Consider the following 120,536-nt stretch of genomic DNA (forward strand, 5'->3'; position numbering starts at 1 on the left):
CGCAAAAGACCCTCCCTGCTTAATATCAACTAAACTTGGTTCTGCAGGAACCCAACAACATAGGCTCAGTCCAGAACATGCAGGTGTACACAGATGTATATGTCTGTGTCCAAACCCCTGTGAAGAAGTTCAAAGCTTCTTTTATCTGGTGGGTCTGGTGGGTTTCAATGCCATACTCCCCCTCCCCCTCCCCCAATTTTATTCCTACTTGCATCCTGCGTTATTCCTGTCCCTGTCGCCAGCTCATCCTCTCCCCATTCTCAATACCATCTTTCCCAACTCACTTCTCTATTTCAGCCCAAAGCATCGTCCTAACAACAACAGCAATAAGAGAAAGAAGAAGGAGGAGGAGGAGAAGGCAGAGGGGAGTAGGAGAGGAGTATTTTCTTAGAGTGCTAACTCTGTGTCAGGACAGGCACTGTTCTTGGTGCTTTACCTGTGCTAACTCATCTAATCCCTAGGAGAAAGGTACTATTATCCTCTGCATTTTGCGGATGAAGAAATTGAGGGCCGGGGTGTTGAGCAACTTGCTTAAATTCACATAGCTGGTAGGAGGCAGAGCCAGGATTCAAACCCAGGCAATCTGGCTGCAGAATCAGTGCTCTCACCACCTCAACTCCACGTTGCCCCACAACCGCTCCCTACTTGCCTTTATAACCATCTTCATATTCTCCTACCCTATCGCCATCCCAATCTCATTCCCTTCAGCATCCTGTCCTACACATATTATCCCATCCCACTTACTCCATGCCCAGTTTCATACCCATTCCTCACCCCCCCACCCAACCTTTGACTCTTCCCCATTCCTATTCCCTTCCTCTTCCTTGTACCCCTTAGAAAACTGGCTTTGGAGTCTGTTTTCAAGTTCACTAGGCTTTGAACCAGAGATACATTCACTTAAATTTTTGGAGCCTCAGTTTTTTCATCGGTTTGAAAGGGGTAAGAAAGCAAGTGCCATCTACTACACAGGATTGCTGTGCATATTAAATAATGCTCTTGAAATTGCTTTGTAAATTGCAAAATATTTTACAGCCCAATGTGTTGTTGTTGTTTTGTTAATTTGCCTTGATATTATTTTTTACCCTGTCTAGAAGCAAATGTTTTAATTTCAGTAATTGACCATTTGTTTTCTAAACAGTGAAATCGTTATGCTGTTTTGAAACTAATTTTAATGGAGGCTACTGAAATGGTAATCTTTATTGTTTGTGATTATTAATAATTTAAGAAAAAGAAAAGTAAATGTTGCTTGTATTAACAAGGTTGGGATTACTTTCCACGGGAGGTCCTAAAAATGGAATGGTTGTGAATGAGGGTGCTCTAGGACAGGATGGGAAAGAGCTGAGATGGGAATGGGGAATGGGAAAGAGGATGGAGAATTGGAAAAGAACAAGGTAGAGATAAAGAGCAGGGAAGGGATACAGGTGAGAAAAGAATGACCAAGCTGTATCAAGCCTTCCTATGTGCCATTTCACCCTATTTTATTATCCTATTTTATAGGTGAATAAACCAAAGTTTCTTTAGGTAGGTTCCATTTCTGGCAGGACAGACACAGTACTCTCTATTCTCACATTTCCCCTCAAATGCCTACTAGAAAGAAACAAGGTTTCAGACTCCTTGCCTGAGAAACAGGCTCATCTGTACCCAGAAAGGATTCTCTAAGATAGGGAGTATCCCCATGACCCACCTGGGACTAAGTTCAATGGAACTGAGCAAGAGATGGGAAGTTGCCATTGGGATGGAAAGGGGAGGGAGACATGGTAGCAGGCGTCTGCTTGATGCTACAGCTTTACAGTTAATGCTCCAGATGCCTGTTTCCTCCTTCTTTGGGAAAATGGAGGGAAGGGAAGGTGCTATCTCTTCCACTTCCTGTGCCTAGAGTACCTGAAATCCTCATACGCCTTCCCAGGACTCACAAAACCCCTCACCCCTGAATTCCTTCCTACCCCCAAAACTCACCCAGATAGGAGCAGAATCTTCTAGGTTGATTTCCTGACCTCTCCTCCCCTAACTTATCTCAGGTACAATCACCACCTTGATCTCCATAATGAAACTCCTTTTATATGAGACACTCAGATACTCCCCTAATTATTACTGAGATCTTTTAGTTTGTGTGTGTGCATTTGTGCATGCACATGTGCATTTTGGGAATGGGGAGTCTGAATGGCTATATCACGCCTAATGAACTTCACCCGGAGAAGGTTAATTACCCTCAGGAGTCCGTTACTAAATTAGCAGCCTATGGCTCTGCTCCCCATTGTGATAATATCCCATTATATGTGATCAGAGTTTTATAGTTGATAGAACCTTTCCCTCTATTTCCCCATTGCTTTCTCATGACTACACTGGGAGGTAAGCAATGGTGTGCCTTTTTATAGAAGAGGAAACAGGCAGTCACAGATGCTAAGTGTCTTGCACAAAGTTGAACAGCTTGCAATGGAGCAAGGACCCTACTCCTTCAACTAAACACTCAACTGCCCAGGTCTCACCCAGGTCTGCCTTGAATCCCACGGCAACAATGTGGCAGGACTTAAAGGAAAGTGTTGCTCAGGTGTGCAGGGAGAGTTACTGGCTCAGTGGGAGTGCCTTGGCATTTGGATAATTCTTTGAGTGGGACTGTCCTAGGCAGGGTCCCAGTTTAGCACCCCTGTCCCCTAGACATGAGAGATACCAATAGGACTGCCTACACACTTGAGACGAACAAAACATCTCCCTCATATTTTTAAAGCCCCCTATAGGGGTGGTATCCCTCCCACTTCTCTCTCCTCACCACTTAGAACCACAGGGCTACGGTCTCATCTTTGGACACTGGACCCCTTTCTATTGTCCACCCCCACCACCCTTCTTTTCTCCCAGGGCAGTTCACCTCCCTCTTGAACTCTATCAGCTAGAAAACGTCAAGAGTTACTGAGGCTTGAGCCCCATGGCTCTGAGGCTTAAGGTGGCTGTTCCTTTAAGGAGGCTGGTCCCCAGGACTAACGGGGGTAAGGGGGTGGGGGTGGGGGTGGGAGGGACAGTGACGGGCGGGGCGGGGCGGTTGATAGAGAGAGAAGGGAAAGGACCCCACCCCCGCCCCCTGCAGGCCTCACCTAATCGCCACGCTCTGCTTTATTGCCCGCCTATCGCTGCGTGCTTTTAAATAAAATATGCAAAGATTTCCCTCTCAAATTATCTCCCCAGGCAAACTAGCTCAACTCCAGCTTGTTAATGGAAAAAATGCAAATAAGGCTTCCCACCTCTCTCCCTCAGCCCCAAGGCCCTGGAGAGCTAATGCGATTCCTTCTTTTTGGGAATTTCTGTTTCCATTGAAACCAATTTTTAGGGGGATGGGGGACTTTTCCCAGGTGCCATCCAAAGGGAGAGCCTTAAAAGGGAGGGAACAGGGGCTTCCCTGGCGGCGCAGTGGTTGAGAGTCCGCCTGCCGATGCAGGGGACACGGGTTCGTGCCCCGGTCCGGGAAGATCCCGTATGCCGCGAAGCGGCTGGGCCCCTGAGGCATGGCCGCTGAGCCTGTGCGTCCGGAGCCTGTGCTCCGCAACGGGAGAGGCCACAACAGTGAGAGGCCCGCGTACCGCAAAAAAAAAAAAAAAAAAAGGGAGGGAACAGCTCAGGTAGAAGTTTGAGGGAATCACTGTGTTAGGGGTTTGCGTCTTTCTGAGCCTCATTTTCCTCATCTGAGATCTCAATTAGTCCTTCCCTGGGCGGCAGTGAGGCTGAACCGAGGGAAAGGCACGGGGCTGGCGCAGAGCAGGTGCACCTTTCCAGTTTAAACCTGCTGTGGTAGGAGGATACAGAGATGGAGAAAACAGACATGGCTTCTGCCCTCATGAAGCTCACAGCCTAGCAGGAAAAAGCCCCCAGACCATTTAAAAGTTGAAAAGCAATTAGAAGACACCTAAATCAAGCAATCAAAATCAATGTCATCATAGTGAAATAAAATGGATATCCACCCCCTAACATGGACACAATCTCCTAGGCAGCACAACTGCCAAAGATGCAGAATCTGAGGAATGAAGAACCAGAAGGGAAACCACAGGACAGACCTAAATTCAAGGTCGGGCTCAGCTGGCAGGGGCTCTTTAGAATATCAATGTCATGAAAGAAGAATGATCTGTTGCAGATTAAATGGGCTAAAGAGACAAGACAACTAAACCTGCAATGCATGATTCTGGATCAGATTGAAAAAAGGACAATGTCTGTGAAGCACAGCATTGGGACGTTTGGCAAAATGTGAATATGGATTGCATTATACATATTTTTTTAACACGAATTAACCATTTATTTATTTATTTATTTAAAATTTTGGCAACGCGTGAGGCATGCAAGATCCCAATTCCCCATCAGGGATCAAACCCATGCCTCCTGCAGTGGAAGAGCAGAGTCTTAACCACTGGACCACCAGGGAAGTCCCTGTATTATACATATTTTATTGTATCTACTTAAATTTCCTGAATATGGTCATCATATTATGGTTACATAGAAGAGTCTCCTTGTTTGGGGGAAATCTATATGGAAATGTATAGGGGTAAAATCTCATATTTGCAACTTAATCTCAGATGGTTCAGCGAACAAATGTAGCAAAATATTAACAATGGGTGAATTAGGTGAGAAATTTAGGTTTGTTCATTGAATTATTCTTGCAACTTTTCTGTAGGTTTGAAATTTTTCAAAATAAAACGTTGAAAAAAGAAAAAAATATAATTGGCTTTTTAAAAGCATGATAATGATATTGTAACTATGATTTTTTTAAAGTCCTTATCTTTTCGAGACACTGGCTAAATAAAACATTTTCAGATGAAATTAAATGATCTGTATTATTTGCTTAACAATAATATAGGAGGAGGGAGGTTGTTGGGAGTTCAGGTGAAACCTGATTGGTGTGAGCTAATAATTGAAGTTGTGTGGTGAAAACGTTCTCTTTGTTTTCTTATATTTGAATTTTCTATAATTAAAAGTATTGTTGTTTTTAAGAAAAGCAATTACAAGAAATGTGGTGAGTGTTAGAAGGGAAGTATGGGTCTAGCAGGGGAACACAGTCCAGTCTGAGGGGTTTGGAGCAGGCTTTCTAGAAGAGAGGGGCGTTTAAGCAGAGACTCAGAGTGAGCAGGGCCAAAGCGGGGTTGAGTAGGGGTGAGGTAAGGAAGAGCTCTCTAGGCCAATGTTCCAAAAGGTGCAAGAGTGAGATGCAGTGTGGTGGAGTGTGCAGGACCCCAAGTGAGGCAGAAAGGAGAAGCCATGTGGAGAGGAGAGGCCCGGTGGGGAGCTGAGATGGAGCTAATGAGGACCTTGCAGTCCATCTAAGGGCTTGGGTGTTTTATCCCAAGGGCAATAGAGAGCTTTAAGCAGGGAAGTGACAGGATCAGATTTGCATTTGAGAAAGACCACCCCGGTGCTTTGTGGGCTAATAGGAAGGTGCCAGGCTGGGGACTGTTGGAAACTCCTGTCCTGAGAGTTGCACCTGAATCGCTTCCCTCTCCCGAGTCTTCCTGACCTTCCCTTCCCAACTAAGGGACAGAGCTTGGGTGCCAAATTTCAAACCTGGGACCAACCCATCCTTAAAGCCCTGTTGGCTGTCATCCTATCTCCAATTCCCGTTACCGTCACCATCATAGGGAAGCTGTATGGCTGACGGTTAAGAGTTCAGACTCTGGGGCCAGGCTGCCTGGATTCAAATTCTACTTCGGTCCTTTTCTAGCTGATGACCTTGGACAAATTTCTTCACCTCAACTTCCTCATGTATAAAGTGGGGATGATAATAATACTACTTACGTCACAGGGAAGTTGTGAGGATTAAATGCATTGATATATACCCAGTGCTTAGAACAGTGCCTGACCTGTAATAAGGTCTCAATAAATCTACTCCGAAATAGGTGAGGGAGATGAAGGGGCACAAACTTCCAGTCACAAAATAAATGACTCATGAGTGTGAACTGTACAGTGTAGGGAATGTAGTCAATAATTATGTGATATCTTCATATGGTTACAGATGGTAACTAGACTTATCATGGTGATCATTTTGAAATGTACAGAAATACTGAATCACTATATCGCACACCAGGAACCAACATAGTGTTGCAGGTCAATTATACTTTAAAAACAAGCTAACTAACTAATAGAAAGAGATCAGATTTGTGGATACCAGAGGTGGGGGGGGTGGGAATTGGAAGAAGGTAGTCTGTAGGTACAAACTTCCAGTTATTGAATAAATAAGTACTAGGGATGTAATGTATAACATGATAAATATAATTAACGCTGCTGTATGTTATATACAAATGTTATTAAGAGAGTAGTCCTAAGAGTTCTCATCACAAGGAAAAATTTGTTTGTATTTCTTTTATTTTGTATCCATATGAGATGATGAATGTTCACTAAACTTATTGTGAACTTAATGTTCACTAAACTTATTTCGTGATGTCTATAAGCCAAATCATTATGTTGTACACCTTAAACGTATACAGTGTTGTACGTCAATTATGTCTCAATAACAAGAAAAAAAAGAAGTCTTACTCTGTACCAAGTACTGTTCTGGAAGGATGTGGATGGATTGAAAGGGAAGAGAAAGATCTCAGCTTTACTGAACAGATGGAACACAGATCAAAAACAATATCAAAACACTGTATTTTTGCATCATTTGCAGTATTAAATGCAGCTGGAAATAACCAAGGTCCATCAATGGGGGAATGGCTAAGGAAGTTGTAATATCTAGTAATGTTCAGGAAGAGGTTGGGAAAATCCCCATTTTATCATATTAGGTGAAAAAGCCAGAAGCAAAATTGCCAATGTTATATGACTTCAACCATATTCTAGAAAGAATAGAGAGGAAAAAATATTCAAAGGAAATACACTGAAATATTTACAGTGGTTTTACCTCTAGATGGTGCTATTTGGGTGTAGTTTAATTTTTTAAAAAATCTGTTTCCAAAATATCTAATAATGTGCATGAATTACTTTTATAATGGTAGGGGTTCAAGCTTCTTTTGTTAAAAAAAAAACAGTGCTTTTGGTTACAAATGAATAATGGTGAACGTCATCAGCCATCAGAAAAATGCAAATCGAACGCCAGTGATATAATCACTTCACACCCACAAGGATGGCTATAACCAAAACAACGGATAATAACAAATGTTGGTGAAGATGTGGAGAAATTGGAACCCTCATGACCCGCTGGTGGGAATGTAAAATGATGCAGCTGCTTGGAAAACAATCTGGTAGTTCCTCAAAAGGTTAAACATAGAGTTACCATGATTCCACAACCCAGCAATTTCACTCCTAGAACATATACACCCAAGAGAATTGAAAACCTATATTCACACAAAAACACGTATACGAATGTTCATAGCAGCATTATTTATAATAGCCAAAAGTGGAAACAACCCAAATGTCAATTAACTGATAAGTGGATAAACAAATATGGCATACCCATACAATGGACTGCTACCCAGCAATAAAAAATACTGATGCATTTTAATTTATTATATTATAATTATATTACATTATACATCGTCTCATCTCATATTATAAAAGTAATAAGGCCACCAACTACAAGTTTGAAAAATAAGGTTGTAGGATTATGGATGGCTCCATATAGATGGCTTGAAGTTGCATTTCTGTAGTACTTTACATACTAAGAAAACAATGTTGTCAACATCTAAGAATGAGGGGGAGATTATGGTGAGGGGAGAGGAGCTAAAGATACCAGGCATGACTTTTCTGTAATACAAGGACTCTTATCATGCTGGTGTATTTTCTTTCAGATTGTTTTCCCTGATCGTATTTTTTTACATGCAATCGTAATGTATAAGCCTGATGAATCCTAATTTTTTGACTTAACCTTGCAGTAATCACTTTCCATGCTGTTGCACAGACTTTTTGACCATTATTTTTAATGATTTTATAACGTTACATAGAACAAACCACAACTTACTTAACTCATCCTCTATTAGACATTTAAGTTGCCACCAACATTTTTTTTCACTCTAATGAATAATGCTTATAATTAACATCTTTGTTCCTATTTTCCCTCATGTTGCCCCTCATATTTCAAACTACAATTGACCCTTGAACAAAATAGGTCTGAACTGCGCAGGTGCACTTAAATGCAGATTTTTTTCAATAGTAAATACTACAGGACCATGTGATTGACTGAATCCCTTCATGAAGAACTGCAGATACAGAGGAACCATGAACAGGAAGGGATGACTGTAAGTTACATGCAGATTTTCTACTGCTCAGAGGGTCAGCGCCACAAAACACCCCCACATTGCTCAAGGGTCAACTGTGTTTGGGGTAGATTCTCAGGGTTAGAATTCCTGGATCAAAGTGTCTTTTTTTGCTCTTGAGAGATATCATGAAGTCATTTTCAAAGACATCTTTGCAGGGACTTCCCTGGTGGTCCAGTGGTTAAGACCCTGCGCTTCAATTGCAGGGGGCACGGGTTGCATCCCTCGTTGGGGAACTAAGATCCCGCGTGCCCTGTGGCACAGCTAAAAAAAAAAAAAAAGACATCTTTGCAAATTTAATGAATACAAAATTAATAATATTAGATATGATTGTATACATGACAATTAATAAACTATGTTATATATTGTTATATATAATACTACAATTAACTATATATTATTAAACTGTTATTTTAATTTCCTCCTTCCTTTTTCCCTTCCTTTCTTCCTGATTTCTAGTGAGGCTGAGTATCTCTCTTTTTTTAAACAGTATCCCAATAAACTTTTCATGTAGCACCTATTCTGTGCTAACTGGCTCTTTCCACTGAACCTTTTGGAAGGCAATTGAAGCCGTAAGGTTGTGAGGGCCTGAGCCAGGCCAGTGATAGTGGGAAAGGAGGAGATGGGGATGAATTCAAGAGACTTTAGGCAAAGTCTAATACACTCTCTGAGATGAAGTACCAGTTGATTACAGGGTAACAGCGAGGGAGGCTAACTGACTCAGACCTGACAAGCCTAGGAGTTTGGTCATAACATGAGAGAAACCCAGCAAAGAAGCAGGTTCAGTTCAATCTGGGGCATATTGATTTTGAGGTACCCAAGGATGTCCAAGTGGTGACTGTTGCGGTACATCCCCCGATCCCTCTTTCAGGGCCAAAACAGTCATTCCCCCATTTCTGGAAGTGTGGGTGGCTGAGAGCTCTCAGCTGAGTCCCTCTCTGTATTTGTCCTCCGCTAAGAGAGTCACCTGGCCCAAGGTCACACTGCCTTCTCAGGCAGCCAACATCAACGATTGACCAACGTGGGGATACAAAGGCTAGGCACCCTTGCTCAAGGCAGGACCACATTCCAGAACTCATGTTAGGATTGATTGTGGCTTTTGTTTTGACCATTAGGTTCTTTCAACTGCCCAATTCTACTTCCTCCCCTTCCCCACTGATGTTGACCCCAAGAGCCCTCCCCAGTAAACTTCCTGCTTGCAGAGCTCCACCTCAGATTCTATTTTCTGGGAACCAACTTTAGACAGTTGGAAGCACATATCTGGGCTTGGGAGAAAAGTTTGTTTGAGAGATGAAGATTTGGAGACAGTTTGTTGTATCAAGGTGGACGTGGGGCAGTAGGCAAGATGATGGGAGATGAGGGGCCAGAGAGCAGAGACTGCATCTGAGGGAATAAAGGCCTACATGGAGGGAGTGGAAAAGGAAGAATATACAGAAAAGGGAACAGAGGCATGACAACATAAGTTGAGACTAGTGTTTTCTTTTTTTCTTTTTAATTAATTTATTTTTGGCTGTGTTGGGTCTTCGTTGCTGCAAGCGGGTTTTCTCTAGTTGAAGAGAGCAGGGGCTACTTCATTGCCATGCACGGGCTTCTCATTGCGGTGGCTTCTCTTGTTGCGGAGCACAGGCTCCATGAGCGGGGGCTTCAGTAGCTGTGGTGCACGGGCGGCATGTGGGATCTTCCCGGACCAGGGCTCGAACCCGTGTCCCCTGCATTGGCAGGTGGATTCTTAACCACTGCACCACCAGAGAAGCTCGAGACTAGTGTTTTCTAAAGGGCCACCAATCAGGGCCTCTCCAAGGCTGACTGAGCCCAGGCCACTTTTGTTTATATGAGGGTCCAGGGTATATTAAAAAATGTCTAATACCAAAGCAGTGTGCTTGAAATGTGATATAATTTATTGTTTTTTTCCAAAGGTTTGTTTTATTTATTTATTTTGGCCGCGCAATGAGGCTTGCGGGATCTCATTTCCCCGACCAGGGATTGAACCTGGGCCACGGCAGTGAAAGCCCAGAATCCTAACCAGTAGGCCACCAGGGAACTCCCAAAATGTGATATAATTTAAATGCTTCCATTAATAAATTATTTTAATAGTGATACCAAAAAAACCCCAAACCTATATATAATCTCATTAGAACTAGAAGTACAAAATTTAGGCTCTTCATAAGTATGAAACCTGTTCCAAAAGTCTCTCCAGGCTACTGATTGTCCTACCTTTCCCTGCACTAGGCCCTACAGTCAGCAGAGGCTGACCTCATCAGAATTTGGAAAACAAAACCAGGAAAGAACAAATGTTGGTGAAGATGTGTAGAAATTGGAGTCTCTGTGTATTGCTAATGGGAATATAAAATGGTGCAGCTGCTGTGGAAAACGGTACGGCAGTTCCTCAAAAAGATATGCATAGAATTAGCATACTAGCCAGAAAATGTTGCCTCTGGGTAAGTGCCCAAAAGAACTGAAAGCAAGAACTCAAAGATGTTCATAGCAGCATTACTCACAGTAGCCAAAAGGCGGAAGCAACACAAGTGTCCATCAGTGCCCAAAAGAACTGAAAGCAAGAACTCAAAGATGTTCATAGCAGCATTACTCACAGTAGCCAAAAGGCGGAAGCAACACAAGTGTCCATCCGTGGGTGAATGGATAAACAAAATGTGGTCTATACGTACAATGGAATATAATTCAGCATTAAAGAAGAAGGAAATTTTGATGCATGCAAAAACACGGAGGAAACTAGAGGACATTACGCTAAGTGAAATAAACCAGTCACTAAACGGCAAATATGATTCCATTTAGATAATGTAGGATAGTCAAATTCAGAAAGACAGAAAGTAGAACGGTGGTTGGCAGGGGCCAAGGAGCAGGAGGAATGGGGTGTTACTGTGTAGTGGGTTAGGGGTTTCAGTTTCACAAGATGAGAAGAGAGTTCTAGAGATGAATGGTGGTTTTAGTTACACAACAATGTGAATGTACCTAATGCCACAGGACTGTACACTTAAAAATGATTAAGATAAAAAAAAATGATGAAGAGGGGCTTCCCTGGTGGCGCAGTGGTTGAGAGTCCGCCTGCCGATGCAGGGAACATGGGTTCGTGCCCCAGTCTGGGAGGATCCCACATGTCGCGGAGCGACTGGGCCCATGAGCCATGGCCGCTGAGCCTGTGCGTCCGGAGCCTGTGTATCCGGAGCCTGTGCTCCGCAACAGGAGAGGCCACAACAGTGGGAGGCCCGCATACCGAAAAAAAAATTATGAGGAAGGTAAATTTTATGTTATGTGTATTTTACCACATACATAAAAACAAGCCAAAAAAGTGATTGTCACAAGCTCCGCTCTTGTGAGAGTGCATCCATCCCTGACTTGCCTGGACGAATCAGACCTAAGTGACTTCACACAATCCACATTCAGCATCATCACAATTTGCAAGCAAGCGGCGCACAGGTTACACCAGCCACCTGAGCCTAGGGACCAAAAAACTCTATAGGTGATGTGGCGCTTTATAAGTCATGATTGAAAAATGAATTACTTGTGCTTGGTGACTAACAAAATAATTAGCTTATACCCACTACCAAAAAACAAGTCTACAAGTAATGAGCATGGACAGCTCGAATCAGGTGTTACAAAAACTCAAATTCTGATTTTGGAAGGATTCACCTCTTTGACTTGGGTAATCAGTGCCTTTTGGGAAAAAAAAAAGAGAGAGAGAGAAGAACCTGAACTGGTGTCAGTGGACTTGACAGTCAGTGGTGACTGGAAGAAGTACAAAGATGGTTATATGATCATCATAGTCTATGTGAATGGTACACTAGAGTTGTACAGTCCACAATCTCACAACCATACTTAGCTCCCTGAGTGGCCAGCAATGAGTTAGAGGAACATGTAAACACTTCCCAGAAAGCTCAGAAATACAAGAGCGAGGGGATGGACTTCTGTGGTCACCCAGGATAGGGGCTGGGATTATTGTTATTTGAATATAGCCTCGAAGGAACAGGTAGTTACATAAGGGAGTCTCCAGCTTATGGGTGGGCAGATGTGTATTTGCTGGACCCCTCCTCAAGCAGGTGAGAGCAGAGGGAAGGTCTTTATCCCTAGGGCCAGGAACTGGGAGTGACATCCTTGGTTGTTAGGATGGTGTTTGTACAACTCCCATAGATTAGTCACTCTTCCAGAACAGATGTGAATGACTGTGGGCTGTGAGGGTTGGAATTGGGGTCCTGAGAACCTGACCTTACAGGCAGCTGAGCCCCTCGCTTGTGCAGTGGTTTAGCTCAGCCCTACCCCCACTGTCCCAATTCCAGGGTCAGAGAAGGAGGACCCAGAAGAGAAGCTAATGGCCCTGGGTTCAGTGGGTGTCCTGGGTTCCCATGACGCTAATGTGTTAGGGTTGGGGAGGGGGCACTGAGGAGCTTCCCAGGCTGCGGTTAGGCCTCTTCGGAGGGGCTGAGCTGGGGCTCCAGAGGCTTAGGGTTCTGGCCAAGTGCCTGCTCCTGAGCTGAGCACCCAGTCAGCCTCCTGGCCTTGCTCTGGGTGCTCTAACCCTCCCCCGCTGCAATCCCAGCTCACCAGAGACCTGACTAGCTGGGTCTGTCCCAGGCAGGTGCATAGACAGGTAAAGCCCAGGGGACAAAGCAGCTCCATTCCTTCCCCAAGATCCTCTTGGCCCCTTTTTACAACCTCTTTCCCAGAGGGTCCTTTGCGGAAATGGAGTGAGAGCCAGAACAGAGTAAGCCTCTGGCTCTTTATTAAAGGTGTGTGTGTGTGTGTGTGTGTGTGTGTGTGTGTGTGTGTGGTGTGTAAGGAGAGAGAAGTGCACTGAAAAATGAATGTGTCCCTTTTCCAGTTTCCCCACAGCTTCTACCTCCCAGCCCTGCTCGTCTGTGCAGGTGGACCTCGGGCTCATCATTAAGTCTCTGTCTCTGACACCTGTGCAGCTTCCATGCCTAGGGCACCTCTGCCTCCCCTCCCCCTCTCCCTCTCTGTCTCAGCTGCCTACCGCACTCCAGCATCCCTGAAGCTGCTCCCTTCCACCCCAGTGCCAGCCCTCAGAACCAGCCCTCCACAAAATAACTTCCCAGCCCCACTCCAGCCTTGGCGCTGAGCTCCTAGAGAACAGGAGGAGGCAGAGGAAGGAAACAGAAGAGAAATGCAGAGAATATAACTGGGTCTAGAAAGATCAAGTTTAGGGAGAAGAGAGTCGGTCTGTCTGTCCAGCTATTTTTTTTTTTTTTTTGTGGTATGTGGGCCTCTCACTGTGTGGCCTCTCCCGTTGCGGAGCACAGGCTCCGGACGCGCAGGCTCAGCGGCCATGGCTCACGGGCCCAGCCGCTCTGTAGCACGTGGGATCTTCCCGGACCGGGGCACGAACCCGTGTCCCCTCCATCGGCAGGCGGACCCTCAACCACTGCGCCACCAGGGAAGCCCTGTCCAGCTATTTTATACTCACATACTCCCCCAGCCACCTGCCCACATGCCTGTCTCTCTTCCCCACTTCTCTCTCTCCGAGTTCTCCTTTGATCTATATTTTTCATTCATTCATTCATTCTTCATTTACTGATCAAACCCCAGTCAAGTAGACTTGCAAAACAATTTACATACAAGAAAAAATTTCCAATCTCTACTTTTGGGAACTTTAACTTTCATCCAATACTCCCTCTCTTGCTTCCATTCTCTGCCCAGGGATGGTTTGTACCATCCCCCCGTCCCTCTCTCTCTCTTTCCGAACCCTTATGCCACCCAGCCCCACCTGTACCAGTTCTACATTCTCACTAGCACCCAAATCCCTCACCCTTGGCTTCCTGCAACACCTGCTTGACTAATATCCACACTAGGCTGCCCGCTGAGGATTGTGGGAGGGTGCTCTTGAGGGGTACTCAGTGATGCTCCCTGGCCTATTCCCACACCATTCCACATGTTCAGACCCTCTCCACTCTCCTTCCGTAAGCCCCTACCCATTCTGCTCCTCCTTATTCCATCAACCAGGGCCAAGCTCCCACTTTGCCTAACCCCTCAACCCCCCCGCCCATCAGGTGATCTTTGAGCTCTCCCCTTCCTTCTTTCCCTCTGAATTCTGATTTCTCCTTCTGCGAAAGGCCACCAACAGCTTTGGATTTGACCCCTGCCTTCTCTAGCCTTTGTGGGCTTCTTTTCTTTCCTGTATCTTCTGCCTCCACTGTTTCCTTCCCTCAGCCCAAAAACACCCTCCTGCTCCCCCTCTCCCACTGCCACCAGCCCAGTCTTCTCTCTGCAAAGTCCCACTTCAGAAGAACCTCTTATCTCCCTCTCTCTATTGCTTCCCTCTCACTTTTTAGATCACTACAATTAATTAGGCTTTTGTCTCCCACTACTCCATGAAATGGTTCTCACCAAGGTAATCAATGAGCTTCATGTCTTCAAATTTAATGGTTTTCATTCAGTCCTTATTTCACTTGTACACAGTGCAATATTCAATATGATACTTTTTTTTTTTTTTTTCTTTTTGCGGTACACGGGCCTCTCACTGTTGTGGCCTCTTCCGTTGCGGAGCACAGGCTCTGGACGTGCAGGCTCAGCGGCCATGGCTCACGGGCCCAGCCGCTCCGCGGCATGTGGGATCTTCCCGGACCGGGACACGAACCCGTGTCCCCTGCATCGGCAGGCGGACCCTCAACCACTGCGCCACCAGGGAAGCCCATCAATATGATACATTTGATTCCCTTTCTTGAAACCTTTTTATCTGTTGTCTTCTGGGACATCATTGTCTACATGTTCTCACCATACCTTTGTAATAGTTTCTTCCCAGCATTTCTGCTTAAGATGTCAGACTGAGCTGTCATTTTGCTCCAAAAACATAGAAATGTGAGACAGAAGCTTTTAGTTTTTTTTTTTTTTTTCTTCCAATTATAAAGAGTGTATAGCTGAGCTTGAAAGCAACAAAGGTAAAATTTCAAATACCAGAACAACACTACAGTTCCTTCAGGGGTGAGTTTGAGCCAAAGCTCTGTTGCCCATGAAGAAGTTGAGATCTAAGCTTTGGGGCTGGGCTTACAACACTACATGCTGGGGCAGGAGGCAAGACCATAGGCGAGAATTGGGCTCTCTGCATAAAACTGGAAGCAGGAAAGGACTGTGCGGTCTGTTAATTTGGACTTACAAACTCTCTACCTGCCCATTGCCTGGGGGATATGGACAGAAGTGGAAATGGGCCACTTAGTCCAGCTTAGGGGAGGTGTTCATGTCAACCCTGAGAACTCTGAACCTCTGGCCCGAGCAATATGTGAGTAGAGGGCTACAATTCTTCATTACCTTCCTGATACAGAAAGCCTAACCTCAAAATAGCCCCAACCCAAGAAAAAAATTGATCCAGATCCAATGAACCACCTTGGTCATAGGTAATCCACAACCTAGTGCACAACCCAGGGTGTTTATAGACTCCCATGGGAGAAAATTTCCCAGAAGATGTCATAAATAAAAATGACAAATCAAGTAAAGAAATCAAATATCATAAGAGATAGTCTGCGAAGCAGAGGTAATAGAATAATCTAATAGGATTTTTAAGTGTTCAAAGAGAGAAAGAAAACATTTGAGGCATATATATAACATTATAAAATAATAACAGTGGGGGCTTCCCTGGTGGCACAGTGGTTAAGAATCTGCCTGCCAATGCAGGGGTCATGGGTTCGAACCCTGGTCCAGGAAGATTCCGCATGCCGCGGAGCAACTAAGCCCGTGTCACAACTACTGAGCCTGTGCTCTAGAGCCCGCGAGCCACAACTACTGAGCCTGCATGCTACAACTGCTGAGGCTCGCACTCCTAGAGCCCATGCTCCGCAACAAGACAAGCCAACGCAATGAGAAGCCCACGCACCACAACGAAGAGTGGCCCCTGCTCGCTGCAACTAGAAAAAGCCCGTGTGCAGCAACGAAGACCCAATGCAGCCAAATTCCCAACAGCAACAATAGATGCTGGAAGGTAATGGAATAATGTCAAAGTGCTGAAAGAAAACAACTGTCTACTTAGAGTTCTATACCTCACTGACCTGTCACAGCAAGGTGAGAGCAAAATAAAGTTATTTCAGTCACATGAAGACAAAGACAATCTTTCTAAAATAATTTTTAAAGGATATATGTCAGCAAGAAAGACATTAAATCCAGAAAGAAGGTGTAGGATGCAAGAAGGGATAATGTTAAAAATGTTTCCAAATATCAAAAAAAACTTTTCACCTCTTGACAGACTGCTCTTCTATTTACTTCTTAAATATTTTTGCTCCTTCGAATTCTGTCTTTTTTTTTTCTGATTCTACTTGAGCAGTCATATCCACACAAATGCTTTCAACTATCATCTATAAACTGATGTGTCAAAAGACCTTTTTGTTTTTATAAATTTATTTATTTATTTATTTTTGGCTGTGTTGGGTCTTCATTTCTGTGTGAGGGCTTTCTCTAGTTGTGGCAAGCGGGGGCCCCTCTTCATCGCGGTGCGCGGGCCTCTCACTGTCGCGGCCTCTCGCTGCGGAGCACAGGCTCCAGGCGCGCAGGCTCAGCGGCCATGGCTCACGGGCCCAGTTGCTCCGCGGCATGTGGGATCTTCCCGGACCAGGGCTCGAACCCGTGTCTGCTGCATTGGCAGGCAGACTCTCAACCACTACGCCACCAGGGAAGCCCTCAAAAGACTTTTTAAAAAAATTTGGCCATGTCAGGTCTTAGCTGTGGCACGTGGGCTTCTCTAGTTGCAGCATGAGAGCTTCTCTCTGTTTGCAGCATGTGGGCTCCAGAGTGCAGGAACTCAGTAGTTGCGGTGAGCGGGCTTAGTTGCCCCATGGCATGTGGGATCTTAGTTCTACCACCAGGGATTGAACCTGTGCCCCCCTGCATTGGAAGGTGGATTCTTTTTTTAAAAAATTAATTTATTTATTTAGTTATTTGGCTGCGTTGGGTCTTCATTGCTGTGCGTGGGCTTTCTCTAGTTGCGGCGAGCGGGGGCTACTCTTTGTCGTGGTGCGTGGGCTTCTCATTGTGGCAGCTTCTCTTGCTGTGGAGCACGGGCTCTTGGCACGTGGGCTCAGTAGTTGTGGCACACGGGCTCTAGAGTGCAGGCTCAGTAGTTGTGATGCACGGGCTTAGTTGCTCTACGGCATGTGGGATCTTTCTGGACCAGGGCTCAAACCCATGTCCCCTGCATTGGCAGGCGGATTCTTAACCACTGGACCACCAGAGAAGTCCCTCAAAGACTTTATTTCTATTCTTGACTTTGGGCACATATATGCAACTGTCTGAAGGAATCTCTATTTGAATGTCCCAAGGACTCCTTCACTGCATCATGCTCAAGCAGAATTCACCACCATCTCCAAACCTACTCCTCCTCCAGTTTCCTTCTCACAGTATATGGCACCAGCATCTGCTCAGGGGCCTAAGCTACATAACTGGACATCATGCTCGACTCACTCTCCCTAAATACTATAGGTTACTTACTTGTAAAATGTTTATTAAATCCATCTTCCCTTCCCCAAGTCATTGCCTTCATTCAGGCCACCATCATCTCTAGCTTTGACTGTAAAGGCAAGTAAGATTTTATTAGTAAGCCTTGACTTTAAAAAGGCAAAACAGGGCTTCCCTGGTGGTGCAGTGGTTGAGAGTCCGCCTGCCGATGCAGGGGACACGGGTTCGTGCCCCGGTCTGGGAAGATTCCACATGCCGCGGAGCAGCTGGGCCCGTGAGCCATGGCCGCTGAGCCTGCGCGTCCGGAGCCTGTGCTCTGCAACGGGAGAGGCCACAACAGTGAGAGGCCTGCGTACCACAAAAATAAATAAATAAATAAAAAGGCAAAACAATTGGCACAGTGCCTGGCAGATAGTAACTACTCAATAAATGATAGGTAACTTTTTGCAATTAAATGGTTATAAACACTTTACGAAGTAGGTTCTACTATTTTTCATATTTTAGAGTTAAGAAAACTGATGCTCATGGAAACTAACATCACTAACCCGAAGTCGCACAGCTTTCTGACTGAAGACTTCAAGCACTTAACCACAGTGCTCCACTGCTTCACCTACTAACTGCTTTTTTAATCATAGGCAGAGCTGTCTAATTCTCCCAGGAGAGCAAGAGCTGCTCAAGGTCAGGGGCTGGATCGGAACTGTTTCTGTGCTTCGGTAAATATTTGCTGCATTGAATCTGATTGAGAGCTTTGAAGATAGAGTTGGTATTGGGTGGATGCTCACGAGGATCCACGGTAGAGTTAGTGAAGAAATTAGCAGAAAAGGGAGTGTTTATGGGCAAGAGGTAGCTTTGGGGACTTACGGAAAGAGGAACTTGATGAGTAGGGCACCTGGAGGACACTGCCTGGGAGTTTGAGCCTCTGGTCCTGGTAGGTGTTTCTCCTTGGACGGTCTTTCTGGCTTTATTTGTGGGGAGGTGGTTTGGGCAGTGTAGGGATGCAGGGGGGCTGTGCTGGCACGGAAGGGGTCACATTGCAAGCGTCCACACTCTTCATTGGATCTCTGGATGGAGAAGAGAGAAATTTGGAGCTCATCTCCTAGGGAGAAAAAAAATGCCTGATTCAAAACTAGGTACACACCATCAATTTCTTAGTTTTGACAGATACAACATGGCAATATAAAATGTTATAATGGGGAAATTGAGTGAGGGGTATACAGGAACTCTCTGTACTATCTTTTGTAACTGTTCTGTAAATCTAAAGTTATTCCAAAATAAAAAGTTTGTTAAAAACAGATAAGCAAGAATGCTTATCTGTTGGATAAGCTGGAAACCCAGAAGAGTGCAGCATCTGAACAAAGAAAGGAAAACTTCTGTTACCTTTGAACAAGCTACCTTGCTGCCCTGAACTTCATCTGTGTAATGGAGAAACATCCTTTTGAAGTGTACTTGCTGGGGATATGGTGATAATGAAATGAGAGAAGGGACAGGAAGGAGGTCAGGACCCCAGCAGAGCAGTGAGATTCAGGACCAGGCTGTAGGTCCCGTAGGGAAGCAAGCACAAACCCTGGGAGAGGCAGTGGAGAAGATGGGTTCAGTTCATCCCAATACACTGTATACAGAAGCAGGCTGACTCAGGACCCCTGCCGTGGGAGATAAGGCAGTGATCTTCTTGTTGGGGCAGGGGCAGGTAGAGACTAACATTTCCTCAGAAATGATGCCCCAAAGCCCTGGGCCGTGGATGGCTTATCTCTGGCTCATCCTGTCCTTCTGGATCTCCTGGGAGACATGGATAGTTAAGAGGAGGTTGAGGGATCAGAGTCCAGTAAGAGTAGAAGCCCAGGTTCTGTCCCCAGAGGACAGGTCCTCCCTTCCCCATCCATGGAGGTAGGCAAGCAGGCAGCAGCTCATGGCCAGAGGGACAAAGTGGCAACTTTAGGCTGGGAGATGCGAGTGAAGATGGGTTCTGGCAGGTAAAGGCTGAGCATTCCTGTGTGCCTGGGCCCTCCTTTGCATTAATTACCCACTGACATGGTTTGTGTGCTGCTCTCCCTTTGTGCTATTTTAATTAACAGAGATCTCCTCCAAGCAAACCAGCAGCTGTGTAAGTTGTCAAACTGTCAGCACACACAGGATGGGTGCCATGGGGACATTAAGTGTGGGAATTACCAATGGGCTCCCCATCTCCTTGGCATATTTGAACCTCCCTCCAAACCCACCCTGGGTAAGTAATCACAGGCAGAAGAATGTCAAGGTCAGGAACTTGGCTTTGGGTTCAGAGAGACTTTGCATTTGAACTTTGACTCTGCCACTAATTCGCTGTGAGAATTTGTGCAAACCACTTAACCTTCTGAATCTTACTTTCCTCCTCTGCAAAATGAGAATAGTAATACTTATCTTGTCCCAAGGATTGTCAGGTAATGTACATTACACGCTTCGTCTAGTACCTGTAGTGCCCAATAACTATGACTTGTTATTAAATCTGCTTTCCTGGTCAGTGTAGGATTCTCTACGCCCTTTGTAAGTTCATTACGGCCAGAGGAGAACCTTTAACTAAAACATACACAGGAGGGATCCCATAGCTCTCCTTATTGGCTTTCTATTTTTCTATGTAGTACTATCATTCTATGTTCAGTGAACCCTTGTTTTCTCAGTAGCTTTGACTCCCGTCAAATTATTAGGACTCTACAGTCCTCTTCCTCCACTTTCCTCACTTCGCTAGAGGGTCCATGGGTGGACTGAGCATTCTTCTTGAGGCTCTTAAAGTTTACAAGTGGCTACCCTTACTGAATAAATGGACAAGTGAATAAATGGATGGATGGGAGGCGTGGTTTTAAGGAGGAATTGATGGCTGAATTGAGTCCAGAAGGACAATGCTTAGGTACAGAGGGGAAGCAAGGGTAGGGGAGGGTGTTCTAGGCAGAGATAATACCATGTTTAAATGCCCAGAAGTGTTTAAAAGCCCAAATCCTGCTGTATTTGAAGAGCTGAAAATGGTTCAGCTGAACAGAGAAGGCATGTAGAAGGCAAAGGGGTAGGTGTGAGAGGTGAGGTACAGAGGAAGGTGGGGTCTGAGAATAGAGGGTCTCCTTAAGCACTCTCTCAGAGTTTGGGTTTTATCCTATGGGCAAACGAAAGATTTTATGCAACAAAAGATACAGTCAGATTTTCACTTTATTTATTTATTTATTTAAAAAATAAGTTTATTTATTTATTAATTTATTGGCTGTGTTGGGTCTTCGTTGCTGTGCGCAGGCTTCCTCTAGTTACGGCAAGCGGGGGCTTGCAGAGCACGGGCTCTAGGTGCACGGGCTTCAGTAGTTGCAGCACGCGGGCTCAGTAGTCGTGGCTCACGGGCTCTAGAGCACAGGCTCAGTAGTTGTGGCACATGGGCTTAGTTGCTCTGCGGCACGTAGGATCTTCCCAGGCCAGGGCTCAAACCCGTGTCTCCTGCGTTGGCAGGCAGATTCTTAACCATTGCGCCACCAGGGAAGTCCCAGATTTATACTTTAAAAGGATCACTTAGGATGTTCCCTGGTGGCTTAGTGGTTAGGATTTCGGGCTTTCACTGCCATGGCCCAGGTTCAATCTTTGGTCAGGGAACTGAGATCCCGCAAGCGTAAGTTAGAAAAGGCAAGAGTGGGTCCAGGGAACCCAGTTAGGGAGGTGTTGCTTGAATTCAGGTTAAAGCTGAGAGTCTCAGTTGTGAAGAAGAGAAGTGGATTTCTTTTAGAAATCTTTAGAAGGTAGAAGCTACAGAATTAATATTGATTGGACATGGGAAGTTTAAGAATAAGGTAGAGGAAGAAGAGGCCAATAATGGGTGTTCAGAGAGGTAAGAAGAAGACGAGAAAGAGTCAATACTTGCCAAGAGAGAAGACAGCCAGTGGGGAGAGAGTCTCAAGAATTGGGGAATGGTCAACAACATCCCATGTCGCCAAGAGGTCCCAACTATAGGGACTGTGAAGTGGACACTGGGTCTAACTCAAACGAGATGGCTGGTGCTCTTGGAGGGACAGTTGTATGTGGGTGGAAAGGGGATAGGATCTTGTGCAGAAGACAGCAGTGAGCTGGGAAAAGAAAGAGTGTAGTAAGAAGAGGAGAAGTGAGTGGAGACAACTCAAGAATATTGTCAATGAACAGAAGGAGAGAGACAGAGTGACAGATAGTGAAATGCTGTATAGAAGAACAACATATTTCTTAAGATGGAAGAGAGGGTGAGCATATTTATATGTGAAGGGAAAGATCTAATAAAGAGCGAGAGACTGAAGATACAGGAGACGGGGGGATAGTTGATGGAGAAGGTTTCTAGAAGAGGTGGGAGTGGGATACAGAGCAACAGTAAGCAATTAGCTGTGGACATTGCTGAGATGGGAGGCGATAAGGATGAGAACAAATGTGACTGGGTTTCTACTGGAAGGGGTTCATGAAGTTAAAAATTTTGCTTCTGATGGTCCCTAATCTATTTATGTTCTCTGTAAAGAAAGAGGTGATGTTCTCTCTCAACATTCAAGAGAATGATGTCCTGAGAGTGAAGCCAGGGGGTGGTGAGATGTGGGCTTGACGAGAAGGTTTGAAGCAGCTGTTATGGAGAATGGCTGGTAACTGACTGGGGCTTGTGAAAGGCCACGTGCAAGGCTGAGGCCCTGATGACAGCACAACAAACACGTGCTCCCTGGATAAAGCTCTTCCTCTTCCCGAACTCAGTGTTTGCATCACCCAAGTGGGGATCCATCTGTGCACTGCCCACCTGTGGGGCATGCAGCAGTGAAACCAGGAAAGGAGAAAGGGGCTTGGGGCGGCTGAGTTTGTGCAGATGTTCTATGAGATATTTTTGATGAGTGTGGCATTGGCCTGAGGGCTGAGGGCTCTCCAAAGACAGGAACTGTGGCTCAGAGCATCCCCAGCTTCTGCTCAGGGACATGGGGGGAGGTGCCGTGGGCATCTGGAGAGAGACAGACAAGGAGGGAGAGGGGAGAGTTCTGTTCTTACAAACCCCTTCCTCTCTTTCTGCCTCCCTGCCTGCCTTGGCCCCAGACAGATTGATTCTCTGCTGATACTGATGTCTTGGAGCAAAGCAGCAGGTTGGTGAAATCACTTACTAACTGAGAAGTCCTCCTCTGGCTCATGGATGTCAAGTTAACTCAGCTCTCTTCGGGCTGGAAGATTCTCATTCTTCCAGTGTGTGTGTGTGTGTGTGTGTGTGTGTGTGTGTGTGTGTACGTACTTGCACATATGTGAACCTAAGCGGGCATATATGAGTGTGTTGTCTGTGAGAGTGTGCTTATGAACTTGGGTGTGTGTGAGTCTGTAGGGCAATTTGGTGGACTGTGTGTATGAGCCCAAGCATATTTGTGTAGGCCTACAGGGGAGTGTGTGAGTGTGTCTTAGCGGATTCATGGATCCATGTGAGCATACATGCCCTAGCCAAACAGTATGAGCTTGTGAGTCTGTGTGTGCAAGGCTGATATATGAGAACCTCAGTGTGTGTTCATGGGCTTACGTGTGTGAAGCTTGTTTCTCAATAATAATAATTCCTAATATTTGTATTATTCATAGTTTTACAGAGCATTTAGATATGCTTTTCACTTGATCCTCACAACCTCGTGAAGACCATAAGATAGAATATTCAACAAAAATCCCATGTAAATTAGTTATGTCTACTATGTACCAGTAGTGTGTTGGAAAGGGTGTATGTGAGGCCGGGTGTGGGAGGGAGGGTGTATGTGGTCAATCTCAGTGTGGACAGTGTAGCCACTGACACAAGCACACCCCATTCATAGTCTCGACACACCCACATCTGTCCTTGTCAAAGAGCAAAGGGGGGGCTTCCCTGGTGGCGCAGTGGTTGAGAGTCCGCCTGCTGATGCAGGTTCGTGTGGGAACACGGGTTCGTGCCCCGGTCCGGGAAGATCCCACATGCCACGGAGCAGCTAGGCCCGTGAGCCATGGCCGCTAAGCCTGTGCGTCCAGAGCCTGTGCTCTGCAACGGGAGAGGCCACAACAGTGAGAGGCCCGCGTACCGCAAAAAAAAAAAAAAAAAAAGAGCAAAGGGGTGCCCTCTTGTCAGCACAGGTGGAGCCTGGGTTGGTCTGGATTCTCTCACTGCACACACAGGGTGGGCAGGGGATGCTTGTAGGAAGCCTGGACATATCTGGCCTTCAGTCAACCCTTTACTCTTCTGTGCCTTCAATCTGTATCTTCACCTTCTCCTGATCTACTGCCTCTTCTTTAGCCTATAAACTTGCCTAGGTTTTCTCCATTACAAACAGGCTTATCTCTCCTCAAGCCATCATTTCAAATCCCCCCCTTCCCTTTGTTACCAAAATTCTTGCAAGAATAGTTGCGGTCAATGGATACACTTCCTCCCCTTCCATTCTCTCTTCCACACCTGGCTACCTGACTTCTGCCCCACCACTCTTGATAGAGTTGTCAGTAAGTACAAATATCCATCCTGATGGCCTTTCTCACCACCTGTCCGAAACATCTGACACTGCAGTTGCCTGTGTTTCTCCTGAGACCCTCTCCTCCCTTACCTTCTATGACAATGCTCTATGCTCATCCTCTTCCTCCTCTGTGAGACCTCATTCTTGGTCCTGTGCTCCATTTCCTCCACCCACCCTTCAAATATTGGGGTGGGCTCCAATTTGCTTCTCCTTTTATCTATAAATCTCACCTATGTCCAAGTCATGTTCTTCCAACTCACTAGTCTGTCTGCTGCCCAGATGTCTCACTTGCAATCTGGACACTTTTGTCCTGTTCCTATTGGACTCCACTCCCCCTTCTCATATTCACATTGTCATGTTACCATCACCACCATCCAGCTCCAGGACTCTTTTTTTATTTTTATAAATTTATTTATTTTATTTATTTTTATTTTTGGTTGTGTTGGGTCTTTGTTGCTGTGCATGCACTTTCTCTAGTTGCAGCGAGCGGGAGCTACTCTTCATTGCGGTACGTGGGCTTCTTGTGGTGGCTTCTCTTGTTGCGGAGCACGAGCTCTAGGTGGGCAGGCTTCAGTAGCTGTGGCACGTGGGCTCAGTAGTTGTGGTTCGTTGGTCCTAGAGCCCAGGTTCAGTAGTTGAGGTGCATGGGCTTAGTTGCTCTGCCGCATGTGGGATCTTCCTGGACAAGGGCTCGAACCCGTGTCCCCTGCATTGGCAGGCAGATTCTTAACCACTGCACCACCAGGGAAGCCCCAGAACTCTTTTCATCTTGCATAAAAACCTCTGTACCTATTAAACAATAACTCCCCATTCCTCTCTCCTCTCGGCCCCTGACAACCACCATCCTACATCCTGTCTCCATGGATTTGACTACTCTAGGTACCTCATATAACTGACTTATTTCACTTAGCATAATATCCTTAAGGGTCATTCATGTTGTAACATGTCTCAAAATCTCCTTCCTTCTTAAGGCTGAATAATATTCTATTGTATGTGTACACCACATGCAACTAATATTTTATATACTTAATCTGCATAATTCTATATAGTAGAGATTATTGTCCTAATTTTTCAGGTGAGACTTAGAAATCATCTGAGACTTTGAAGGGAAGTGGCTTTCCCTAAAGGCAGAACCAGGGCTACAACTCAGGTCCCATCCTGCTTCTCTCCTCACTGCTTACTTCATTATAAGGACCCCAGGCACAGGCCTCAGGCTCACCTGTGATTGAGATTCTAAGATAGCTTATGGTGGGGGTCTGCCCCACGCCCCCTCATCATGCAAATCATCATAGGCTAGATTCAGTTATAGGAGACACAGCCTGAGTCAGGGACTCAGACCCCACCCAGATCTCCAGGGACAGAATAGGGGGAGCCCTTAGCTGTAGGTGAGGAGGGAGGTTGTTGGTCAGAGTCTTTGGCTCTGGTAGAAAGCAGTGAGACCTGGCTCTGACCTTAGGGATAGAACATGGGGGTGGGATTTCTAGCATGAAATAGCAGGGAAAGAAGGTGTAGGGCTTCCCTGGTGGCACAGTGGTTGAGAATCCGCCTGCTAATGCAGGGGACACGGGTTCGAGCCCTGGTCCGGAAAGATCCCACCTGCGCGGAGCAACTAAGCCCATGCGCCACAACTACTGAGCCTGTGCCCTAGAGCCCGTGAGCCACAACTACTGAGCCTGCGTGCTGCAACTACTGAGGCCTGTGTGCCTAGAGCCCGTGCTCCACAACAAAAGAAGCCGCTGCAGTGAGAAGCCGGCGCACCACAACGAAGAGAGCCCCCACCCACTGCAACTAGAGAAAGCCCGTGCGCAGCAACGAAGACCCAACACAGCCAAAATAAATAAATAAAATAAATAAATTAAAAAAAAAAAAGAACGTGTAGGATTTGGACAGGAAGCTCCCTATGCATTTGCCAGACAGGCTAGCAAGATACTCAGTCATACTCCTATGAAGCAAACTGTTCCAGATGGAACTTCAAAGGTGGGTGGGAATAGGAGGAGGGAAACACATACAGAGCAGAGTTGCCTTTGCCAAGCCTGGCACGGTCGCGTGCAGGTGTGTATAAGGGTGGACTCAGGTATGAGATGTATTAGAGAGTGTGATGCCATGCACAGGACCAGGCCCCAAATCCAGAGAATGGGACGGGAGTCCCAATGCATCTGGACTTTCTGTGTCCACTCCCATCTCCATCCCGGGCCCTGTGGAAGGAAGGCATCAAGAGGACAGATCACATCACATCAGAACCCGGCGTGGCCTGGCTCATGGCATGCTTCAGCTTGTCCTGCCCTGGTGTAAGCCTTCATGGAAGCCCCCTGGATGTTGCCTGGTGCCTCATTAATGGCATTGCTGAGCTCATTAAATTGATCTTTCTCCTCTCCTCAGTCTCCCAGCTCTGAGCTGTCGCCTCAGTCACTCCCATCCTGGGGCTGAGTTAACGTCTGGTGGCTCCAGCACAGAGGATTCTGCAGAGATTGCTGCTGGTCCCATGACACAAATTTAGAAAAAAAAAATGATCAGAGCTCCCTTTGGGGGTATATTAGTTTGCTAGGTCTACCTTAACAAAGTACCACAGACTGACTGGCTTCTACAACTGAAATTTGTGGTCTCAGAGTCCTGGAGGCTAGAAGTCTGTGATCAAGGTATAGGCAGGATTACTCCTTCTGAGCACTGTGAGGGAGAATCTGTTCCATGCCTCTTTCCCAGCTTCTGATGCTTTGCTGGCAATCTTTGATATTCCTTGGCTTGAGATATCACCCCATCTCTGCTTTCATCTTCACATGGCATTCTCCCTGAGTGTGTCTGTGTCCAAATTTCCCCCTTTTATAAGGACACCTGTCTTACCGAATTAGGACCCACCCTAATGATCTCCTTCTAACTTGGTTACCTCTGTGAAGACCCTATTTCCAGACAAGGTCACATTCTGACATACTGGGGCTAGCACTTCAACATCCTTCTTTTGGAGGACAGAATCCAACCTATAACAGGGGACAATCTTTTGCCCTTCTCAATCCCGCTCTGAGCACCGTGTCTTTAGGAAACACCTTTGCATCCTTTGCATCCAGAATGGCAAGAACTAAAGCTCAGAAATTACTTCCTAGTACAACATGGTGATAGACATGTCTATTGCCAGTGGGGAGAGAAAGGAGAGGAGGAGGAAGAGAGGAAAGAAGAAGTAGAGGAGGAGAGGGAATGTGGGAGAAAAGTCACATCCAAACTGATTTCAGGACCATGCTAGTAAGCAAGGAGTCAGAGGCAACGTCTCTAAGGACTTGGGTTGAATCTCTTAGTTGGACCCAAACCAAAATCTTGGTCAGGTAAGATGATTTATATTAAAGAACCTTTCCTTTCACAGTCAAAACGTTGAGTGAAAGGAGTCACACATAAAAGAGGATATACCATATAATTCCATTTATATGAAAGTGAAAGACTAGAAAAAACAAATCTATGGTGAAAGGAGTCAGAAGTGCTTACCTTTGGGAGATATTGATTTTGGGGGGAGCAAGAGGGAGTCTCTAGGCTACCTTGATATGGTGGGGGGTGTACACATATGTATACCCAAGTTTTACATTTAAGATAATCTCACTTTACTATAATTAAATTAGGCCATAGGCAAACAAGTAAATAAACCCATTCCTTACTTTTCTTCTCACCACTGATCACTCCAGGCCACTCTGTCCAGCTCTCAGGCCGTTTCCATACTCTCTGTGCTCACAAATGCTCACAAATGTGAAATAATAGAAATGACTAGGGACTTCCCTGGTGGTGCAGTGGTTAAGAATCTGCCTGCCAATGTAGGGGACATGGGTTCGAGCCCTGGTCTGGGGAGATCCCACATGCCGTGGAGTAACTAAGCCCGTGCACCACAACTACTGAGCCTGCACTCTACAGCCCACGAGCCACAACAACTGAGCCCGCGTGCTGCAACTACTGAAGCCCTTGCGCCTAGAGCTCGTCCTCCGCAACAAGATAAGCCACCGCAATGAGAAGCCCGCGCACCGCAATGAAGGGCAGGCCCCGCTGGCCGCAACTAGAGAAAGCCGGCGCACAGCAACGAAGACCCAATGCAGCCAAAAATATACAAATTGAAAAAAAAAAGAAGAAATGACTAGCATGGTGTCCAACACACAATAGCAACTTACAAAATGCAAATTTACACTATGCTCCCATGCATGTGTTCTGGGGATACAGAAGGGGCGGTGTCCAGAGATGATCTGGGTTCCCTCCTCACCTCCCATCCATGGAGCATGACTCCAGGCTCTGGGGTAGAAGGTGTTCAGGCCTTGGTGGAAGACTAGTAAAAAAAAAACAAACTATCCCCTATCCCCAGGAACAGAACATAGCCCAGCAGAAACTGCAAATCATAATTAAAAGATGCCCTACAAGTCTCTAGGCAGCATCAATTTTGAAGATGAAAGTCAATGATTAAAATAATTCAACACTTCAAGCTGACAAGCTGCAGCAGGATCTTGCCAGCGGATGTTTGTCAGTAATTAGCTAATTAATCCTGGCGCAGATTAGAAGCCATAACAAACCAGTCAGGCTGAACAGAGCCGGCTGCTCAGAATTAGACTTTTGAAAAAGAGAAGGTTGGGAAGAGGAGAGGGCAAATAAGAGGGAAGGAGGAAAAATAAGAAAAAGACGTGACTTTTCTGGCCACCTGCCCTTACCCTGGCAGATAGGTGGGTCCAGCCTATACAGGGCTTCGTGGAGAGTTCTGGACCTGTGTCTAGTCCAGCAACCCTGCATCTGCTGGGACTTCAAACAGAATAGATGCTGGGGAGGAGGGGAGGGAGTGCTCTGGCCTTCAGACCAGAAGGAACAGTGGGAAGGAGTCCAGGTAGGAGGTGATGTCACATCAGGTGGGTACATTATTCCATTTATTATTCCATTCAACAAGGGACCCCAACGGTGACAAGAGTCCCAATTTGTGTGGAAAGGAATAAGATTCAAGTGGGGGATCAGGGCCCAGACAAGCAGTCTGGGATCAGGACAGGCTGCAGACTAGTGCTTCCAACAGCAATATAATGCAAACCACAAATGTAATTAAATAAAGTAAAAATAAACAGATGGAATTAATTTTAGTAATATATTTTATTTGACCCAAAAGGCTATCATTCAGCATATAATTAGTATAAAATTTTTTTCATGAGCTATTTTACGTTTTTTTTTTTGTTTGTTTGTTTGTTTTGTGGTACACGGGCCATGGGATCTTCCCGGACCGGGGCATGAACCCGTGTCCCCTGCATTGGCAGGCGGACTCTCAACCACTGCGCCATCAGGGAAGCCCTATTTTACCTTTTTTTGCATTAAGTCTTTAAATTCTGGTATGTATTTTACACTTACAGCCCCTTTCAATTCGGAATAATTGTATTTCAAGCGCTCAATAGCCACACAGGCTTAGTTGCTCCCATATTGGACGATACAGCTCTAGACAGAAAAAAAAGTGGGGGACTGAGATCCTAAGCCCTAGAGCAATCTGCAGCAGGGTGGAGACAGACCCAAGTGACATGACCTCCTCATTGCTTTTCTCTCCTTGGCCATTCTCCCACCTAAGCCGTGCCTCCTGGAAATTTCCAGCCCAATCAGCCTTAGCTTCACCGGTCTCCAAGATGAAGGGTCTGGGAAGGACAGAGGAGAATCCAGAGGGACTGGATTTCTGCCCTGGTGCATACAACCTGGGGCAGGGCAGTGCCACTGCTATACACAGAGCTGTGCCCTGCTGTCTGCGTGTGGGAGTGCATCTATGCACCTGTGTGTTTCAGAGGTGCTCCAGGACATGAGCACTGACCCTCAGAGAGCTCCCTGCAGCTGCAGTCCTTGTGAAAAGCTGTTTCCTTCATAAGAATCATATCAGGCAATGTACAAGAGATGGCACATTTCACTCCAGTGGAATGTTCTGTAAGGACTGTCAGATGGAATCTGTCTCAGAAAATAATCAGGATCTTTTCTCTTTCCAATTACTTTATTGTGGTAAAAAATATATAACATAAAACTTACCATCTTAACCACTTTTAAGTGTACAGTTAAGTGGTATTAAGTACATTTATATTGTTGTGCAACCATCACTATTATCCACCTCCAGAACTTTTTCATCTTGTAAACTGTTCAATTACTCATTAAGCAATAACTCCCCATTCCTCCAGCCCCTGGCAACCACCATTGTACTTTCTGTCTTTATGAATTTGACTAGTCTAGGTACTTCATATACATGGAATCATACAGTTTTTGTCTTTTTGTGACCAGCTTATTCCACTTAGCATAATGTCCTCAAGGTTCCCTGTTGTAGCATTCCTTTTTAAGGCTGAATAATATTCCAATATGTATATACACATATTGTTTATTCATTCATCCATCAGTGGACACTTGGCTTGCTTTCACATTTTAGTTATTGTCAATAATAGCTAATCGGGGGCTTCCCTGGTGGCGCAGTGGTTAAGAATCTGCCTGCCAATGCAGGGGACATGCGTTCGAGCCCTGGTCGGGGAAGATCCCACATGCCACGGAGCAACTAAGCCGGAGCGCCACAACTACTGAGCCTGTGCTCTGGAGCCTGTGAGTCACAACTAGTGAGCCTGCAAGCCGCAACTACTGAAGCCCGTGCGCCTAGAGCCTGTGCTCTGCAACAAGAGAAGCCACCTCAATGAGAAGCCCACGCACCACAATGAAGAGTAGCCCCTGCTCGCTGCAACTAGAGAAAACCCGTGCAGCAAGGAAGACCCAACACAGCCATAAATAAAAAAAATAAATAAATAAGAAAAAAAGAAAAAACTAATCAGGAATTTTTTTTGAGGCAAAGATCAACTGCTTCTAGCCAGAGACCCATCTGTTTCCACCGCCATTCTGGCTTAAGTTCTCTGTGAATATGAATTGAATCTCTCAGAATGCACATGGAAGCTCTGGTAAAAGGGAGGGAGTGAAAGGACACAGCCTCTGGACCAGTGGCACAGACTTGGTACAGTCGCTGACACTGCCCCCACTGCTTGGAGGAGAGGTCTGGAGAGGGAAGAGGAGGTGAGAGGAAGAAGGTGAGCTTTGAGGGCCATGGCCACAGCTCAGACTGCAGGACAACAGAAGCCACTTTAACCCTTAAACTCACTACCAAAGATACAAAACACTTCTTTCTCTACCCCCAAAGCTCATCATTGTTTAGCAAAGCTCCTACCCATAGGAAGAAGAAGGAAAGCTTTTATTTTTTTAATTTAATTTAATTTAATTTTTTATACAGCAGCTTCTTATTAGTCATCAATTTTATACACATCAGTGAATACATGTCAATCCCAATCGCTCAATTCAGCACACCACCATCCCCAACCCCCACGGCTTTCCCCCCTTGGTGTCCGTACGTTTGTTCTCTACATCTGTGTCTCAACTTCTGTCCTGCAAACTGGTTCATCTGTACCATTTTTCTAGGTTCCACATACATGTGTTAATATACGATATTTGTTTTTCTCTTTCTTACTTACTTTACTCTGTATGACAGTCTCTAGATTCATCCACGTCTCAACAAATGACTCAATTTCGTTCCTTTTTATGGCTGAGTAATATTCCATTGTATATATGTACCACATCTTCTTTATCCATTCGTCTGTTGACAGGCATTTAGGTTGCTTCCATGACCTGGCTATTGTAAATACTGCTGCAATGAACATTGGGGTGCATGTGCCTTTTTGAATTATGGTTTTCTCAGGGTATATGCCCAGTAGTGAGATTGCTGGATCATATGGTAATTCTATTTTTAGTTTTTTAAGGAACCTCAATACTGTTCTACATAGTGGCTGTATCAATTTACATTCCCACCAACAGTGCAAGAGGGTTCTCTTTTCTCCACACCCTCTCCAGCATTTGTTGTTTGTAGATTTTCTAATGATGCCCATTCTAACAGGTGTGAGGTGATACCTCATTGTAGTTTTGTTTTGCATTTCTCTAATGATTAGTGATGTTGAGCAGCTTTTCATGTGCTTCTTGGCCATCTGTATGTCTTCTTTGGAGGAATGTCTATTTAGGTCTTCTGTCCATTTTTGGATTGGGTTGTTTGTTTCTTTAACATTGAGCTGCATGAGCTGTTTATATATTTTGGAGATTAATCCTTTGTCCATTGATTCATTTGCAAATATTTTCTCCCATCCTTAGAGCTGTCTTTTCGTCTTCTTTATGGTTTCCTTTGCTGTGCAAATCTTTTTTTTTTTTTTTTTTGTAGGTTCCCTCTATGCCCACTTTCTGGAGACGTTTTATCATAATTGAGTGTTGAATTTTGTTAAAAGCTTTTTCTGCATCTATTGAGATGATCACATGGTTTTTATTCTTCACTTTGTTAATATGGTGTATCACATTGATTGATTTGCGTATATTGAAGAATCCTTGCATCCTTGGGATAAATCCCACTTGATCATGGTGTATGATCCTTTTAATATGTTGTTGGATTCTGTTTGCTAGTATTTTGTTGAGGATTTTTGAATCTATATTCATCAGTGTTATTGGTCTGTAATTTTCTTTTTTTGTAGTATCTTTGTCTGGTTTTGGTATCAGGGTGATGGTGGCCTCATAGAATGAGTTTGGGAGTGTTCCTTCCTCTGAAATTTTTTGGAAGAGTTTGAGAAGGATAGGTATTAGCTCTTCTCTAAATGTTTGATAGAATTCACCTGTGAAGCCATATGGTCCTGGACTTCTGTTTGTTGGAAGATTTTTAATCACAGTTTCAATTTCATTACTTGTGATTGGTCTGTTTATATTTTCTGATTCTTCCTGGTTCAGTCTTGGAAAATTGTACCTTTCCAAGAATTTGTCCATTTCTTCCAGGTTGTCCATTTTATTGGCATAGAGTTGCTTGTAGTAGTCTCATATAATCCTTTGTATTTCTGTGGTGTCCATTGTAACTTCTCCTTTTTCATTTCTAATCTTATTGATTTGCATCCTCTCACTTCTTTTCTTGATGAGTCTGGCTAAGGGTTTATCAATTTTGTTTATCTTCTCAGAGAACCAGCTTTTAGTTTTATTGATCTTTGCTATTGTTTTCTTTGTTTCTATTTCATTTATTTCTGCTCTGATCTTTATGATTTCTTTCCTTCTGCTAACTTTGTGTTTTGTTTGTTCTTCTTTCTCTAGTTCTTTTAGGTGTAAGGTTAGATTGTTTATTTGAGATTTTTCTTGTTTCTTGAGGTAGGCTTGTATAGCTATAAACTTCCCTCTTAGAACTGCTTTTGCTGCAACCCATAGGTTTTGGATTGTCGTGTTTTCATTGTCATTTGTCTCTAGGTTTTTTTTTTTTTTTTTTTTTTTTTTGCCGTACATGGGCCTCTCACTGTTATTGCCTCTCCTGTTGCGGAGCACAGGCTCCGGACACACAGGCTCAGCGGCCATGGCTCACTGGCCTAGCCGCTCTGTGGCATGTGGGATCTTCCTGGACCGGGGCACGAACCCGTGTCCCCTGCATCAGCAGGTGGGCTCTTAACCACTGAGCCAGGGAAAGCTCTAGGTATTTTTTGATTTCCTCTTTGATTTCTTCAGTGATCTCTTGGTTATTTAGTAACCAATTGTTTAGCCTCCATGAGTTTGTGTTTTTTGTGTTTTTTTTTTCCCCTGTAATTCATTTCTAATCTCACAGCGCTGTGGTCAGAAAAGATGCTTGATATGATTTCAATTTTCTTAAATTCACTGAGGCTTGATTTGTGACCCAAGATGTGATCTATCCTGGAGAATGTTCCATGCACACTTGAGAAGGAAGTGTAATCTGCTGTTTTTGGATGGAATGTCCTATAAATATCAATTAAATCTATCTGGTCTATTGTGTCATTTAAAGCTTCTGTTTCCTTATTTATTTTCATTTTGGATGATCTGTCCATTGGTGTAAGTGAGGTGTTAAAGTCCCCACTATTATTGTGTTACTGTCGATTTCCTCTTTTATAGCTGTTAATAGTTGCCTTATGTATTGAGTTGCTCCTATGTTGGGTGCATATATAATTGTTATATCTTCTTCTTGGATTGATCCCTTGATCATTATGTAGTGTCCTTCCTTGTCTCTTGTAACATTCTTTATTTTAAAGTCTATTTTATCTGATATGGGTATTCTTACTCCAGGTTTCTTTTGATTTCCATTTGTATGGAATATCTTTTTCCACCCCCTCACTTTTAGTCTGTATGTCTCCCTAGGTCTGGAGTGGGTCTCTTGTAGACAGCATATATATGGGTCTTGTTTTTGTATCCATTCAGCAAGCCTGTGTCTTTCGGTTGGAGCATTATTCCATTCACGTCTAAGGTAATTATCAATATGTATGTTCCTATGACCATTTTCTTAATTGTTTTGGGTTTGTTTTTGTAGGTTCTTTTCTTCTCTTGTGTTTCCCACTTAGAGAAGTTCCTTTAGCATTTGTTGTAGAGCTGGTTTGGTGGTGCTGAATTCTCTTAGCTTTTGCTTGTCTGTAAAGCTTTTGATTTCTCCATGGAATCTGAATGAGATCCTTGCCTGGTAGAGTAATCTTGGTTGTAGGTTCTTTCCTTTCATCACTTTAAGTATATCATGCCACTCCCTTCTGGCTTGTAGAGTTTCTGCTGAGAAATCAGCTGTTAACCTTATGGGAATTCCCTTGTATGTTATTTGTCGTTTTTCCCTTGCTGCTTTCAATAATTTTTGTTTGTCTTTAATTTTTGCCACTTTCATTACTGTGTGTCTCGGCGTGTTTCTCCTTGGGTTTATCCTGTATGGGACTCGCTGTGCTTCCTGGACTTGGGTGGCTATTTCCTTTCCCATGTTAGGGAAGTTTTCGACTATAATCTCTTCAAATATTTTCTCTGGTCCTTTCTTTCTCTCTTCTCCTTCTGGGACCCTTATAATGTGAATGTTGTTGGATTTAATGTTGTCCCAGAGGTCTCTTAGGCTGTCTTCATTTCTTTTCATTCTTTTTTCTTTATCCTGTTCCGCAGCAGTGAATTCCCCCATTCTGTCTTCCAGGTCACTTATCCATTCTTCTGCCTCAGTTATTCTGCTATTGATTCCTTCTAATGTAGTTTTCATTTCAGTTATTGTATTGTTCATCTCTGTTTGTTTTTTCTTTAATTCTTCTAGGTCTTTGTTAAAACTTTCTTGCATCTTCTTGATCTTTGCCTCCATTCTTTTTCCGAGGTCCTGGATCATCTTCACTATCATTATTCTGAATTCTTTTTCTGGAAGGTTGCCTATCTCCACTTCATTTAGTTGTTTTTTTCTGGGGTTTTATCCTGTTCCTTCATCTGGTACATAGCCCTCTGCCTTTTCATCTTGTCTATCTTTTGGTGAATGTGGTTTTCCTTCCACAGGCTGCAGGATTTTAGTTCTTCTTGCTTCTGCTGTCTGCCCTCTGGTGGATGAGGCTATCTAAGAGGCTTGTGTAACTTTCCTGTTGGGAGGGACTGGTGGTGGGTAGAGCTGACTGTTGCTCTGGTGGGCAGAGCTCAGGAAAACTTTAATCTGCTTGTCTGCTGATGGGTGGGGCTGGGTTCCCTCCCTGTTGGTTTTTTGGCCTGAGGCAACCCTGGAGCCTACCTGGGCTCTTTGGTGTGGCTGATGACAGACTCTGGGAGGGCTCACGCCAAGGAGTACTTCCCAGAACTTCTGCTGTCAGTGTCCTTGTCCCTACGGTGAGCCACAGACTTCCCCCGCCTCTGCAGGAGACCCTCCAACACTAGCAGGTAGGTCTGGTTCAGTCTCCCCTGGGGTCACTGCTCCTTTCCCTGGGTCCCGATGAGCACACTCCTTTGTGTGTGCCCTCTAAGAGTGGAGTCTCTGTTTCCCCCAGTCCTGTTGAAGTCCTGCAATCAAATCCCACTAGGCTTCAAAGTCTGATTCTCTAGCAATTCCTCCTCCCGTTGCCGGACCCGCAGGTTGGGAAGCCTGACGCGGGGCTCAGAACCTTCACTCCAGTGGGTGGACTTCTGTGGTATAAGGGTTCTCCAGTCTGTGAGTCACCCACCCAGTGGTTATGGGATTTGATTTTACTGTGATTGCGCCCCTCCTACCGTCTCACTGTGGCTTCTCCTTTGTCTTTGGATGTGGGATATCTTTTCTGGTGAGTTCCAGTGTCTTCCTGTCGATGATTGTCCAGCAGCTAGTTGTGATTCTGGTGTTCTCACAAGAGGGAGTGAGAGCACGTCCTTCTACTCCTCCATCTTGGTTCCTCTCTCTCAATCCTGTCCAAGATCAAGATCCAAAATCAAGTCCAAGATCAAGGTGTTGGAAGGTTTTCTCCTGAGGCCTCTCTCCTTGGCTTGCAGATGGCTGCCTTTTCGCTGTGTCCTCATATGGCATTTTTCCTCTGTGTGCACACACACCTGGTGTCCAAGGAAAGCTTTTTTCTTGCACACTGAAAGGTCCAAATTTGACTATGTATCTTGGCCAGGAACTCTGTGCCCATAGTCAAATAAAGCAACTTTGCTTAGGGCCAAGAGAGGTGCACAGAGACTCCTGTGGTGGCTCAGGGCTCAGGGACATCCTTGTTAGCTGGGTTGATCAGAGAAGGCCCCAAGGAGAAGAAAAGCTTGAGTTGTACCTTGGAGAAGGGGAAGAATCAGAGAGCAGAGAAAAGGAAGGAGGGCACTTTGTAGAGGAATTTAATATAGACCCTCTCGTTCACATAGCTCTTCAGAGCTTACAAAGTATGTTCACATGTGTAGTCTCATTTCATCCTCATTGGGATGTAGGTTCCCAGAGGTACTGTCTCATTTGAGAGACAATATAGCGTAGTAATTAAGAGTGCCGTCCTTGGATTTCTGGTTAAATGTGGCAGATGGAATACATGCATTTATATCTGCTCCTTTTTAAAATCCTCGCTAAAATAAAAGTAAAGGAATATAAAAGAGGCCGTGGTGGACCACAGATGTCAACACATTTTTGGAAGATGGCAAGTGGATGGAAGAGTTGGCAGAGCTGAGATAGCTACATACTAAGTGCTACAGCAAAGGATGCCAAAGAGGAGTCAGCCAATTAGAGACCCAGAACCAGTGGAACAACAAAGGAATTGGAGGCAACACTTATCACAGAAGGTGGGAATGAGGCATGGGGCTAAGAACATGGGAACGGGTTGAAAGTCTGCATAAGAAGCAAGTCCCTTCCCTATCACACACAGACAGCTGACTATATCTTCCACACCCTGGCAGGGACTGGAGGTTTTATTCTGCTTAAAAAGTGAACTAGAAATACAAACTATTATGTATAAAATAAGCTACAAGTATATATTGTACAACACGGGGAATATAGCCAATATTTTATAACTATAGATGGAGTGTAACCTTTAAAAACTGTGAATCGGGCTTCCCTGGTGGCGCAGTGGTTGAGAGTCCGCCTGCTGATGCAGGGGACACAGGTTCGTGTCCCGGTCCGGGAAGATCCCACATGCCATGGAGCGGCTGGGCCCGTGAACCATGGCCTCGGAGCCTGCACGTCCGGAGCCTGTGCTCCACAACGGGAGAGGCCACAACAGTGAGAGGCCCGCGTACCGCAAAAACAAAAAAAACACACAAAAAACTGTGAATTACTATATTATAAACCTGTAACATATAATATTGTACATCAACTATACTTCAATTTAAGAAAAGTGAACCACAAAAACTCTAGCCAGGAACACTGGGCACAGTGGAAATCAGGGGAGAATGTCATAATAAAAAGAGAGACATTGTGGGGGAACGTGAACAGTGAGCCTCTAGGGCCCATGAGACACGGTTTCTAGAATGCTCATGCTCAGGTGCATAACCTCTCAGGTGGGGAATGGTGGATTCTTCACTGGAGAAACTGAGCATAGAAAATATCTTTAGATATTAAAAGAGAGATCAGATAAAATGGAGAGAAGAGATTCACAGAAATAATAGAAGAAAATTTCTCAGAGCTCAAAGACATGAGCTTCCTGAATGAAAAGGCCTACAAAAGGTGTGACAAATAAATTAAATGAAAATAGGCACATACCAAGTCTCATTAGCATGAACTTTTAGATGGGCAAGGATACAGATAAAATCTTAAAAGTTTCCATACGGAAAGGACAGGTACACACAAAGTATAACGTAAAGCCAGTAATGGCAATGGACTTCTCAATAGCCATACTGGACCAATGCCTTCCAAATTCTAAAGAATTCTTATACCAGCCTAGCTATGAATCAACTGTGTGGTAGAATAAAGAATTTTCTGAAATTCAAGATTTCAAATGTTTTACTTTTCATCTATTCTTCCTCAGGAAGTTGCTGAAGGTTGTGCTCCATCAAAATGAAGGACTAAGCCAAGAAAAAAAAAAAGTTGTGGGTCCTGGAAAAGGGGATACAGCCCAGAAAAATTACAAAGGCAAGCCCCTGAATGATGGCTGTGAAGAAGGACCAGAGAGTAACTACAGTCAGCCCTCCATATCCGTGGGTTCCACATCTGTGGATTCAACCAACTGCAGATAAAAAATATTTGAAAAAAATAAGTTCCAAAAAGCAAAACCTGAATAGCATGTACACTGTATTTACAACTGTTTATATATCATTTACATTGTATTAAGGTAATAATCTAGAGATGATTTAAAGTATGTGGGAAACATGCATGGGTTAAATACAAATACTGTGCCATTTTATACACTGCCATTTATTAAGCATTGGTGGATTTTGGTATCTGTGGGGGTTGTTGAACCAATCCTTCAAGGATACCAAGGGATAGCTGTACATATTGAGCAGGGAGATGGAAGACTCCAGGAACGATGCCTTTAGGAAAAACAAAACGGTGGAATTAATAGATTACTTGATGTGTTTCACCATGTGGAAATTAGCATTTAGAAGGTTTTGCATTCTGTTAAGGAGTTTGGGAAGAATTCATGATAAGGATATAGAAAACTAAGAAAATGGGAGAAAGAGGGACTTCCCTGGTGACGGTGCAGGGAACTCGGAATCGAGCCCTGGTCCGGGAAGATCCCACACGTTGTGGAGCAACTAAGCCCGTGCGCCACAACTACTGAAGCCTGCATGCCTAGAGCCTGAACACCACAATGAAGAGTAGCCCCTGCTTGCCGCAACTAGAGATAGCCCACACGCGGCAACGAAGAACCAGTACAGGCAAAAATAAATAAATTAATTAATTAAATTAAATAAAAAGAGAATCTTTAAAAAAAAGAAAATGGGAGAAAGAAAAAAAAAGCCATTAACATAAGGAAAGACAGAAAAATCTGTACAAGAAATGTTACACAACATTAGTTTTGGCAGTGAACCATGTGTGCAAAATCAATAAGGCAAATCCTGAATGTTGATTTGATGAAAATTGTTATATAATTATACTAGAAGGATGCAAGAGGGAGAGGTGTGGGTGTGCTACAAGAATATTAAGTTATTATCTTTTATAGTAGATTAAGAACTAACATAAAAAGCATATTATTTAGATGCTCAGAGGTAAATACCAGTAGGCACAGCTAAAGTGATTTTAAATGGTTGCCTTGAGGAGTAAGACTTGTGTGGGGGGTATGGACTACTGTCTTTTGTGATAAGACTTGTAGTACTGGTTGACTTTTTAAAACTATGTACATGTATTGATTTGCTTTAAAAATAAAAAAAGAAACATGCAATGGAATATTATTCAGCCTTAAAAAAGAAGAAAATCCTGACAATGCTACAATATTGATGAACCTTGAGGACATTATGCTATGTGAAATAAGTCAGTTACAAAAAAGACAAATACTGTGTAATGCCACTTGTATGAGGTAGAGTAGTCAAATTCACAGAGACAGAAAGTAGAATGGTGGCTTCCAGGGGCTAGGGGGCAGGGGGAATGGGGTTATTGTTTAATGAGTATGGAGTTTCAGTTTTGCAATATGAAAAGAGTTCTAGAGATGGATGGTGGTAATGGCCACACAACAATGTGAATATACTTAATACTGCTGAATTGCACACTTAAAAATGATTATGATAGTAAATTTTATGTTTATTTTGCCACAATGTAAAATATATAAGTAATTTTTAAATTGGTTAATATGGTAAATTTTGTTATATATATTTTACTACAAATAAATTTTTAATTAAAATAAAGAATGCAGCCTTTGACTTAGATTTCCAAAAGGTTAAGTGTAGGATTAGAATGTAGGGATTAAATGTAAACTCCAAGAGAACAGGGAGTTTTGTCTGTTGCTCACTGCTATGTCCCTGGAGCCTAGAATAGTAGTGACTCAATAAACAAGTACAGTAAGGAGTCAATAAATGCTATCTATTTTATTCTCTGTATTTGTCTTCAGGGCACATCCCTTCATGCTGGAGCAATAGCATTACTTCTCATCATGCATGTGCACATGTGCACACACATGCACACAAGTACGCAGTAAGTCTCAGGGCATATTCCTTCAAGTACTTGCTGAACGAATTAGGAATGACTCTGTAAGACAAGCATTATCCCATTTTTCAGATGAAAAAATTGAGGCCATATAGCCCGTAAATGGGATTCCAATTTTGGTCTTCAGACTCCAAGTCTGGTGTTCTTCCTTCAGCAGCTGACATTTGAAGAATTGTAGAAGCACAGAGCTAAGAAATCACCTAGATTTAATGGGAATGACAAATGGATCTGTTTGGCTGGAAAAGAGGAGGACTCATGCAGGGGAGGAGTGGACAACAACTCTGGAGATGTGAATGCTTGTCAGATGGCGGGGGAGGGACTTGAATGTCAAGTGAAGGGGCCTGGAAATTATTCAAAAGCAATGTAGAGTCATTGAAAATCTTCCTATGAAAGGCCTTTTAGGATGCTTCATTTGGCAGCAGTATGCAGAGTGTACTGGAGTGGGAGGCTGGGGCATAAACACTTCTTAGGAGGTTGCCACAATGAAATGATAATGTTCTAAACTGGCATGATGGAGGCAGTGGCAGGAATAATGAAAAAATAAATGAAATTTATAAACCTCTAGTCAGACTAATCAGAAAAAATGGAGAGAGTATACAAATTACCAACAGCAATATCAGGAAACAGAGAAAGGTTAATCACTATAAATCCTAGAAAAATTAAAAGGATAATAAGGGGGTACCATGAACAACCTTACACCAATAAATTTGACAACTTGGATAAAAATACGATTTCCTTGAATTACTCAAGAAGAAATAGATAGCTTGAATAGCCCCATGTCTGTTAAAGAAACCACATCTTGGGCTTCCCTGGTGGCACAGTGGTTGAGAATCTACCTGCTAATGCAGGGGACACGGGTTCGAGCCCTGGTCTGGGACGATCCCACATGCCGCGGAGCAACTAGGCCCGTGAGCCACAACTACTGAGCCTGCGCATCTGGAGCCTGTGCTCCGCAACAAGAGAGGCCGCGATAGTGAGAGGCCCGTGCACCGCAATGAAGAGTGGCCCCCGCTTGCCACAACTAGAGAAAGCCCTCGCACAGAAACGAAGACCCAACACAGCCAAAAATAAATAAATAAATAAATAAATTAAAAAAAAAAAAAAAAGAAACCACATCTTGTTTTAAGGTAAAGGGGGATGTGCCTATTACTTCCCACTGTTTGTTGCATCAAGTCTCAGCACTCAGTTCCACCATCTCTCTCATCTGGCTCATTCAAAGACTAGCTTAAGCTAGTTTGAAATAGGTCTCCATTTCTTGTAGTCAGAAGAATCTTGACTAATCCACCGTCTTAAAGACTACTTCCAGGACAACAGAGCCTCTGTTTGTGGTGCTGACTGTGTGCCCCTATTCACTTCTTCAGCATGGAGTCAGGGACATGAAATCCATCCTCAACCACAGGCACTCTGGACACTGTGGGCTCTGTCCATGGTCCTGACCACAATCTTCATTTGCCACTACAGCCCTAGGAGTCAGTAACAGAGCTTAGCCACACTTTCCAAATTTGGGAACTCAAGAACCCCCTACTCTCTGGCTGTAGCCACCTTTGATGGTCATGAAGTGCCCAATTCAGGCAAGGCTGAGGCCAAGCTCTGGTAACAGAAGGCATAAACAACTTGGGGCAGAAGGCCAGCCATCAGTAGGCAAGTCCAGGCCCCTAAGGAGAAGTCTGGCAAGATCAAGGCAGAAAATCAAGGTCACTACCAACTGGGCAGAGCTCCAGCCTTGGAGGAACAGGAGAGAAAACTAATGAAGGAAGTCTGCCATGTGGACCAAGTACACCTGGAGGCAGTGAAAGAGGTCACAGCCTGACAGGTACAAGAACGCCCAGGGCATCCCTAGATACCATGTGACAAGCTTAGGATAGAACCTCTAAGTCCAGATAGACTGGTGGTGGTGGGGGTGTGTGTGATGAATCTGAGCCTGTTTGGTTCCCTTGTTGGAACTTGACTGTTCACTCACCCAAAGGCAGCTCAATACTATGGGCTGAGCTGCCTTGGAGGCAGAACTTCTCCAGGTCAGGGAAAACACTGAGGCTTTTGTTGTCACTTGCGCATGACACTCAAATGATGAAAAGAGAGATAGAAGTTGGATCAACCAGAGAAGGCTTCCCAGAGTGGGTGCCTCTTGAGGAGAGTGGAGAGTCAATTTCCAAATAACATTCCTACTATGTGTCAGGGACTGCAAAATACTTTTTCACATACTTCCTTTTTTTTTTTTTAATAAATTTATTTTGTTATTTATTTTTGGCTGCGTTGGGTCTTTGTTGCTGTGCGCGGGCTTTCTCTAGTTGCAGCGAGCGAGGGCTGCTCTCCGTTGTGGTGCGTGGGATTCTTGTTGCAGTGGTTTCACTTGTTGCAGAGCACGGGCTCTAGGCGCACGGGCTTCAGTAGTTGTGGCATGTGGGCTCATTAGTTGTGGCTCGCAGGCTCTAGAGCGCAGGCTCAGTAGTTGTGGTGCAAGGGCTTAGTTGCTCAGCTGCATGTGGGATCTTCCTGGACCAGGGCTCGTACCCGTGTCCCCTGCATTGGCAGGCAGATTTTTAACCACTGTGTCACCAGGGAAGTCCCCACACACTTCCTTTTTTAATCCAAACAATCCAGTGAGAAAGCTATTTTTATCCCGTACTGTATTAGTCAGGGCTCTCCAAGAACAGAAACAATAAGATATACATATTCACATATATGAGGATATTTATTATAGTAATTGGCTCACATGGTGGCCGAGAAGTCCCACAATATGTTGTTTGCAAGCTGAAGCACCAGGAATGTTGGTGGTATAATTCAGCCTGAGTCCGAAGGCCTGAGAACCAAGAGCTCTGATGTCTAAGGGCAGGAGAAAATGGATGTCTCAACTTAAGAAGAGAGAGAGAGAGAGAGAGAGAGAATTTACCCTTCCTCCATCTTTCTGTTCTATTTGCGCCCATCAACAGATTGGATGATGTCCACCCACACTGGTGAAGGTAGACCCTGTTTACTCAGTCTACTGATTCAAATACTAATCTCTTCTGTAAACACCCTCACAGGCTTACTCAGAAATGTTTTACCAGCTATCTGGGCATCTCTTAGCCCAGTCAAGTTGACACACAAAATTAACCTTCACACATATACATAGGGAAACCAGAGCCCAGAGGGGTAAATGATTTGCCTAAGGTCACACGGTCAATATGTGTCAGAGCCCTTGCTTTTTCCATTGCATGGTGTAAGCTCCAACTTGAACCCTGCGCCCACTCACACACACTTTATCCTCCAAGCAGGCAGTACATTTTGGAAAGGCCAGCTGCCTTTCTACCAGCTGCACCTAGCATAGCTGAATGAGGTAAGTACCAGCCATGCCTCCTCTTTTGGTCAAAAGCAGGTAGAGGAGCTCTGAGCACACATTAGGCCTGGCAGCTGGAGGAGGTTTGGAGACTTCAGGTAGCAGGGAGGGGGAAGAAACCTCTGTGGAGGGAGGAAGCTGGTGCGGATGGAGGTGGGAGAGGACTGGTTCCCTGCTGCTCCCAGAATGATTCTCACCTGCCAATCGACGGCTGGAGACTCACACAAGTGCTAATCAGCTCCATTGACACACACAGGTTGGGGCTACAATCCATTTTCACATGAAATGGCAGATCAATTCCTCATTCTCTGTAGTCCCTGACCAGCTTCATCAGGCCATCCATCCCTGAGGGGCTGAGATGCTGAATTAACTCTCTGCATCTCCAGCCACCTGCAAGCTTTGGCCTTCTCTATATTTTCCCCAGATAATCTCACTCCCCAAACCATTGCCAGGTAGCAGTACAGTGGAACTCTGGGCTGGGCATCCAACAGACCTGGGTTCCAGTTTCAGATCAGCACCTAACTGTGTGACTTTGGACAAGTCACCTCATCTCTTCCAACTTCAATATTTCTCAGCTGTGTAATGAGGATAAAAATTTCATATCTGCAGGATCATCGTGAGGACCCCAGCTATATCTACTGAATGTAAAGTTGGGAAACACTGCAAAATGTAGCTAATATAAAGCACAGGCTAGAAGAATAGGTTATTTCCCCAAACCTGGTCTTCCCCCTTCACCCCAAGCCCTAACCTTGAGATCTGACAATTCTGGGAGGCAAGTTCTGTTGACACAGCTCTATGAGAGGTTTATCTCCTCTCTTGGGTTATGTTAAGTAGTCAAAAACAGCTCTTGGGTCCTTGTTTTCCTGGCATGATCAGATCTTCTGGTGAAGGCCACTGGGTTCTGGAAACTGAGCTTGGAAGTAGCAGAAACCAGGCAAGCAGGAGCTGAACTCAACTAAGCCTGGTGGAGTGCCTGCGGAAAGGTTGTGTCTAAGACTCTGGGTAAATTTCTGGGCTTACATCCTACTCACAAAAAAGAAAGCTCACCCATAAGGACAGATACTTTGTCAGTGCTCATCAGTCTTATTTAATTTCCGGGGAAAGGACCATGTTCTAGACGTGCCCTTCATATTCTTCTCGTGGATATCCTCTTCCAAAAGCAGGAGTCCTCTGAATCCCTCAATCCTACCTCCTAGTCATAGATGATTAGATGGGAGTAGGGAACAGTTGCTTAAAGCTGGGCCAGTCAGATTCTTTCTCACTTCCTGTGTATTGGGGCAGCCATAATAGTGTATGTGGAAACAGAGGAAACCAGTCTCTGGGAGAAGAATGGAGCAGACATGCAGAAAAACATAGAGGCAGAAAATTAGGAGGCTCTAAGAGACAGAAATGGGGGGGTTACTGCTGATTTCTTAGTTACCAAGCATATTGACTGGACTTGTTGGAGGTGGGTTCAATGAGTTTCTCCTGTGTTCTTCCAATGTAAAAAAACACTTTATTAAGCTGGATTGGGCAGATTTCTCTTCCTTGCTGCCAAATAGCCCTCTAGAGCAGACCTCAAGTGTGCAACCAGTGCTTTAACTTTTTCTTTTTTAGACACCTACTGCTAATATTGACACGTTAAGTGGGACAATTACTAAAAACCGAAATGGAAGTTGTTTGGCCGTGGAACAATTCTACCAAAGTGCTTCTCAACTAGCATCTGTACACCCCATGTATCCTGGAGGTGGAGTACCAATCATTCACTCATTCAATAAGTATTCAGTAATACCAAGTAATACGGTTCCAGGTACCCTACTACGGACTGGGGATACAATGGGAGCGATACAAACTCTGTTCATATGAAGCTTGCATTCTGTTGGGCTCACTTTTTCTCATATAGAAAATGGAAATAGTAGCAGTATTAAATAACCAAAACACATTTAATTTAAACACGATAATCAAACAATTTAAATACATACATAGGACTTGATATATCTTAAAAGCTGTAATAGGTTCTCTTCATAAACAAATTACCTCATTTAATTCTTACATCATCCTTATAGGTAGATACTATTATCATCTCTGTTTTACAGATTAGAAAATGGAGGCACAGAGAACTTAAGTAACCTACCCAAGGTCACACAGTTAAGTGTTGAATCTGGGATTTGAACCCAGTCTGCTTGGTGCTAATCACCCATGCACTTAACCATTACATCATACTATCAGTACAAATGAATAACATCCTAAGTCAGAGATGAATCTGCATCAGTTCCCCTGGTCTCACCTGGGCCCATTTCCCCAGATGAGAGCCAGGAAGCTGAGCAGATTTAACAGGTCATGAAGAGCGGAGCACTTCATCAGCTACCTCTGGAGCCAAAGCAGTGCACAAAACTTGGGTCCAGGGTACTGGAAAGGAGCCCTGGCCACTGCTCATCCTACCCTGGGCTCTGCACAGCCATCTGAACTCCCCAGACCTGCCTGCATGCTGAGCTCTCCAGAGAGCTTCCTGGTGAGAGATGCTAAGTCACTCACATGGATAGCTGCTTGGCAAATGCCTCAAAGAGCGGGCTGCCCAGCCCAGGGCCTGCATCTTCTGACTGTGCTCTTGCTTCTTTTTCTTCCAGAGCATTTATCGCCAGCTGCTCTGATTCAGAAGTTTTCTCACATCCATGCCTTCCTTATCAGCCTCTGTCCTGACTGCATTGTTTCCCACCGGGTGATGCTAACAGCCCCCTCATTGGTCTTCTGGGGTCAAGTCTCTTTCCCTCCAATTCTTCCTCTTCACAACAGCCACAACAACCTTTCTCAAATGCATCCTTGACTGAGTCATGCTCTTGCTTTAAAAGCAGTGCCTCCCTTTAGGACGTTCCCTTTAGTGGAAACATTTCTTGAAGATGCCATCTGTTGGAAACCTCAATACCATTACATTGTTTGGAATGTTTTTCTTTACACCCTTGACTTTCTACCCTGTCAACTTGATGAGATCTTAGCCAGTTGTTTTTACTTACCAAACACTTAGGTAGTATTGTGTGTTACTACTTATGCAGTAATAGTGCTATGTTCTAAACACCTTACAATAATCTTTACAACACCCCCATAAGGAAGGTACTGTTATTAACCCATTTTACAGATAAGGGAACTAAGGCATAGAGAAGTCAAGTAACCTGTCCCAAACCACACAGAGTTGGTATTCAGACCCAGGCACTCTGAATCTAGACTCCATGTTCTTAACCAGTTAATTAATTAATCAATCAATCCATTCACTCATTTATTTATTCTTCATTGAAACATATTTATTGAGCACTCACTATGGCCAATCATTTTTCTAGGCACTGAGAATCCATCCACCTACAACAGCAATCTGTACAACCCTATATTGGAATTATTTGTTGATCTCTCTCTTCTCTGGTGCCTCCTCCTTGAAACTGTTCGTCTTTGTAACTCCTTTAGAATCTTGCACAGTACCTGGCAGGCAGTTTGTCCTCAGCAAATGTGTTTCGCAGGAATAAATGAATAGTTATCAAGAATGATGCTGACAGTAATGATAATGTCAACCATTCAGTGTGTGAATCTGGTGTGTGACTATGACAGTGTGGGCCAGGGGCCAGGTACATCATCACAGTTGAGCCCTAGGCCAAGAGGCTCCTGGGGAGATGGCAAGTACCTTCTGCGTGTAGACCAAGCCGTTGTCACTGTGATTATTTCTGCCATTGGTGTTTGTGTTATGCTACAGTGTGGCAGGTGCCAGCAGCAAGTTGGCCTGCCATACTTCCTCATGGCAGGAGAAGCATCAGGGAAGCAAATGCTTTCAGAAGATGAGCAGCAAGGAGGACCAGGCTCAGGAAGGGCTTTTAGCCCAGAGTCTCAACAATCCAAACATCAGTTCTGGGTAGCTGGAGTCAGGGCACATTGGTATCTTACTCTTGTCTCCACAGTCCAAAGCCCTAGATATATCAGAGAGCAGGAATATAGAAGAGGGTGCTTTGGAGCAGGAACCATTAGATTAAAGGGCCCTAATCAAGAGAGCTCATCAACTTTCATTGACTCAGAGCCTGAGTGGGTGATGGGATAGTTAGGGGTGGGCTCCAGGTGGAAGGTGGATTTGGGATGAGAATGGGAGGGGGACAGGTAAGGCAGAGCTTAACATGGTCCTGAATTCCTTTATTTTTCCAAGCCCTGGGAGGAGATACACCAGGCGTCCTGATTCTGTTTAATCTCCTTGGGGACGAAAAATCAGATGGCACAAATGATACTTCTGATGTTTATGCAGAATTCTCATAAGTCCTCTATGATTTTTCCTAAAGGATCCCAGAATCACTGTATTTAATGATTACAGGCTTCTTGGGTCACTGGAATTCTCTAAAAGTCATCAGGTCCTTTCCCCGTCCTCTGGGCAAGAGGTTAAAACAGTTATAGGTGGTAAATAGAAATTATGTGCCAGTGACATGCTTGGTGCTGTCAGTTTCAGACAGTACAAGACAGCAACAGGTCTCTGATCATGGACCACTTCAATTCTACTGGGGCTGCGTCAGCTCCTGTGGGACCTGAAAGAAGAGTTGTGTTTTTGGCCATCAGCAGATGTGACCACTTTGGTCCCTGGGGGTAATGCAAGGAGGAGAAAGGTGTCATTTGTCTGACAGCTTCCAGGAAGCTGGAGCCTGCTGCTGAAAGCACCAGCCAGCCCTGGTGTTTGTGTTTTAGGCCAATCACACAACCCAGGGACGGGGAGGTATGGGAGATTTTCCAGGAAAAATTCTTTCTTTCCAGACGGAGAAGCTAAGGCCTGGAGCACAAGATGTATTCATAGAGTTTGTCCAATCCCTAGGTTCCTTATTTTTAATTTAACCTCTTCCCTAGGACTGGCTCCATCCCAAAGCCTTCTAACTGAAAGCGAAACTTCTTTTTCCCAGGTCAGTAGTGGGGAAGCAGGAAAGAGAATTTGAAATTTGAGAAGGTTCTTATCTGTCCTGCATCTTTTTCTCTAAGATTGCTTCTATCACCTCAGGGTATCTTGCCCAGGAAGGACATTGCTTTTTGGGGTTTTCATTCCAAATCCGTGCAGTTCACCCATTTGTACTTTAATTTTTCTCTGTTTACCCCAAACATACCCTCATTCATCCCTGGCCTTCTCCCCTGCCCTTCCTCTCCAGTTGAGGCTTGGGTGGGCTGCCTTCTGCCTTCTATGCTTTGGTTTGGTACCCTGCATTCCGTCTGGACTGACTCCCCTCTGGCCTAACCTCTCCTGTAATGAACTTCCTTCTGGTACATCCTTGGTACATCCACCTCCCACAGTGGTGAATGGCTCTGATGGATAGTTCTTTTTTTTTTTTTTTTTACGGTACGCGGCCCTCTCACTGTTGCGGCCTCTCCCGTTGCGGAGCACAGGCTCCGGACGCGCAGGCTCAGCGGCCATGGCTCACGGGCCCAGCCGCTCCACGGCATGTGGGATCTTCCCAGACCGGGGCACAAACCCGCGTCCCCTGCATCGGCAGGCGGACTCTCAACCTCTGCGCCACCAGGGAAGCCCTGATGGATAGTTCTTACTATGCATTGATTGGTCATTTGCATAACTACCAGACAGCTCTGGGACTTGAACAGCTAACTCTGAAGATGGTGAATACGTAATAATGATATCATTTATTAAATGCATACTGTATGCCAGACACTAGGCTAAACACTTTGTTTTATCTCATTTCATCCTCACAACAACTCTCTAAGTACTATCACGTTCATTCCCCATTTTATAGGTAATGAAATTAAGACTCAAAAAAGTTGAACATCTTGGTCAAGATGATCCAGCTAGTAAGTGGTAGAGCCAGGATTGAAACTTGGGTTTGTTTTATTTCTAAATATAAGCTTTTAACCACCATTTGCACTGTCTATCCAAGTTGGAGGAATTGAGTTTTCTGGAACGTGACAAACATCAGTGGTAAAAGCATAGAGACCATTTTATGGAAACATGTGTTTGGAAGAAATCTTCCTGACCTGTTGCAGAAGGTGCTAAACAGAAATGTGATGAGGAGAGATGAACATCCAGGCTGAAGTAAAAGTAGATACCATGAAGGCCAAAGATGTGATATAGAAAGGTGCCTTGTAGAAAAGGACGAGGATTTAGAAATGCTGCTTATGATTTCAAGTGTCTAATCATCAATAAAATATGGATGACAAAAAATGAACTATTTAAATGACATATTTATCCATCTGGGGTGGACAACCTCAGAGGTACCACCAAGGCTGAGAAGAATGGGACTTGAATGTGTAAGAGAGTGGTTTATACAGAGTGGGCCTGATAAGCCCAGAACCTTGGGAGTATCAGGGCCCATTCCAGAGGGGCAGGGAGCATATGTCAGATGTAATCAAGGAGGCAAGGTCATCATTGAGAGGTGAAGCCAAAGATAACTAATGAATATCAGTGGCTGAATATCGCGACCAACCTATGAGGCAAAGGTAGGGCCAAAGGGGAAGCTACAGTCACTGAAGGTCAGTCAGAATGTACCAAGGGAATGGGCTCTGACTGGCAGAAGCAAATGAAACAGGAAACATGGAAGACTGAAGAGGGGGACAGTCATTTAGTTAAGCATGGTTCTGGTAGATGGTGCCTTGCTATTAAGAGACAGTTTCCTATCACATTGTGGATTGTTTTAAAAGTACTGACTTGCATCTGGCAATGGAAGGATGTACCTTGTTCAAAATAAATTCATCTGCTGGAAGGGGTGTGGTGCAAACCACAGGACAAGAGATATACACCTGTAATGGGTGTGAATTTTACCCTACAACTGTCACACGTAAGAAGTGGTGCATTTTTCTACATTAGATAAATATCACGTGAGCCCTCACTCACCCTGGTTAATAAGAAATTCAATTTCAGAAATGTTTTTGGGGACTCTCCCTCTCCCTAAGACCACACAAAAATTCTGAGCAATGTACAGCGGCTTGGATTAGGTTTCCTAGAAGCAGAGTCTGAGACAGGGATTCTTGTTCAAGTGACTTATTTGGGGAGTGATTTCTGGAGAGAGGGTGTGAGAGAAGCAGGATGGGACAGAGAGTAAAGAGCTGGAAAGAATGTGGTCTCAGCTGATTCTACAAGAAAGCTCTGGAGCACAAAATAGAACTCAGAATTAGTTACCCATTGAGGCAAAAGAGCCAGTCTTTTTTATCCCTGTGTCAATGAGTTATTGCTCAAGGTGGGATGCAGCCTCCCGAGTGAGGGGAAGACAGTTCTCTAGAAGAGAGGGCAGCTGTTCTGGGCTGAATGTTTGTGTCCCCCACAAAATTCATATGTTAAAGCCCTAACCCCCAATGTGATTATACTTGGAGACAGAACCTTTGCACGGAGGTAATTAGGGTTAGATTAGGTCATGAGTGTTTGCCTTCATGATGGGCTGAGAGGTCTTATAAGAAGAGAAGAGGAAGATTCTCTCTCCACACAGAGGAAAGGCCATGTAAGGAGACAGTGAGAAGTCAGCCATCTGTAACCCTGAAAAAGAGCTCTCACCGGGAACTGAACCATGTTGGCACCTTGATCTTGGACTTATTAGCTTCCAGAAGTGAGAAAATAAATTTCTGTTGTTTAAGCCACCCGGGCCGTAATATTTTGTACGGTAGCGCAAGCAAATTAATACAGCAGCTGTGAGTTGTTATTAACCAACATAGCTGGGGGATGTTTACCCTAATAAAGCCTCTATAGTCCACCCCTTGCCCCAGTCAGCTCCACTTTCTTCTCATATTAATTTCACTCTGTCCAGGCATAGCTTCTCCAGGACCCTGGTTGGTCACAAATCTGAGGAAACTTACAAGAGGAGGGTTAGTGGAATGAACGACAGCCCCTGTTGCTGCATTTGGTCCATGAGCTGTAACTGACAGTCATCATCTCCCTCTACCACCACTCATTTTATTTTTTATTATTATTAAAAATTAAAAAAAATTATTATTATTATTATTTTCGCTGTGTTGGGTCTTCATTGCTGTGTGCCGGCTTTCTCTAGTTGCGGCGAGCGGGGGCTACTCTTCGTTGCTGTGCACAGGCTTCTCATTGCGGTAGCTTCTCTTGTTGCGGAGCATGGCTCCAGGCACGCTGGCTTCAGTAGTTGTGGCTCATGGGCTCTAGAGTGCAGGCTCAGTAGTTGTGGCGCACAGGCTTAGTTGCTAGGCAGCATGTGGGATCTTCCCGGACCAGGGCGTGAGCCCATGACCCCTGCATTGGCAGGCAGGTTCTTAACCACTTGTGCTACCAGGGAAGTCCCACCACCACTCATTTTAGATCTCCCTCCCCTTTGGCTTACCTGGTAAGTTGACCCACATCCTAATTTCTTTTTACCTCCAGCTTCATTGAGATATAATTGACATATAATATTGTTTAAGTCTAAGGTGTATAATGTGATAATTTGATACACGTCCACACTCTCATTTCTAAGGTGTCTGGTCTCCTGGTCACCAGACCCTTACCAGGCCATGGTTGCTATAATTGCCCACTTATAGTTCAACTGGGCATAGGAGTACCAAGAGATGCCCCAGTAGATCACCTGAGTGCTAAACGTATTCCTCTGTGCCCTCATTATGTAGCAGCAGCCCTATCTCCTCATGATGATTAGGATCAATTATCCCTGCCAACTATTTGTGCAGTTTACTTGTGATCTCTGGACCTGCTCAGACGTGATCCTAGATGTATCACTTTCATTTTATGATGTGTTACTGCTGGGCCCACTTCACCTTATAATCTGGGGGGTTAGATAGAACTCAGGTCATAATGAGAAGTTCTAACTATATGGTCATTTGATGTCCTATGATCAGACACTTCTACCAAGATGGGCCCTTGCTCTAGAATCATAGAGGTCTGAGCTACAACTCTCCCACTGTGGATTAACAGAAGTTCCAGATGGCATATTTCTTTACCAAAGACAACTCTAGTAACATGCAGTCAACTGAGAGCAAATGGCCCAAGTAGCCAGGCTGCTTATATTGTAGCTTGACACTGCTGAAGAGCACTTTCTTGTTCTGGACCCACTCAGAGCTAGAGACCCTCCACATGTCGATAGATGAGACCACCAATCAACATCTAAAACAAAAAATACAAAGCTTAATGTATTGCTTACTTAAGTACATGCTTATCAGGCTTAGTTTCTTCAAGAAGAGCAGACTGCTGATCTTAGAGTTTTGGGAAAGCATGGAATTCAGAGATGGGTGGATTTTCAGAGGCATGAGGGGGTTGACATAATCCTAATAAGTGTGGTTACTTGGGTGAGTCTGTTCATTAGTTGGCATTCAGAAGTATGTTCATTGGAATCAGTCAGATCTTGATTGGCTGACTTTTAGAGATAAGGAGCTGTCACTGAGTGGTTGGCTTGCAAAAACATGTGCATTAGGTAATTGATATATCAATATTGATTGATTAAAAAAACCATTCTGGTGATTTGTTACCAAGGGTATAGAACTCTCATTTATTGATTAGACAGGTTTGAAACAGATTCTTGCTTGATACCATCACCTCAGAAAACAATCAGTCTTTTCATAATAATGTGGGAACTTTTAAATTCTGTTTTCCCTTTTGATTTTCCCTCAGCCAAAACTCATAAAAGGAATTTTGAAGTCACTGGAGAAATGTGATCCAAGATTTCTCAGGCCTTACCAAGAAAACATGTTCAAACAACTCCTTGAGTCTACCTTAGATAGCCAGGCTGTGTTTTCTTTTAGCTTAGATGTAAATTGTTCCATTTCCCTGTGATGTTAATTGATGTAAAATATGAAGTTGGGGGCCAGATTTTGTGTACCTATGATGTAATATGTGAACCTCTCCATAATTTTGTTTTTCTGTTCTATAAGAGATTCTTGCCTAAGGACTTTAGACACAGCAGCTTGTTAACATTAATATCTGCTAAAGAATTCCTTTTAGCTTCTGTAGTAGGAGAAGGGGAGTAACAGAAGCAAGATAGGGCAGGGAATAAAGCTAAGCAAGAATGTGGTCTTGGCTGGAGCTTAGCTTTAGACTGATCCACAGGGAAACTCTGGAGGACAAATTATATCCCACTTTAAGTTAAGGGAATTGACCTTTTATCCCTGTGTCAGTCAGTCAATGGCTGGGGAGTGGGAATAGGTGCATAGCCTCGCAGGCGAAGATGCTTCTCATGTGGTTAAGGGAAATTCTCTGAAGAAAGGCAAAGCTGTGAGTTTTTATTAATCAAGATTTACAGCAGCTAGGGGATGGCAGCTACCATAAGTAGGTAAAAAGGTTATGGGCAGGGCATCAACAGTATCTGATACATTAACATCTCTGAATATTTAGGGGTGGGCCACTGATCTCCAGTCTATCTTTGTCCCAACCTTACTATCTAAGCTCACAGAGTCTTTTGAGTATGGGGTGTGCTGATGCTTCCATGTCAAGCTTGGGAGCCTTGGCAAGGCTGGTAGCCTCCTGTAGTATGGCCACATTCCCTAGGTACAATGTGGTCATTCTTCTTTATGGTCCTGCTAAACTTCCCAGGGTTCATGAAGGAGCAGGATATGATTTCTTATACTCATGGAGCCAACCAAACCTGCAACTCCTTCCCATCTCAAGAGAAATACAAAGCAAATCTCTCTCCTAAATGTTCCTTTTATAAATAAGGAAACTGAGGCTCAATGAATTTTGCACCAAGGCTGGAAGAGGTGGAGCTGGGACCAGAGTTATTTGTTGATTTACAGGTCTCCCACTACTTCAGGGGTCTGAAAACTATGTTGCATGAGCCAAATCCACCTCTCCCCCTCACCTGTTTTTGTAAATAAAGTTTTATTGGAACATTGCATGTTCACTGATTTATATATTGGCTATGGCTGCTTTTGCACTACAATGGCATCATTGAGTAGTTGTGGCAGATACCTTATGGCCTACAAAGCCCAAAATATTTACTATCTGGCCCTTTACAGAAAAACTGACTACATCATGCTGTTTCTGGAACCTCCACAGACACTTTTTCTAATCTAAGATTTGGTTATTCTAAGACTTTAATTGAAGGAGGGATTCTCCCTAATTCTTAGTAAAATAGAACAAGTTATGTCTTGAAAATCTACTTTCTTTTATATTAATGAGAAGTTAGAGAATCTTTAGTTTGACTTAGCTAGAGGGGATTTCAAGAATCCTGGGGAGGAGGAGGAAAGAGCCGGTTTAAAAGATACTTGGGTCCTTTTTTTTTTTTTTTTGCGGTATGTGGGCTTCTCACTGTTGTGGCCTCTCCCATTGCGGAGCACAGGCTCCGGACACGCAGGCTCAGCGGCCATGGCTCACAGGCCTAGGCACTCCACCGCATGTGGGATCTTCGCGGACCGGGGCACGAACCCGTGTCCCCTGCATCGGCAGGCGGACTCCCAACCACTGCGCCACCAGGGAAGCCCAACTTGGGTCCTTTTTAAAAATTAGATTTTCCAATTCAGAATTCTGCAGCCTTTATGAATGAATGAATGAATATCGGTATATACAAAGGAAAAAAGGTCTGGAAGGATACAGACATTTGGTGAGTAGTTACCTCGAGTGGGAGGAGAAATATTTCACTCTTCGCTTTTGTATTATTTTTGTGTGTGTGTGTGTATAGTATAACTATGTAATTTTTGCAATTGTAAAACGCAAGCAAAATGACAGAGAAAGAGAAAGAGAAAGGGAGAGAGGCTTGAGAGTCTTCTTTCCCAGTGGTGTTTAAAAAAGGATCTTTCTAGGATGATGGATGCATCTGTGTTCATAGTGGAATGCTTGACTTAATGACCTCACTTGCCTCTGGCATCATCCCGTGATAGATGGGCTGCCCCAAACTCCTCAGGCTCTGTGTTCCTTCATGGGCAGAGAGCTGGAAGAAACATTCAGAAGGGAGTAAGGACTACACATTTCTGCAGAAGCAAGTGAATTGCACGGTTGTGTCTGGACATACAATTGCAACCGGTTTTCCATTTCTGAGGCAGCTAGTATGGCTAGTATGAAGACTCAATTGTGAAACCATTCAAATGTCAGAAACTAATCATGGAATATATCAGCTTTCCCCGGAATGTCTGCAACATATAAAGGGATGGCTGTGCTTTTCCCTATTAAAATATGAGTAATACGTGAGCATTGTGAAACATTCAAATAATACAGATGTGTACAAAATAAAAAGTGAAAGTGCTCCCTTCAAATCACCGTTACCAGAGGTAGCAACTACATACAATTTGAGGTTGGAACATCATAAAAAGATCTTTTACGATTTTAGTCTTCATGCTTAGATCTTTAACGCATTCATATTTTACTTTTATGAAACATGTAAAAAGGGGTCCTTTCACGTTTTTATTTTTCCTACTAGCTTGCAGGGAAGGGGTTTCTGGCGATATTTTACCGAGCATCGAAGGGAAACGGCCATCCAGAGACGCATGCCTTTTGGCACACACGTGTGCTCGGCACTTTACATATAGTGCATGATTCCCTCCTCAAGCGAGTTTTAAACTCTCAGTTATAAATAAAGAAACTAGGCATTACGTAAGTGAAGTGATCTGTACTGCCGGGATTGCAAGAGACCTGGACAGGGCCAAGAGGCAAGGAAAGATTTTTCACACACGCCCACTTTCCAAACTCTCGCGACAGTCGTACGTCATCCAAGAGCGCCGTTGGCCGGGACGCTAGCGAGGTCTGCGTCGCGCGGATCTTCGCTCGGTTGTGCTGTCTCACCGGTGAGGCCGAGAAGCCCGCCAGTCCCGGGCTCCATTGAACCTGCAGTCCCCGGCCTCCTGCCACCATGGAGTACCTCATCGGCATCCAGGGCCCTGACTATGTCCTTGTCGCCTCCGACCGGGTGGCCGCTAGCAATATTGTCCAGATGAAGGACGGTGAGAGGAAACAGGGGAGGCCCGGGCCTGGGTATAGGGGCAGCCGGGAGGAGTTCGTGGGGGGGGGCGGTTGGGTGAGTACCAGGGAGGTCTGGGAGGTGGAACCCCGACTGCCCTGGTCTGCACTTGCTTAGTTTTAGAATTAGGAAACAGGAAGACAAGTTTAGGGCCTTGACTTTCGCTCCTCCCAGGGCTCCTGGGTCAGTACTCTTCTCTGGCTTTTGCTGAATGCTTGCTGGGCGAGAGTTGCTTAAGGGAATTAAGTTTTGAAGTGTCTAAGCGCCAGCCTGGCTCCAGGATTCCTAGATCCCCTAATCTCTGATAAATTTCCTGTTGTCGGGCTGATGACGTTAGTTTGCTGGCAGCATAAGGTGGGATCTTGGGGAGAGTGAGAGACTGTGGGGCTAGAAACCTGGCATTTGCCTTCTGCGGCCTGTATCTTCCCGAGTCTTAGCTCTGATCCTTCTTTTCCAGGGCACTGGCTGCCTAGTTTTCCTTACATTTATGTAGCTAGGGGAGTTAGGAAACAGGAGCCCTGTCACTTACTTGCTTTATGACTTTGTACAAGTTTTTTCTCAGTGCCCAGATTTCCTCATCTGCTAAATCGGGTTAGTAATACCAACCTCAAAAGCTTGTTGGGAGGATTGAGTGAAAAAGTTTTGTGCAAATGTTTAACACCATGACAAATACTTAGTAGTAAACATACTAAGCACTTATGTATGTATTATTTTAAGCAGTTTACATTAATTCATTTACCCTTTTGAAATGGGTGCTATTACATTGCCACTTTACAGATGACAGTTCTGAGGCATAGAGGTTAAGAAACTTGCCTAAGGCCACAAGTGGCAGAACCCAGGTTCAAACCTATGCAGTTTGACTCCATATCTTTTGCCATAACTGCTATACTATACTGTCTCCCTACAGTCAGTACTCAATAAATAATTTAAAAAAGATTTTGGTTGCTGATCTGTGGAATTGAAGAGTGAGTTTTCGTGATTGATCATAGGCATACTGCTGTTAAAAGAGTATTATACTTTGGCTCAGATGATTTAATGTTCATTTGATAAATAGGTTTTGGGCACCTATGTGTCCATTACAGTGCTAGGTGCTAAAGGGATGCAAAGAAGAATAAGATGTGGTCCTTATCTTAGAAGTTACAGTTTAATAAGGGATTCAGATATTAGTACAGATAATTATGACACAAGCTAGAAAATGATGCTGCATATGAAAAGTACAATCAAGCTTCTCAGGTAGTGCAGAGGAAGCAGAGTTGTTTTTAGGTACTCCAGAGGAAGAAGAGATTCTAGTTGTAGAGACTAGGGGAAGCTTTGAGAGCAGATAACAGTTCATTTTGGGCTTAAAGAAAGAAAAATTATTAAATTTTAAAACATTTATGGTATGGATTGTTCCTCAAGTCAGATTATGAAATTCCATGATTAGTTTGTAGAAGTTTTATTTGTAAACCATGTTTTCCAAAAGAGTCAATTTGTTTTTTTGAGGGTAAATCTGTCCATTATTTTGAATATTAAGACCTTTGACATGCAAGTGAGTTTAGCATGCAGTAGTGTCTAGATAGAGCTATAACAAAGTCAGTACGTTTATAGGTGTTCTGTTTCATCACATTAATGAATATGAACTCATTTTGAAAAATAAAATGTGTTTTAAGCCTACCTACATACACAGTACTTCTAGGTGTTATAGGGTATGCAGTGTATTGGGTATAATCCATAAAGGTATCTAAGACATTAAAAAAACAGGAAATAAATACTACAAGATGATTTTATATGATGAAAGAAGTATCACTAGTAAGTATTAGGTTAATTTTTAAATCAGTGGTTTCAAAAGTAAATCCTTATGGTATTCAGAGAAAAGAAATCACTGTGGTCTATAGAAGAAAGATGAATTTGAGCTAGTTCTTGAAAATGGTTGGAAATAACTGTACTCAGCTCTGATTTTCCCTATAGTGTTTTACGATATAAAAATGTTTATGGGGCTTCCCTGATGGCGCAGTGGTAGAGAGTCCGCCTGCCGATGCAGGGGACATGGGTTCGTGCCCCGGTCCGGGAAGATCCCACATGCCGCTGAGTGGCTAGGCCCGTGAGCCATGGCCGCTGAGCCTGCGCGTCCGGAGCCTGTGCTCCGCAACGGGAGAGGCCACAACAGTGAGAGGCCTGGATACTGGGGGGGGGGAGAAAATATTTATGGTAGAAGCTTTGGAGTAGCATGAGGACTTTTTCCTACCTTTCTTTTCATGAAGGAACTGTGTAGAGTAGGCAAGAATGCTGAAAATGAATAACCTTTTGAGATTCATTTTTCTCCAGGTATAAAATGAGAGTGATACTTCCAATCAGTTTTTTGGTTTGTCACTTTGTAAGATATTTTGATACTATAGAGGAGATATTTCCCAGAGATTGCTTGCTTATTAAAATGGCACAATTCTTCAGTTTGGTTATATGCCACATTTCATTTCTCTTCTGGCCTGTATAGAATTGCTTTTAAATTACAGTACCTCAGCCCACACAGATTGCTCTTTTTTCTGAATTCCTGTAACATGTATAATCTGAACTACATTGTCTCACACTGAGTATGATAATATTGTACATGTACAGTTTTCCCCACCTATGAGTTAGGCAGGTGTAAGTGATAGTATTACCATGTTACACGCTTGGAAACTGGCTTAGAAAGGGCAAATAATTTGCCCGAGTTCAGAGTGCTGAACCCAGGTTATAACCAAGGTCTATTGGGTTCCAGTCTCGAGTATTGTACACTCATGTTGCTTATTTTGTTGTCCGTTTGTATCATGTATGTGGATCTTTTAAGTTCTTTGTCAAGGATCAGAAATTTCCTAGAGCTACATAGGCTATTTCCTGCATAACTCAAGGAGTAATTAGCATCTATCACTTTTTTTTTTTTTATATCCCCCTTCACCAGTCACTGGCCACACAATAGATGTTTAAAAAACACTTTTGGCCTTGAATTAAGTTCATTTTAAAATTGAACAGTTTACTGTCTCAAAATTTAGCATTTCTTCTAATTGTAACATAAATTCTTTGTAAACAAGCTCCCCCCGCCCCCCTGAAATAAGAACAGCTTTTTTTCTCATTATGGTAATAAACTTATTAAGTAATATTTTCTTACAAAGATGATGCATATTAAGTATAGACATTTTAGGAAATACTCATAAGCATAATGAAGGAAATAAAAATTGCCTGTACTTTTGCCACTGGCAAGAACTCAGATGCCAGTGGCATCTAATTCTCTTTTGGTTCTTTTTCTTTGCATAGATAATATATTTATAAGTGAATTTTTTTCTGTCATAAACAGTTTTGCAAATTAATAGTCTCTAAGTCTCCTGTAGCCTATAACAAATAAAAGTGTGTTTATTTAGGAGTTTCAAGGCAATTTGATACTATCTACAGGCACATTGTATGTGGTCCCCCCCCCCCCCCTCAAAGTCTAGGAAACCAAATTACTGGTATCTACAACTCTCAAACACTTGTAAAGTACTTAACTGTAGCATTCTGTTTTTAAAATCCTATTAAGAGATTTTGACATTTCAGAAGCTTTCAAACAGGAAGCATGTCTCCCAGGGAAGATTATTCAGCACTATTTGAAAAATGAAAAGTGAAAGTGAGAGTAAGATAGGGAGATTTAGCCTTTTTCTGAAGCTACAGACTGAATATGGAGTTTTCTTCCTTGGGCATTAATTGCTATCTGAATATTTATTTATCTGTTTAATCTGAATGAGTCTGGTTCAGTTAGATAAGATTAGAGCATTGGGTTTTTTGAGGTGTTTTTAAATAGCTTAGTATTACAATATTTGTTAGAATTTTTGCTTTGGCATTCATTTTAACTTTCTCTTTGCTTTGGAAATGGAGTTGGTTTACTTTCTATGGTGATTTATATTCTCAGTTGATTTTTTGTTCTTTCTTGACATGGTTCCTTAATTGTAGCACCGGTAGTTTTCATATATGTTTTTGTATGTGTATATGTAATAATTAACATTTGTATTTGTAGAGACATTTCAGGGCTTTGTAATCATGAGCCTAAAGATAATGGCCATTGGCTTGATTCCTTCAGTTTCTTTAATTGTTGTTCATTGTATTTCAAGTGCCTTGATGTTTTTATGTATATTTTCAGTTATCAGCTTTTACATATATTCTCCAGCTGAAATTGATAGTAATAAAATATGCAGATGAATTTAACATGCAGAGTAAGAGTAATTGATACAGTTGCCCATTAAAGTCTTCTAAAAACAGTGATTCATAAAATTATTCAGTATAGTAATTGTTAAAAACCTGTTTATGGTTGCCTGTGTAATAAGAATAAATTTCTGATAAGGCAGTTTCTAACAGTGTGTGTTTTTTATTTTGAGCAGATCATGACAAGATGTTTAAGATGAGTGAAAAAATCTTACTCCTATGTGTTGGAGAGGCTGGAGACACTGTACAGTTTGCAGAATATATTCAGAAAAACGTGCAGCTCTATAAGATGCGAAATGGTGGGTAATACTTAGAAAATGGCTTTGTCTTTAAATTTGTATTGAAAGAGAATATTCTCTACAGTTCTATACATGAGCAAACCAATGTGGTCTTATTTTTATTTGAGTCTTCTTATTTTTGAAGCCTTAGCTAGATCCTCCTTCTGATCCTAAAGATTTTCTACAAAAATCCCAGAGCAGAAAAGAGAACCATTACAACACTAATACTTGGGGGATAAAGCTAATACCATCTTGAAAAATGAGCATGTTAATATCAGACTTTTTAAGTTTTAGAGAATGTGATTTGAGCTAAAGTATATCTGAAATCTCAGAGCTAAAAGACCTAAGTTAAACTTAATGTGACAAATCACTTATCCTCTCTGAACCTTTATTTTCCTTATCTCTAAAATGGCATTATTGGGAATTCCCTGGCAGTCCAGTGGTTAGGGCTCCATGCTTCCATTGCAGGGGGCACGGGTTCAATCCCTGGTTGAGGAACTAAGATCCTGCAAGCCGTGTGGCATGGCCAAAAAACAAACAAACAAATAAATAAAATGGTATTATAATAATATTAATGAATAATATGTATGAAAATGCATATTTGTTTTTAAACAAAATTTAAACTCTGTGTAATTGTAGGAGATTTACTGTGTCATAAAAGGGTTCTGCCTTGCCTCTCTGGTAGGTTCTTGTCTAGGGAGATAATTAGGATTTTTGTGAGATATTTTGTGAGCTCTCTCTGCGGCTAATGAACTCTTATCCACTGGGAAAGCCTCCCTGTGAAATAATACTAGCCACTAGCCCTCTGATCCAGGGAAGTGTATAGTGATGCTCCAGCAGAAAGAACCTTCCTTCCAGTTACTTACTTCACAGTGCAATAATACTGTTATACACAGCACTGCTATAATGTGGCACTGTGAAGGAGCTTAATTTGAATATAATTGTATGTGTAAAATGACTAGATATGATCTATTTGTATAGTTTTTTAGGCAGCAGACTTAGCATCATGCATTAAATTCTGTAAATATTTTTGAGGGCCTCATCTATGTTAAGCACTCTGCCTAGTACCACAGAGAATTCAAAGATGAATATGGTTCAGTTCCTGCCATTCAGGAACCTAAAGTACATGGTGTTTAGGTTTAAGCAAGTTTAGAATAGTTTAATAATTATTTTTTAATGACTCTACTTATTGCCTGCATGGCCTGCGAAGGATGCCCGTGTTTCTGAAGTACAGTCAGTAGAGCAATACTTCACTGTCCTGTCCCAGGAGAGGGAGAAGGAATAAACAAGAGAGGTTCTGTTACGTAGCTGTCAGGGTCTAAAGTCAGTGCATAAAACAAAAATTGTATGTGACTAAAATTAAGGTAAGTCATATACTAAAAATTGTATATGACTAAACCCCTTAAGCGGGGGACTTCCCTGGTGGTCCAGTGGTTAAGACTCCACGCTTCCAATGCAGGGAGCATGGGTTCGATCCCTGGTCGGGTAACTAAGATCCCATATGCTGTGTGGTGCAGCCAAAAAAAAAAAAACCCTTAAGTTACCTGTCAAGTATAGTTTTGTGCACGTATCCTTACACAGTAACTCTTATGCGTATTAAAATTTAAGAACTGAGCCAAAATAAGGGAAAGAAAGAAAAATCTGTATGCAGATGATCAGGCATCAGACGTTCTGCCTTTAAGATAATTGTCAAATCCTTAGTTTATAGAGGGTTAGGTAGAGAATTGAAAAGCATTCCTGCTTATTCAGAATTGCTTCCATCATAGTTTAACATGTACTAGTAGACTTTTTATAAGGATGAAATTCAGTAATGTATGTGAAAGCACCTAGCATAGACCCTGAAACATAGTAGCTGTTGTATAAATATTTGTTAGAATTTTAATCTACATCTTACCTGCTGTGACACTGGTGTTTGGAATGTTGTAGGAAATAACCACATGCTCTCTTTCCAAACTGGCATATTCTGTGTGGGTCTACTGAGTTGTGGGTCATTCTTGTGTCTTTTGGCACTAGCCCCATTTTACTGGGGAATTAATTCCCAAAGTGAGTGCATTGTTAATGCACACCTGACGCCATTCCTCTGGGCTGTACTTTTGCTGGCATTACAACTTTATTTAGAGGTTTTATGCTGGAGATCCTCTCTTTTTTTTTTTTTTTTTTGCGGTACGCAGGCCTCTCACTGTTGTGGCCTCTCCCGTGGCAGAGCACAGGCTCTGGACGGGCAGGCTCACCGGCCATGGCTCACGGGCCTAGCCGCTCTGCGGCATGTGGGATCTTCCCGGACCGGGGCATGAACCCATGTCCCCTGCATTGGCAGGCGGACCCTCAACCACTGCGCCACCAGGGAAGCCCGAGATCCTCTATTTTTAAAATATTGTAGATAGTGATAGAAACATTTTTTCCCTGTGGCTTGTACTTTTGAAAATATTACACTTCTTAATAAAATGTCTTTTTTTTTAAAGAAAAGAAAACCTTATAAAGTTATGTCTCTGAGGCTATCCTAATTTCCAGCCTCTCTTTTCCCAATATTCCTTTTTATATAAATTTTAAAAGTTGTCATCTCAAGACCTCTTTCTTTTTTTCCAACACCTGTGTATTTGTACCTCTTTCCTTCTACAGAGGAAACCACAGTCTGTTGATGAAGGAATAGCTTGAGCAAGGCTATGAATTTGATCTCACTGTAGAATAATTACCGTGGTTCTGTTTTATGAACAGTAATTACTGCCAGTACTAACTAGCTATTTCACAGCCGTTGACAAGAAGTATGATTGTACTCTTTATTCGGTGTATACTCTGAATGTCCAGAGGGTGGTAGGCTGTAAGAACAGGAGTAGTGGAAGGATTTGTACTGATATTCCTTCTGCTTCACTTTAAATATGATTATTTATCTTTCATACCAGGTTATGAATTGTCTCCCACAGCAGCAGCTAATTTCACTCGCCGAAACCTGGCTGACTATCTTCGGAGTCGGGTAAGCAATATAGCAAGCAGCCTTAGGAGCAGAGAAATCTGTGCTTCTTTTCTGTTCCTGTTACACACGAGTAGTATTTTTGCCCTATTTGGCCTTCCTGAGCCCTTACCATTGCTACTTGTTATTTTTCAGTCTTGTTGGATTTGTTTTTTCTTTCTGCATAGTTGCTAATTAAAGCCCAGAGGGTGAATATACATTGCAGAGAATTTGGATGGGGTACACCAACAGGAAGGCCCTGTGATGGCCTTTTAATTTGTTTTCAGTGTTTTCATAGCAAACCATGTTTCTTATTTCCATGGTTGAATTACTCGGTAGTAGAGATAAAACCTTAAAAATAATAATGCAAATTTCATTTTGAGATTAACTGTGTCTTTCAATGGCTCTTCTTGCCTATGCACACAGAATTATTCTTTCTCACTTATTCTGGCCTTGTTGTTACCTTAGAGCTGTCACTGTTCCATTGACAGCATGTTAAAAGATGCAACATTAAGTTAAGGATTGAATGAAAAAAGAAAGAAAGAAAGGGGAAAAAAAGGCTTGACTGTATTAAAGATTGTATAGGATGTGCTAAGAATGTTCGTATGATTGCTAAAGGTGTGTATTCCCTTCCCACAGGGAGTTTGTAAACGGAGCTTTACCATGTGGCCTTACCCCCTGTGCCTGTTTACTCATCTATGAAATCGAGATAACTTCCTAACCCCGCAGGAGTGCTAGGAAAATGAATGCTTGTAAATCATAATATTTAACATTCATATGACTTTTGCCCAAAGCATTTTGCTTAATAATTTAATCTACTCACTAGTCCGCTGAGATGTATAGCAGTTAATTCTCTATCAATGATACGGAATGAAAAGCATAAAGTGGCAAAGGGATTAGCTCCAGGTCACACAGCAGGTCAGGCAAAAGCTACACTAATGGTGCCATAATTACTTGCCTGCTCTGCCTTGACAGCTCCTTGGTTTTTCAGTAATATTTCTAGAACATAGGTTTTTTTTTTTTCTTTTCCATTTGGACTTGATTAAGCTGAGTTATGACAGAAATCAAAACAAGTACAGGCTTTTGGTTTATTTTAGTTATTTTTTACAGATCTTTAAAGCAGTTTATTTTCTAGTGCCTAATAATGCTGAATTGAGAACTCAATAAATAGAATCTCTTTTTTAAAATTAATTAATTTTTATTGGAGTATAGTTGCTTTACAATGTTGTTGTAGTTTCTACTGTACAGCAAAGTGAATCAGCTATACATATACATATATCCTCTCTTTTTTGGATTTCCTTCCCATTTAGGTCACCACAGAGCATTGAGTCAAGTTCCCTGAACTATACAGTAGGTTCTCATTAGTTATCTTCAATAAATAGGATCTCTTTTTCTGTCTTTGACCAAGGGGTTTGTGCAATATGAAGGATTATGAAGTTTGAAGAGAAGCTAGAAACATGATGCGTAGGGGAGAGGAGACAAATTTACATGCATTGTTTTGATCTGGGTGAAAAGTCAGTGGCCTTTTTTGTTCATTTCTCCACCAGAGAGGAAAATGAATCACATATGACCTTTCCTGCCACTTAGAATTTCCTGTGGTATTCAGTAAAGAGTGTGCTGTGGCTTGTTGTGTAAAATATTCCCCTGACTTGTCAAGCAGAATTGGAATAAGAATTCCAGCTTTGGGCACAATAAACACTTGTCTTAAATGCTACAGACATAAGTGAGTTAAGCTTCTTTTAGAATTGAGATAAGAGTGGCAATGTGCTTCATGCAAATGTAGTGAATCCGGTTAATCTCCTAGCAGAAATGTTTGATGTCTTAACAAATAAATATCCCTTGTAGACAGTGACATGGGGCTCTTGTAAATATTGATTACCTCTGCCTTGTGCTTCTAGGTCCAATCCCTGCTCCCCCACCCTCCAGTCAAAATAGATTGTTAGTTCTAAAATACTGTTTCATATTTCAGTCATTTTATTATGGGGAGAGAGGTGATGGTAGTTTTTCAGTCTTTCTAATAACTAAAAAGTCACTAGATTTGGTACGTTTGTATAGTCACACCAGTTGGCACATGAGACTTACTTTAAGTCAGCCAGTTAGCATGTGTAACTTTGTGTCTGTAGCTCAAATTGTTTGATTTCCGGTTTGCTGTGTACTGTGCTGTTTGCCAATTTTTTGTAAATTGGTTCTTTAAGATGTAGGTGGTTTAGCTTGTTGGTTAAACACAGTGTCTGGAATTACACTGCCTGGGTTTAAATCTTTGCCCACTGACTTGCTAGCTATGTGTCTTTGGACAAATTCTAAGCTTAATTTCCCTACTTATAAAATAATGGCACCTACTTCATAGAGTTATTATAAAGATTAAATGAGGTAATCATGCAAAGTTGTTAGCACAGTGTATGGCACATAGACCTAATTAATAAATTCACTTTTGTTTTTATGCTGCTCTTACTGTTTGGTCAAAGAAACAATTTAATAGCTATAAGTTATTTTCCTATTGGAGATTGTTGTGCTATTTTAGTTGAACTGATTTGCTGGTAAAGAGTGGGATACTGGTATTGATAAGGAAAATAGAAATAAACCAACATTGACCATCTATTATGTGCTAGGCTTTTTTCTAGATTGACGCAGTCCAGTACGGTAGCCACTAGTCATATGTGGCTAATTAAATTTAAAATAATTAAAATTATCAATAGATGAATGGATAAAAAAGATATGGTACACACACACACACACACACACACACACACACACACAATGGAATATTACTCAGCCATAAAAAAGAATGAAATTCTGCCATTTGCAACAATGTGGACGGACCTAGAGGGTACTAAGCTTAGTGAAATAAGTCAGAGAAAGACAAGTACTCTTATCATTTATATGTGGAATCTAAAAAATAAAACAAATGTATATAACAAAACAGAAACAGATTCACAGATACAGAGAACAAACTAGTGCTTACCAGTGGGGAGAGGGAAGAGAGGAGAGGCAAGATAGAAGTATGGGATTAAGAGATACAGACTACAATGTATAAAATAAATGAGCGACAAGGATATATTGTACAGCACAGGGAAGTATAGCCATTATTTTGTAATAACTTTAGATGGAGTATAATGTATAAAAATATTGAATCCCTGTGTTAGATACCTGAAACTAATATAATATTGTAAATCAACTATGTTTCAATAAAAAATTTTATTTCAATTTAATTTAAAATTCAGTTCCTAGGTGAGAGTCTCCTGGACTTTGAAAGAGAAATAAATTTTTGTTTCTTTAAAAAACTTTGGTTCCTCAGTCACATTAGCCACATTTCAACTGCTCAATAGCCACATGTGGCTAATGGCTACCATATTGGACATTACAGATATAGAGCATTTTCATCATCATAGAAAGTTTTCTTGGACAGTGCTATCCTAGATAACCATATATGGGACCTTATTTAATGCTTCTTATGATACCATAAGATGAGTTTGTCCCATTTTGCTTACAGAGGTGCTAAGACTGGTTAATAGAAGGGTTAAATATTTCTCTTATGTGTCCAAGTATACGAGAGGAATATTTCTCTTATGCGTCCAAGTATACCAGAGGCACATATATCATCTATAAAAGGCTGAAGTAAGACTCTTAACTTCAAATACCATACTGTTTCATACTATCTCCTTTATTAGTTACTGGACTAATGTACAAGTGTGCTTGTTCATTTGGGGAGGCATGAAATGTTCAGTTCTACTAAAAAGTCAAGATTTCCACATAGGATTATATAGTTAAGGTATAAATATGTGCCCATGGTAGGTGTTCAATAAATGTTTGCTGAATAAATGTCATCCAGTTAGGTCCACATATACCATTGAAAATGTTATTGTGCATTTATACACTGGAAGGGAATTTTATTAAAGTATTCTTAATGAATAGGTGTTACTTCTTCATGTAAGAATTAAAGATATGAAATCAGGAGAAGATGAAAAAGACACACAGATTGGAGGAAAAAATCAAGAGCCTTCGTTTTAGTTTTTATTTAGACGCATGTGTACAATTAAGTTGGTCTGCTCCTGGTTAGACCCCAACGAACGAGAAAGGGCTTATTAGGATTTTGCTATAGGTTTGACTCCCCAGTTTCAAATATTTTTTTACCCCCAATCTTTTTTTTTTTTTTTTTTTTTTTTTGCGGTATGTGGGCCTCTCACTGTTGTGGCCTCTCCCGTCGCGGAGCACAGGCTCCAGACGCGCAGGCTCAGCGGCCATGGCTCACGGGCCTAGCCGCTCCACGGCATGTGGGATCTTCCCGGACCAGGGCACGAACCCGTGTCCCCTGCATCGGCAGGTGGACTCTCAACCACTGCACCACCAGGGAAGCCCTTTCCCCCAATCTTAAATGCTTATGAGGCTTCTTTGAGCATGGATTTTGGAGTCAGATATACCAAAGTTCTGGTCTCTTCTCTGGTATGTACTAGCTTGTGTAATCTTGAATAAGTTACTTATGTTTCCTGAGCCTCACTTTCTTCATCTGTTAAGAAGGAAGGAGTGATCAGTTGTGGCAAATTATATATGCCATTGGTTTAATAAATTTAATAAAATATATTTTGAATGAGTGAATGGTAACTCCCTGAAAAATAATAAGTATTTAATAAATGACTCCATCATTAAGGAACTGCTAGATTTTTAACAGGATTATTTTGAAAAATTTGTAATGACTTACAGGCATAGTTTGCATGATGCTTGTTTAACTTCTTATGATTTGATTAATGGACTACAGAAGGGAGAGTGATGAATTATGGAGCTATTTCTTGCTTGAAATGAATTATGTGGCACATTTGGTGTAGTCCATATGAATGCCCTAAAATTATCTGTTATTATCCATGGAGATATCCATTTTACATATGTGGGAACTGAGAGATGAACCAGCCGGATTTGATATACTTGGGGAACGCAGAGTTTGTGACAAGACTTAGAGTAGAATGCTGGCCTCCATGGTGTGTAATCTTCAGGGCTTTACTATACTGCTATTCACTGGCCAAAGTGTTTTCAGAGAACCTTTTCTGAAGTGCTTGATGAGCCTTTGGTAATTTATCTTCTTATGGGGCTATACCTGTAAATGTTTAGCAAGCAAACAATAGAAATAATGTTGGAAAAATATCATCCAGCCTGGTATGGTGGTTTTCAAACTTTATTACATGAAGCTGCCTCAGGAAACTCACCAAGGAAGACCAGTGTAATGAAACTTTAGCTCTGTTTCATATAGATCAGCTCAACTTTTATCTATTTTAATTTTTTTGCTTTGTTCTTTTCTTGTTTGGCCATGCCGCATGACTTGTGGGATCTTAGTTCCCTGGCCATGTATTGAACCCGGGCTCTGGCAGTGAAAACAACGAGTCCTAACCACTGGACCACCAGAGCATTCCCAACTTTTATCTATTTTATATATAGGAATTCCATGTAAGATTTTATTTGAAAAAGTGACTTCTCTGTCCCTTTCCTACTGAAGTTTGAAAACTAGTATAATTGCTGCAGGAGGTATAGCACTAGCTCTCCCATGAGCTAGATGAAAAACCTTGGGAGAAAAAGCATATGGGTAATTTTTATGGTTTCTTCCAGCTCCCAAATAGCATGATTTAAAGATCTGATGTCAAATACTACAAAGCTACAGTAATCAAAACAACGTGGTATTGGCACAAAAACAGACATATAGATCAATGGAACAGAATAGAGAGCCAGAAATAAACCCACATACCTATGGTCAATTAATCAATGACAAAGGAGGCAAGAATATACAATGGAGAAAAGACAATCTTTAGCAAGTGGTATTGGGAAAGCTGGACAGTTACATGTACGTCAGTGAAATTAGAACACTCCCTCTCACCACGTACAAAAATAAACTCAAAGTGGTTTAAAGACCTAAATACAGGACATGCCACCATAAAACTCCTATAAGAGAACATAAGCAAAACATTCTTGGACATAAATTGTGGCAATATTTTCTTAGGTCAGTCTCCCAAGGCAAAAGAAATAAAAGCAAAAATAAAGAAATGGGACCTAATCAAACTTAAAAGCTTTTGCACAGTGAAGGAAGCCGTCAACAAAACAAAAAGACAAAGTACGGAATGGGAGAAAATATTTACAAATGATGCTACTGACAAGGGGTTAATAGCCAAAATATACTAACAGCTCATAAAACTCAATATCACAAAAACAAACAACCCAATTAAAAAGTGGGCAGAAGACTTAAATAGACATTTCTCCAGAGAAGACATACAGATGACCAACAGGCACATGAAAAGATGCTCAACATTGTTTTTTCGTTTGTTTGTGTGTTATAAATTTATTTATTGTATTTATTTAATTTTGGCTGTGTTGGGTCTTTGTTGCTGCGGACGGGCTTCTCTAATTGAGGCGAGCGGGGGCTACTCTTGGTTGTGGTGCATGGGCTTCTCATTGTGGTGGCTTCTCTTGTTGTGGAGCACAGGCTCTGGGCACACGTGCTTCAGTAGTTGCAGCACACGGGCTCAGTAGTTGTGGCTCGCGGGCTCTAGAGCACAGGCTCAGTAGTTGTGGTGCACGGGCTTACTTGTTCCTCGGCATGTGGGATCTTCCCAGACCAGGGCTTGAACCTGTGTCCCCTGCATTGGCAGGCAGATTCTTAACTACTGTGCCACCAGGGAAGCCCTCAACATTGTTAATTATTAGAGAAATGCAAATCAAAACTATAATGAGGTATCACCTCACACCAGTCAGAATGGCTATCATCAAAAAGTCTACAAATAATAAATGCTGGAGAGCGTGTGGAGAAAAGGGAACCCTTGTACACTGTTGGTGGGAATGTAAATTGGTGCAGACACTATGGAAAACACTATGGAGGTTCCTTAAAAAATTAAAAATAGAGTTGCCATATGATCCAGCAATCCCACTCCTGGGCATATTTCCAGAAAAGACAAAAGCTCTAATTCGAAAAGATACATGTACCCCGATGTTCATAGCAGCACTATTTACAACAGCCAAAACATGGAAACAGCCCAAGTGCCCATCAACAGACAACTGGTTTAAGAAGATGTGGTATATATACACAGTGGAATATTACTCAACCGTAAAAAAACAATGAAATAATGCCATTCACAGCAACAATGATGGACCTAGAGAATATCATATTAAGTGAAGTAAGTCAGGTGGAGAAAGACAAATATTTTATGATATCATTTATATGTGGAATCTAAAAAAATAATACAAATGAACCTATATACAAAATAGAAACAGACTCACAGACTTAGAAAACAAACTATGGTTACCAAAGGAGAAGGGGACGAGTGGGGGTTAAATTAGAAGTATGGGATTAACAGACATAAACTACTCTACATAGAACAGATAAGGAACAAGGATTTACTATATAACACAGGGAACTATATTCAAGATCTTGTAATAACCTATGATGAAAAACAATCTGAAAAAAATATATATAGCTGAATCACTTTGCTGTATACCTGAAATGAATACAATCTTGTAAATCAAAACTATACTTCAATTTAAAAAAAAAAAAAAAGATCTGATGTCAGGACCATAACCTGACTTGAATTTATGTTTTTCAGTGAAAAGGAAAGAATATAAAGGAGAGAATTTCAGGTATCAGTCATTTCCAGACGTGACTCGTCTCAGCACTCTGGCCTGAATTTGAGTGTGTTTGGTCTGGTTAATATTAGGCAGGTATTGTGTGGTCCTGTCCTAGAAGAACCCTGTTGCTTTGAGCCTTCTATTCAAAGGACAATATTGTCCTCGTGCCTTAGGTGGCTGGCCCAAAGATATCTGTTTATTGGTATCAGTGAGGTCATGTGACCTTGTGAACGGATGGCCCAGGTGGAACCTTGACTTTGCAGGTCTTGTCCCCTAAAAACAACCAACCATTTGTTACATGTGATTAAAATATCACTAACAAGGGTAATTTCACAAGCTTTGGCAAACGTGGTTAGCAGGATGTGACATAACACAGCACTGCCTTCTTCCTCCATGTGCCATCTCTCTTGAGGCCTCATCTCCCCTGCTCACCCCCGTCTCACCCATGCCCAGGCTTGTCTTCCAGCTCACCTGCTCCAGATGGGTGGCACAGTGGGAGGACACTGGCAAAGGCAGATGTGTTTATTTTCCAGAGACAAAATGTTGTGCTCCTGCATATGGCAGTGCCTTGAAGCAAATGGCAGCCTTTGACACTGCTGCCATGCAGCCTGGGCATCTTGACAGACAGAGCTGGCTTACTTTTGGTGATGAGGAAATTGAAAAAAAATACCAAGATGTTCATCATGAAACTCAGGGAGTTTCAATGCAAGCAGTGTTGTTTTTAGACCTGGAGACCAGTTTTCTTCCCTGCCAGACCTCAGTTAGCTAGTCAGCTAGCTGGATTTTCACTATGGGCCAAGAGTTAAATGTCTGTTAATTACTTTTGTCTACTAACCTTAATAGAACATAAAGTAAAAACTTAAAACATATGGCTACATATAGATGGACATTCAATGGTATTGTAAGACGTGCATCCCAGGTCACATCTCACTGGAGTCTCTTAGGATTGGGAGTGGCTCATATCTGCCCCATTGGAGATACCACTGTTCTATTTTTAGTGGTCATTTTGATTATCCAAAGGCCCAGGGACAGATGTGCCTTGAAGTTGAGATGCCTTAATTAGTATGACAACACTTTGTGCTTATAGTGTTTTTCTGCCAAGAAGAATAAGAATTCTGACACCTGCCCTTTTAAGCAGTTTGCTTATACAGTCATTAGGGCTTGACTCATTCCATTAAGGAGACAAAGACTTGGATGTTGAGTCATTACACTTACTAGTCTCCTAGAAAAAAATGGCTTAAGAACATCCTTCTTTAAAAGTTACTGGCTTTGGGGCTTCCCTGGTGGCGCAATGGTTGGGAGTCCGCCTGCTGATGCAGGGGACGCCGGTTCGTGCCCCGGTCCAGGAGGATCCCGCATGCCGCGGAGCAGCTGGGCCCGTGAGCCAAAAAAAAAAAAAAAAAAAGTTACTGGCTTTATCAGGAAACCTTTTTTCTTTTTTTAAAATATGTGCTGTTTTTCCCAGTCCTAGCGCTGACAGAGTTAGGAGTTTGTAAGTGTAAAGCCCTCCCCCCTCCCCTTCCCCATCTCTCTCCAGGGGGTTGTATGTGAGAAGGTGTTGCTTTCTCACTCAGAGAGCATATATGTGCTACCCTGTTGTATGCCTGCTGTGAGCATAGAGAACCCCTCTTCTGGTTGAATGGAATGAGCCTATTGGGTGGCTGGGATTGTGTGACCCCATAATGCCAACTTTTCACTTAAAGCATCTTTCCTATCCACAATGGGGATGAAGCAAACATAGGTAATTGGTCTTAAATTTGTGTTGTTTTGAAACTTGTGTCTTGAAAATTATGTGGTTTCCCGTTAAGGTTTGGTTTAAGCTGTAAGCAGCAGAGTACAGCTTTACCAAGCCGCAGAGTGTTTACCATTAGAAGTACAGATTTACCCTACCTTTTAAGATTGCTTTAAACCAGTGCCTTGGCCTGCGGGGGCACGCCCTCACACATACTCACAGATAGAAATACACATGTACCCTGGCATCTTAGTGCTTCTCTTTACCTGCCGTAGCCCAGGATCACGCAGAGATATGAATTCAGGGGCTGATCCAAAAAACTGTGAGGTTTGCTTTATTCTCTCCCACAGTTATCTAAAATGAAGGGGAATGGAAAGCCTTTGGAGGGAGAAATAGTTGACTGTTCTGTTTCTTGACCTTGGTTGTAGTTAAATGTATGTTCAGTTTATTCATTAAGCTGTACATGTATATTTTACATACTTTTATGTGAGTGTGTTGTTCCACCAAAAAAGTTTAAGAGAATAAAACGGAAGAGTAAAGGGGTAGGAAAGCGTAACACATTTTTTAAGAGCTAAAAATGAAAAAAAGTTCAGATTTACCATTACTTTTGAGTGTAGACAATAGAGCAGATAGCATGAACTAGATTGGAAAGAAAAAGGGAAGGGAGAGGAAATAATCTCTGAATCCTTATAAACTGAAATGCCCTGCCAGAATTCCACATTTCCCTTTCTGATGCCTCCTAATTTGTACAGTTTTGTACAGCTGAGAAGTTCCATAGGTGCTGATAGCCATCCATTCCACAAATCTACAGCCTGCATTGTCCTTGGGGCTGAGGAAACAGAGGTGCAAAGCTCAGTGTGTGCCTTCAGATGGGGCAATAGAGAAGTAAATAGTCAACTGTACTGCAGAGTGACAAGTACTGCAGTAGCCTTACAGGTAGTTGCTCTGCGAATAGAGCCTAACTTGAGCTTTGAAGGACCAGCTGTCATTAAAGCAAAGATGAAACAGAAAGGAGAACTGGAGGCGCAGACCTGAAGGAGTGTGAGAGAGCAGGTTAGGTTAGGCACAGTGATTTTCTAATGATGTTTGGGGCAGGCACAAATAGTCCTCTGAACCTCCTATTCCTAATTTTTTATCTGTTTTAACTAGTGGAGTACAGAATACAAAGTAGGGCTCTATTGATGGGAAAACAAATAGAAATAAATAGCCTTATATAGTTTTTACTATAAACACATATACAAAATCCATAATCTAAAGTAGTTTGTTAAATATGGCTCAGGGTTTTAGGGGAATGGTAAGAGATTGAAACTAGAGAGGTAGTCCGTGTTACGAGGACTTTGATGAAAAAGCATTGTGCTAAAAGCAATGGGCCTCTCTGGAAGCTTGTTGGCTAAGAGGGGGTTAACATGATCAGATGAGATTTGGTTAGATCATTGGCTACTCTTTGGTAGAGCATTTAGGGAAAGTAGAAGAAAGCAGGGAGACCAATGTGGAGCTTTCATGTCCATTGAAGAGGTAGGAGTAACTTGTGTTGGACCTAGGCTGCTAATGGGGAGCACTGTGTTCTAATAGAAGGGCTTTTTTTTTTTAGGCTGCACTGTGCGGCATGCGGGATCTTAGTTCCCCGACCAGGGATTGAACCTGTGCCCCCTGCATTGGGAGCACAGAGTCCTAACCACTGGACCGCCAGGGAAGTCCCTAGAAGGGCTTCTAAATAGTCTTTTCCCCAGGATTTCCTAGTTGCTGTGGACATCTGAAAACATACACAATTATATATAGTCCTAAATAGTCTTTAGCAGCAGACTTACTTCTTAACTCAGGGAGATGAATCAGCTCAGATGTTCAACATGCAAAGATATTCATGGGTGTGAGTTCCCTGGTGGCCTAGTGGTTAGGATTCCGGGCTTTCACTGTGGTGGCCCAGGTTCAGTCCCTGGTTGGGGAACTGAGATGCCGTAAGCCGAGTGGCATAGCCAAACTCCCCCCCACAAAAAAAAACAAAAAAAAACCCCCAAAACAAAGATATTCATGGGCATGCTTAGCATGTACAACTTAATATACATATGCCTTGGGGTGTACAGAGCGTGGCTTCTGCACTTGAATTTTTTGAGAACTGACTTAAAGGTATATGGAGTCTTATATTTTCCCTGGACACTGCCAGCTCATGAAAAAAAATTCAGGTGGCCTTGTTGCGGACATGGTATTGTTGGTTTTACCATTGCACTATCAGCGATTTTATTTTGATGTTTGGGAGAAAGCAGTATTTTTGATTAGCAAGTAAAGTTAATGTAGAAAACAAATACTGTGTTAACTAGTTGGTATAATAAGGCATCTGTGCCTTGTTGCATTTCAACTCATTAAATTTCTAAACTTCTAATTACGAGAAGATTACAACTTTCATAGAAGAACCATTCAAACTTCGGGTTAGTGATGGTTTTAGAAAGTAAAATTTACAGAAATTTCATAATTATTGTGGGGTAACTTTAAAATATAATTTTGCTAAAAATTGAGATATACACAATGTTTAATTTTTTGCTTCTAAAATTCAGATTCATTTGACATTTATTGGGCACCTACTACTTCCTAGGCCTTCTTCTAGGAACTTTAACACAGATGAGTACTTTTCATTCCTCACAGCTATCAGGCAAGCAATACTGTCCTCCACGTTCAGATGGGGCACTTGAGACTTCAAGACCAAGTGGACTGTCTTTTGTAGCACAACCGTAAAGCGATAAAGCCACTTTTGACCTTGAGCCTTTATTATTTTTTTTCACAAAAACACATGCCTAACTTTTGACTTAACGGCATTTTAAAAACATAGGTTTTTCAAATAATAATTTAAAAGGTGTTTTGCTTTTAAAGTTTGAAATGTTGGTTGTGGGAATTCCCTGGTGGTCCAGTGGTTAGGACTCTGCACTTTCACTGCCAGGGACACAGGTTCAGTCCCTGGTCAGGGAATTGTGCGGGGTGGCCAAAAATTAAAATAAAATAAAATGTTGGTTGTAAATGCAGTGACGTTCCTGAGCTTAAGTTCAAGAAATCATCCATTATAAGAATTTTTGCCAGTGTATTAAGCAAAAATATTTGAACATGAGCTAATCATTGTTAAAGGAGAATGAACACAATTTTTATATTATGCTTTTGCATCTGCCAGCATCAAACGAGTATGCCAAATACACTTTCAGAGAATTAACTAAGGCAGACAAAAGAAATGGGAAACCTTGGTTAGACAGTCTCATTTTCAGAGTAAGTTTCTTTTATTTTGTCTTGGGCTTCTGGAAATAAAAGGTTTGCTTCATTTGAGGCACACTTGCTTCCTTATTTTTTAATTTAGTGTGAGAATTTATAAACATGGGCTGGTTTGTGTTTTAGTGCAACAGAAGATGAGTATATCTGAAGCAGGAAAGAATGAGGAAAGTCAGTTTAATTTAACTTCTCTGTGGTGAAGCTCAGTCTAGTATTCTGATTCTGATCAGTTTAAACTCATACTATTTTTTCCATCACAAGATTAAGAGGAAACTATTTTCAACTTCCAACATTGTACCTCCTTTTTTTCCTCTGAGTGGTAACAGTAGGTAACAGGACTGGTCCCAGCTTGTGATCATGAAGGAGCAATAGGCCAGTTTTTTCTCAGCTCCCAGAACTGCTCTCTTCAACTTAGGTGTACACAGTCTTCGAAATTAGCCTCTCTGCTTCATCTCTCTTCTTTCACTTATTCCTCTGCTTTGTCTCCAGACCTACCTGTCACCCCTTTCTCACTGGCATTCTCTGTTTCATACTGAATTACTTGTACTTCCCCTAACCTGCTGTGTGTTCTCTCTTGTATCTCTGCCTTTGCCTACTCCAGCACTTTGCTGGTCATTCTCCCCTGAATGTACTTCCACATCTCCAAAGGCTGTTTTTTTTTTTGTTTTTTTTTTTGCGGTACGCGGGCCTCTCACTGTTGTGGCCTCTCCTGTTGCGGAGCACAGGCTCCGGACGCACAGGCTCAGTGGCCATGGCTCACGGGCCCAGCCGCTCAGCGGCATGTGGGATCTTCCCGGACCGGGGCACGAACCCGTGTCCCCTGCATCGGCAGGCGGACTCTCAACCACTGCGCCACCAGGGAAGCCCAAAAGGCTAACTCTTAATTGCTGGTTAAAACTCAGTTTATCATTTTCCAGGGAAACTGTATTTCTCCACATATGTTCGTCACTCATGAGGGCTTCTTTGTGCTCTCATGGCAACCTACGAATACCTCTGCCATAGTGTCCTGTTGTAATTGTTTCCTTTATTGTCTTCCACATGTGAACTTAGGAATGTGTGTTTGTATAAATAAAACCTACCAACTGGCTGACTTCATTCAGTCTCATGATTTCAGCTATACATTATTTTTTCTTTCCAGCTACTTCTGAACAGCTCAACTTAAGCCTCTTTAGGTCTCAGTTGAGTTTTTTACATTGCTCCTCCACCTTTCCGTTTATTGAACATTCTCTTAACTCCTCTTTTTCCCTCATCTTCTGTTCTACTATTCATTAACTCCTATCTATTCTACTTTCTAAATATTGATATATCTTATATTCCATATCTCCCCCTCCATCCCTACTGTTTCTGCAATTTTCTAACACATGAAAAAGGCTTGTATTGTCATGGGAATGGGAGCAGTTTTCACTGGTTTCTCCATGGTTTACATACTGATGTTCATATTCTTTTTTTTTTTTTTTTTTTTTTTGGCTGAGCCGCATGGCTTGCAGGATCTCAGTTCCCCAACCAGGGATTGGACCTGGGCCACAGTAGTGAAAGCCCAGAATCCTAATCACTAGGCCAGCAGGGAACTCCCCTGAAGTTCATGTTCTTTAGTCTAGGAAGCCAGTGACAGTATCGTTTCAATTCCTGTTATCCCACTTCCTCTCTGCTTCTTACTGAAATCATCTAATTCACTAAGTATAAATGTCCCATATTCACCAATACCCAAATATTCCATGTTCCTCCATGTTTCTTTACCTTCACATATGCTGTTTCCTCCATCTGAAATCTTTCCTACTCCAGTCTACCTTCTCAGCTCCTTCCAGATCCAGGTTTCCATCTTTGTCACCTGGCACAATGCTTCTCACATAGTAAATGCTCAATAACATTTATTGAATTTATAATGTATTCACATTCCACATGCAAGAGTGAAGTTGGTTGGGGCATTTACTCATTTCATAATTATCCTGTGCAGTCTCGGAGAACTCTTGCAGGATTTGGTTGAGGCCTTTTGTAAACTCTATGTTTTTGCTTAAGGCATAGTCACCACTGTTATTAGAAAAAGAGATTGATGGGTTTCCTTAAAAAGGACTCTGTCAGAGAGGATTAAAATCAAGGTGCAAATGATTCTGTATTGCTTAGGCATTAGGGATAAGTAGTTCTTCCCCTGCCCAGCCCTATCCCCATCCATAGAACCATCATCTCTTAGAGCTGGGAAAAGTACTTGGTCACAAGGACAGTTGGAAGCTGCCGAAATCTTTTAGATTTTTTAAAAGTGTTAAATAGTGAACATTGAAATTCCAGTATAGGTACAAAGTCTTTCTTTAATTAAAATGGCAAAATTGACATTGAAATTTTAAAGTTATACCACCAAACCCAGCCAAAGGAGATAGCTAATAAATTCTATTGGTTATTGGAAACAAGCTCCTGATTCAGAGTTCAGAGCACCAGTGTAAGAAAATAGCAGTGGATCCATTTTATTTATTAACAAAGTTGAAAAACTGGGCATTGGCAAAGCAGTTAAGGTGTTGGCATCTATTTATTTAGTACCTACTACATATCTTGCATAGTTGTAGACCCTTTAGAGGAGTCATAATGGTCTGACGTTAAACCTGCCCTTTTAAAACTTAAAATATTATTGGTCATATAAGATGTAATACATGAAATAGAGGACAATAGATGCTGGTATGCAAAATAGTACATTCTGAACTATTTGAGTGTGAAACTGACATTTACATATTGAATCATATTTTCACACTAATTTCCATTTTGTGGAGGCAGCATCGTTTCCTAGAAAAGCACACAAGTCTTGGGATCAGAAAGCCTGAATTCTGGTCCTGACTCTAATTAGCCCTGTGGTTTAGGGTAAGTCACTGTCCCCTCTTTGAACCCGAGTCCCCACATTTGTGAGAGGGACATTGGATAAACTAGATGAGCCCTTAGATCCCTTCTAACTCTGTAAACTGCATTTTTGTGAAATATTCTCGGTGCCAAAGATGGAATTTTAGGCAGCTTTGGCAATCGGCTGGACTAAATGAAAGAGCAGGCACTGTTTCCTTCAAAGCCCAGACTCTGTTTAGAAGTCTGTTTATTGAAACACTGTCATCATTAGCTAAATCCTTTGTCCCGTTGGTGGTTCTGCCTCTCCTACCAAATTCCCGACCCACAAGGAATGGGATTATGCTTCACACGCTTAATGTTCCAAGGTGTGCAGCACATTGCAAAAGAAACCGCATCGTTCTCTGAGGCACCTGACTCATAGCGACGTCGTCCTGTTCATTTAGAGGTGGCAAAGGCTGGCCTGGCTCCAAAGGAAGACTGTCAATTCCTCTCCTTTTCTGTGTCCATGCTCGGCAGGATGCTTCCTCACGCCCACCTCTCTCCCCCTTGCTGTGACTTTGGCTTCCGCCAGATGTCACACCGCTGCTTGTCACCGCCCAGACTCTCTTCACTGATTTTGTTGTTTCAGTGTATTTATCACAACTGTTCTCTTGAGCTGTAAAATTTATGGAATTTCACACTCTTCTTAATCACTACAGTGTTTCTTTTTCATGAGAGAGAGAATATACAAGGAGTTGTATGCACAAGAGTTAGAGGGAAGGAAATGCTCCATCAAACTGAAGGAAAGTTTGCATGTGTGTGCCATGTACACCCCCCACTCCCAAATGTACAAGGAAACTGAGCTCAGATGTACAAAGTGAAACTGAACTCAGTTCTGCAGGGCTCAGGGGTACTTAGTAAGTCCATTTCAATCCCAGGGAGAGGGACATAAGAGATATGCTTATTGGCTAATTCCCCTGGCTTAAATTGTATTCCTTTTAGCAACCAAAAAAAGGTGGATAATTTATTGGCACTCTGTGGTAGTTAGTACATCTCCTTCTTCTTCGTTTTTTTTGAGCCTCGCCTTGCGGCTTGTGGGATCTTAGTTCCCCGACCAGGGATTGAACCCGAACCCAGTGCCTTGACAGTGAAAGCTTGGAGTCCTAACCACTGGACCGCCAGGGAATTCCCTGGTGCATCTTCTTGATCTTATTATTATCTAATCAGATCTGTTAATAATGCTGTCAGATCCTAAAAATGATGGTGGTGGTGGTGGTGATGATGGTGTTATTACTATGGAACAGGCATTTCATTGAGCAGTTTACATTTATTTATTTAAACCTTGCCATAACCCCGTAATGATGGATACTCTTATTATCCCTGCTGTATAGATGAGGAAATCTCAAAATGACTTAAAGCTCTTCATTTTAAAGATAAGCTTACCTCATGTATTTTTTTAAGGGAGGAAGAGATACCAATTTAGGTTTTTTTCTTTTCTTCTTTCTCTACTTGTAAAAAGAGGCAAAATTTTGGTGGTATTTTATTTTAGAAACTAAAGTTCATTTTGAGTTCCCAGGATGGATCATTTAAATTTTTTTCTTTGTATGTCAGTTAGATACAACTTTAAAACTAAGAACGTTGGCATTTGTACTGCAAACCATTGATGGTGATCCTCATGGCCATTGGACAGAGAGTGTCTAAGCTAAATGTTTAAATTCATTTATTGGTCACTCGGATGTTTAGGTTAGTTCAGAGTTATGTATAGATACTGTTCCTCCCCTTGGGGACCTCATAACTTTGCTTTATTACTTAGACTTACTATCTAAATAATTAGAATAGTGGAGACAACCAAAGACAGATTGTATCACGCACAGGATAAGGATTACTTCGTAAAAGATACAGGATTCCTGGCAATGTTATCATGATTGATTAGTGTTCGCATTCCTTCAGGTTAATCGGCAAATTCTCATGTTGTACTGATCATGGGAAAGAAGGGAACTGATGAAAAAGGAGCTAGAAAGTGAGGCTTAGCACTCAGGATGGACATATCTGTAAGGGTGGAAATAGTATGAAGGTACTTAATAAGTGGTAATTTGCTCTCCAAATCTGGATGTAGGATTTGTTGTTTTTGTTTTTTCAGGCTTCCAGGAAAATGTCTCTGTGCCTGTGTCAATTTCAAGATAGGTTAGGGTGGGTGTACTGTGAAGTAGGTATGCTCGAAGTGTCAGTGCTTATGAATGTTTGTGACAATGAATACCTTCACCTTAGGGCTCCTTCCAAGAGTCCAGGAAGGAGAGAGAAGGAAACTGTCATATATTTCTACCATGTGTCAGGCAGTGTGCTGGGCACTTTTTATAAAATTCCCACCATATCCCTTTAGGAAGATGTATATGAGGTGTTTGTTTATTTTCCTTTAAAATTTTATTTATTTTCCTTTAAAAATTAAAAAAAATATTATTGACGTATAGTTGATTTATAATGTTTCAGGTGTACAGCAAAGTGATTCAGATATATATATGTATATATATATATTCTTTTTCAGATTCTTTTCCATTATAGGTTATTAAAAGATACTGAATGTAGTTTCCTGTGCTATACAGTAGATCCTTATATATCTGTATCTATTAATCCCAAATTCCAAATATATGCCCCCCTTCCCTTGTGGTAACCGTAAGCTTGTTTTCTATGTCTGAGTCTGTTTCTGTTTTGTAAATAAGTTCATTTGTATCATTTTTTTAGATTCCACATATATGTGATAGCATATGATACTTGTCTTTTTCTGTCTGACTGACTTCACTTAGTGTGATAATCTCTGGGTCCATCCATGTTGCTGCAGATGGTATTATTTCATTCTTTTTTATGACTGATTAATAATTGTGTGTGTGTATGTATATGTGTGTGTGTGTGTGTATACACACACACACACAGCCCACATCTTCTTTATCCATTCATCTGTTGATAGACATTTAGGTTGCTTCCATATCTTGGCTATTGTAAATAGTCCTGCTGTGAACATTGGGGTCATGTATCTTTTCAAGTTAGAGTTTTCTTTGAATATATGCCCAAGAGTGGGATTGCCGGATCATATGGCAACTCTATTTTTAGTTTTTTAAGGAACCCCCATACTGTTCTCCGTAACTGCACCAATTTACGTTCCCACCAACAGTGTAGGAGGGTTCCCTTTTCTTCACACCCTCTCCAGCATTTATTATTTGTAGATTTTAAAATAATGGCCATTCTGATGGGTGTGAGGTGGTACCTCATTGTAGTTTTGATTTGCATTTCTCTAATAATTAGCAGTGTTGAGCATCTTTTCATGTGCTTTTTGGCCATCAGTATGTCTTTTTTTTTTAATATATATAATAATAATAATGGCCAATTTTGGGGCTTCCCTGGTGGCACAGTGGTTGAAAGTCCGCCTGCCGATGCAGGGGACACGGGTTCGTGCCCCGGTCTGGGAAGATACCACATGCCGTGGAGTGGCTGGGCCCGTGAGCCATGGAAGCTGAGCCTGTGCGTCCGGAGCCTGTGCTCCGCAACGGGAGAGGCCACAACAGTGAGAGGCCCGCATACCGCAAAAAAAAATAAAAAATAAATAATGGCCAATTTTTAAAATTTTTATTTATTTATTTATTTTTGGCTGCGTTGGGTCTTTGTTACTGCATGCCGGCTTTCTTTAGTTGCAGTGAGTGGGGGCTACTTTTCATTGTGGTGCGCGGGCTTCTCATTGCGGTGGCTTCCCTTGTTGCGGAACACGGGCTCTAGGCACACAGGCTTCAGTAGTTGTGGCACGCGGGCTCAATAGTTGTGGCACACAGGCTTAGTTGCTACGTGGCATGTGGGATCTTCCCGGACCAGGGCTCGAACTCATGTCCCTTGCGTTGGCTGGTGGATTCTTAACCACCGTGCCACCAGGGAAGTCCCCATCAGTATATCTTTGAAGAAATGTCTCTTTAGGTCTTCTGCCCATTTTTTGTTGAGTTGTATGAGCTGTTTGTATATTTTGGAAATTAATCCCTTATTGGTAGCATCTTCTGCAAATATTTTCTCCCATTCCATAGGCTATCTTTTCATTTTGTATATGTTTTCCTTTGCTGTGCAAAAGCTTTTAAGTTTAGGTCCCATTTGTTTATTTTAATTTTTGTTTCCATTATTCTACGAGACGGATCCAAAAAGATATTGCTGCAATTTATGTCAGAGTGTCCTGCCTGTATTTTCTTCTAGGAGTTTTGTAGTATCCAGTCTTACGTTTAGGTCTGTAATCCATTTTGAGTTTATTTTTGTATATGGTGTTAGAGAATATTCTAATTTCATTCTTTTACATGTAGCTGTCCAGTTTCCCCAGCACCACTTTTTGAAGAGGCTGTCTTTTCTCCATTGTGCCTCCTTTGTCATAGATTAATTGACTTTTAGTGCATGGGTTTATTTCTGGGCTTTCTATTCTGTTAATCTGTGTGTCTGTTCTTGTGCCAGTACCATACTGTTTTGATTACTGTAGCTTTGTAGTATAGTCTGAAGTCAGGGCGCATGATTCCTCCAGCTCTGTTCTCCTTTTTCAAGATTGTTTTGGCTCTTTGGGGTATATTTGACTATATGAGGAATTTATCTTATATCTCAGTGCTAGGAGTGTATGGGCTTCTCTTGAGTGCTTACCCTGTTTATTTCATGGACACTGTGAACTTCATAGGTGATTGTGTTTCCTAGTAATTACTTTAGCATTTACTGAGGCTTTATTATGTTTTGGGTACTATGCTTGTTTATATGCATTATCTCTTTGAGTCTTCAGTGCAGCCTTTTTGTAGTAGGTATTATCCCATGTTTTCAATGAAAACATTTTCAGAGAGGTTAGGTTACTAACTTTTCTAAAGCTACACGTCTGGTAATAGAGCTGGATTTCAAACTCGGGTCTAACTGTAATGTAGTCCAGCTGTTTCTTCCTGAGATATATAAGCTACCGTTCTCTTCATTTAATTCTAAATGCCTGTAGCATAATTTTTTTACTTACTTAGCAACCTATGTCTAAAGAAAAGTAGGAAGAGAAGGACCTAGGAGCCTAGAAAAAAGCAGCAATATTATGTGCAATCATAGGATACTGGCAGTCAACTTAAACTTCAACCAGTTCTCGGAAGTAGGACCTATCACTTTCTGACATTTGTTTAGTGATTTTCTTAATCTTTCTTCTTGTGATACTAGGCATTAGCCATATATGTATTAAAACATATATAGGGCTTCCCTGGTGGCGCAGTGGTTGAGAGTTTGCCTGCCGATGCAGGGGACGCGGGTTCGTGCCCCAGTCCGGGAAGATCCCACATGCCACGGAGCGGCTGGGCCTGTGAGCCATGGCTGCTGAGCCTGCGCGTCCGGAGCCTGTGCTCCGCAACAGGAGAGGCCACAACAGTGAGAGGCCTGTGTACCGCAAAAAAAAACAAAACAAAAACATATATAATGCCTTCTGGTATGATTATTATTCACTCAGCAAATATTTACTGAACATATACTGTATGCTTATACATCATTGAACAAGCCAGACACAATCCTGCCTTCATGGAGTTTATAATTGGTATAAATATTTGAATAGGTGGATTGTGTCTTACACATACTATATGTTTTCCTAAACACACCACAGTCACACATGTATATGCTGTAAGAGTTTCACAAAATCGAATGGCTTGGAATTTGTCTTATTCCAGGAAAACACTGTTGCATCAAGAATATGAGGAAATGTAACAGTCAAGAGACCCATCACTATGGCTTTGTCACTTTGAATGTCATGATTCTTAGAGGAGTAAGAGAGTGGCAGTATACAAGACTTTATTTGAAATTAAAAGAAAAAAAATAGTGTGAGCCAGAGATCTTTGATGGAGCATTGTCAAAAGAATTTCAGAAACTGCAAGTTGTTGCACAGATGTATTGATTTAATTAGTCTAAATAACACCATTTATCTATGCTTAAGCATCTCACACATGCAAAAGTTGATGATTCGAAGTCACAGAATAATTTATGAGTTATCTTCTATACCACGTGTTATAGCTTCTGAATACCGGCTTTGATGTGTGTGTGTGTCAGATGCTTAAGCATAAATAAATGATATTATATAGACCAGTTAAGCAATACAGTTTGCTTCTGAAATTCCGTTGACATCTTCATGTAAAAATTTTTTGGTGGTGGCTTTTAAAGATCACATTAATTGTGTTAAATACAGTTTAAGTGTGGGCAAGAGCCTCACTGGAGACAGCATATGAGGGTTCTGCTGGTTAGGTCTCTAGTTATCTGGGTGGATCCTTAATATACCATTGCAACTTGATAAAATTGTTTTGGTTAGCCGTAAAAGGAGTATTCTCCAGTGAATGGAGAAGAGTAGAGTTATCCTCATAGCAAAAAGATGAACTTACTTTGTGATAGGTAAGAAACTATATTATTAAACCTCTTGGGGAAGGAAACCAGTTAGAATCTCCTTGCTGTATATTTCTCTCTCTATTTTGCTATTCGAATTTTAACTATAAGAACACTACAGTATTCTTTATCTGCCTGACTTTGCATTACTATTCTCACAGTTTAAAAATATATATATTATATATTTTTTATTTTTAGGTAATTTAGACTTTTTTGTTGTTGTTGTTTAAAGTGGTAAGCTGTCAAAAGGAGACTGGGGTATAGCTAATATACTAAGAATTCAGGTAGCATTTTTTTCTTCCGGAGTTTGGGATGCCTCACCTCTATTATTTTTTTCTCACCATATTTCATAGAAGACAGAAAGGGGAAGGATTAATTAACTCAGTTTTACACATAAGGAAACATATGCTCATAGGGGTTAAGTGTCTTGCCTAAGGTCAGACTTACTAAGAATGTAGTCACAGAATGTGGCAGAGAATTCCAGAGCCTGGCAAAGTGTAGCACGCTACTTACTGGGAAATGTGATAGGCAGATTATTTTCTCTAAAGACTTGACTATTGCTGGTCAATTCTTAAGCCCTGAGACTATTCACCATCTTATCCCCAAGGCAGAAACTTGTTTGCAGGTTAGGGCTACTTTGTAGTCTAAGGGAAATATTACTTAGCACAGCTGGCTTGGAATTCCAAGTAAGTACATGATATTTTCATGTGTCCTTCTAACATGAGTTAGAATGTTTCTTCAGGCTGCCAAGTGCCCATGTTAATCAGTGTTCAAAGAATACAAAGCATCACTTTTAAGACCATTAGCTGTTATTACTTTATGCCCCATAATAGGATGCATAAATGTATTTGATTTCATTTAATGTGCATTTAATCGAATGTATAAGTTTAGGGAGGGACATATAACCATGGGCAAGGCCTGCTCACTAGCCACTGTGCCAAATGCAAGAGGGAAAACACACTTTGCACAGAAAAAGGAAGACATTTTACATGGAAGTCTCACCGCTGATGCCTGGCAGCATAGACAGGCCATGGTAAATGGCCCACCTGGTGTAGAAAAAGAATCATCCATTTGGAGATGAAGAGCAAGGCAGACATAGTTAAGGTTCTCTGTAGAAACTTGCATTTTTAGACTTGCAGGTAATACAAAGAAAGGATACCTATAAATAGGTTATTATAAGTACTGTTTATTTATCTCACTGATAAAAATTACTTCTTAGTTACCTTAGCAGAGCCTTATTATATTAGGAAAATATTAGCATTTCACCTAAATCTACAGTTCTTCTAGAGTTACCACATTTCTTTGTATTTATGAACTTCCATTATTACTGTCTGCATTAAAAGTTTAATGATTTGGAAATTCCCTGGCGGTCCAGTGGTTAGGACTTTGAGCTTTCACCACCTGGGGCGTGGGTTCAATCCCTGGTCAGGGAACTAAGATCCTGCAAGATGTGTGACACAGCCAAAAAAAAAGTTTAGTGATTTGACTTAAATATTTGCGACTTTCTACCCTTCCCTACTGCAAGACTTGTTTCTTTTTTTCTTTTTTTTAAAAATCTTTTCTTTTTTTATAGTTGATACACAATATTATGTTAGTTCCAGGTATACAGCAGAATGATTCAGTTTTGGGCTTCCCTGGTGGCGCAGTGGTTGAGAGTCCGCCTGCCGAGGCAGGGGACACAGGTTTGTGCCCTGGTCTGGGAAGATCCCACATGCCACGGAGCGGCTGGGCCCTTGAGCCATGGCCGCTGAGCCTGCGCGTCCGGAGCCTGTGCTCCGCAACTGGAGAGGCCACAACAGTGAGAGGCCCGCGTACCGCAAAAAAAAAAAAAAAAGATTCAGTTTTATATATACTATTTTTTTCAGATTATTTTCCAATATAGGTTATTACAAGATTTTGAATATAGTTCCCTATGCTATACAGTAAATCCTTGTTGCTTATCTATTTTATGTGTAGTAGTTTGTTCATTCCATACTCCTAATGTATACCCCCGCTTCCTTTCCCCTTTGGTAACCGTAAGTTTATTTTCTATGTCTGTGAGTTAGTTTCTGTTTTGTATATAGATTCACTTGTATTATTTTCTAAATTCAACATATAAGTGATATCATATAATATTTATCTTTCTCTGACTTACTTCACTAAGTATTATCTAGGTCCATCCATGTTGCTGCAAATGGCAATAATTCAGTCTTTTTTATGGCTGAGTAATGGTCCATTGTATATATGTACCACATCTTCTTAAGCCAGTCATCTCTTGATGGGTACTTGGGTTGTTTCCATGACTTGGCTATTGTAAATAGTGCTGCTATGAACATTGGGGTGCGTGTATTGAATTAGAGTTTTGTCTTTTCTGGACATATACCCGGGTGTGGAATAGCTGGATCGTATGGTAGCTCTGTTTTTAGCTTTTAAAGGAACTTCCATATTGTTTTCCATAGTGGCTGCACCAGTTTACGTTCCCACCAACAGTGTTGGAGGGTTCCCTTTCCTTCCAGTTTACCATTTGAGATTTTGGTCCAGTTGTCCAGACCGAGCCTTCTTCTTTTGGATGATGTGGTTGGAGCTGCAGCTTTCTTTAGCCTGTGGCCTGACACTCTCAGAGTTGTGTGTGTTGGTTTCAGCTATTAGGAACAATACAAGAACACCCGTGCTTTGCCTTTGAAATGCTTTTGTAACAGGTTTTGGTCCATGGGCTTTAAGCAGCAGCTTTTTCACATACCTTAAAGTGCTCCAAATACTCTTCTGTTCAGAGAAAACAAGCTGACCTCCCTTTACCTCTGACCACACTCTGGGTCCTTTAGATTTGTCTAAATCTTTACTTTCATCATGATTTACTCAGCTGCTGCTATTTTCTTATTTATCAAGAGTTGGAACGTTCCTATTTCCATGAGGAGAGGTGTTGGTGTTATCGCTTTGACCATCACTTTGCAGTGTCTTTCCTTTGCAGACCCCATATCATGTCAACCTCCTCCTGGCTGGCTATGATGAGCATGAGGGTCCAGCGCTCTACTACATGGACTACCTGGCAGCCTTGGCAAAAGCCCCTTTTGCAGCCCACGGCTATGGTGCCTTCCTGACTCTCAGTATCCTGGACCGGTATTACACACCAAGTAAGTTTCAGCTCTCTAAGTGTAGGGAGCAGTAGCAGAGCCCTGTCCTCAGCTGTTTCCTGGTTTTGTGCACAACCCCCTGGAGTTGGGTGGCCAGGGCTTGAAAGGAGGATGGATCCTAAGAAGTACATGCAGGTGCCCTCTGGAAGCTTTCTCCTGTAGGTCATTAGGGTTATGGAAAAGCTGATCGAACTCCCTCTTCTGCCAGATAAAACGAGGTATTGCATATGCCCAGAGCTGGGTTTTGTTTTGTTTTAAAGGGGAGTTGGAGTAAAACTATAATTCTTCAGTTACATAAGTTCAGTTTTTTCACTCATTTTGCCCTAGTTAGGTGCTCATTAGCTTCTCAGGTGTAAAGAATGAGCAAGTAAACCAAGTGGTTTGAATGTTTGTTTTGAGCTTGTGGTGATGAACAGGTCTCCAGCTTGACAACTGAGGGTTTCTTTTCCTAAATATCAAAGCTTTCTAGGGCCATAGCCTGAGCTGTTCCCTTGGTTCTTATCACCTAATGGCTACCCTCTCCTACAAGAAAAAGCTGGCTCTCTACTTGTCCATGAACCATCAGCTTGGCAAACCTCCAGACACTGGGATGCTTTTGTGTTAAGCTCTATTTTCTGACCCCAATCCTAACCTCAGCTTCAGCCACTGTGAGCAGTAGGCAGTCGGGATTCTCAGCTTTTACAAGCTATAGATGTAGCACGGATAACCAGTTTTCTCCTTACATTCCATTCATCCCTGTCAGTATAGTAAGAATCTGGCTTGTTCATTCCTTTTTTGGTGCTGCCCTCTCACTCAACCTCAGCCATGCCAGAGCTCCAGGCCACATCCTAAAAAGAATTAGCCTGGCCTCCTAGTGACTGCTTCTTGATTTGGCGTCTGTCAGTAATACAGCTGATTTGCCCACCAAAATAACCACCAACCACCCCTGAAGCCTAACTGAGTAATATGTCATCCCAGTTTGCCATGCCTGTGGACAGTTCCTTTGGCTCCTATTTTATGAGAGACTCAGCCCCATCCTATGAATTCTCATTCCATTGTTAAACTGAGGCCCAGCTGGCAAAGTGAGGCTAAAACACTGGCCCTGGCCTCCCTTTCCCTGATTTGCAGCTGGCTAGGGCAGATGGAGCTGATTTAAGCCCTGGTCTAAAGGGAGGCTGGGGGCGTTGGGAGTTGGGGGATGGGCTATAACGAAGAGGCAGGCCGCTGGACTTCTCTAGAGGCAAGCCCTGGCCATGGGAGGCAGAATTCCGTCATGCTCTCCCTTCTCTGTAGCAAATCAATTTGCAATGGCTTGTGGCTGCCTGAGCATTGGGTGTGGGGCACCCTCAACTGCATATGGAATAAGTTTGTTGAAAGCCAGAAGGCTAGGCTTTTTTTGTTGTTTTTTTGCCTTTTCTGTTGTGTGGCATTTGTGTGGCATATGCTGACCTGGAAACATGTGAAACTTAGTCAAAAGTTGCAGCAGAGCGTTGGACTTAATGTCAGCACCTTGAGTGCCTGGCCTCTGTGTTCTCTTTCAGCTATCTCACGTGAGAAGGCAGTGGAGCTTCTTAGGAAATGTCTGGAGGAGGTGAGTAGCTCCCATGGGATCCTGAAAGGAATGTTTTGTCTCTCTGTTTGCCAATATTGTTCCCATTCCTCAGTTGCATTTTTTCTGATCCTTGCCAGAAGGTATAATAAATATCCACTAACCAGATGTGAAGTTGCTACCAGGGGTAGAGTTTGGTACATAACAAGCTTATTTTTTTCACTCATGGGTCACCTTCTCATCAATGTCAATTTTATAATTTAATTAATTTTCTTTTTGGTTCATCCAGACTAGTGGTTCTCAAAATTTAGCATGTATAAGAATCATCTGGGGAGCTTGTTTCTTAAAAAAGGCAGATTCACACTCTCCACCCAATTCTGATTCAGTGGTCCTGGTGTAGATCTTGAGAATATTTTAACCAGCAGTCCCAAATGATTTTGCTGCAGGTGGTAACTGGAGCCATACTTTAAGAACTATTGTGCTAGATTTTATACCTGCTCTATTTTTGTGCTACCTGGAGTTGTCATAAAGTCTGCTCCCTTGGGGACTTCCCTGGTGGTGCAGTGGTTAAGAATCCGCCTGCCAACTCAGGGGACACGGGTTTGATCCCTGGTCTGGGAAGATCCCACATGCTGTGGAGCAACTAAGTCCGTGTGCCACAACTACTGAGCCTGCACTGTAGAGCCCGTGAGCCACAACTGCTGAGCCCGCGAGCCACAACTACTGAATTCCTTGTGCCTAGAGCCCCTGCTCTTCAACGAAGAGTAGCCCCCACTCGCTGCAACTAGAGAGAGCCTGCATACAGCAACGAAGACCAAATGCAGCCCCCTCCCCACAAAAAAAAGTCTGTTCCCTTAATAGTACGTAAGTTTGGGAGGGAAAGCCTCTGCTGGGAATTCAGGAGGCCATAGAAGGTAACTAAGAGGCTTTGGGCAGTAGGGGAGAGCAGCCCTTAGTTTATGAGGCCAGGAACACAGGCCCTGCCCATTCCAATACTACTCCTAGGAGTCTAAGGCTCTGGGGTATGAATGGAAGATGAGGAGGAAAAGAAAGCAGCTCCTGTAGGCTTTTTAATTCTTCTACTGTTCTTGTAGCCTAAGGATGAACTTGAATTCGTGGTCTAGTGAGAAGAGAGTAGGAGGTTGAGAGCAGGTGGTAGCATTGGACAGTAATGTCAGTTTGCCTCTTACACAAGCCTGTCATTTTCAGTCCATAGTGCCCCTTTTTCCTCTTGTTTGTAAATCCCCTTTCCAAAGCAGAAGCTGAGAATAAACTCATGTGCTTTTCTTATTAACCATTCAGCCACGAGGCCGTATTAGTCCAGCAGCCCCAAGTGTTGCAAGGGGCTGCCAGGAAGAAGCCACTGGAATATCGAATGCTTTGAGACTTTATTCCTCAAGGATCCTAAATATGATTATTTTATAAACCCACATTTCCTTATTGTCACCTTTTCTTGATCTTGGAGCTGGTGTCTGGACACAGGAGTCATCAGCCAGAGAGGACGGTAGAAATGGAAATGGTTCTTGCTGTCCAGTCCTCATCTGTAAAGGAGATGGGAAACATCAAGAGAGAGAGGGCTTAGGCCTGGAGAGGTGTACATGTCCAGGATATGCCCCTAAGGGAGCACATGGAGCTTTGTGCCTTCTATCTAGAGATTAAGTGAGGTGTCCAGGAAGAGTCTCCCACAGAAGCAAAGATTTCCTCCAGCTGTGTTTCTCAATAATCTCCAGCCAGGTTAATGGGGGCCGTCTGGTTTTATGCACATAGACCACAGCTCCTTTGGAATAGCCTCTCAAGCAAAGAGTCTCATGAAAGCCCAGAGGTGTTTCTTTAATGACAGGTTAGCTTGTATTGGAGGAGACAGAAGCAGGAGTTGTTCCAAGAGTAGTTTTGAGGCCATCCTTCCCACCACCCCCCAGCTATACACACAAACACATACACATCTGGTCCTTATAATGTGGGCGGGTGACTGGAGCAAACTGTTGGGACCTAGGAGTACATGGCTTTGGTCCAAAGCTTATTCCTAGCGCAGTCGCTCCTTGGTTGGCTTGTTACCTTGAGACACTTTAAAAGAGAAGTCTGTTTACCAGGCTAATTAGTGGCAAATTGTGAGGAATAGAGCATTAGATTGTCTCATTCTTCATCAGCTGACTGACCAGAGTCAAGCCCTCAGCTCTTGCTCACTACCTTCCAGTCAGCCTCCACCTGCAGTTTGGGCTTTCCTCAGTGTCCTAGTACCAACTGCCTCCAATAGGATACCAGCGGCACAAAAGCAGAGATTATTATCTGCTTATATGCCCAGTGCCTAGAACAGAGCCTGGACCACAGTTAGTTCTCAATAAAAACTTGTTGACTGATTTCCTTCATGTTTCTCTGCAGCTCCAGAAACGCTTCATTCTGAATCTGCCAGCCTTCAGTGTTCGAATCATTGACAAGAATGGCATCCACGACCTGGACAACATTTCCTTCCCTAAACAGGGCTCCTAACGTCATGCCCTCCCTCCCACTTGCCAGGGAACTTTTTTTGATGGGCTCCTTTATTTTTTTCTACTCTTTTGATGTGTGCTCTCCATAGATGGTTATTTCAGAATAAAGCTGACTATGGATAAATTGAGTGCTCTGGGTTGAGTCTCAGTTTACCTAACATCACGTCAGGAAGGAAGTGGAGGGAGGATTACCTGCATTGGACTTTTTGCCGGGACTGTCTTTCCTCCTGCCCCTTTCCCTTCATTAATGCTCTGATTGCCCTTTAGCAGCTGACAGCTTGCTTGCTAATGTTTCATTCCCTCTAAAGCAGTGGTTCTTTATTGCCCCTAAGCTTAAACATTTTTAACTTAATTAATTTGAATAAGTAATATATGTACCTATAGATTGACATACATACACTAATATGTATAAAATAAGTAACTAATAAAAACCAAGTGGACAGCACAGAGAACTCTACTTCACTTTGCTGTACAGTAGAAACTAACACAACATTGTAAAACAACTATACCCCAATTAAAAAAAAAAAAGAAACATAAATAAAAAATAAAACTGTAAAACGTCTAGAAGAACCCTCCCCCCCCAAAAAAAATTGTTATTGGGCCATTAAAAAAAAAATGTAAACAGTACGAAAACACACAGTAAAAATGTTTCTCCCATCCCTATAATTTAATCACCTTCTTCCCTTCCCAGGGGAAACTTCAGCTACTAATTTCTTATCTAACCTTTAAGAGATATGCTGTTCTTGTATAAAATACGTGCATGCCCACGTCCCTTTTAAAAAATATTTTTAAATGTTCTGCATATTGCTTTTTTTCATTTAACACTGTGTTGGAGATTGTTTTTATATCAGTACCTAAATAACTACCTTATTGTTGTTGACAGTTGGATAATATTCCATGAAATTGGTGTACCGTAGGTGGTTAACCAGGTATCTGTTTTACTTCCTAACCTAGCTTTTTGGAAATGAGTAATGTAGATATTTTTTGATTGGTGCCACTAAAACAGTGGTTCTTAACCAGATGTATGTATGAGTCACCTGGGGAGTTTTCTTTTTTAGTCTACATGATTAGGCTGCATTCACTCCCGGATTCTAACAAACAGGTTTGGGGCCTAAACTAGGAATATTTTTTTAAAGCTTCTAATCTTAGGTGATGATAGAGAACCACCAGATTGAAGCTTTTTTGGAGCAGTGGTCCTCAAACTTTAGCATGCATCCCAGCTTCCTTACAAACACAGCTTGCTGGGTCCTACTCCTGTAGTTTAGGGTGTGGCCTGAGATTTTACATTTCTAATATTTCCAATTGATGCTGATGCTGCTGGTCTGGGAACCATACTGTGAGCACCATTTGGTCTTAAACTAAGGTAAGCCCTACTTTATTCCATTCTGTGCTACTCGTAATACCACATACAATAGGTTTTGGGTTTATCTGAGGCGAAATATACCATCTCTCTAAGATACTCCGTATAGATCAGCACATTTGTATTAACAGTATTGGATTAATATCAAATTGAATGTCGTACACTTTTTAATACACCAATGGTAAATGCTAATCATTTACCAATGACAAGCTAATCATTGACTAAATGGGCAAAAGAGATGATTCACATGACCACAGCTGGTTTATCATCAAACACCACCATCGGTATGCATAGGTGTGGGCTTTGGGCTAGATTCCTGAATCTCTTTCCAAGGCATCTATTTTAAAACTCCACAGGTGATTCTTAGGCTTGCCCCAGTTGAGTGCCACTACTAAGGCATGAGCAGTCCTGCTTCATGGTTTTCCCATCTGTAGAATGGTTAAAATTGTATGAGGATTCCATGTGCAAATATAAAGCATTTGGAACAGGGCCTGGTATGTGGTAAGTGCTCAATAAGTACATAATTATTGATAAACTTGTTATTCTGCATCCAAGCCTCACGAGGAATGAAATTGTTCTCTGCCTTTGAATATAAGTGTCCCCAGGGCACTCTCATAGGCAAGCCCACCAGCCCACCCTGACTTCCAGTCTGTTTTCTCCAATCCAGATCTCTTTTCTGAGCTCAAGATACACTTAATTCTAGGTATCTCACCCTCTAGTCATAGGGACATCAAACTCAGCATGTCTAAATCTAAGCCTTACCATCAGCCCCCAGCTCCCAAGTGCCCAAGGCAGAAACCTAGGCATCATTTATCTTTGATAAGCTTATTTTGGAATAAATTTGGTTTTGCAGAAAAGTTGCAAAGATAACACAGAGTTTCCTTATACCCCTCACCTAGTTTCCCCTGATGTTAACATGTTAACATTTGTAAAAACTAAGAAGCCAACATTGGTTGGCACATTAGTATTGATATTAACTAAACTCCAGCCTTCATTCAGATTTCACTGATTTTTCCACTAACGTCCTTTTTCTGTTCTAGGATATGATCCAGGATACCATATTGCATTTAGCTGGGCATCATTTTTGATGCCTTCTTTATCTCCAACCTTCACATAGTCACCAAGTTCTGGCAGTTTTACTTCCTAAATCTTTTTTTATTATTATTAATTTTTGTTGGAGTATGCTTGCTTTACCTTCCTAAATCTTTTAATGAAAATCTCCATCTCAATTCCCCGACCAGGGATTGAACCCAGGCCATGGCAGTGAAAGCCTGGAATCCTAACCACTAAGCCACCAGGGAACTCCCTTGGATTTTTTTTTTTCCCCATTTATTTATTTATTTATGGCTGCATTGGGTCTTTGTTGCTGCGCGCAGGCTTTATCTAGTTGTGTCAAGCAGGGGCTACTCTTTATTGCGGTGTGCAGGCCTGTCATTGTGGTGGCTTCTCTTGTTGTGGAGCACGGGCTCTAGGCACACAGGCTCAGTAGTTGTGGCTTGCCGGCTCTAGAGTGCAGGCTCAGTAGTTGTGGCGCACGGGCTTAGTTGCTCCGTGGCATGTGGGATCTTCCCAGATAAGGGCTCGAACCTGTGTCCCCTGCATTGGCAGGCGGGTTCTTAACCACTGCACCACAAGGGAAGTCCCTCTTGGGCTATTTTAACAGCTTCCTAACTTCTCTCTACTTTTTTTTTTTTTTGCGGTACGCGGGCCTCTCACTGTTGTGGCCTCTCCCGCTGCAGAGCACAGGCTCCGGATGCACAGTCTCAGCGGCCATGGCTCGTGGGCCTAGCCGCTCCGCAGCATGTGGGATCTTCCTGGACTGGGGCACGAACCCGTGTCCCCTGCATCGGCAGGCGGACTCTCAACCACTGCGCCACCAGGGAAGCTCTCTCTACTTTTAATCTCCTCCCTCTCCAGTTTTTTCTCTGTACTCGAAAAATTGGATTGTCCATTCCTCTCCTCACTTAAAACTTTTCTGATGGTTTTCCATTGCTTATAGAATAAAGCCTACCTTTTTGGTTTGACATGCTAAACATTTCATAATCCTTTACCAACCCAGGTCCCCAATTTCCTTTCCCTGTTCTGTACCTCATAAAGCCATGACCCAACTGAATTGATATGGCCTCAGCATACATTTTTTACTTCACGCCTGTATATATATATACCTACTGTAAGAAGGGTAAGCATTGCTTCCTGGAACTTTTCTTACAGGTGCGTATATATGTATGATTGAGTCGTGATGTAGTGCACTCTGATATTTTCTAATCTGTTTTCTTCTACCAGATTTTGTTTTTTTTAATGCCAGCTATGTCCTAAATCAATTTCAAGTTTGAAAAACACTGGGAATGCACTGATGCTTTAACACTCCTGGCCAAACACTGCTCAGAATGGTCTCCCGATTGGTTCCCATCTGCTTTCAGGTGATTAATACACTGAAAACAATTTATTCCTTCCCAGGCTTGAGGTGAGAGGGGATAGGTTGGAGAAGAGAGCACCTGTTTTGCCTCAGGGTAGGGAAGCTTAGCTCTGACTAGTGAAGAGGTTAGGGAGGCTGACAAGGAACCCTTAAGAGATGGAAGAGGGTGCTGAAATAGTTTAAGTGCCATATGTCTTACCTCATTTAATCCCTTCAACTTCCCATAGTGTAAAATAATTTTAGTAGTAGAATGTCTCTTGCAGGCCCAGGGCTTTCGTTAAAGCAGAACATACTTTCAGCCTTTACTCCAGTCCTCCTTTCGTATGTGTGGGCTGAGGCAGGGAAACTTCTTGGGAGAAGAAATCACATCTTTGGACCTTTCCCTTGGGAGATGACGCCCAGACCTTTCATTTCTCCAAAACACCTGACCATCTGTCTCTGGCAGCACACCTACAAAGAATTGAGGGAAGAGAATTCCAGGCAAAGAGAACGGTAAGTGCAGTGGCCCTGAGGCATAAAAGTGGTAATTTGAGGAACAGGAAGGAAACCAGTGTGGCTAGAGCAAAGTGAGTGATGAAGAGAATAGTTTAAGATATGGTTGAGGAAGTAGGCAAAGTTTTGATTGTTGCAGGGCTTTAGTATGAAGGTGTACCAGTGAAAACAGAGGGACCAGTCGGAAGACTATTGTAATAGTCTCGAGGACTAGGGTGGTAGCACAGGAGATAGAAAGAAAAGGATGTGGACTTTCTAATGGATTGGGTGTAGGGAAAGAATCAAATATGACTCCCTAATTTCTGGCTTGAGCAACTGGGTCAGGAAGGTGGTGAGGTCAAGATTTGAGTACTTGAGTCAAGTACTCCTTTTTTTTTTTTTGCTGTACGCGGGCCTCTCACTGTTGTGGCCTCTCCTGTTGCAGAACGCAGGCTCAGTGGCCATGGCTCACGGGCCCAGCCACTCCACGGCATGTGGGATCTTCCCGGACCGGGGCACGAACCCATGTCCCCTGCATCGGCAGGCGAACTCTCAACCACTGCGCCACCAGGGACGCCCAAGTACTCCATTTTGGACATAAATAGAAGAGAGAATTTCAGAGAAGAGCAAGTGGTCAGCCATGTCAAATGCTGCAAGTCCAGAAAAAGGGCCTTTGGGTTTGACATGTGGCCATTGAGGACCTTGCTGAGTGGATTTCCATAGGCTGGTAGGGATAGAAGACAGATTAAAGTGGTTGAGGAGTGAATTGGGGGTGGGTGAGGAAATGGAGGTAGGGGTGTAGCAATCTTTTAAAACTCTCCAACTGCAAAAGAAGTAAATGGAGAAAGGATTTATGTTTTGTAAGGTAAGAGATCATAGAATATGTGTCCTTTGGGGAACGATTTAGTATAGATGATTCAGTAGAGAGGGAGAGAATAAAGGTGCAGGAAAGAAGAGTGGCCTCAAGAATGAAATCCTCAAGGAGACAGAAGAGCTGGATTTGAATGAGCCAGATAGACACACGTAACCAACGGTCATGTTAACACATCACATAGACCTAATAGCTGGACTGACACATTCACACACACGGCCCAGTAAGTCACAATAATACACATACGGCCCCCCCAGGATTCACTACACACACACACACACACACACACACACACACACACACACACGCAAATAGCAGCCACACTGACAAGCCAGATAGACCCACCTTCTGTACCCCCTCACCCAGAGGTGCCCACAGCCCATTCCGAGGTTTCCCCCTTATAGTCGCCCTCCCACTCCACCCCCCCACCCCCAATTCCCAGGCTCTGCCTCTCCCCCGTGACCTTGGGCTGAAGAAGGACAGGGAGAGCTTCATATCCAATGAAAAGGTTTTATTAAGAGAATGAGAAAGCAATCTGAGAGTTGGGGAGGTACATTGACTGCAGGGTCAAGAGAAACAACAGCAAATACAAAATCCCACCAACAACCTTGGGGTCCCTGACATCTTTGTTCCCTCCCGGCCCACCAACAGCCCTTTGCGAGCAAAAACACCCTCTCCATCCTGGTCCAGCTGGACATCTTGGTGCATAAGCAGAAGACATTGAAACAAGAGTCCTCAACTCATTGGGATAAATAAGTTGCACTGAACATTTTAAAACTTTAAATTACAACATAAATAAATAGGACACAGCAACAGGACTGAAGTGCAGCCTGGATTCAAGTTATCCAATTTGTGTTTATCTTCTCTGTTCCTTGAGGGCCCCTCCTGCCCACTTCTTTCCAAGAGTGGCAGGGGTCCAAAGAGCCCACTGGGGCCTCCTGCCAGCACCCCTTTTCTGGGGGTAGGAGATTCTGGGATGAAGGGCACCAACTCCTCAGTAGCACCTGGTTTGTTAATTCCTCTCCTGCTGTTAGTAAAAACAGCAAGGCCTTGGCCTCTAGGAGCACCCATCACCCTAATGGGCAGCGCTGGCCCCAAGAACCAGGCTTTTCCATGCAATTTCCTGTCCAAGCCTTTCTCAGCAGTCAAGGGTCAGAAAATTGCACACGCGAGGCAGACGCCTGGGCCCTTATCTACAAACCACCACAGAGGCCACCTCCCCTTACTCCAGCCCAGACGCCTAACTCATGGGTTTCTGGAGGAATATTCTCTTTCTGGCCTGACTCCAACCCCACCTTTTAATCCTGTCAGGCCCACCCCCAGGAGCAAAGACCTCATTTCAGACCTTGGGAGCCCCTTAGGGATGGGGTGGGGGAAGCAGTTACTTCCGAAGTTTGGCATCCTTCTCCGAAGCCTTGGTGTCACCACGCCCACTGCCTGCACTGCTTAGAAACATCTTGTCCAGCCCCTTGAGTGACTCCAGCAAGTAGTTCTGGAAGGCAGTGAGGGCAGCACAGATGGCAGGCCCGCCGAAGCCGTGGGTGATGAGGCTAAAGTGTGTCAGGCAGCTCTGCACTCCGGGCTCCAGGATGAGTGCTGGGCGGGTGTTCCCCAGCGGTGAACGGTCCTGCGCCATCAAGTCTGCAAACTCCTTGCAGATCTGCCTGGTGGGGGAAGGAGGGTCAGAGGTTAGAGGACAAAGGTCTGAGTCCAGGGAAGGACCCACCACATACTGGGTACTTTATATACATTATATATATGATTGCTGACCCAACAGTCTACAAATGATGATCATACCCGTGTTAGAGAAAAGTAAACTAAGGTTTAGAGAAGTTAACTGATTTGCCCAATGTCACACACCTAATAAATAGCACATGCCAATACCCTACGATTTCTTTTTCTGTGGATGTCCTGCCCACGTTCCAAGTCCAGCTCAACTCCTACCTTATCCAGGAAACTTTCCTTGATTCCCTCTCTTACTGCCACCTCCACCCAAAACAGCCAATGCTTCAAGAGGTTTGTCTACGAAATTATTGGGGAACAATCCAGAATCTGCCTTAAATAACTGAAATAATAGCTAGCAGTGAACATGAATTGAGGCCTGGATGCTGTGCCAAGCACACTGTATGTATCATCTCACTTAATCCTCACAACAAATCTATAATGTTATTATCATTCCCATCACATGGAAGAGGAAACTGGGTGGTTTCAGACAGGTTAGATGACCTGCCCAAGTGACTAGGCTGGGATTTGAATCCGTCTCCAGTATGTGGCTGGATATATGGCTCAGGCAGGAGAATCACTTGTGTCTCACCTTTGCATCACCAAGGAACCGGGTCAGCATCTTAGACATGACTGGGACCCAGAAAGTGCTTGATGAGTTAGCTGGTTAATGAGTGAGGTGATCCCTGCCCTAGATATGTTTCTCCAGCTCCAACATGAGCAGCCTCAAAGGCCCCATGAGTCATGGCAGTCCCGTGAGTCTGTGATTCCAATTCTGCCTAGGGGACTTGAGGAAGCCTTGAAGGCGGGAGCATGGAGCTGTGATTTGAAGGACTGTTAGGTGGGGGGACTGGATGGTGTTCTAAGCGGAAGAACAAGCCCCAGGACAGGAGGGCAGGAGAGAGCAAGTGGGTCAGTTGGAGCGGGTGGAGTTTGTGCAGACCAGATTATGGGGGCCCTCAAAGGAGTCTGGACTTGACAGAATGGTGGTTCTCAAACCCGCCCCCATGTCTGTCTCTTCTTGCAATGGGACCCTTTCTAAAAACTAAATCTTAATGGAACGCCAGTTCATTAAACAGGCCCTGCGGCATCCCTACAGAACCTAGTTTGAAAATCAATTGCAGTAGCAGTGGGAGCCATTGAAGGCTCTTGGGTAGGGATCAGTGCATGTGCAGGGAGGCTGGGGGAACAGAGGGGCGCTGGGGTGAACGTCCAGGAGTGAGACTGGGAGACCAGAGTTGAGGTGGCATGCGAGTGGTGGCGAGGGAGGCATCAGTGAGACTTGCAGAGGGGTCAGATGTGAAGTAAGAACAAAGGGGGGTCAACCCAGGGGTCTGGGTGGGTGTTGGTGCCCTGATGGAGGTCACTGGAGCAGAGGGGCTGATTGGCAAGGCTCAGGCAGGGGGAGCAAGGCCAGAGAACCTCAGACCCATGACGGGACTGGGGCTGGTGGTGCCCACACGTGGACTTACGTAAGCCTGTCTGTGACACTGTTTGCTGATGTGTAGAACCCAGCTATGTTCACATGTATCCATGTGTGCCCTGTCACGTGCACAGCATGGAACCTAGGTGTGCCTGTGTGCAGTGCTGCATGTACCATGTGTACATCACATGTACACGAGTGGTATCCATTGTGCCCATGCTTGGTGTCTGTGTCTGTGCATTGCACCAACATGTGCCTGTACACGGCACCCATGACAGCCAGTGCGTGGCGCCCTCACTCACTTGGCGGCCAGCAGCATGCTCTTGCGGCTGTGCAGTTCCCCCGGGTCAGCATGCTGGCGGCACAGGTACTCGGCAGCTGCCTTGGCTGGGAACTCGGTCTCACAGACGTAGCCAAAGTCTCGGGCCAGGTGTACAGCCTCTCCTAGGACGGAGGGGAGGCAGAGAGATGAGCCGTCACTACAGCCAGGTGTACCTTTGAGCCTGGAGCATGGCCTTGACACTCCAACCCCTGACCGGGGCCATCCTGCTTCTATATGTATCTTTTCTTGATTTCCCTCTCAGCTCTAGACACAACCCCGCTGCCCTCCCCTGGGGCTACCTCAGATGGGCTCTGAGCTGAGGGGTGGGAGCTGAGCTCACCAGCTGTCCCAGAGCCTGAACTCAACATAATCGAGCTGAGAGTCCCCAGCCTCCAAGGAAGGGACTCTGACCCCTCATCTCTTTACCACATCCAAACACTGGCCACTCTTCCCCCCATGCACACACACACACACACACACACACACACACACACGCACACATGCTCTCTACTGCACCGGCACATGCACATGTGTGCTTGCATATACACTTAAAGACTGTACACATATATCACACACACCCCTTACTTATACATGGTGCACAGAGAACACACACATGACTAACACACCCTCCTGCATTAGAGACAGCCACACACAGTCACACTGGATGACACAGGTCCCCTCAGGCCTCACCCTCTACTAGTGAAGTCAGCAGCGTCACATTGGCGGCCTTGCGACGACCAGCTGGCAAATTGAGCCCAATCTTCTCCAGCCGTTCCCGCAGGCACCGGCCCCCATTCTTGGACTTGGCCCTTGCCATGCACACAGAAAGACAGACACACACTATGAAGACAAGATGAAGCATGTATGCTAAGTGACCCAACAGGGCCTTCCTGCCTCCACCAGCCCTGCTGAGGCTTGGGTCTGGTCCTGGGGACACTCTGGGGTCTCTATTTACCTGATCCCAATCTCCTAATCTCACTGGTTTTGCAGCCAAGATGGGAATGGGGGGCCTAGCACGCAGCTCCAGGAACCCCTCACTTCTCCCTAATCCTCTCAATAACAGGGACAGCCCAAGGTGGGGCAGGATGAACCAGCATCTTAGGGTCCTTTTTCCCACGTGAGCACACCAACACAGCTACCCAGGGACACCCAGACCCTGAAACACACAGGGAAACACAGACACATGGGGAGACACTGTTACACACACAGCTGCCCAGGAGCACATAGACACATACACAGATGAACGCACACTGAGGGCCAAGAATAGAGACACACACACCAATAGAGACAGACACACAGACTCAAACACCCAGGGACACAGTCAGAGACACATGTTCACACCAAGTCAGGATCCCAGGGTCATTTGTACAGACATTCACAGACTCATACAAGTCGCTCTGGGATGCTCAAAGAGACCAGGAATAAGGAGATACTCCCACACCTGCACAGATGCAGCCCCACACAAAGGTACAGACAGGTAAACACACATAAGTCTAGCTCCACGTGCGCATGCAGTCACACACACACACAACATACACACTCACACAGAGTAGCACACTGTAACCAACACATCTCACTAAAGGTAACACAGGAAACTCACACTCACGGAAACATATACTCCTGGCCACCCCTACACCACATATACACACACATGCACACACACAAACACTGTCCTCAAACATATCAAAGCTCATAGCCCTGAAGCAGAAATACCCAGGCACAAGGACACGCACACAGAGAGACAGACACAACTATGAAGACAAACCATGCACCCCATGCCCCCACCCCAAAACACACGCACCAGAGAGGCCTATACTGACACAGGGAATGGGCCTTAGGTCCCGGGGATCCTTTTCCTGAGGGATGGGGTGAAGATGGCACTCTCCCTTCCCCAGACCCAGCCTTGTCCATCATACCCAATGTGGGTGAGTCCTCCATCCCTTCTCTGTACCCAGGCTCCTCTCTACCCGTGACCCCCAAGCCCACAGACCCATGGGAGCTGCTGAGGACCTAGGCCTGCCCAGAGAGCATGCACAATCCCCCAGGGAGACTGAGGTGGAGATGACTCTGTGGCCTGGGGTGGGGCCGGCCCCTCTCCGATGCCCTGAGAAAGTCTGAAACGACCACACATTTTAGCTTTGATACTGTGCAGGAAGCTGTGGGCTGACCTTCCTACCTGCGAAGGATACCACCCAGGAGAGAGGCATTGAGGCACTCAGGAGGTGAGAGTCGCCGCTGGACCTCCCCCACTGTCACCTTGTACTTGGATGTCGAGCTGAGCAGAGACAGCCGGCCTGGCACGGAGCAGAAGACCTCACTGGGGTTCGTGATGCCGCCAACCAAGCTGTCTTTGGCCAATAAGAGGGCCGAAAGGCTGCTGGCTTTGGAGGGGATGGGGACTGTGAAGCAGAAGCAAGAGCAAGGGAGAGAGAGACAACACTGAGCCAGGGACCACCGGACACGGGCGCTAGCCAGCTGTGGCATGAGCGCATTGCTGAAGCACCAGCTGTGTGCTGGGCCCCGTTCTAGCATGCTGTGTACACACAGCTGCATCTGTATGTCCCAGCACCTTTTGGAAGGAGGTTCTACTATGTCTGCTCTACAAGGGAAGAGACTGAAGCACAATGAGGTTAACGTGACTCACTCTAGCTCACTCAGCTAATGGGTGGTAGACATTAAACCCTAAGTTCTCTGGCTCTTGAACCCCTGTTCTTTCACTGAGTCAGGCTGGTTCCCTGTTAAAACTCAAACAGCTTCAGCAGTCTTGGAGTTTTGCCATGTGTAATCAGAGAGGGAGTTGGAACTAAGGAAATGGAATACGAGCTGGAGGCAGGATTCCTGGGTCACTGCAGCAGAGCTCAGCCAGATCTGCACAATCACAGGCGATCCCTGATTACCCCCGCTCATTTGTGATCCCCACGTCTCACCCACAGCCCCAGATCAGTGAAAGGCCTGGGGCCCTTGGGCTCCCACATCCCAGGGACAGGGAGGTTATGGCCCCATTAGGCCTCCAGCCCTGGCCCCTTTCCTGCCAAGTCTCTCTGGGATGCTCAAGGAGACCAAGAATGAAGAGACACACTCTATCACCCCCTCCCCCAAATGCTTTCTAATTATCTACTAATATCTATGAAGGACAGGGAGGGAAATCTGAGAAGTTTATTTTTTAACACCCATTTGGACACTCTTGGCTCTAAAAGAAAGTTCTTCCTGCAGTCTAACCTCCATTCTCTGCTAAGCCTCAGGGGGAAGGGAGACTGACTGAGGCACTTGCTTCCCCTTGGGCTTCTCTTCTTTCAAGGAAGTGAGAGCCTTGGTAGAAAAGGCGGGCCTTGTGTGTTTGGGGAGGGGGATCAAGTGGGGAGCCTGAGGCCAACAGTCACTGAGCATTCACCATACAGATAACCTCACTGAATCCTCAGAACAACCCACCAGGGGGCTATGTTATTATTCCCCTTTTACAGATGAGGAGACTGAAGCCCAGAGGGGTGAAGTAATGTGGCTGAGATCACACAGCTGGTAGACTTAGTACCAGTAGCAAGCCCTGGACTATGGCATCAAAGGCAGCACTTGGCCCTCCAGCCATTTGGCAAATATTTGCTGAGCACCTGTGTGCCAGGAACTGTGCTAAGCCTTGGGAAGGCAGAGGTAAGCAAGGCTGGCCCAGTCCCTGGCCTGGCAGAGCCCCTCCAGCTTTTTCCTCTCTGGATGCACATTCAAACCCTCCATCCCATCGCCCAGCTAGAAACCTCAGTGAGGCCCTCCACGCTGCCCTCTCCCACCACATCCCATCCATCACCACGTACTAGGGCTTTCTTTTCTCCACGTGCCCTGGATGCAGCCACTTCTCCAGGTGTACAGGGACGCTCACTCATTTCCCACCTGAATTTCTGCCCAGCCCCTGCTCCAGAGGGATCTTTCTGAAACACCCATCACTCCCCAGCTAGAACCCGTCAGTGCCCAAGAATTAAATTCCAGCTCCATAGCTGAGCAGAATGCTGCTGCCTATCCTTCAGTGAGTGCCAACTATATACCAAGTGCTTCACACTAACAGCTCTGTGGAGATGCTATTTTCTGTGCCCATTTCAAGATGAAGAAACTAAAAGTTCAAACAAGTTAAGATAGTACAGCAATAAGGAGCAGACATGGGTCTTGACCTCTGACAATGGACTTTAAAGTTCACATTCTTAACTGTCATAATGTCCTCCTTCACCCTCTTTTGTGGTCCGGCCCTGCCTACCCCTTTTGCCTGGTCCTCCATCTGCCCTTTAGGCTCTCGACCCACACTGACCAATACAAATATACTGTAAGCCACATATATAAATTTATATTTTCTGGTAGCTCTATTTTTAAAAAGTAAGAAACATGTTAATACCAATTTTAATATATTTTACTTACCCCATATATAAAAATATTATCGGGACTTCCCTGGTGGCACAGTGGTTAAGAATACACCTGCCCATGCAGGGGACACGGGTTCGAGCCCTGGTCCAGGAAGATCCCACATGCCGCGGAGCAACTAAGCCATAACTACTAAGCCTGTGCTCTAGAGCCTGCGAGCCACAACTACTGAAGCCTGTGCGCCTAGAGCCCATGCTCCACAACAAGAGAAGCCACCGCAGTGAGAAGCCCGCGCACTGCAACGAAGAGTAGCCCCCGCTCACTGCAACTAGGGAAAGCCCGCATGCAGCAACAAAGACCTAACACAGCCAAAAAAAATAATAATAAAAATTAAAAAATTTTTAAATAAATAAAAAATAAAAATATTATCACTGAAACATACAATCGATATTTTAAAAATTATTAATGAGCTTTTTTTTGTAATTTATTTTATTTTTGGCTGCGTTGGGTCTTCATTGCTGCTCGTGGGCTTTTCTCTGGTTGTGGCGAGCGGGGGCTACTCTTCGTTGCTGTGTGCGAGCTTCTCATTGCGGTGGCTTCTCTTGTGGAGCACGGGCTCTAGGTGCGCGGGCTTCAGAAGTTGTGGCTCGTGGGCTCTAGAGCGCAGGCTCAGTAGTTGTGGTGCACGGGCTTAGTTTCTCCGCAGCATGTGGGATCTTCCCGGACCAGGGCTTGAACCCATGCCCCATGCATTGGCAGGTGGATTCTCAACCACTGCGCCACCAGGGAATCCCTTAATGAGCTATTTTACATTCTTTTCTTGTCCTTGGTCTTCAAAATTCAACACGTATTTTACAGTTATAGCCCATCCTAATTCCGACTAGCCACATTTCAAGTGCTCAATAGCCACACGTGGCCCGTGGCTCCCACAGTGGACAGCACAGTTCTAGACTTCAAAGGTGGGGAGCACAGGAGTTAACATATAAGTAAGTGAGATGTGGGAGACCTGCTACTTGGCCGAGTGTTACCATGCAGGATACACCAACATTGCCGGAACTCTTGGTTTGTTTTTTTGTTTTTGTTTTTGCTGGTGAGACAAGGATTTGAGATTTCTAGGTGAAATCTCTGGATTTTTACTTTATTATTATTTTATTATTATTATTTTTTGGCCACACTGTGCAGCTTGTGGGATCTTAGTTCCCCGACCAGGGATTGAATCCATGCGCCCTGCAATGGAAGCATCCTAACCACTGGACCGCCAGGGAAGTCCCTGGATTTTTAAACATTGGCAACTGATTCAAAAATTTAAAAACCCAGGACAGGTCACATGGAACGTGTGAAGCACCACCTGGGATGCGGGACGACTAGCTCACCAGCGTGTGGGCTCTTTAAGCCCCGCAGAACTGCTTGCTGTCTGTCTCAGGAGCCCTTCTCCATTTTACTAAGCGGGGCCTCCTTCTTCTCAAGCCTCAGTCCGGGCACCACCCCCAATGCAAAGCTTCCTAAGCCCTCACCCCCTGCTCCTTTTCACCCTCTGTCGCTGTCCTTACCACACTGAACCTCATGTCTGCTTCCTCCTCTGTCTTCCCCACCAACTGGGAGTGCCTGAGAGCAGAGTCTTGGCACAAGGGGGTGTCAATGAATGTAGAATAAATGAGGGAAGCAAGGGCCCTTGAAACGTGGAATGGGAGAAAGTGTGAAGACTCACAGCCAATATATGCATGGGGTGGGGGTGGGGGTGGGGGAGGGTCGGAAAGGGAACCTCATTCCTTTTTTAGCAATTGATGGTAAAACTGCCCTTCCTCCCTGGGTCGTCCCTATTCAGGCACCAGGGAAGGGCCAACAGGTCATGGATGGGGCTGAGTGGGAGAAGTGAAGAGGTGGGGGGAGGTGGAGAGAGTAGCAGCACACACCCTACCCCAGGCAAGTTCCCTGTCCCCAGAGCCGGGCCAAAACTAGGGTGAGGCAGGGGAGGCGCTTGTCGTGGGTGCAAAGTTTAAGGAGGCAGCAAAAAACTCAGCAATCAAGGCAAACAGTATTTTAATGCAATATTTTTAAAAGTAAAAATTAATGTAAAAATCCACAGTGACAAAATATCAAAAATTTAAATAGAAGCAGGCTCTGATCCTGCTCTTCCACGACCCTGCCTCACTCCTCTTATCCTAATCCCAGCCTCCGCCCCAGAGTGAGGAGCAAGAATGTCCTGACCCAACAGACACACTGACACTGGACATGCAATAGCAGCCATGCCACCCCCCACCCCAGTGTCTCCCAGGCCTCCGCACGGGCTCCCTCATCACCTGTGTCCCTCTGCCTTGAGGGGACTTTCTGGGGTGATGGAACCATTCTCTAACATATTTCATATCTTGACTATATGTTTACATTTGTCAAAATTCATAGAAATGCACATCTAAAAAGGGTGAACTGTACTATACATAAATTATACCTCATGCTCGACTTAAAAAACTAAAACTATGAATTAGCAAATTAACAAGAAGGGCAAAGTGACTGTCCTCTCTCCCATGACTCCTAGCCAGAGGGAATGGTCAGAGGAACAGAAAATTCCTCTCTCCCCCAGCAGCCTCCTCTTTCCAGCTTTTATTAAAATCTGGGGACCCCTGAGGCCAGGCACTGTGAGAGAGGAGAGAGACCAAAGCTGGGTGAAGCTGTTTGCGCATGTACAAACAGGGACATATGTGAGCACACGTGTCACACAAACATCTGTACATAAAAACTACATGCCCTGCCATAGAGCACTGAGGATGAGACTGTGCATATGCACACTTACTCAACAACAAATACCGAGCCCCAGCTATATACACATAGGCTCTGCCCAACTGTTGCAAGTATGTGGCAACATGCATAAGGTTATCTGCAAGTGCTTTTGCTCCTGCTGATATATTTAAACATAGAGTATACGCCAGATTTATGCAAACATAGGTGCGGCTAATGTAGCGCATGACAGGTGGACATGTGTTTGTGTATATGAATTACAGACTTTGTTGCTTTCCCCACTTGTCTGTACCCTTTTCCTCAGCTTCTTCCTTCAAAAATGACAGAGGTTTGGAGGCCAGGGTTAGGGAAGCAGGTAGCCTGGGACAGGAGCAGTCACGAAGGTGGGAATTAACTAGCACGGATTGCAAAGGAGGGACCAGTGTTTGTCTCCCACACCACAGTGTCCTAAAGCTGAAGTGGTCTACCCATGGTGTCCCCCTGGTCATGAACGCAGAAGCCATTCACATGTACACACTCCTACAGACATAGGAATGTCCTACAGACAGAGCTCCTAGTTAGCCAATCTATCAGACAAGACTCACACACACACACAAGTCTACACACTCTGTCCACAGGTGGTAGATATGGTCTGACCACTGATTCTGGGGAGTGTGCAATAGGCGCTGTTGGAAAGTTGGTTAAAATTGCAAGTCTTTCTAGAAGAAAATACAGGAGAAAAATCTTCATGACCTTGGGTTAGGCAAAGAGTTCCTAATATAACACCAAAAGCATGATCCATAAAAGAAAATAATGATAAACTGGATTTCATCAAAGTCGAAAACTTTTGCACCTGAAAAGACACTATTAAGAAAATGAAAAGACAAACCATAGACTTGAAGAAAATATTTACAAATCCTGTATCTTATCAGGGATGTGTATCCAGAATACATAAAGAGTTCTTATAATCCAATAGTAAGATATACAACCCAATTAGAAAATGTTCAAAATATGTGAGTAGACATTTCACTTAAAATGATATATGAATGGCTAATAAGCACATGGAAAAGTGCTCAGCATCATTAGTCATTAGGGAAATGCAAATTAAAAGGATACTGAGGTACCATCAAGAAGGCTATAATCAAAAAGAGACATATCAAGTGCAGATGACGATGTGGAGAAACTGGAACTCTCACACTTTCTTAGTGGGAATGTAAAACAGTACAGCCACTTTAGAAAACAGCTTGGGAGTTTCTTTAAAAAAATTAAAGACAAACTTACCATAAAATCCAGACATTCCCCTCCTAGGAGTTCAAGAGCGGTGAAAACGTGTGTTCACACAAAGACATGCGTGTAAATGATCATAGCAGCATTATGTATCCTAGCCAAAAAGTGGAAACAACCCCAGTGTCCATCAACTGCTGAATGAATAAACAAAATGTGTTACATCCACACGATGGAGTACTACTAACCAATAAAAAAAGGAATGACCTACTGATACAGCCTACAACACAGATGAACCTCAAAAACATTATAAGTACAAGAAGCTAGATGCAAAAGTCAGCATACTTATATGTTCCATTTATATAACGTGTCCAGTATGTGCAAACATATAGACAGAAAGCAGACCAGTGGTTGCCTAAGGCCTGGAGTGGGAATTAATTACAACTGGGAATGGAGGAACTTTGGGGGGTGTTGGAAATGTCTTAAAACAGACTGTGGTAATGGTTACACAACTCCATACATTTACTAAAAATCATTGAACTGCACTTTTCCAATGGGTGAATTTCAGGTATGTACATTTTACTTCAATCAATCAGTTAAAGAAATGAAGTTCCAGGGCCATAATTCCAGGGATTCTCATTCAGTAGATGTGAAATGGTGCCCAGGAAATCTGCATTTTTTAACAAGCACCCCTGGGGATTTGATGCATGTGGTTCCTTAGACCACACTTAAGGTACCACTTAAGGTCCAAAGCCTGGGGGGAAGGGGCAGCAGGAGGAAGGCAGACAGGAGGGGTCGTGACCCTCCTCCCAGCCCACTTGAGTCCCCTCATCTCCCCAAGTGGGACCTGCTGGTTAAGTTTCCTTCTCACCAACTGCTAGAGGGTTTATTTTATTTTTTTAATTGAGGGATAGTTGATGTACAATATTATATAAGTTGCAAGTGTACAACATAATGATTGACAATTTTTAAAGATATATTCCACTTATAGTTATTATAAAATAACGGCTATGTTCCCTGTGTTGTACAATATATCCTTGTACCTTATTTACTTTATACATAGTAAGTTTGTACCTCTTAATCCCCTACTCCTATCTATCTTCCCCCTCCCCTCTTCCCTCTCCCCTAGAGGGTTTCTTTTAAATATAACTGCTACCGTTCACTGCCCTGCTCTATGCTGCCCTCAGGTACAGTCCACAGTCTATCTGCATGGGCACCAGTTTTTTTATCTCATTCTGGGGCCAATGGTAGCCTGGGAGGCAAGTGAGGCAGGGTTGTAGAAGTGCAGGGTCAGATTCCATCTTTACTTAAATTTTGATATTTCGTTTATTGTGGATATTTTTTGCATTAAAAAATTTTAAACATATTGCACTAAGATGTATCATTTACCTTGATTACTGAGCTTTTAGGCGCCCTCCTAAATCTTGCCTCAAGTGAATTCCTCACTTACCTCACCCCGGTCCTGGCCCTGCTTGTAGATTCACTTGGAAGCCCAGAAACTCCCCATCTCCCTTTTCTTTCCCCAGATCCAGGGAGAGCAGAGAACCTACATCATCCCCTGCCCTGAGACTGGACAACAGAGCCCAGCAGAGAGGGATTCCCCACCCCCAATTAGGCAACTACCCACTCTCCTCGGAGGAAAGGAGGATTATCTCAATTCTCATCCCCAAACCACTCCCCTCCAGCTGTGACTGTATAGCCTGAAACCCACGGAGATTTTTAACCTTTTTAAACCTGTCTGGCTTTCCAAAGAGAGGGCATAGGCACGTGCTGTTCCTAGTGGAGCGAAAGTAGCTCGGCCCTTTGTACACCCCCTCTCCGAATGCACTCAGACTTCCAAACCCTTCATTCAACAAATCTGAACACCTACTGAGCCCCCTGCTGCCTCTCCCTCAGGAAGCCTCCCCAAGTTCAGGCACTCACTGCTCCTCTTCTGAGCTCCCACTACAAGGTATACAGACCCTGTTCACTGCCTTTCTTGGCTGGGAAATATTCCTGTCCATGTCTGTCTCTCAGGCCAGTCCCGCCTGCTTTCTGTGCCCCTAGGACAAGTCACGAAACTGAAAGTGACAAATGTGGGCAGAAAATTGAGGGCTCCCCACTTCCCTTCGGGTCAGCCTCAGCCCCATCTGCCATCCTTGCCCCGGCAGCCCTGGCTACAACGGGCTGCCGACCTGGAAGTGTGGGGTGGGGCGGGGACTTTGCCTCCCCTCCCCTGCCTGGAGTAGTGAAGATTTTACAGCCTCCCTGGACGCACTGTCGAAGTCGAGACCCGAGGCCTCCCTGCGGTAGCAAGGCTGCTTCTGGTGTAGGGCTGCGGCCGCCTCCCTTTCACAGCCTAGGACTCCAACCGCCCGTGACACAGCTGCCCCTCCCGCCAGGGCCGGGAGGAGCTGGAGGAATGAATCCTTTGCTTCAGCTAGCCAAGAACGACCTTCTATAATTCCAGGGCCCGGGTCTGAGTGGGATGGTCCTCCACCGCCCCTGGCAGGTGCCGGAGGACTTCAGGACTCGACCGGGGCTCCCGATGCCTTCAGAAGGCCTGAGGGCGAAGAAGGACGCTTATCAATTGTGCCCAAGTGGCTGGCGGCGTGGCCGGAGTTCCGCAGTGACTGCGGAGGGCCCAAACGAAAATTACCCGCCGCGTGGGGCGTGGAGGCTCCAGGGCGCAGGGCTCCAACCGGGCCACCTGCTTAGCCACAGCTGGGTCGCCCGCCCACGCACCCCGCTCCGAGGTCCGGACCTCGCAGGTCGGCTCTGCCGCAATGACCCTCTCTCCTCCTCAAAGGCTCGCCACGCCAGCCGAAGGACAAGCTCGCGACTCAGGAACCAGCCTATTCCTTCCGTTGGGAGCCCCGGCTCTCATCCCTCCCCCTTTGCTCCATTGCTCCGGGCTGTGACTCGACGTCCGGGTTGGGGCCCCCAGGACGCAGTCCCCAGCTCAGGTCGCCGGGCTCCACTGGGCCACCGACGGGCTGACACTGGTGTCCGGCCGGTGTGCACGCCCGCGTCGGCGACATCTCGAACAGCACCAGCGCCCACATCCATCCCCCACCCGCCGGAGCCCGTGTGCAGCACTCGGGACAGTCCCGGCTGCACTCACTGTGTTCTTTGGGGATCCCGGCACACCCCTAGGACCCGGGATTTATGAAAGCTGATGTCCTTTGAGAGAAACTAACTCGAGGCAATTTTGGTTCCTTCTTGGTAGCCAGTCTTTTATCCTGGCTCTGGCCAGGGGATTGGGGTTTAAGGTGCTCAGAGCCCCACCTGATCCTTCTACCCTTCCCCAGGGCAGAAATCCCCAGGCTCCTTCCCAAAATGCAAAGTCCTGGCCTCCCTGAGGGAGTCAGTGAGCCGAGCCCCCGTAGCCTGTGGAGCCCGGGCAGGAGTCAGAACTGGGGACCAAGACCATGGTTGAATCTCTGGGTGGACAGCACAGCGGCAGGCTCTTGCCGCTGCACACCGAGCTCTCCCTTCTGTCGGGTTCCAAATAATCCACTAAAGCAAGGCAGCGGCCGCCAGTAAAGAGCTGGCTCTGAGTGTACACCTGCCCGGACTGCAGGCAGCCTCCCCAAACCCCCAGCTCCAGGTAACAGCCCCAATACCTGGAGCTCCCTTCTCCCAAGTTCTGGGAGGCCTGTCTCCTCATCTTCCCCACATGTACACCAGGTGGTCCAGCTAACTCCCAGCCCCAGGTAACTCAGCCTCAACTTTTGAAATCCAGCTCCCCCCACCCCACCTCCCTGGGACTCAAGGAGGGCAAACAGAGCCCAGGCTTGAATTCACTCGTTTGAAAAACAATTTGAGCCAATCTCGGCTCAAGTGCTTGCCCCAGGTACAGCGGGCTTGTCTGTGCCTCCATATTCCTCTCTGCACCTGCCCCAAATTTATCCCTGGGCCTCTCTGAATCTCTGTCTTTCTCACCTTTCCCTGTCACAGTCAGAACTCACAGGCCCGAAAATCCACTGGAGGGCAGATCTCAAACCCCTGGCTTTTCCAAGGGCAGAGAGACACAAACATCCTGAAAATACACAGGGAGCAACCCTACATGCTTAAAGATCTTCAGTGCCAAAGAACAAATTCTGGGATACAACAGGGACCCTGACCCCCAAACACATGGAAATTACACCAACATAACAGACACACGTCACACACTCACAGCAAGAGACACCAAGAAATACTGGGAAAGCAACATAGAGACATGTACAGGATCCCAAACTCACATAGACACCAACTCCCAAGCCCTGACCCTCCTGCGTACAGCCCAACACAATAGTCACACACCAGCTCCCCTATTCCTAAACTGCTGAAAGAGGCTCCCAAATGGAGAAAAAATTCCCTAGGGAAACCTCAAGGTCCCCAAGGCCCTGCTAGGAAGGGAGGGGCAGAAAGCACCAGACAGGCTAGGAAACGATAAGGCTTGGTAAAGTGGAAATCATTTAACGACATCCATGGGAATAGCACTCCCATTAACACCTCTTAGGAAACAGAGAAGTGGTTTAACTCGTTTTGCAAATTAACTCCAGATCCAAAAGAGTGCCCTTGCCTTGGTAAAGAGTGAGCTTGGCGACGCACAGGAGGGACGCGCCACAGGGGAAGAAACTGGGTCTGTGTGCCGGGGCCTGCACCATTTCGCCCGGTTCTGCCCTGGCAGATGCACGCCATTCCTTACCTTTCTTGATCACGGACTGGTCCAGGAGGCTCATTCCCGGCTCGTCCATGGCCTGCAAATAGGACAGGGTGGTGGTAAAGGCGCTTGTAGATCTAGTCTCCTTTCGCTTCCCAAGCCCCTGCTGTCCCCGGTCCCTGTCCTGTCTGCTTCACCCAACGCGCACCACCCGTCGCCTGTGGCCGGCGACAGGCGGGACCAGGATTCACCGGCGCTCCACCATTTGCGGCTGAGTTGGAGCCCTGGGTGCCTCGCCATGCCGTGCAAAAAGGGCATTTTGGAACCTTAAGACAGGCAACTCCTCCACTTCGCTTCGCTCCAGGTACAGGCTGCTCCAGTAGACCGCGACTGGGCATAGGTTCCCTACGTTACCCAGTGGAGAGGGACAAAAGTGGTTCGGCCTCTGCCCATTTACTCGGCGAAGGGTCGCCGCCATCCAGGCACCTGCTCATGGACTCAGTGTCAGGCCGCCCGAAAGGCCAGGCAGCGTCTAACTTAGGACGTGGGACGCATCCTGGGAGTCACGAGCAAGAAGTGTCAGGCTGGGAGAAAAGTCGGGTTCCTGCATTGGTCACTCTTTGCCTCCAGCCAGGTCCTAAGTCACCGCAGCGGATGCTGGCCCATCCCGGACCCTTCGGGCCTCACCTGCAGGTCCTCCAGGCCCGGCGGCACCGCCAGCCCGGGAAGGCCGAGGGACGCGTCGGCCAGGCTGTGCGCGCCGTCTGCCAGGCCGTGCAGGAGCCGCGGCACAGCGGCGGTGTAGTCGCGGCGCGGGTCGAGGCCCAGGGCGCGGGCGGGAGGCGCCAGCAGGCCGGGCGGCTCGTCGTGGGCGCGGGCGGCGGCGCGGGGCGCGGCCCAGGCAGCCTGCGGAGGCTGCGGCTGTGCCAGGGGCGCCAGGCCACCGTACGGGTCTCCGGCCAGATGGGGAAAGGCGGCGGCGGCGTCGGACGCCTGGCCGTAGGTCAGTGGCGGCTGCGGGTAGGGCGGCGGGAAGTAGGGAGGCTGGAAGTCAGCGGCGGCGGCGGTTGGCGTGTGGCAGAGCTGCGGCGCCGGCCCGTAGGCCGCTTGGGGCAGCGACGACAGGCGGGCCCCGCTAGCCGCTGCGCCCAGCCCGTCGGGGCGCTCCTGGGGAAGAAAAGGGGCGCGTTAGGCGACCCATCGGCAGCTGAAAGGACCCAGCCCGAAAGGACCCTCCTCAGCTCCCGAGGGGCCAGCTGCCGTCCTGCCCGCTTCCCGAGGCCCGAGGTCTATCTCTGAATGACCCGTGGGCGCGGGAGCCTTGGGCTGGGGACATTGGTCTCCGGCGCGCACAGTTCTCAGCGGGCGGAGTCGCTGTGGCCCCCTCCCTCCGAAATTTCGTTGGAGGAGGAGGTTCGGAAGGTCCAGCATTCAGGCTCCCGAATCCCGGCCCGGTACGCCCCGGTGTCCCCGGGCCCGTGACTACTCACCATGGCGGAGTAAGTGTGCACCAGCATGGGGCGGGCAGCGCGGGGCGCGAGGCGTGGCGGCGGTGGAGCCCTCGCCCGACGGCGAGCTCTGCGGGAAGAGGTGCTGGGAGCCTGCACGGCCCGTGGAGGGTCACTTTGCAGTGGCGGGGTGCAACCTAGCCCGGAGCCCAATAGGCATCGGGTCCTCAGCAGTGGACGACCCCGGGCGGGTCCATGGGGGCGGGATGTAGGCCGGACGGGCGCTGATCGCACTTGGAAAAGTCGGTCAATGGGCGCCCAGCGCCCGCCCTTCTTCCTCTGTACGCAGCTTGCTCCATGCACTCCAGTTATAGTGGCGGGGGCGCGCCGAGCCTCCGGGGGCGCGCATTAAAGAGATACGCTAGGGCCGCTTTCTCCCAGCTCCCCAGCGACAGCCCAAGAGGAGGCGTAGCTTTGGCGCAACCCCCTGGCAAGGATAGAGGGTTGTGATTCCAACCCGCGCTTGTCTGATCGCTTTCTAGGCTCGAAGCTCCCAGTCACCTTGAAACAGAGAAGGATTCGAGGCTGGGACATAAGGGCCCTAGTTTGCTATCGGTTCTATTGCACCTTTGCCTTTGAGCAAAGCACTACTCCTCCTCGGCCTCAGCTCCCCTGTCTGTAAAATGGGTATCAGTCCTTTCTCTAACCGCCTCACCGGATTATGGATGAGGTGGGCAGTCTTGAAGGTGGAAGAAGTTTGTGAGCTGCAGACTCAAGCCTGCTGGCTCATGTGCACACATATGTCAGTACGTGTGTGTGTGTGTGTGTGTGTGTGTGTGTGTGTGAGTTGGGGGCCATCACAGCCTCTCTGCACATTTCTGGATCAAAGCCCCTCTGAGGGTGCTTACTTCACTCAGGCTTCCCCCAGCTGGTAACTCCCAGTGCCAAGCCAGGGTCTGAGGAAGTTGGAGACACAAACTGGCCCGACAGAGAGAGTTGCCTGACACTGGGGTTGGGCATCATGAGTTCCACCTGAGAAGGGCTCAAGATATTTCTGAAGCCATGAGGGCCTGGGCTGACTGAGTGTGGGCTCCCAGAGGATGTTGAGTGAGGCTGTGTGTAACTGACATCATGTGGACCGTGTGCTCTCATCACACTAACATGCGCAGGCTGTGTGTTTGTGTGTTACCATGGCAGGCACTGGCTGGCTCTCAAGCATGTTCCACTCCCTGCAGTCACTCTATCTTTCTTTCCTTCAAAACCCAACCTTCCCTTCCTAAGGAACAGGGACAAGGATTAAAGAAAGGGAAATGAGAGGAATGCTAAGGGGAATGGGAATTAAGAAAGCAGATGGAAGGTGCTAAAAGAAAGTAATAAAAATAAAAATTAAAAAAGGGAAGATGCTCAGACCAGGGCAGAGTAGAAATAATCACAGCAAACATTACAGAGTGTGCCAGACTCTATGCTAAGTATTTGATGAGTATTGAGTTATTTAACTCTCACAACAGCCCTGCGAGATAGAAACCCTTATCACCCCCATTCTCAGTTGAGAAAAGTGAGGCACAGAGAGGTGACATGACTTTCCCAAGATCAAGGTGCTAGTTAAGTGGCAGAGCTGGTGTAGTCTGCTTCTAGCCTCTTTCTGGGTTCAGAATTACTATTCTATATTGCCTTAGACTCAGGTGCCTAGAATTTAGTCCTGACTCCGATGGACTGTGTGATTCTGGGCAAGACCTTTTTCCTCTCTGACCTCAGTTTCTGCAACTTCAACAACAAACAACAATAAAAAAGTATGGTAGGGGGACTTCCCTGGCGGTCCAGTGGTTAAGACTGTGTGCTTCCAATGCAAGGGGCGTGGGTTCAATCGCTGGCCAGGGAACTAAGATCCCACACGCCGTGCGGCATGGTCAAAATTTTTTTTTAAATTATTTTTTTAAAAAAGGTACGGGAAGGAAGAGAGGGCTAGATGTTTTCTTAGGCCCCTTTCTAATGAGGTGGAAGATGAGAAAGTAAAGGTAAAAATATTGAGCTAAATTAGAGGAGAAAGGGAGATAGAGGTGACACCATTAACGCATGGGAGGTATGTGGAGGAGACTTGAGGAGGGCATCCCAGAAGGCACACGGCAGGTGCAGAACTCAGGTCTGGGTCATCTCAGCCTAGGAGGCTTTGGGGGAATGAGGAGGCTAGAAGCAGGCAAGGTTTCATCACTAAGAACTTTCCAGAAGGTGGAACCACCAGCTAGGGTGGTAGACGAAGCAAAATTGGGCAGCTCTGCAACCTCATGCCTAGAACAGATCAGAGGTCAGGAGTATGTGTGTGTGTGTGTGTGTGTGTGTGTCTATATGTGTGGATATGTGAGTCAATGGTGAGACCCCTCTTCCCCCGACCCTCAACTTTAGCCACAGGACATTAGATATCAGGCTCCAGGACAGGTGTATGTGTGACTGAATGCATGCAGCTCGGTGGACCCCTTTGGGAGACGTCCAGGAGCAGCGAGGCTGATGACGCCTGTGCCTAGCTCTGGGGCTCTCCTGCTCTCTCCAGTAGGCTTGGGAAGGCCAGAATGACAGGAAGAGCTGCCTGCCCAGTGGCTTCCTTGGGTTTCCTCACCCTACTTCCCTGCAGCTTAAGACAACCTCTTCTTGCTTCTTTCTCCTCCTTTCTAATCTGACCATTTCTCAGTCTTCTTTTTTTTTAAAAAAAAAAAAATTTATTTATTTATTTGGCTGCTTTGGGTCTTAGTTGTGGCATGTGGGATCTTCGTTGAGGCATACGGGCTTCTCTCTAGTTGTGGCGTGGGCTCCAGAGCGCACAGGCTCAATAGTTGTGGAGCGTGGGCTTAGTTGCCCCGCAGCATGTGGGATCTTAGTTCCCCGACCAGGGATCGAACCCACATCCCCTGCATTGGAAGGTGGATTCTCAACCACTGGACCATCAGGGAAGTCCCTCAGTCTCCTTTTCTATCTCCCCTCTTTTCACTCACATCCTTAAGGTCAGTTATTCATTCCCAGAGTTGCAGCTCTTGCCTTTTCTTCCTATCTACACTCTTCACTAGTGAGTTCATCCCCTCTCAAGACTTTATTGACTACCTGTCTGCTGTTATCTCCCAACCTTGTTATCTCCAGTCTGTATCTCTCACCAAAAATCCAGACCCATAGATGCACTTGTCAGCTGGATCTTTCCTCCAGACACCTTGTTGCAGTCCATCTGAGACTTTCCAAGGCCCAAACTAAACTCAACATTTCCTCCACCCCCACCACCAACCCCAGCCTGCCTCTCCTCCTGTGTTCTATAGTTCTTTAAGTGGCACCACCATCCTTCAAATTAAGAAGAGCCATCCCAGCCTCTGTCCTTTCCCTCACCTCCATAAGCTAATCCTCATAGAGTGTTGTCATTTCTAATCCTTAAACATCTCTCTCCATCCTCTGTCAGCATCTTAAGCTACCATACTCTTCCTCATAGACCAGTAGTTCTCAAAGTGTGGTCCCTGGACCAGCATCACCTACGACATCTGGGAACTTGTTAGAAGAACTTGCCAGTTCTTGGACCCCACCCAGACCCACTGAATCAGTAACTCTGGGAGTGGGGCCCAGCCATTGCCTGTAAGGTGGCTCAGAAGCAAAGTCAAGTCTGAGTACCACTGCCTAGACCATTGCAACAACCCCCCACCCCCAAATGGTCTCCTGCCTTCATTCATATCTCTTCTTCCACAAAAATGACTGGACCATGTTACCTCCTGACTAAAAACTCTCCTGCGGTTCTTCATGGCTCATCTTTGGGGAGAAAAATTTTAAACACTGTAACCAGCATTTTAGGCTCCTTGCAGCTGAACCTAATCTTCCTTTCCTGCCAATTGAACCCGTTCACAAGAAGAAGATGAAAGGAGAAAGAGAAAATATGTCTAGTCTAGTGCTGGGCTTGGTACATGGCAGGTGCTCAGCAAACGCTCATTAAATAAATGACAAATGAATGAATGGATGAGTTTATGAATCCCTCAGCCTACTGAGGCATCCTTTAGGAAGCCTCCATGTGAACATGACCCTGGGTAGCTAGACATAGAACCCAGGTATAATCTGGGGAGGTCACCTGATAAATGAATGATTTCACTTATGGCTACTAGGGAGATGGATGTTCTGCATGGTCTGCTGCTGCTTTGGGGGTTCCTCAAATCTTCCGGGTCCTGTGCTTGCAGACTCTATTGCCCTTCTTGTTCACCAAGGGGCTCCTCACTTTCTGAGGCATGGAGGTGGGCATTGTTGGTTGCCCACTCTCTGGAACACATGCACACATGTGGAGCCCTGGAATGTGCACAGGGGTACATGTGCAGACACCCCTGGACACAGAGGGCACAGAGACACTTATGGGATACATGGGAACACAGGACATATATCGACACGTAGGTACGCATGTTCAAACATACATGGGCTCCCATTTGGCATACTTGCCCTATTGCTCTTCTCCCAGGCTCAAATCTTCCCCTCTCTTTTCAAAAAGTGAGTTTGCATTGTTTTTTGGGTTTTTTTAAAAAATTAATTAATTATATTTTTGGCTGCATTGGGTCTTTGTTGCTGCGCGCGGGCTTTCTCTAGTTGCTGAGAGCGGGCTTCTCATTGCAGTGGCTTCTCTTGCTGCAGAGCATGGGCTCTAGGCACGCGGGTCTCAGTAGTTGTGGCGCACGGGCTTAGTTGCTCCGCGGCATGTGGGATCTTCCCGAACCAGGACTCAAGCCCGTGTCCCCTGCATTGGCAGGCGGGATCTTAACCACTGAGCCACCAGGAAAGCCCTAAGTTTGCGTTTGGACTT

At 44.3% G+C, this 120,536-nt stretch overlaps 2 protein-coding genes across 2 annotated transcripts; one reads left to right on the plus strand and one right to left on the minus strand.

The window, feature by feature from the left end:
* The first annotated feature begins 56,249 nt into the window (after nucleotides 1-56,249).
* Nucleotides 56,250-92,927, plus strand: PSMB2 (proteasome subunit beta 2). Its single transcript, XM_029230409.1, has 6 exons — nucleotides 56,250-56,481; nucleotides 60,860-60,982; nucleotides 63,862-63,932; nucleotides 88,622-88,784; nucleotides 90,305-90,354; nucleotides 92,692-92,927. The coding sequence occupies exons 1-6, from the start codon at nucleotides 56,391-56,393 to the stop codon at nucleotides 92,797-92,799; spliced, it is 606 nt and encodes a 201-aa protein (XP_029086242.1). The 5' UTR covers nucleotides 56,250-56,390; the 3' UTR covers nucleotides 92,800-92,927.
* A 5,754-nt stretch (nucleotides 92,928-98,681) lies between these two features.
* Nucleotides 98,682-116,067, minus strand: TFAP2E (transcription factor AP-2 epsilon). The gene is made up of 7 exons (XM_029229578.1): nucleotides 115,775-116,067; nucleotides 114,972-115,451; nucleotides 114,330-114,381; nucleotides 103,560-103,782; nucleotides 102,074-102,192; nucleotides 101,364-101,505; nucleotides 98,682-99,580 (listed from the first exon to the last, which is right to left on the minus strand). Exons 1-7 carry the CDS (start codon nucleotides 115,799-115,801, stop codon nucleotides 99,298-99,300), a joined length of 1,326 nt encoding a protein of 441 aa, XP_029085411.1. The 5' UTR covers nucleotides 115,802-116,067; the 3' UTR covers nucleotides 98,682-99,297.
* Nucleotides 116,068-120,536: the final 4,469 nt, after the last annotated feature.

Source organism: Monodon monoceros, unplaced genomic scaffold, assembly GCF_005190385.1.
Source record: "Monodon monoceros isolate NGI ecotype Baffin Bay Population unplaced genomic scaffold, NGI_Narwhal_1 Super_Scaffold_18, whole genome shotgun sequence".
In the NCBI taxonomy this organism is placed as follows: Eukaryota; Metazoa; Chordata; class Mammalia; order Artiodactyla; family Monodontidae; genus Monodon; species Monodon monoceros.

Coding starts and splice junctions, on each gene's coding strand:
- PSMB2 (XM_029230409.1), top strand. CDS start 56,391: ATGGAGTACCTCATCGGCATCCAGGGCCCTGACTATGTCCTTGTCGCC. Junction 88,785..90,304: donor GGACCGGTATTACACACCAA/GTAAGTTTCAGC, acceptor GTTCTCTTTCAG/CTATCTCACGTGAGAAGGCA. Junction 90,355..92,691: donor TTAGGAAATGTCTGGAGGAG/GTGAGTAGCTCC, acceptor GTTTCTCTGCAG/CTCCAGAAACGCTTCATTCT.
- TFAP2E (XM_029229578.1), bottom strand. CDS start 115,801: ATGCTGGTGCACACTTACTCCGCCATG. Junction 114,382..114,971: donor CGGGCCTGGAGGACCTGCAG/GTGAGGCCCGAA, acceptor TCCTATTTGCAG/GCCATGGACGAGCCGGGAAT. Junction 101,506..102,073: donor GCTGACTTCACTAGTAGAGG/GTGAGGCCTGAG, acceptor CCTCCGTCCTAG/GAGAGGCTGTACACCTGGCC.